The following is a 144179-nucleotide window of genomic DNA, read 5'->3' as shown; positions in this document are numbered from 1 at the left end:
GGTTGGGCTTAAATCCAGGCCGCCCACTTGAGGGATATAGCTTCTGCCCATGGGGCGCAACTTAACCACTTAAGGCCAAACTGGCACCCCTGTGTGATGGTTTCTGTATTATCATCAAATAACATGGAGTGAGGACGGGCTCTAGAAAAACACAATGAGCAGGAGTCAGAGTGAAACGAACAAATCCAATGATCGTTTTTTTTTAAGATTAACTTTAAATCTTACAAACTGCAACCAATACACCCTGCACATTCTTCATTTTGCTGCAAAGCTACAGGGGAAAGTTAGCTTAGGATAGCAAAGACCTGTATATGGGGAAACAGCCAGCTTGGCTTTATTCAAAGGTAAAAACCGTTTGCTCTGAACCTAAGGTATTAGCCGTTTGTGTCCTGTTTGATTAATCTGTATAATAGTAACATGTGCTACTACAAAAACACGTGGTTTTAATATTGCAGGGGTGGGGGGTGGGGCGGGGGGTGGTCTTTGCTGGACTATTTCTTGGCCAGGTGCAGTGACTTCTGGGCAAATTTCCACAAAATCGCCCTGGCCAAGAAGTAGCCCCAAACTGATGTTAATTGGTAAGCTTGAGAGGTGCTGGTGGGTGGATGTTTTACATGCTTGGGTGGAGGTTGACTGGCTGCTTTCTTCTGCTCAGTCTTTGATAAGCCAAACAAACTGTATGCTGGTTGGAGCCTTATACTGACTGTACATGGAGCTTCACCAGACATTTAAGTCTCATAGAGCAAGTTTTTGGATAAACAACGTTTCAGCACCATGGTCAGCTGCCAAGTGTATGCATTCAAGTACTTACTGCAATTGTATAGTTTGTCTGGGAACTAATTGCATCCCTCAGTCGCTTCATTTTTTCCGAATCCTGTTGGAAGAGTAGAAAAAAAGACTGAAGTATAGTTTTAACTGTTGACATCGTTCACTTGTATTAAAACAGTGCAAAACAGCCAATATATCCTTTTTCCCTAAACTGGTTGAATCCACATGGAGATCATCTGCTTGTATGGGGGCATTAGGTTGGGCAGTTCACTCAGGCTCCTCACACCTGTTTCATTTGAGCTGGCCGATCTGGGAGTTGCCCAGTAATTGTGGTCAAAGTGAGAATAATGACTCACGGTGTAAGTGACCCTCTCATCTGTCATGGACTTAACAAAAGCCAGGGCCTCAGGGGTGGCAGAGCGAATGTTATCCACTCGACCATCTTGGAAACGTCGAATGGACGCGCTCTCATAGGTGGACACGAGCCTTCCTCTGCATCTGTGAGAGACACGATCGCAGCAATATCAGAATATTTGAAAGAGCACAAGATAGAAAAGTTTGACGTCAAAGATAATGAGTTGTTAAACATACTTGAAAAATGCAAGTTGTAAGGCAACTTGTATGAATGCATCCGGACTCATCTTCTGTTTTTTGATCAAATCTTTCCCATATGCATCGAACTTGAAAACATCCATGTCGAGATTATTCACCAGCCTGAAGAAGAAACAGAAGATATCAGACCTGACCTCTGAAGAAGAACTTGGTATTATTTCTTGATTGATAAAGTTTGTGTTGGTCTTGCCTTTGGAGTCTGTCTCCAGCTTCTGTTAGGAGTCCCTGGATATGTGCGTTACATTTCCAGAGCAGCCGTCTTGGAGGGGGAAGTTCTCTGACACTGGCTGCACTCGCCATCTTGGATGGAGTACCTGTTCTGTTGAGGACAACAACATCATGTTGGCGTCAACATCAATCATTAAGACGACTGTAGCCAGAAGTGTTGTGGTCAAGAGCACCTAAACAAAGACCAGGTTGTGTCATGACTGAGAGAAGAGCAAGTCTGGGACTGAGGCCAAGACAAAACCAAGGTACAACGTTGCAGGGTTCAATATTTATAGTACAATGGAGAAGCTCGGGCTATAGGTGATCCTCAAGTTGATCCAAAAGACTTAGGTTTCCACAATACACCTAGAAAAAAGATCTAATTTTATTTGCGGGGATTTATCCTTAGTTATTCTTTGATAAACAAAAAAAAACTGCAGCTTATCTCCTTTTTCATTCCTTTTTTGGCCAGTTTAATCTCTTCAATTTTCTTACTATAACACTAATATAACAAAAATCTTTTGGGTGATTTAACCTTTGACAGCGTGGGTAGATGTGTGATTACTTCTTGTACATTTTCAAACACGCAATTGGAACAGACTTGGTTTATGGAGGAACTAGTGACACAGTAATGAATTTATTCAATGACCATGCAATGCAGTACTATTCCTAAAATTGTGGTCCTGGATTAAAATCCCAAGTCAGATTTACCTGTGGTCCAGACAAAGTGACATGAAAACTTTGTTTGATTGGCCTCGCTTTTTCTCCTGTTGTAAGACTAAAGTCAATCTGGACTTGTGAAACCCCAATCTATGACTGTATGCTTGAATCTGAACAGGATTACTTACATGTATCTCATGACATATTCCGAGCACTGCACCAGGACTATTCCCTCAAACGCTGAATGCTCGCACACGACTCCACATACTCCGTCCATTCCTACAACAAACTGAGAAAAGGTGGATTACCCAACAGACCACACTCTAAATTCATGGAGGATTGAAGAGCTCTAAGTGTTTTCCTACCTGCATTGACTTATCATACCAGCGGTTTGCCCCATTCTTCTCCCTGCCTCCGCCATGCAGCATCAGCAGAGCCCTGGTCGTATCTCTGGGCTCCAGACCACTAGGTTCGTCCAGACACACCACACAAATGCAGCTCTCAATCAGGGCCAGTGAGTCTTTGTTGATCTGATCTGGACAGAGATGTGATAAGTCTCAGTTTGTTTGCCTGAAACGTGTCTACAGTTTCAGTAAATTAAGACAGGTAATTGCTAGAACTGAGACCTTTTGTTAGGACATCTCTGGCTTGAGCCCACTCTGTTCTCCCGTCAGATGTCAGGAGGCCAAAAGGAGGGAGTTTCTCTTCAGCGCTGTTTGCTGTTTTCAGGATTTTCTCAAGTTGAGAAAAGATCTCTGTCTCATTGAGCTGCTTGCCACTTGGGGTTACATCCAACATGAAAAACTACAGAAGAAAAGAGATCACAATGATCGTACAAATCAGTACTATCCCATCTTCAATGTTGAATACTCATGCGTCCTTGCCTCCTTATTGTCTGTGCTTATTGTTACTGTGGTACAAAATTAAACAGCGTAATGAAAAAGCAATACAGCAATACATAAGACGGAACTAAATAAAGCCAATTCTCATTGATAATATGTCCCGTCCTCTTCAATCAGTTAAACATGGAAGCACAAGAGGCAGATTTAATCAGCAGTAATTAAGTTAAGAGCCTGTATCTCCGCAGGGACGGGCCCTCATGAGCCAAAGATTGATAGTTCCCAGAACCATTTGCAGGTGAGAGCTCCAACTCTTCCTTTTTCTGTGCCAATTCAAAAGCCTAATATGTGAACTCAATGCTAGCCAAAAAGATGTAAGACCTGCAGATGATGTTGGCATGGGGTTTTATGCATTCACAGGGATCACTTTAGGGAGTTATCTGCCAGGACTCAAATAATACTTGATGGAGAAATTGCACCTGCAAGAGGTTATTGTAGACAGGATGGCTTGCTGCAGGGGTGTTATCTCACAAAATTGAACTTGACTTTCACTAAATTGGTTAATATGGTTCCCCTTTGCTTAAAAAGTAAAAATTTCTTGCACATCCTTATTCACCTTAATTCCTTAATGTAATCTGACATTTCTTAGAAGTAGGGATTACATTTAGGTTGTACAATGACATCTGATATCATTAAGGCACAGTATTTTAAAACTGACATTGTACAATACAGACGATATCTAATTAACTGATAAAGTTAAATGATAATCCACTCATAGGCGTGACATCGTTTGGCTTGTCATATACACAAAGGGTGTGTAAGACGGCCATGCACCATTGCAGTTAATTGCTTTTGTAAGCCTTTTTCTCCTGTACTTCTCCACAGAGGCGTGTCTTGAGGGGAGGAAAGAAGTGGTTCAGGCCCCCCTTGAAATCTGATTGGCCACCCCTGGTGCCAAGGCAAGGCAAGGCAACGCAATGCAAGGCAATTTTATTTATAAAGCACCATTTAGCGTTTAGTCATTATGCACCACATATCTGGAACACACTTCCTGAAAGCTGCAGGTCTGCTCCAACTCTCACCTCTTTTAAATCAAAGACTAAGACCTTTTTATTTGCCTCTGCCTTCCTATCTCAGCTTATTTTAACTCACTTTAACCTAATTTTATTTTTAATATATTTCGAATTTATTTTTCTTTTCTGTTTTATTATATTTGTCATTTTAATTGTGGACTTTTATGCTTGTCTGAATGTTACCAATGCTTTTAATGTTTTAATGTAAAGCACATTGAGTTGCCCTCGTGTATGAAATGCGCTATACAAATAATGTTGCCTTACTTTGCCTTCATACAAAGAGCAATTCAAAGTGCTTTACCCGCCGGACACAGAATCACAACTGATCTTGTCTTATCCGAAATGAACCCTTGAATTAATCAATTAATCTCAGAACATCTTCCCATGGGTTAAGACTCACACACTGAATCTTTTCTGTGTCGCAGCACAAAGCTTGCTCAGACCTCTTGACACCCCCGCAGGCTGCCCAACAACATCTAATTGTAAAATATGACATTCAATTGTAAAATATCCAATCTTAAAATATGACATTAAAGAAACATAAGAATTGAAACATAAAATATTTTAAATGATACGATTAAGGAAGAAAGATTTAATTAAAATATTATGTTAAAATTCTTGTTTTGAAAGAAATGACCCAAAACCCTAAAGTATAATTGGCTATTTATCTTGTCAGAGGTGAGTCTTGCATCATAATCAATTCAGTGTAGCACAGTTTCTTGTGTCAGTACTTAAAATTGTAGAAAAAATACATCCATACTCCCCACCTATTCTACAAGAAAGGCGAGTAAGAGAAATACCCGTCCATTAAAAATTGCATGCAAATTCCTGTACACTGCTTAACTTTACATACATTTTTGAAAATGTGTACATAGTCAAAATATACTGTCAAATTTATGAAACAGAAACGTTGCCAAAAAATATATTCTTGACCGTGTGTTGGAGTTTGCCTGCAATTTTCATAAACATCATGAGAAAAAACTGAGACTCAGGTTGGTCACCCTGTATGAGTTGGGCCACCCCTTCCAAAATGTCTTTACACCAGTGGCGGTTCTGGGGAGGGGCCAACAGGGGCCAGTGCCCCTGTAAAACTGAACCCGGACCCCCCTGTGGCCCCCCTCCACACCAAACAAATATTAAACAGTAAAAAAACCTTTGGTATCGTGCCGATGTTACAGGCGGAACACATGCGTGTGGCACTTGGTTCCAGTCCCTTAGAGCGCTAAGGGACTCATGTTGAGTGTAAACAGCCAAACAGCTGCTGTATTTGATATAGTACACAGTAGTATATACTGTATGTCTAGTATATAGGGATGCACTGATGCTTTGCCAGTTTGTTCTCAGCTGGTCCTCGCCCTTATCAGTCTCTTTTGTCAGGGTTGAATGTGTCCCTCTGACAACACCTTGGCCCCAGCCTGGCCCCCCCAGTAAAATTGGTCTAGAACCACCACTGCTGTACACGCCCCTGCTTCTCCAGTGAGGAACATTCAGTATTTTCAATGTTTTCTCCCTCTTTCTGCAAACTGTATTAAACTAATTTGTTTTTGAGTAACTGCTTATTTATTTGGTGTATACAAGCTTGTCTTCTTTAAATTCCTTTGAGGCAAGTTTTTGATTAAACATACTTTTGAGAGTTAAATGCTCAAGTTTTCCTCCTGGCTGTTACTGGAAAACAAGCTTTGTTCAGAGAGCTACCGATGTTAAATGGTGAGGAAGATTTTAATTATTTTCAGTCAAATGGTATCTAAGATGACACCTTGATGGTTATATAATGTGCCTATTGTAGCCAGTTAGATGCTGAGAAAAGCCCTGTTCACCTTTGACCTTTCAGCATATAAGGTTTTCTGGATCCTCATCTTACATATATGCTTTTCTCAAACGATCATGATCATGATGTGCAAAGTGTCCTCAGAGGGAGCCCTGCATCCTGACCTGGTTCTTGCATGCCACAATGATGTGCTCTGGCACTGAGGAGGCCGCGTTCATCTGGACCTTCAGTGTGTCTGTCTTCAGCCCCGGGTGTCGGTAGGAGGTGAAGAGGCGGTAGTATTGCTCCATGCACAGAGGAGTCCCGGCTAGCTGGCCTCGAGCAAAATCCACCGGCAGAGCTTGCCTGAGAGACATTATTACACACATCAAACTAGCTTTAAGGAATTATCACTTTTTATTTAACTTATTTATGATCCATTACAGGTTAAACTTACACATCAATGAGAGCCTTGTAGGCCAGAACTCCTCTGATGAGGCGAGCAGAAAATCTTCAAAGAGTGACAAGTTTGAAATTAGAAACACAGGGCACTAAATTCACCGTAAAGAACAAGGTACTCTGAAAAAAAGGCTGGTAATTATGATTAGATGTACTCTCATCTCTCTAACAGTAATCACATCATGGCTAATTACTGGGATACAGTGGGCGAGCTGTGTGTTTATCAGTGTTAGTGAGAGACAGAGAGAGTCAGTCTGAGTGGGCGGTGAGGGCAAACAGGGAAAACACAGAGCCCTGTCAGCTCTTGTGTTGTGTGTCATTTGTCTCAGTGTTATTACGTTCCAAGCCAGATCGATACAAAGGAGGCGGCCCGTGGAGCACCACACCCCTAAATGAGGCCTGACTAGCAGTCTCTGCAGAGTGCTTGGTCCTGTCACTCCCAATCTAATAAGTGTCTGTGTCAGTAGATTACCAGCTCGCTCGAGGTGCTCTGGAAATATTCAGTTAGTGCGGCACGAGCTGACAAAAGCTAATGTGAGTCGCAGAGCTTGGAGGGAGCAGTGTAATGTCTGGTGGAGCACAGCTCATTTAATAACAGACAGAGATTTGACCAAGGGATGATGTCAGTGATTTTCTGCATGTCTGTTTGTCTGATCTTTATCAAAGAAGAACATAAAGCCTGTCAGTGACTTTAAGTGAGTAATATACTGTCGTTGATGTCGTTGAGGAGGAAAACTAAACCATTGCCCATCAATTGCTCACAGTACTTTGAAAACTCGACCCTCAGATACTTTAATGACATCTGCAAACATTAATCTCTGGTTTCAACCTGTTCTGAGAGTTATTGTGTCGTATGAAGTACAACCCCAATTTCTGATGGTTTGCAAATCATCTAAATCCTACATTTAATTAAAAATAGTACAAAGACAACACATCAAATCAAATTGATTTTCTAAAAATAATAATAATTCTTGAAGTATATGCCAGCACTGTGTTTCAAATATAATTGGAACAGGAGCATTTTCACCATCGGGTTGTATCACCTCTTCTTTTAATAACATCCATTTGGGAACCAAGGAGAACCAGTTTCTGGAGTTCTGAAAGTGAAGTGTTGTCCCATTCTTGCCTGATTTCAGATTTCAGATTTCAGCTGCTCAACAGTTTGGGGTCTCCATTGTTGTATTTTACAGTGTATGATGTGCCAAATGTTTTAAGTCATGGTCCCTTTCTCATTAGAGCAAAGGACACAAATGAGTCCATGATTTTCAAAACAAATGTCAAATTTAGATTCAACCGACTGCTAGACAGTTTTCCACATCCCCTCAGTCTCTCTGGACCATGTATATATATAGTTTCCTCTTTTCATGGTACAATTTAACCTGCATTTTTAAAACAAACTGCATTCACAGTACATATTTTATGAAAGTGATTTCGGCACATGCGGTGACCTCCACTACAGAGTCATGTCTGTTTTTAATGCAGTGCCACCTGATCACAGCCATCCAGTATTGGTTTTTGTCCTTGTCCCTTTTTTTTACAGAGATTTCTGCAGATTTTCCATATTGATAAGAGAAGGACAGCTGAAGAGAGATGTGAAATGTGAAAGGAGTAGAGGACAGGGGATGACATGTAGCTAAGGATCGGGGCCAGGAGTCCAACCTATGACGAGGATGGCAGCCTCTGTATGTGGGTACTTGCTTTTCAGGTAACTTAGTGTATGAATTTATTTGATTTAAAGTTTGAGATTTCCTTCATTTCTCCTTCCAATTGTTGATTTCAAATCCAGAGTAACAGCAATGATGTGGAAAAAAACAGGCCAGAGAGAATGAGTTAATTGATAGAAAGCAGTTATGGGGGAAATACCGTAAAGTTTTACATTTTATGTTTCATGTAATTTCAAACTTTTTTGGGGGAGTGGTAGGTGGTCTGTCTGTGAGACAAAATAATTGACTACAAGCCAGAAGTTGAGTCTAACAGGAAATTATTCTTGCATGTGTTGATTTGTATCTCTTTTATTGCTGTCAAGGGGGAAATATTTTCCAATCCATGTAAGATAACTCCTTTTGCTACATTGCACTTTGACTTTATTGAAGTGCAGTCATTGCACTACTAATTATACTTTCTGCTCTTGAGCTTGATTGCATACTGTTTGTCACATTTTTCTCCTTATTTTATTTCTCTTTCTTCAGCAGACAGTGCTATAGGAGATCTTTTTTGTCTTGTTGAACTGCACTGTAAGTTTCTCTCAGTTAAAGACTAATTTGCAAACGTTTACTTTCAGCCTGAACAGAGGAACCAAAAGTCCAGCACATACCTGAGAGCATCTTTCTGATCCCTGAACGTCTGCTTAGGAAACACCATGACCGGACTGGAGTTAACGGGCAGAGCCAACCTGTTGTTCAGGTACATGTCCTCCAGCCAGTACTCATACACCTAAACAAAGAGACACTCTTTGAGAAATGTTGCTTCATTCAGCTCTTTGGACTCAGAGCTATTACTTTCAGAGTGGGGACCTGTGTGCAATGGAGTAAAAAACCATTACAGTGTATCACTGCCACATGAAAGCAGAGAGTCAGGGAGAGTGGGAGCGTGATAGATTTCTCTGCGCTGGATGAGTTGTGGACTGAGCGATCGGCCAGACACAGGAGGAGGAGGAGAGATTGAGTCGAAAAAGCACGAGCAGGAGACTCATAAATCCTCATCGCCAGGTGTTTACCTCTTTAAACTCTGTCATCAATAGGTTTAGATTATCTTTAGAGTTTGTGTCATGTTAGGGACCAATTCTGAGGCAATTTTCTTCTCATTTTTAACGGAATAGAGCAGATGCAGAGCTCGGTATCTTATCATAACCAATAATGGGCACAAAAACTGAAAGTTGTGATTAATAAACTGGATTCCCTTGGAGGACTGATAAGAAAAGTATACTATCATGATGATTAATTCAGTTTCAATCACTTTATTGAATTTTCCAATTTAGAAACACATCTAAAAAGAGCTTATAGAACAATAACAGGGGAAAAAGTGGAGGGATTTTTTGTATTTGACCTGCTGAAAGTGTGGCAGTACTGTGATCCCTTTAGAGATGATTTCTTACCCAGTTGTTTGTCTTCTCCCTCCTTTCTAGAAGCTTCTTTTGCAGCATCTCTCCGATCCCTCCTGTAGCCCCAAACTTCTCCACGATGGCCTTCGTCTTCTTAAACTGCTCCTCTTTCACCAGGGGCTGGACACACTTCAGGTACGTGTCGAGGGTTTGTTTCAGCGGGGGCACAGGGACTTTCGGCAGCACCTGATGTCGTACAAACAACACGTGTATCTAAGCACTCAGAAGGAATGATGTCTTTCCCATAATTCACAAAGGGTTCATTAGCTAAAGGATTAATTCCCTCACATCTTTTCTTTACGATTTTATTATTAGAACCTGTGTTAATAATTCATCTTAAATGCTTCGAGTGATTCCAAGTCCTGCTGCCTTATGGGATTTGAAATCACTCTTGTTTTTTAGGATGAAAAATGCATATTGATTATCTTTTCTGTCTGATGTGTGATCATTTGCATAAAACTATGTAACCCAAGACTTCTGATTAGGATATTAGAATTGTAGAATAAGTCTTCTGGTTGTGGATTCCTGGAAACAGGGTAGATTTTTTGTCTTTTTCCTTTAATAAACAGCCAACAAATTAAAAAACAACGAATTCAAAGTCTATTATAATAAAGTCTAACACTACTTCAATCTAAATAAATCCATGCACAAACATTTAACCTCTAATTTGTTAAAATTTCGATTGATTTTTCTAAATGAAAGGCCTGCTTTCACTTTCCCCCCTAGCGGCCAGTAAATGTAAGTGAAGCTGCCGCTGCCCGTGGTGCTGAAACCCACAGTCATTACTATGCCAACTTCAGCACCATGGACAGCGACCGCGCTCAGTTAAAAAAGAGAGTATGTAATATAAAACATTTCGCGGTAGAAAATATTTGTTCTCTTACTTGGCTGTCTCGGTCTCTGCACGATTCTTTCTCCATGATTGGCATCTTTGCTCTCCAGTCCAGTCAGAGGGAAATAATGTGGAAACCTTCAGGTGACTGTGTGAGTTCAGCCTTCCTGAGCGCAACAATTGAGACAGTTCAGGGAAAAGAGTAAATCAAAAATAGGCCTGGTTGGGAATGAAAACACATAGCTTAGTTTGATAGTGAGCCAACACGCTTTCATTCTTCATCATTTTGCAGCCTGATGCAATTTGCCGCATGTCCTTGAATTCCAGCTGCGCCTCTTCGCTCACCACTGCAGAAATGTGCATCCACAAAAACTCACTCCATCTCTATTTCAGCCTGAATGTCTCCATAAAAAATGTTCTTTTAGCCATCAAAAAGGGGAGAAGTTATATTATTCTTTGCAGATCGTCTTTAGAAAAGGAATTTAAATAAAGTAGTGCCGTGTCTGCAAAAAGCCAAGACGATCTAAATTTTAGTTTAAAAAAATAGTCTGACTGAAAGCATCTGAAATTATTAACATCTATAAAAGTTTTTACAATTCTCTCTAACAGCAAAGTTAACTTTTTGAATGAGTTTTTACAGTCTTCCTGTGCGAGCCTCATGCACATGTCAATAAGTTTTTAACAAACACAGTTGTTTTTAAAAGTGAAAAAAAGTTGTCATACCTGGTCAGTGCAGCACTCAAAGCGGTCAGAGAAGTGTTGGTTTGAGGTTCACTTCGCCTCCCACGTCCACACCGTGAAATTCCATATTAGTGTACAGCTCGATGCGGGCGCGTGGCAGCTCCCCCGTCCCCTCTCTGCGCCATAAGGCTGTGACTCCACATTAAAGCGCGCCCAGGAAAAGATGCTGAAGGTGTTTGCGTCTACCTACCCCCCTGAGGCAAGAAACTCCTCCCATCGAAATCTATTCGCGGAACATATTATCTAAGAGCCTGCTTCAACCCCCCCACAACCCCCCACCCTCATCCGATAATCAGTTAAAAGGAGAGAGAGTCATTTCTTTTGGTGTGTCATTCATGTGTTGGTGATGCTCGTACAGGTCGAGTGAGGAGAAGTTATGGTGCGTTTACGGCTCATATTTCATTTTTATGTTGTTTTTAATTTCAAACATGCACTTGTGCAGAAATAAATACATATGCAGCTCATGCCTTATTTTCCCTTTTTTGCCTTCTGCATTTTAAGAGCTGTAAATTTAAACATTTATTGGTTCAACATTTTGTGTTATGTGCTTTGTTTGACTTTTTCCTCCTTTAACTTCAAAAGTCTGAAATCAAACTTTTAGATTTTAATTTTTGAACCATTTTATGCACAATAAAAATCAAACTAAAGCATGTCTGTGAGTTCTACTGTGAGTTTTTAATTCCGCAAAGATATATATTTCATTTCATTGTCTTTTATTATTTTCAAAATTAATATTTCCAACTAAATAAGATCCACACTTTGTTAATTGTATTTTTTAAAATAAGAGTGAAATCACCTCCGTCACACAGATCCAAACAGAGATTTATTAAAACGACAGATAATAAATGAATACATATTTTCTTCATCTTCAGGAGACTTTATTTGCTACATCTTGACAAAATGTTTCATACGTTACACGCGCGCGCACACACATGAACACACACACACACCCTGTTGTAGAGGTCCACGTTATGTTTCAACAATTTACATTGTGCATATATCCACATATGTACAAAATCCATTTATTATGATACATTTAGTTTCAAACAGAAAAAGAATACAAATGAAAATGATACAGGCCCACTTGTTGCAAAATTTAAACTCCCTCATTTTTAACAACAAAAGAAGAAAATCAGGCCTTTGATGTGCGAGTAAAAAAAGTTTCCTCAGAGACTAAAAATAGAGGCTATTTTTGTGTGAGGGGGGAAATGTGCTGCTTATAGTTGGTCCCATATACTCTTGTACGCACGTAAATCTATTTATATCTTTTTACAATAGTCATTGTTACACACAGATTCAACAGTAGCTGATAGATCTCTCACAAAACTCCAGATACACGTCCATGACAGACTACACAGACTTGTTGGACACAATAAAATCACAGTCAAAATAAAAATAAGAGTTTGGAGAACGTGTCACACAATCATGATTTTGGTGATTGGGTGTTGATATTGCACATCGGTACTTACATAAAAGTTGAAATAACTAGACTTTAACCTGTCTGATCAATCTCTTCAAGGGGGGAATGTATCAGGGTTTGAAGGCGGCTACAGTCAGAGTGAGGCCGGTTTAAGTGTACTCCGGACCGGACGACTCCTCTGACATGGACCGCTGTGCTTTGAAGGAATCGAACCCATTTTCATCTACTGGCAAGCAGTTTCCTGCAGTACTGTAGCCCTTCTTTTTTGCCCTCCTCTCCTCCATCCTGATAGTGTCGTACAGCCCCTGCGGAGCCTCCTCTAACAGGTTATCCCTCTCTGAGTAGGACGGTTTCATTTGGCACACGTTGCGCAGCAGCAGGAGAGCTGGCGCGTAAAGCACATTAACAAGACCCATACCCAGATTGAGCTGCACAAACCCGAGATTGTGCACGATCTGCCCTGCTACTATAGGACCCATAGCATAAGCGACAGAATAAGAGATATCTGCTATAGCGTAAACACTTCCATACACTGAAACATGACGCACGTCGACTAGAAAGGCGAGTGTGGGCAGCAGCGCTGTGTCTACGAGCGCTATGCCGAAGCAAATGCCACACAAAGGCGCAATGAGCTGCCCAAAAGTTTTGCATGCAGGGACTGTGCAGGAGCTCGCGCCTATGATAACCATGCCTACAGCTCCATAGAACCACTGCAAGTTGGGATGCTTTGCTGCTAGTTTAACAGTAATGTACACACCAAGAACATGCGGGAAAAAGGCCGGGAGCCACGTGAGCCCCATCTCCCACTGGGTGGAGTGCATGGTGGTCTCCATCCAGTTGGATATAGTGGGCTCCAGAAATGCCAGTGGGATGTTGCACACTGTGAGCGCTCCAGCCACCACAGCTATATACGGGTCAATCATGAGTCTGTATATGGGGGTGCCCACAGGCATGTTCTCTCTAGTCCTGTTGGAGAAGGGTTTGATGACTGTGAGCAGCAGGAAGCCGTCCGCCAGGCAGATGCAGGCGAGCACAATGAAGGGTACTTTCTTCCCCGCGAACTCGTACAGGATGCCCCCGAAAGGAGGTGCCACCAGGCTCCCGAACGAGATGAACGCAAGGGCGATCCCCAGCGCCTTGCTCCTCTCCGACTCCTCTGTGTACTTGTCAGCTATCATTGCTATACCGGAGGTGTCTGCGAATGCAGAACCGAGACCCTGCAAACTTCTGGCGAAAAACAGAGTGGCATAGTTCTCCCCGATTGCAAAGACGCAGGTGGAGAAGAACATTACAGTAAGTCCAATTAAAAGTGGAATGTCATATCCAACACGATCTATGAAAGTCCCAGACAGCGGGTTCACTAGGAGCTGCAGGATGGCTTTGGACGCAAAAAGTACTCCTATCTGGATATCTAAATTGTTCTTGGTGTTTTTGTCTAGGATTGTGCTGTTGGTTGAAGAGTTGGGGTGGATCACTAAGTGGACGTGCTCTGACTGCTCACTCTCCAGGTCTGCAAGATAGTCCGGGATAATTGGCACGATTACCATGTAGAGCATATTGTCCAGCAGGAGTGCCACGCAAACAATCACTAAAATGATCCGTCTCTGCTGGTGAGGATCCTTCATGGCGGTGCCAAGTTTTTTGGTTCTCTCCCCCATTTCAGATAGTTTGACTGCCGCTGATTTGACCAGCCCGGACGATCCTCCTTCTTCATCCATGGTGTGCTTTTGTTTTGAAAAATACAAAGATTTACGATTTAAAAAAAATGTACTTGTGCTTGTCCCGTGTGCTGCCGCTCTCTCAGCACCTCGGATGACTCATTGGTGCTTCCTTTACATTGATGTGATGCTCTCCGTCCTCACCTCGCCTGTGCGTAAAGGGAGAGGCGAAGAAGAGGAACTTGGCTGCCTCATCGGTGAAGATTTCTTTCCACAGCTTCCTCAACTTGTCCTCGCCTCAGCCACATCCCGATGCTGTTCCTTGATCTCCCGAGAAGTGACGTGATGAAAGCGTTGAGTTTCTGCACCGTGCAGAAAGAGGTTCCAAATCATGAAATCTCACATTTCAGAGTTTGTTTCGAGCGATATTTGATGTTGTTATTTATTTGCAACACCTAGGACGCGCAATCCCTGTCTTCTCCGTGTCCATGCATCCCGTCACCTGTGGCACTTTTGCGCTCAGCTCAGAGTCCACGAGTGGCTTCGTGGCCATTGGTGCACATTAACCCGCAGGTTGGGCGCTATTTTAGTCCCCCTTTTTTGTCTCCTCTTTTCACCAAGAGCTGTGACGCACCACCAGCTTGCCCCCAAGTGGATCCCTTCGCCACTTGCCTCTTTTATGTTAATTTTTCCAACCATGGCAGCAATCACTTCAGCCAATAAGAGCCGGAGAGCACCACGGCACGAGCCCTATGCAAGAGCTTGGAAGAAAAAAAAAAGGCTTTCTTATTCTTTAGGTACAGTGTGCTACTCGGTACTTTGGTGTTAACCTGCAGTGTTCCTTCACAAAGTTGAAAACACACGCACATGCACAGCTTAGATTTCCGTAGTAAAACACATGTTCTAAAGAAAACCTGTCAGGTATGAATCAGACTATTAAACATAAACGACAACACAAGGAGGAGGATCAATAACAGTGAGTATATGTCCTGAGAATGAACCACAAATCTGGCTAAATCTTAATAAATTAACATATATTTGTATAATTCCAAATAAGCTAATTGTGGCACGATAGTTTTAAAGGAACACGGCCAGAAAAAGTGTGGTGCTAGCTTGTAAAAAGCATGTACTGTACTTTATTAGTTTCTAAAATTGACAGTGCTGCAGGATCGGAGGAGATTTCAGCACCACGGGCTGTTGGACAGCTCCCATCAGCCATGCCATCACGAGAAGGGAGCAGATTTAACTCCAAAACATAAATAAAACCTTTTTACCCCATTTTAATTTAGCCAAGACACAGAATGATGTAAATCAAAGTGTGTATCACTGTAAACGTTATCATACACAGCTCCCATGTCCTGAGATGGAGTTGTCTCACACAGAACGGGCGATGCGGGGAACTCAACACGAGACACCGGCGACACCTTGTGGTGAAAATCTACAAATGCACACAACTCAACTCAACTCAACTTTATTTATACAGCAACTTTCATACATAAAAACATGCAGCCCAAAGTGCTTCACAGAATAACAGAGAGACAGAAAACAACAGCAATGGTAAAATTATAAAAGGCATGATTATAAATAAAATATTTTAAAATAAAATAAAATCAGTAAAGTAAAATTAATAAAATAAGTAATAGTGAAAAGTTAAAAATAAGGTAGTGTAAACAAGATCAGATGAATACAAGAAAATAGATAAATAGATAATTAAGTAAGATGACTACGTGTTAAAGCAATGATTCAAATTATAATGGTTAAAATAATAATAATTAAAAGATTATAATAATGATAATAATAATAATGCAGTCCAGGGCTAAAAATAAATTACTCCAAATAAAAATCTAGATTAAAAAGGTAAGTCTCAAGTTTACTTTTAAAAACACTCAGAGAGCTCGCCCCATTTTAATGTCCAGAGGCAGAGAGTTCCACAGCTTAGGGGCGCAAAAACAGAAAGCTCTCTGGCTGGCGCTTGTGAGAGACACACGAGGAACATTTAAAAAGGGAAGCATTCGAGGACCTCAGTGATCGGGCTGGAACATAAAATGACAGGAGATCAGTGATGTATGGAGGAGCAAGGCTGTTAAGAGTTTTAAAAACAAGTAAAATAACTTTAAAATACATTTTAAAAGAAACATTGTCAAAAAATATCCAATTTTTTGTTTCAGTTAATATATACATTAAAAGCAAACTAAACCATAGACTATGCCTCACCTAGAAGTCATCAAGAGCTAAAATTTGAACTAATACATTTGGGAAGTTTTTTAAATACAAATGAGTCAGTGACACTGACCATAACATGCTCAATAGTAACCATTTCTCAGGAGATTTTATCCAGCAGATGATATATATATATTTTTTTTAATTTTGTGGATGATAATTAAAAACGTAGAGGCAGCAAGCCCCAGAATCACATTTTGATGCATTCCCCCATGTTTCAGGATGTCCTATGCCAGATTTCCTACCCGAATGACTTTAAATGTAATAGTTTTGTAATAGTTGTGCAATATTTTTTTGCTCATGGTGGATTAAGATAAGATAAGACTGAGTCCTGTCTTAAGAGGGGACTGGATCTTATCCTGTCTTGATGTTGGGCCTCTGTTAATAATTTAACATAGAGGATGGTCTAGACCTGCCATGTTGAGCGTCTTGAGATAATGTTTGTTGTGATTTGGCGCTATACAAATAAAGATGAATTGATTCATTGCTTGAAACAGACAAAAACAGCTGCTGCTCCACACTGTAGGTTACATTAACAGACAGTTTCCTCTTATTACATTCCTTTACACTGGAAGTCTATGTGTTTTTGAATGATAATCTTTTATTTATCATGTCACTCTTTTTTCAATGACAGTTTTTTTTTAGTGACTTTATTTATATAGCACCTTTCATACATAAAAACATGCAGCCCAAAGTGCTTCACAGAATAACAGAGAAAACAACAGCAATGGTAAAATTGTAAAAGGCAGGATTATAAATAAAATACTTAAAAATAAAATGAAATCAATACAGTAAAATTAATAAAATAAGTAAGAGTGGAAAGAAAAGTTCAAAGTAAGGTAGCGTTAATGAGATCAAATGAATACAAGAAATAAATAGATAAATAAATAATTAAATAAGATAAATAAATGTTAAACCAATGATTACAATAATAATGCAGTCCAGGGCTAAAAATAAACGACTCAAAGTTTTCAGTTTTCATTTCAGTCTATGGGTTTAAACAACACTTTTCTACATTATTAAAGATAACATTTTTCATAGGCTCAAAAATACTTGTAATTGTTTTGGAATAATGAGTGGGGGAAACATGGTCATTTTAATTCATCTCAATTTAAACTGCAATTGTGATTATTAGCCAGCAGAGGGCAATGGAGTCTTTGAAATAACACATAATCAACAGACCAACCGTAAAGCACTGCAGATTCCCATGCCATAGAAAACATTGAACCACAACCTCCTTTGCAGTCTATAAGCAACAACACATTTTTTTTTAAATCTTATAAATAAATAATCATGAATTGATAAATGATTTCTGGTGCTGCAAAATATAATTGTTTCAGTACAAAAAGTTTGTTGACATTTTTCAAATTTGTATGAGCAGCAATTTTGCAGTCACATTTTTAGATCAATATTATGGGAGTAAGCACTGGTTTTATGAAATGTTGGCCTTTCAATCTAACTCTTCAGTCTTGAACAACATATATTTATGTAACCTTATATAATACTATGTTTTTGTCCCCTTGTAATCAAATAACTTGAGCAGAGTAGATACACTTTTCTACCATGGTAATAAAATGTATATGATTGTCAAATAATGTCAGACATTGTCCTACTCTCCTTGTCTTTACATAATACGACTACAGATTTTTTAATGTGTTTTATAACAAATGTGACTTGTGTGTCTGCACTTTAAATACAGATGCTGGAACTGTCAGTGTAGCAGCAGGGCGTCCTCTTTTTTTTTTTGAGTTGTTGATATCAACACTTAGGATGATTGCAGAGACAGCAGAGGGGTGTTTCCAGTGTGCTCTGTGGATAATTTGATGCAGAGATGGCAACATTAATACACCAAGCAGAGGATTAACACACCACAGGAAATAAGTGCCCAATTTCACTAATGAGAGAGGCCTGGCACAGCAGCAGCCATCAGATAAACACGTCCTATGTTATAGTGTCATGCTGAAGCCATGCTGCAGTCTTTTTTTTTTCTTTCCTCTACCTATATATTCAGATGTGATCATGGATAATCTCTGCTGACTCATGCTAGTCACTTAGCTGTGTCCATACATGAGTTCAAAGTATCAGCTTTGTCCTCTGGTAGTGCCTTGTCCTCAAACTGGAACACAACAAAGGAGACAATTTACAAATTAGAGAGGACAAAGGATGTGTAAGGGCAAGAGACTGAAATATCTGCTCTAGATCATACTCTCACATCAGTCTTTTAAAATTACTTCTACAAAAAAATCTAAATGAGACATGTTTCATCAAGTAGCAGACTTAATACACAGACTTTAACCCTCCTGTTATGTTGTGGGGCAAATTGACCCTTTTTAAAGTTAAAAAATCCCCCCAAAAAAGTTAAAAGTATGGTATGAAATGTCTTTGCTTGGCTTAATAGGTGAAATCAACATATAAAATCAAAATGTTTCATTTCACATTTTAGGCAATATATGCCTTCCAGACTAGTCTGGTTAATTAATTAACCTCACTTCATAAAAAAATAATAATTCAAAATTCAAAATAAATCAAAATATTTGTCATGTAAAACTATTGTATTTATATTTGGGTCTTTCCAATGTACATTTATAAAAGTTTTAACAAGAATTTTCATTAAAAACGAGTGAGTTAGCCTCATTGAACCATGATCTGTGAGGATTAAAGAACACTATTGCACCAAATATTGATCTAAATGGTTAGTAATGGAGTTAATAATGAGATTAAAAAAAATGTTTATTGGGATTTTTTTGGGTTCTGACACTTCTGGATGATTAAATATGCCTCCGGTCAAGTTGACCCAGGAACATTATTGCTGTCCCTAAGAAACGAACATAACAGGAGGGTTAATACATAGGTATTAAAAGATGTTTATGAGCAGACGTGAGTTATGTAAGGTCTTTGTTTTTGTCATGTGATAAGTCTGCTTCCATTGTGTCAACTAACCTGACCTGTGGACTGTTGTACATACAGTTTACAGTTGAATTTATTTTTTTACCTTGGTTGACTTTTACATACTCATTTTAAACGTTATTTCACATGAACCTTTCTGTTTTTATGGCCCGACAGAAAGTTAATCATTATCTTTTATGCAACAATCTCTTCCTCAGTTGACCTCTGCAGCTTCAACTTTCCCCCAATGTAGTCTCTTACATCTGTTTATGTTTTCTTTCCCAATTTGTAGCTCTGAAGTGGATATCAAGCACTCAAAGAGATTATGATTTTTATGTAAGAGAAAGTACTCTTCAGGCATTATCCATCATTTCAAAAATCCTTACGCATTATGATTTTTGTAGAGGTCTAATCCAGCTTCAGTAAACAGCATTTATTGGGCACACTTAATACAAAATCTATACTGTTGTGGGTTTCAAAGTGAGGAACGTAAGCTGTATTTGTTCTATTTGGGAAAATCTAATCATAATGTATTCTTTATGGATGTAGCTTTCACTGAATCCTTAATATAGTTTCTGGGAATTTTTGGGTTTACAAAATACATATAACAGATTTTTTTTAAATATAATTTTCTAGTTGTATTCCAAGCAGAGTATTGAAGGTTTTGAAATAACTATTTGATCACTAGAGAGGGGGAATAAAAGAAAATAAGACAATCAGCTACACAAAAACACAAAACAATATACTGCAAACTGTGGATTGGTCATGGACCTTTCAGATATTCTTTTTCTTTTTCAGGATCAACTATTGACAGTTTTATCACTTCTTTAAATTGCATTGTTCAGACACTTTGGTGCTTTAAAACAATGTCCACATCTTTAAAAAAAATTGCTTTTATTTAAGAAGTTATCCCACCAACCCCTCTACAAAAGTGATACTTTGTTTGGTAAAATAAGAGGACTATAAAAAGTAATTTCACCCTGGTATTGAAGGTCTGTTGGGTTACAGCAGGGGCACTCATGACCCCTTTGTTTCTACATTTCTGGCTACACCCCTGGTGATTTCATGCTCTTAAGGTTAAAATCTGACTCTGATTCACTTAATCTCTCTGACCATGTCACACGTGCACAAACATGTGTGTTCGGGCTCCTGTTTATGCTGAGTAAGGTTTTTCCACAACAGATGGTTTTGGTTTTTTTTGTTTGTTGCACCAGCTGTCTGGTAGCAGCATTAAATTAAACACACTTATCATTAGCATTAAAGCACAGCTAGGCAAACCCTCACCTCTCTGTGTCGGCGGAAACAGATTGAATTGGTTGCTCTGTCATGGGCAGAATTAGTTATTTGTACAAAGTGCGTTGGAATAAAGCTCCCAGAGACTATATTTGTCTGTGACATGTCATTCCCCTGTCCTCCTGTTAGCTTGTTGTTATTACTGCTGTAGCTATATTCAGCTCTGACTGAATTAGTTCACTAGTCCGCACACACCGGTGTTTAATCACTGTGGTCCTTTAGACCATAGACCTAATCAGTCGAAGGGACGTCTTTTTCCAAGAACTTGATGCTAATCTGTTGAAGTCCTTTCCCTTTCCTGAGAGAGTACCTGGTCATTTGAGTTTTTAACTTAATGCAGAGCTTTCTTTTATGGTTCAAAATGTAGTTGTTGTTCTTAAATCTGTAACATCTTTTGTGAGGTTAACCCTCCTGTTATGTTGCGAGTCAAATTGACCCTTTTTAAAGTCTATTTTAGGCAATATATGCCTTCCAAACCAGCTAAATGCAGCATAAAAATCTGGACAGCATGTAACAGAAGAGGTGTCGTGTTAATTTATCAACATCACTTCATAAAAAATTAAAAATGTAAAATAATGTAAAACTATTGTACTTATATTTAGGGCTTTCCAATATACATTAAAAAATAAGTTTTACCATTTATTTTAATGAAAAACGAGTGAGTTATCCTCATTGAACCATGATCTGTGAGAATTAAAGAACACAAATGGACCAAATCTTGATATGAATGGTTAGTAATGGAGTTAAAAATTAGATTAAAAAAAAATGTGTATTGGGATTGTTTGGGGTTCTGACACTTTTGGATAATTGAATATGCCCCAGGTCAAACTGTCCCAGGAACACTATTGCTGTTCCAGAGAAATGACAATAACAGGAGGGTTAAAGGTCTTCATCCCTGGATCCAAGTCTTACCCATCACAAGTGTTGATTTGTTAATTTATTACCTTTTTGTTGGTCTAAGAATGGTTGGCGATATTTAGCACAACTTGCTTCAACAGCAACCTATCATCTAGAAAAGAAACATACTGGTGTGTTTACACCCTGATGTCCAAAGACTGGCACTCGACTGGCTGCTTATTTTCCTGGTTATGAAACCCCACCATCATTTTAATTGAAGCCATCACTGGAGAACGTATCATGAATGTTAACCCTCCTGTTATGTTCATTTCTCTGGAACAGCAATAATGTTCCTGGGTCAATTTGACCCTGGGCTTATTCAACTATCCAAAAGTGTCAGAATGTTAAAATCTCATTATTAACTCCATCACTAACCATTTAAATCAATATTTAGTCCATTGGTGTTCTTTAATTCTCACAGATCATGGTTCAATGAGGATAACTCACTCGTTTTTCATTCAAGTTAATGTTAAAACTTTTTTAAATGTACATTGGAAAGCCCTAAATATAAATTCAAGTTTTACATGGCATAGATTTTTTATTTATTTAATTTAATTATTTTTTTTTTTTATAAAGTGACTTGATAAATGAACACGACTCCTCTTCTGTCACATGCTGCCCAGATTTTTATGCTGCATTTAGCTGGTTTGGAAGACATATATTGCCTTTAAAAAGGGTCAATTTGACCCGCAACATAACAGGAGGGTTAAATGATAATGACGTGGCAATTCATGAGTGTTTTCTTGTGTTGTTATCTACAGTAGGAACTCAGCAGGACTTCTTTTGGGTGACCCATGTGACCTCTCCCACTTCTCTTGCTGAGGTGGGCTGCCATTGACAGTGAAAGGATTTCACTTGTGACGCTTCCTGAAAGGACGTCAGTCACTTCGTAGGTTAGTGTGACATAAACTCAGACTCCCTCAGGTTTATTTCTGGAGTGCATGTAACCTCCATGCACTCCAAGGTGGACTGCCCTTTTCTTTAATGTGGCTTGTTTAAATTGACTTCAACGGAGACCTTCGACGTGTGAAATCGGGTAACTTTAAGAAACATTGGAATAAAACAAGAAAAGACCAGAATCTGCGTTTACCCAGATCAAACTTTGCATTAGGTTTTTTAACACCTTATCAAATTAAGAATGCAAAAACTGCTTAATAAGCTCCACTATGGCATCTGAACTGTAGCACCATGCAATTTAAACGTGTGGCTCCAAAATATGAGACTACTTAAAACTATAAGACTACCTGCTTCTTTATTTATCTGTCTGAGCGTTTAAATAGTCAGTTACTCAGAACCTGACAAGTTCGTCTCAGGTGTTGTCTCTCGTATAATTGCATAATACAGTCTTAGCACAGTGAATGTTTCCTCTCTAAATATAGCAGTTACATCACCTCAAACTGTCTTCCTAACAAAAACACCATCAAATAATCAGCTTAGTAGAAGCTTGAGACTGCAGTGTCATGAGAGGGCGTCTATGGATGCTGGTGCAATCAGACATCTTACTTACACCAGCTCAGTTATTCAGGTTAAATAAAACTTAAGAGTAGGTGAAGTGTAGAGTCACAAATGTGGCAACATAATGTGTTTATTGTGTGAGGTCTAAGATGGACGGATGAGCAGTAAAAACAATTTGCTGAAAAAAAAATACAATAATTGAAAATCTGTGAATAACACAAATTCAGGATGAGGCTACAGTAGCAGTAGTGTGAGTTTCAGTGAAAAACTGTGCTGACATCTCATTGCTCACTTATGTGTACAACACATTACCAAGACTATAACCATCCTATGATAAGAGAAACTGATGACATTGGATGTTTACCAGAACATCCTTCATTTTCCTTTTATTTCTTCTTAATAACCGGATCGACGATCTTCTGTCCGGTGAGGAAGTGCCACACGCCGCCTCGGTAGAACTCATTTCCAAATGTGTAGAGGAGAGCGTTGAAGATGGGGTTTGTCTTTGCGAGGACTGGAAGCACCTGCAATCAGAAACAAAGATTTTCATCAGTGGGCAACTGATTGATAAAGTTGAATATAACAGTGGTCTCATTGTTGTTATTTTTGGCCTTCATTTCTAGAATTTCTTCAGAATTCCTGCTAGATTATTGAAAATCCCTTTATTTGGAAGTTATACTCAATTTGAGAAAACCAGAAATCCCATATTGCACATTAAAGCAGAGCTTGTGCTCAGTGTAGTGGATCAGAGTTGAACCAAGACATGAATTATTGTTTCACTAATAATTCTCTCATTTGCCTCATTTTTTTCCTGCATATAGATAAGGAAAACCTGAAGCTTTATTTAAAACTTATTTTTTTTCCAGATTTTAGTGTTTACCTTTGTGAATACAGTGTTGTAAATTTACTTTATATAAGCCCGACATACACCAACATCATGAACCAGAATTATCAATTTGAATCAAGTCAGAAACGTCTCGACTTTTGTCCAACTTTTTCAAAATTTTTACTTTACTTTTCTTACATTTAATTAGATTTAATTTAAGTATTAAATACTCACCATCCTCAACTTTGGAGATATGAGTTTGGCGTTTTCAAAGCAGGCGTAGACACACATGATGACGTATGGACCCCAGCACATCAACAGCACTCTCAAAGGCACACTGGTGTTAAACTGAAAAACAGAGGTTCACATGTTATTTTAGATACTGATCATGTCGTGCTGTGTTTAGAACTTTGATAGTTTAGTGTTGTAATTATTTAGTGGGACATAAAGGACACATTTCTATTCTGTCATTTACAGCTTAACCTCCCTGTTATGTTGCGGGTCAAATTGACCCTTTCTAAAGTTCAAAAGTCACCAAAAAAAAAATGTTAAAAGTATTTTTTCAGTATGAAACGTCTTCTGCTTGGCTTAACAGATCAAATCAACATATAAAATTAAAATGGTTCATTTCACATTTTAGGCCTTCCAAACCAGCTAAAACCAGCCTAAAAATCTGGGCAGCTGGACATCTCTCAGTAGTTTTTGCTCAAAATGTCAAACTGTTTCTTTAAAATTGTACCTGCTAATGTCATAGACTGTATAAAATATGGACGTAATATCCGTGACGTCACCCATCTGTTCCTGAACTCTGTTTTGAAGCCAATCGACGGCAGCAGCCATATTGGAAATGCGGAACTCAACCAGTCATAGTGTGACCTAAAGAGGCGGAGTGTGAGCCTCCTAACCAACATCTATGTGTTCCCGACTGGGAGTCAAGTCAGTCATGTCCTTATTTGGGCAAAAACTCATAAACTTAATATCTTCTGAACCGTCACGTTAGAAAAAAATTCACCCCCCGTACAGTGTGTGCTGATAGAGATTTTGGTTACAAAGAGCCAAGCTGATTTTTTGAACCAGGCTGTAAACATATTTATTAATGCTGCAAAGGTCGTCTTTTTTGAATTGGTGTGTATGTGGTTTCCGGTGTTTCTGCAGCCAGCCTCAAGCAGATTCTCAATGAATTGCAGTTTATAACACTTCCGCATGGGCTTCATAGTTTGAGACTGGAGGTTGCCGCTTGGCCAATGTACACTTTGCCAAAAAATACTATTAAATCTTTAGCGCATTGGTCAGGTAAGAAAAACACTAAATTCTTTTTGTGTGTTGTATCCAGGAAAGCTAAAACAAGTATGTTGGTCTAACTAAATCCAAACATCACCAAAAGCTGAACATTCTATCAAAAGGGATTGTGAGAATATTGCAGCACTGTTACCCTGTAGTGATGGATCTTCTTAAAGTGTTTGTGGATGGCATCATAGCATGACCACATGGTGAAAGCCGGGAACAACAGGTAGAACACCACCAGAGATAGCATGTATGTCACATAATCCCTGCATGAAAAGAGATAAACAGGAAAAAAATGAAATATGCTAATTGTTTATTAAAAAGCCATAATAATCTGCATTTCTTATACTTAGCGTAGTAACACCATACCTGTCCCCTTTGGTGTAGTCCAGTGTGCAGCAGGTCTTCATTGGCTCAAAGTCAAAGACGCCCCATCCCATGAGAGGAACAGCAGCCCAGAAGATGGCCATGACCCAGATGAGGCAGGACATGGTCAGAGTCGTGCTCCAGAAGAGCTTCTGTCCTGCGGAATAAACACATACATAATGTTGTTTGGATGGGTAAAGAGAAAACAGCTGTGACTGACTCCAAAGTCATTAACTTGTGCTCAGTGTATCATTTAGAAAATGTGTTTGGTAAGTAATTAATGTAGAGTATCAGGGTTTTCTTAATCTTAATCTTATTTTCCGCTATTAATTCCTTAATCCACTAGTCCTTTAGAAAATGTCAGAATTGTTTCAGACTGTTATCAAGTTTTCCTTGGGCCTGACGACTGAAAGTGCTTCTTTGGTCAAACAAACTTTTGAAACCCCAAACTTTTACTTCACAAAACAAAGAAGACCTACAAATCCTTAAATTAAGGAAGACAGAATCAGCAACCCATAGATATTATTGGTAAAAAAAATAATAATTGAAACCATTAATCATAATTAATCACAAACATTTAGGCAATTCACTTTCTTTTGATTGGTTTATTTACTATAAAATGCAGCTCCACATAATAACTCCACGTCTTGATGGTATAAACATGTTTTAGAGCAGCTTAAATGTATCAATATGAAATCAATGTTTAAAATATGCGTTTTAAAATTATAAACTTAACCATTTCTATTCAATAAAAAAATGTAAAGGGTTTCTGTTATAACAGACTGTACTGGAGAAAAGCTGTTACTCACTGGTGCAGTACTGGTGATATCTATCCCAGGCAACAGTAGCCAAGAAACTGATGGATGCCAGGATTGATACCATCCCCTGAAAACCGTGATAGTTACATCCCTCAACGCCAAACGGCCAATATCTGGAAAAACACAGCAAATTTTTGATTATGCAGATAATGTTACCTACACACAGTATTAGAAACAAAACACAGTGTTGGTACAGTTCTATTATTCAGCCACAGTAGGCTGTTAAAGCACTTAGATTACATTTTCAATAGAAAACTGTTGCATTGATGCACTAGCATCATATGTTAGCCCTCCCAAAATGAACTGTTTTCAGGTGACAATTACAAAAACACAACAATGCAGTGCTAAGGGGAGTGTAATTTAAGTCCAAGCTAGTGTACAGCCTGCCATGAGTGTTTTCCAGTAAACATAAAAACATTTTTTTATATCACACTTTGTAGGACTACTCAATATTTGCCCTTTAAAGTCTAGGTGTCAGATTTGGTATCATGTAGGAAATATCAATGGAACAGTTCTTATTTTAGAAAACTAGCTGTAACAACAGGCGGTTATATAAATCTATATTTTAATCAAATACTGAGTGTACCAATAAAGCACATTGTAAACAAATGGCTGGAACATACTTGTAACATCAACTGAGCTTGTAAACCATTTTACAGTTCTAGTTTTAAGGACTTATTATTTCACTTTACTGTGCTAACATGGCTCATTTAACCACTTCAATATGTGCTTACACAACACACACAATGAACAATGCAGGGCGGAATGAGGGGGGCTAACCAGGGGGCTAACCGGGGGCCGACTGGGTAGGTTAATCTGGCCCTGCTGATACCCAAGTTGGGCATCAAATATGACATGTAAGAGATTTAAACAGGACAAAAAATAAAACTGTACCTAATGTTGCTTCATTTTAATGCGGATCCTATTAGATAACATCCAATAAGTTAGCTTAAGAAATGTGAACTTTACACGTTGAACAAAGTAGATTGTAGATCGGATTAAAAAAACCCAAAGGCTTATTTTGCATGTGTCACAGATTGGCTCATATCTATTACTTCATAAGCCTATTTTTAGATTGCAGTAAGAAATACAGAACCCCACCATGACCAAACTGCCAGAGTATGTGAAATGCACCATAAACTCTCAGTGTGTCTTCTGTGTGATACCTGAGATAACTTGCATACGCTGCTACAAGTCCATTAATATTTAAACTGAGGTCAGCAATGGCGAGATTGAACACAAAGAAGTTACTGGGAGTCCTCATCTCCTTCACTCTGATGAAAGACAAGATGCTGATCACATTGAGGAAGAATCCCAGCATGCCTGGAAGGGGAAAAAGAAAAGGAATTGTCCTTCTGTAAAGCTGTTACTTTATTTTCAGTAGGAATTTACACTACCAGTCAAAAGTTTGGACACACCTTCTCATTTGATGGCTTTTATTTATTTTAATTGTTTTCAACATTGTAGATTAATACTGAAGACATCAAAACTATGAAATAATATGGTTTTGCCATAATCTGGATTACCACAGTAGTCAAATAGGGCTATCCATTGTGTACTAACCCTACCTCTGAACAACACAACTGATGGTCTCAAACACATTAAGAAGGCAAGTCATTCTACAAATGAACTCTTGACAAGGCTCATGTTAATTAGAAACCATTCAAGGAGACCACTTCATGAAGCAGACTGAGAGAATACCAAGAGTGTGCAAAGCTGTCATGAAGGAAAAAGGGGGCCACTTTACAGAATCTAAAATATAAAACATATTCTGGTTTGTTTAACACTTTTATGTTAATTAAATAATTCCATATATGCTCTTTCGTGGTTTTGATGCCTTGGAGTATTAATCTACAGTTTTTAAAATAAATAAAATAAATAAAAAACACTGAATAAGAAGGTGTTTCCAAACTTTTGACTGGTAGTGTATCAGCACAGTCATACAGTCATAACAAAATACTCTATTTCAAAGTTTATTTACCAACAACATGAGTTCAGTGTGGGTTAGAGTAAGTAGTGGTGCATTAAAAACATATTTTAAAGGGTTAAAAAAAAGCTGCTGAATTTCAAAGAGAGAAAGTGTGAGAAAAGTAATAAAGGATGCATGTTGAGATTTTCACAACCACAGATATTTCATGTAAACAGAGGCTTTCAGAGGTTACTGTCCCTTTAAATGGGGCCCAAACATGAATTCCTGTGTGCGCTCCACTTACCTCCAACAAGAAGCGCTGTTCCGAATGTAAACATGTCGAAATCCGTGAATCCCTCCGGTAATGTATACGCTGCCATGTTGACATGCACAAATTAAACTTCAACACAACACTTTGTTCTTCCCTGATGTGTATCGAACCGCCGTCTCCTCCAAAATGACGCTTTATAAAGGCTCTTTCACGTGAAAACGCATAAAGACACTAATCTTAATAAACCCCCCTCTCAATCCTCACAAGAATGTCCTAACGAGCACACCTCCTGCAAACTTCCGTCACGTTTGGGGTGGACAAATGTTGCGCGTTTGTTGGCGCAGCAACTGTGTCTACAGTTTGTCGATTCACTGCTCAGATGTGAGTTTGATGTTTTTGGACTGCAGCTGGAGACAGATACAAAATCTAAACTCAGCTGTTTTGGCCTTCTTTCACTAGCTGGGGGATCTTCTGTTGTTGTGCGTGAGAAGACAAGAGAATGGGAACATGGGAAATGTGGTTTTTAACCCTCCTGTTATGTTCGTTTCTTAGGGACAGCAATAATGTTCCTGGGTCAACTTGACCCGGGGCATATTTAATGATCCAAAAGTGTCCAAACCCAAAGAAATCCCAATAAACATTGTTTAAATCACATTATTAACTCCATTACTAACCATTTAAATCAATATTTAGTGCAATGGTGTTTTTTAATTCTCACAGATCATGGCTCAATGAGGATAACTCACTTTTTTTTTTAAATGAAATTCATGTTAAAACTTTTTTTTCATGTACAATGTACAATAGTTTTACATGATATAGATTTTTGTTTATTTTATTTTACATTTTGATTTTTTTTAATGTAGTGATGTTGATAAATTAACAAGAGACACCTCTTCTGTCACATGCTGCCCAGATTTTTATGCTATATTTAGCTGGTGTGGAAGGCATATATTACCTAAGATGGAAGGAACCCCTGAATACCACTAGCCTTTCATCCACTGTGACATTAAAAATGCGAAAAATAATACTTTAACCAATTTTTTTGGAGTTTTGAACTTTAAAATTTGACCAATTTGACCCGCAACATAACAGTAGGGTTAAGTGATGATATTGATGGGCTGAATTAAGGAATGGGTGATACGGGATGTGCATTGTGAAGAGACTGAATAACTGTCTCACAGCTTTTAATTAGATAAACAATAAAAAAAACTGGCAAATCATCCAGTTTAGTGGATTTTTTTCCCTTTTAACTCAAATGTCTGATTTACCTATTGGAAAAACTGTTATGAGTAAAAAAATAAAGGCAGAAATGCTGGAATATCTTTTCTGTTGCACCTCTTGAAAGAGGGATCTGGCTTCTGGATCACCTTGAAGTTTTCTTTATCTGCCTTCCCATTTGATTGCGTGTGTGTGTGTGTGTGTGTGTGTGTGTGTGTGTGTGTGTGTGTGTGTGTGTGTGTGTGTTCTTACTTATCTTTAAAAAGGGTCTGATCCAAAATTGAAAATGTATATGAAGGTAACTTTCAAACTTTTGGCTTATACATTATGACTTACAGAAAATGACTGCATACATTTGGCACATTCTGCATCAAACTCTTGATATGACAGATCTGCAAAATTCAAAGTGCAATATTTTTATTTTCCTGAATGACTTGAACGCAAAATTGCAATATTGTGAAGATTTTTCTTTGTTGAACTTGGGGGCACCAGTCTGTCCCAGCTGATGAGGCACATGCACTATGCACAAAAACTATAGTCCCTGTCGCAGTGGTCGTTGGTCCTGGCTTTGACCTTTTGCTGCATGCATGCCTGCCCTCACTCTCTACTCCCCCAATCTACTGTCTGTTTTCAGCTGTCCTGTCAAAAAAGGCAAAATTGCCCCCCAAAAAAAAAGCATTCAGTCAAAACAACTTTATCCCAAAGTGGGTCAATTTAAATAGAAAACACTCAATTACTCATTCAAGGTACTTTAATTAATTTATCTCAACATTTGTTCTAGCAGCTGTTGTTCCAAAGCAGGGTAGGACTTGGCATTCCAACACCTGAACATATATATCCTTAATTTGACCCTCTACCTTATTTCTTCTATGTGTAGTGCATTTTTTTACTAAAATGCCATGTCAAAGACATATATTCATTACCCTCTTATAGACAACTGATGTCTTGTAAATAAAAAATAGGCCCTCAGTAGTTCTGGGGGATTTCACAAACTCAGTTGCATCAACCAAAATGCTGCAGGAGTAAACTGTTAGATGTAAATTATAATTTTTTCACATATATTTCAGAGTTAAGTTATATATCCAAAGTTTAACTTACAAAATACTAAAGGTTAAAAGGTCAGTTGAAAAGGGAATGCATCTGTCCTAAACAAAAGCCTAAAAAAAGAAACACAATAGTGATGTAAAAGTGACCTTTAGCACTGCAGCAGCCTGATCTTTTTTTTTTTAATGTAACATTTGGGCAGCGTCTGTTTACATCACTAATCCGTTCTCATTAACTATGAAGTAATGATTCATCCCAGTGGACATGTGACAGACTTTTCCTTTAACTGTCCACTGAACACTTGTTGTCCGGTCCAGTTACAAACTTGTAACCCTTACAAACTTTAATGTCAGGTCTGCATTTACTGTTTGTTTAATGCTTTAAATCCCAATGGAGGGTCTTTGAAATAGTGTGTCAGAAGCCAAGGGGTACAGCATGAAAAATAAAGCAGCGTAGTGCCAATTCCACAATGCAAAGATTCAATCTAACAATCTGTTAATCTATAGCAGCTGAGTATAGATTAACAACATGAATGTAGTGGATTCATAACTTGTAATCTCTGTGTAGATGGTTTGCATTGTGTGCTCCTTCGTGTATAAAGATCTTGCAACAACTTAAGTCCACTGTGCAATAAATTTCTTCCCTCTCTTTGCAGATTATCGAGGGGCAAAGGACCAAGAAGCTAGATCCATGTCAAAAGTGTGCACCATAGAGCATCAGAATATCTTAACAGACACTGCGTCACATTTTATACCATCTTCCTGGAGGGAATGTTTTTCTCTGTAAAAAGAACATGTGTGTAATAATTTATTCTACAGTGTTTGCACCCCAGCAATGGGTTCACACATTAATACATTAGCTAACAGTTAATTACATCATCCTAATCTGCTGGTTTCACAATGAAACAAAGGTTTCAGTGTTGAATTGCATGTGTCTTGACTGACTCAAATGATCAGGAGTGAGATGCAGAGCAGAAACAAATGTTTAGTCCTGTAAAAGTATGAAGTGGTACGTAACAACATATATGAGAAATTAGTACAAACTATTTAATATTAACTGATAGATTAAACTAAGAGTCTTTTTCTTCACATCTAAGAAGCAAGATGAAATTTATGATATTTATCTTCATTAATGAGATACACATCCAATTCAATCATGCATGTAGCATGTTACAGCCAAGCAGTAAGTACGGCATTACAGCACAGCTTTGAGAGAGGGCCTACTTTTTCAATTTAATGCTACTTTAAACTTGTATTGCACTAAATTATATAAAGAAACTGTGTGGTTATTTTTCATGTTAAGATTCATATGCAAAACATATAGAATATATAATATTTGACTTCTTTAATATTTACTTGTTGTCATAACATTTGCTGTACTTTACAACATACCAGCCATTTGTGTCTAATATACAAACAACACACAAATTACAACCTTAAAGCTCCTGTGAGGAGTTTGTAGGTGGCTTTAAAATAGGCTAAAATTAAACTTGATGTCTCTTTATGACCTACAAAAGCAAAACAAGGCCACAGGCGACAATGTTGATTTTTTTCTAAACTATTATCAATGACTAAAACTGCTGCAGTGTAGTAGATGTCAAACAAGATTATTTCTTGCACACTGCAGATACCAGCCTTTGTGTAGATTTTCCAAAGCTAATATCCACAGTGAGTGATACATTTGATTGATAAAAACAAGCAGGTTGAGACTTGTTTTCTTTCTTTCTTTTTATCAGAAAATGTGACTAACACAAGTAAAGAAAAGATGCACTTTGAACCAGAAGTTCCTTGTATGGACTTGAAGTAATAATCTAAACTACCAAATGTATTGGCAATCTTATCAGGAGTGGTTTTGTGTGATTAGTAGTTGTACTTTTGCTGTCCTAAGTACACTTCCATACTGTAATTTTGATTTGAACTCAAAGACTTTTTAAAGAAGAATTTTGCATTATGTAGTCCAACTTCTCCCATTTCTATGAAAACAGACGCCTTATAAACCCTTAATTTGTTCAATTACAGGGATTAAATGTTTCTCTCACATGTTCTATGATCTTATTTTTCTAATCCCTGCTCAAAATGTGAGGCGTCCACAAAGTATCTCTGGCAGAGGACATTTTTCACAAGGAGAACGTCAGTCAACCCTTCAATAGTTTTCATGTCAAATTTTAACCGTTTTGCTTTTTCGGCACTAAAACATTTGATGACTTTTCATGAAGTGACCCAAAATACACACATATACAAAGATTTTCCTATTATCTACTTTTGTACATATGCTCCATTTTTTAATACATGGAGGCTGTTCAAAGTCAAATTCCACCCGTATCTATTGAAATGGATTAAAGATCCTCCAGTGTCATATCAAGGGAAATGGGAGGGAATCTTGAAACGGTGAAACTGTGCATGCCATGTCTGTGTGTATTTTTTTTTTATGTGAGATTAGTGCCAGAGTTCAAGGGGCATCTTTACACTGTCCCAATTACTACACCACACCCACCTTGGTTCCCACAGAGACAGTGAAAGAGTAAAACTGCAGGAAAGATTATGTATGGTGCACATGAGGAACAGATGTCATACAAAGTTCAGAGGGCACCAAGCACATGCAATGGCAAAAAATCTAAAAATAAACAAATTAGAACACATTAATATCCAGCTCACTGAGATCAGAGAGATCAGCAAGATCAAAAGAGGAGTTGGGAGCTGCCATTTTAATGACAGAGGTTATGGCAGCAAGACCTACCGCGCAAGAGGCTGTTGATGTTTGAGTCCCAAGGTAAGGTCTCCTACCTCTGCTTTAAATGCACACACTAGTTTGCACTCTGCAATTCTTTATCTTGTGTGCTAATTGTTAGTTAATGTTGAATGAATAAATAATAGTTATAGATGGTAGTTATGGAGTTTTAAGTTCTGATATAACAGTAAAGACACTGTTTAATGATTGTATTGGTTAAAGCCCAACAGTTCCAGAAAATTCTTACCATTTTCAGTTTGAATAAATTATATTTAAAATCATTTAATCATTATTGCTGTTGTGTTTTCATGTCTTTGGTAAATAAGGACATGATATGGTGTGACAGTATATGTTTTTCTCTAAAAGTGAAGTGCAACCTAAAAAATGTCCTCTACCTGCACTCTGAATCATTCAATAAAGATGAATCATCCATTTATCAATGTAGCTCAAAAGAGCTGTAGGTCAATATTTGATACAGGAATTACTAGAGAAATCCTAGCCTGGGTCAAAAGTGACCCAGACTCTTCTGCTGCTTTAAATGTGTTACTTTATACTGTGTATAACAACTCTTTAAGCTTGAACAAATGTTCTGTACAGAACATTACTTAGTTGTACATGTTTGTTGATTTGTACTTAATCTAATCTAATTTTATTTTATTTATTTCATTTTATATTATTAGTATTGTTGTTGTTGTTGTTGTTGTTGTTGTTTTGAACCTGTTGGCAATTTCTACTGTTATTATTCTCTTTAGTCACTGTCACTGTATTCATTATATTTTATATTTTACTACTTATCCTAGTAGACTGTGCAACAGGGTCACGGGAGGGGGGGAGGGGAGGGAAGGTGTTCTTATATGTTCAGAAAGAACAAAAAACAATGCATTATACTTGCTTTTTGAAAAATAGAATTAAAAAGTGACCCAGGCATCTTATATGAAAAGTATACAAGGGTTAGAATATTGTTTTTTCCATATAAAGCAATGTATTAATGAAGCCTTTAATAATAAACTGTTCCTGTACAGCCAGCCTCAGAAAGGAGCAGGATTTGTAGGACAAATGTGATTTTTTTTTTTTCCAAGTCCTGCTTATTTAGTTCAGTACTGACCTAATGGAATCAGAACAAAGACGTAATAATGAAAGAAAGAGACATGGCTGGATTAAAGGATTTGATCCTGGCGGGCAGTGGAGTCCTTAAACCTCTACACCTGTTGAAACTATCAGAGACTGTGACAGCATGTCGGCCATTCATAAAGTGTGTCACGCAGACAAAAACAGTCAACATAATATTATATAAAATATAAATCTATAGTGGAGGTAGTGTTAAAAACAGGAGACTACTCTCAAACATGTATTTAATTAAAAAAACCTGAAGGGAATAGCCTTAAACTAAAATAAAAAATATTTCTTAAGCCCAGTGACTACCTTCACGAATTACATAGTGTTATCAAGGTTGAGTAAAATAATTTAAACTTTGGTTTAAATAACAGGGATAAGAGTAAACACGGATTATGACTCTACACCGCCATCTAGTGGTCAGTCGTTGCTGAGATCATCTGAGCCATAATGTAAATAACAATCTGTCAGTGAATTAAACTTTACACAAACAACATTAAAGGATGTGTTGCTTTAATGACAGGAGAACAAATTATTTTAATTTAATCGTTAGGAGACTTCAGAGCAACTCTTTGTTTCATATCAGGTATTTATGTTGTTTTTTTTAAAAATGTTTTTATCCCTCTTATATTATTTGACAGATGTAGCCTAACTTGGAAGTTATTGACACAAATAAAAAAAATGAATTCAGTACTTCCACGAATAGAATGATTATCCAGTAGATCTGATTCTCCACGTAAAACAAAACTAAACGTGTGATTGTTATCCACGTGCAGGTGGATTAAGGGATTCCTGTGTCCTCCTGAAGCCTCCTCCTATTTTTTTTTCTTTCGTCACCTTAATGAAACATCCTATTGGAAAGAACTTAGCTGAGAATAAAAGTTACATCTATGCAGCCTATCAGCTCCCGGGGAGCAATAGCCTAATCGTGTGAATGAAAATAACCCAAGTCCTTCACTAATCCCAGCCTATCCTTTTTATCTCAGGATTCAGACCAGGCGGAGCAGTATGGAGCTGTGAGCCTGCACATCACCATCATGCATCCGATGCCTCGTTAGACAGAGCTGTTGCGATTTTTTTTTTTATAAAATCGTAGTTTAGCTGCATAGAGTTTAGTAGCGTGCAGGAGGGAAAATGAATCCACATTTTATTGCTGCATTTTGTTTGGCTTTAATTTTTCTTCCTGTGCTGAGCATTTCATGCCCTGCACAGTGCAGCTGCTTCTTCCACAAACTAAGCGATGGATCAAAAGCAAGGTAAATAGGACTTCTTTTTTTAATGTTACTGTTTCAACAGTTCTCTTTTCACTGTTTGTGTTTTATTTTTTCTTGCATGTCGTATTGACTTTAAGTACTGCTCCCTCGTACTCTGTCACTATGTATAGTGGAGGATTAACTTGGAGTTGCCATTTAATCTTCTTTCCTTGTTACTGCACAATAGCCTTACTACGTTTTTATCTTAATACAAGTTAAGCTATGAGATTTTTTCAGCCTAATAAAGGGAGAAAGTCAAACATTTTGTCATTAAATCAATTAATTTAAACTACAAATTTTCATTTTACCTTTAATATTGCTCATTTAAAATATTTCCTTATATTTAATCATGCTTGTTTGATTTTTTTTTCTTGCAGAAGTGTTCTGTGCAATGATCCAGAAATCACTGTGGTCCCTCCAAATTTTCCCGTTGACACATCAAAGCTGCGTATCGAAAAGACAGCAATCACAAGGATTTCAAGCAACAACTTCCACTACCTCAACAACCTGGAATTTCTGTGGATGTCATTTAACTCGCTGAATTCATTGAATGTGGACAGTTTTCGAGGTCTTAACAACCTGGATGAGCTCCGGTTGGATGGCAACTCCCTCACCTCCTTTCCCTGGGAGTCTCTGACTGATATGCCCAACCTGAGGCTCCTCGATCTGCACAACAACAAGATCTCAACCATCCCTGCCGAGGCCACTGTGTACATAAAGAATTTCACCTATCTAGACTTGTCCAGCAACAGTCTGACCACGGTTCCTGGGGATGTTCTCACAATGTGGCTGAGTGTGAAGCCATCCCAAGACACGGATTCTTCCAAACTAATTCTAGGTGAGGATCAAGCTGTGACATATTAGGAAACGGGAACACTTTCATTCTAAGCTTCCTTGCATGACGGCCAGTTCTTTTTCACCTGAAGCAGTTAGGGATTAGTCTAATTATAGTTATTGTGTCAGGTTGACAGATTATTTCTATTTATTTTAACTCACAACCACAAGTTCTTTGACTTAAAAATGAGTCACATGAGTTGCATGAAGGAAAATGTACTGACGATTGACATGAGGACTTTATTTTCACTCACAGCCCCTTCTCTTTCTTGGTGTCATCCTTAGGTCTTCATGACAACCCATGGCTGTGCGACTGCCGGCTGTATGATCTTGTCCAGTTCCAGAAATCCCCGTCATCTTCCGTGGCTCTCATCGACACACGGCTTAGGTGTGCTGATCCGGAGAGCTTGTCAGGGGTACTTTTCACAGAAGCAGAGCTGCAGAGATGCCAGGGCCCTCGGGTGCACACGGCTGTGGCCCGCGTTCGAAGCTCATTAGGTAATAACGTCCTGTTGCGGTGCGGCACAGTCGGAGTCCCCATCCCCGAACTGTCCTGGAGCCGCGCTGATGGCAAGAAAATGAACGGCACAGGTGAGTTCTGAACTGTTAATAGATACGAGTGGAATAGAATGATATTAATCTGTGCCTAACTCAAAGTGTCAACAAGATTTAAGCTATTCTTTTGGTCCCAGCCTGCCTAACTCAGTGGATGTCTGCTTTTTTGTCTTTCAGTTCAGGAAGAGATTTCAAAGGAGGGCATCATTTGGTCGATTCTGAGCGTGCCTGCAGTCTCATACCGTGATTCTGGGAAATACCTGTGCAAAGCAACAAACTTTGTGGGCACTGCAGATGCCATCATCTCCTTGGTGATCACAGATTCTATTAAATCAGAAGAAGTAGGCGGCGGTGTTTCAAAGAGACCCAGAGGGAAGAAACCTGGTGGCATCGGAAGAGCGGCATACCAAGAAAAACTTATTGCCAGATATGTCCCTCCTCCGACCACCACGGCTGCCCAACCCATCATCGAACCTCTCAACGGCAAAGGTGTAACTGGGAAGTACGAGATTGAGAGCTACAGTGTCTCTGACGATGCCTCTCCCGGAGGTGGCAAGGGATCTGACCCCAAGAAGGCACTGGATATGCAGAAGGATATTATGGGTAACTTAGTGGCAAATGCCTCATCCTTACAGCAAGCTCCTGAGAAAAGGATTGTGCGATCAGTGAAGGTGATTGGGGACACTGATCATACTGTTTCCCTGAACTGGCGAGCCCCGACGGCAACAAACACCACGGAATTCAGTGTCCTATATGCTGTTTTTGGCGAGAGGGACATGCGTAGAATCAATGTAGGTGCTGGAAAGAATCGGATCACGATCGACAGCCTTGTCCCAAAGACAAAGTACATTGCTTGTGTTTGCGTCAAAGGCCTGATCCCAAAAAAGGAGCAGTGTGTAATCTTCTCAACAGATGAGGCGGCCAGTGCCAGTGGCACTCAGAAGCTCATTAATGTGGTGGTGATCACGGTGGCTTGTGTGATCGCCGTTCCCCTCACACTGATTGTGTGCTGCGGGGCCATAAAGAAGCGCTGTAAAAAGCTGCTGGGGCGGCAGTCTAAGGATATTCAAGACTCATACGTCACCTTTGAGACCCTCGGGCCTGGGGGCAAAGCTAAAGGGATGGAGGGGGAGTATCTGACCAGGCTAAATCCTGATGAATCCAACAGGTTGCTATCAACAAGGTCCAGTGTTGACTCTGAGGCAACAGCAAGGACTGAGGGCCCCCCCAATGAGTACTTCTGCTGAAACCAAACCTTTACAACCTCCAGAGAATGCACTTTGTTTTCTATCAGCCTGAGATGTGAATAGATACACCTCCGTCCTCAGAGACTTAAAGATCTTCTTCTGAGGGTCTTCGGAGGACACTTATAGCTCTGTCGTTATTGGATGTATGGAATTTTTTCAGCCTTGTGGGAATAAAAACCACCATTCATTAGGTGGGCAACAAAAAGGGAAAATAGACACATTGACACAATTTCAATCTTTTCATGTGGTGTAAATGTGTTCAAATAAGCTTTTTTTTTATTCATAAAGCACTTTCAAAGGTGATGTTTGTTAGAGGAACATGTCGGGAAATGTTGCCCTACATTGTCTAAAACCCAATCTTTTTTTTCTCCATGCTGTAACCTCTGCACTGTTATTATCTTCATTTGAATCATAAAATGTTTAGGAAAAAAAAGATGAACCAGCAGCTAGTAGTCTCTTTTGTATGTTGGTATGAAGTTGATGTGCCAGGTTTACTGTTGGTTCTGAAACCTTCAACACAATTCATTTCACTGTGTGTAAATATTATTGACCTGCAATTTGTGTGTGTATGAATGTACTGTACAAAATAAATATTTTTATATTGATTTACACTCTCAAGCTTTTTTTAACATTCAAATATATATATATATGGAAACCAAGGCAAGTTTATTTATAAAGCACCATTCATACAAAGAGCAATTCAAAGTGCTTTACAGAGTTAAAAACAAAAACCAGAACAGTAACCACCAACAAAAACAAACAGCAAACACTTAAACATTTACATTTTATATGTGGCCAGTTATGTTTGGTCTACTCTACTCTCTCTCTCTCTCTCTCTCTCTCTCTCTCTCTCTCTCTCTCTCTCTCTGTGTGTGTGTGTGTTCTTATGTAACTTAAGGTACATGGTAAATAGTGTTGGGTCTTATATTATTTATTTCAATTAAAAACCAATATGTAAATGTCCATCCCCAAAAAGTAGCACAAAAATTAACTTTAAAACAAATTGATTTAAAGCTGAAATATTTATCAAAACCTTGTTTGAGTCAGTGATGGTGAAATTGTTCAGGAAAATAAAAAGGTAGTATTTTTTTTTTGATGTAACAGTAATAAGAAGTTATTTTTTTGTGCTTATACACAAGGCTAAAATCCTATTGGACAGCTCATACAAGTGAAGACGGAAAGCACCCAATAAAAGTAAGTTAGGATTAGATAAAGATTGTGGTTAGGGTCAAAACAAGCATTGATGGGGCACTGGTGACCTAGTGGTCTAAGCGCCCATCGTACGGAGTCTACAGTCCTCGTCGCAGGGGACGCCAGTTCGATTCCCGGCTGTTCGACCATCTCCTGCATGTCCTCCCCCACTCCCTACTCCCCACACCTCCCGTCTCTCCTCAGCTGTCCCAAGTATTGACAACACTTCAGTTGCGTAGGTAAGTTTCTCTTTGAATATGTCTTGAAACCTGTTTTAAATGCTAATTTTTCATCATTAGCAAAACGATTAGCCTGAGTTTACTGGTGGCAAAGTTGATTTGCTTGTTGGTTAGCCCATCCCTTTTGTCAAGAATATGTTATCAACACTCCTCCATGGGTCGCCACCTTAACGTGGTGGAGGGGTTTGAGTGCCTTAATGATCCTAGGAGCTATGTTGTCGGGGGCAATTGCCCCTGGTAGGGTCTCCCAAGGCAAACAGGTCCTAGGTGAGGGGACAGACAAAGTGCGGCCCAAAGACACCTGATGAAGAGAAAGAACAGGACTAAGTGTACCCTGTCCGGAGGGCCACCGGAGCCTCACCCTGGAGCCAGGCCTGGGGTTGGGGCCCGCAGGCGAGCGCCTGGTGGCCGGGCCTTCAACCATGGGGCCCGGTCGGGCTCAGCCCGAATGGGATACATGGATCTGTCCTCCCGTGGACTCACCACCTGCAGGGGGACTCACAGGGGTCCGGTGCGAAGAGGATTGGGCGGCGGCCAAAGGCGGGGGCCTTGGCGGTCCGATCCTCGGTTACGGAAACTGGCTTTTGGGACATGGAACGTCACCTCTCTGGTGGGGAAGGAGCCGGAGTTGGTGCGGGAGGTTGAGAGATACCGGCTAGATATAGTCGGGCTCACCTCTACGCACTGCTCGGGTTCCGGAACCAACCTTCTCGAGAGGGGTTGGACCCTCTTCTTTGCTGGAGTTGCACCGGGTGAGAGGCGGAGGGCGGGTGTGGGCTTGCTCATAGCTCCCCAGCTCTCTGCCTGTGTGTTGGAGTTTTCCCCGGTGGACGAAAGGGTTGTTTCCCTGCGCCTTCGGGTCGGGGAACGGGTCCTGACTGTCGTTTGTGCTTATGCACCGAACGGCAGTTCAGAGTACCCACCCTTTTTGGAGTCTTTGGGACGGGTGCTGGAAGGCGCCCCGACTGGGGACTCCATTGTCCTGCTGGGGGACTTCAATGCTCACGTGGGCAATGACAGCGTGACCTGGGGGGGCGTGATTGGGAGGAACGGCCTGCCTGATCTGAACTCGAGCGGTGTTCAGTTGTTGGACTTCTGTGCGAGTCACAGTTTGTCCATAACGAACACCATGTTCGAACATAAGGGTGTTCACAAGTGCACGTGGCACCAGGACACCCTAGGTCGCAGATCGCTGATCGACTTTGTAGTCGTATCGGCTGATCTGCGGCCGTATGTTCTGGACACTCGAGTGAAGAGAGGAGCAGAGCTGTCAACTGATCACCACCTGGTGGTGAGTTGGATCAGGTGGCGGGGGAGGATGCCAGACAGACCTGGCAGACCCAAACGAACAGTGAGGGTCTGCTGGGAACGTCTGGCGGAGGACCCTGTTAGGTTGGTTTTCAACTCCCACCTCCGGCAAAGCTTTGACCGCGTTCCGGGGGTGGCGGGGGACATGGAGTCGGAATGGGCCCGGTTCAACGTTGCCATTGCTGAGGCGGCTGTCCGGAGCTGCGGTCGCAAGGCTGTTGGTGCCAGTCGTGGCGGTAATCCCCGAACCTGCTGGTGGACACCAGAGGTGAAGGGTGCCGTCAAGCTGAAGAAGGAGTCCTACAGGTCGTGGCTGGCTTGTGGGACTCCGGAGGCAGCTGACAGGTACCGGCAGACCAAGCGATCTGCGGCCCGGGCGGTTGGCGAGGCGAAAACTCGGGCGTGGGAGAGGTTTGGTGAGGCCATGGAGGAAGACTTTCAGTCGGCCTCGAAGAGGTTCTGGCAAACTGTCCGACGGCTTAGGAAGGGGAAGCGGCCCTTTGTTCGCACTGTTTACAGTGTGGATGGGGAGCTGCTGACCTCGACTGAGAGTATAGTCGGGCGGTGGAAGGAATACTTCGAGGATCTCCTCAATTCCACCAACATGCATTCCGAGGAGGGACCTGAGCCGGGGGATTTGGTGGTGGGCTCGTTCATCACTGGGGCCGAGGTCGCGGAGGCAGTCAAACAGCTCCGAAGCGGCAGGGCCCCGGGGGTGGATGAGATCCGCCCCGAGTTCCTCAAGGCTCTGGATGTTGTAGGGCTGTCCTGGTTGACACGCCTCTGCAACGTTGCATGGACATCGGGGACGGTGCCTCTGGAGTGGCAGACGGGTGTGGTGGTCCCCCTTTTCAAGAAGGGGGATCAGAGGGTGTGTTCCAACTATAGGGGGATCACACTCCTCAGCCTCCCTGGGAAAGTCTACTCTAGGGTGCTGGAGAGGAGAGTCCGGCTGTTGGTTGAACCTCGGATACAGGAGGAACAATGCGGTTTTCGTCCTGGCCGTGGAACACTGGACCAGCTCTATACCCTCGGGAGGGTGCTGGAGGGGGCATGGGAGTTTGCCCAACCAGTCCACATGTGCTTTGTGGACCTGGAGAAGGCTTACGACCGTGTCCCCCGAGGTATCCTTTGGAGGGTGCTCCGGGAATATGGGGTGGATGGCTTGTTGCTACGGGCCATTCAGTCTCTGTATTGTCGGAGCCAGAGTCTGGTTCGCATTGCCGGCAGTAAGTCGAATTCGTTCCCGGTGGGGGTTGGACTCCGCCAGGGCTGCCCTTTGTCACCGGTTCTGTTCATAACTTTTATGGACAGAATTTCTAGGCGCAGCCAAGTGGCGGAGGGTTTCCGGTTCGGTGGCCTTGGGATTCCGTCTCTGCTCTTTGCAGATGATGTCGTCCTATTGGCTCCATCGAGCGGTGACCTCCAGCTCGCGCTGGGACGGTTTGCAGCTGAGTGTGAAGCAGCGGGGATGGGGATCAGCACCTCCAAGTCCGAGGCCATGGTGCTCAGTCGGAAAAGGGTGGCCTGCCCTCTCCGGGTCGGAGGGGAGTCTTTGCCCCAGGCGGAGGAGTTCAAGTATCTCGGGGTCTTGTTCACGAGTGAGGGGAAAAGGGAGCGGGAGATTGACAGACGGATCGGGGGCGGCGTCTGCAGTGATGCGGGCGCTGTACCGGTCTGTCGTGGTGAAGAGAGAGCTGAGCCAGAAGGCAAAGCTCTCAATTTACCGGTCAATCTACGTTCCGACCCTCACCTATGGTCACGAGCTGTGGGTAGTGACCGAAAGAACGAGATCGCGAATACAAGCGGCTGAAATGAGCTTTCTCCGCAGGGTGGCTGGGCTCAGCCTTAGAGATAGGGTCAGGAGCTCAGACATCCGGGAGAGGCTCAAAGTAGAGCCGCTGCTCCTCTGGATCGAGAGGAGCCAGATGAGGTGGTTCGGGCATCTGGTTAGGATGCCTCCCGGGCGTCTCCCTGGTGAGGTGTTTCGGGCATGTCCGACTGGGAGGAGGCCACGGGGAAGGCCCAGGACACGCTGGCGAGACTATGTCTCTCAGCTGGCCTGGGAGCGCCTCGGTATCCTCCCAGAAGAGCTGGTGGAAGTGGCCGGGGAGAGGAGTGTCTGGGCTTCCCTGCTGAGACTGCTGCCCCCGCGACCCGGACCCGGATAGGCGGAGGAAGATGGATGGATGGATGGATGTTATCAACAATCACAGGTGCATCTCAACTTAATAGAAAATCATGAAAATGTTCTTTTTTTGGTAATTTATCTAAAATAAAGTAAACTAGCTTTAGGTATTATCAATCAATTGAAGTTGGGTGGCTTTTACTAAGTCAAAATGACATTCCTAATTAGCAGTATCTTAAAAATGTAACTTTATTCAGAATCAGAATCAGAATCAGCTTTATTCGCCAAGTATGCTTGAACACACAAGGAATTTGACTTTAGTAAACTGTGCTCTCTTTGTACAAGGCATACGAATAGGAATAAGAATAAGAACTACAATAAAAAATAAAATAAAAATATAATAACAATAACCTTAGCTATAAATACAAAGAAACAACAAATAGGCTTGACTAATATGTACAGGCTAAAATAATATGACAAAGTGCAGTGGTGAGTTGCAGAGGTAGTTTTACATTATAAAATAGTAGTTAAATAGTACAAAAAATAGAAATATGGAATTCTGCTTTGAGAATTGTTGCATTGTGTATCTACATGTATATTTACAGAGAGTATTTATCTGACAGGTATGACACTGTTATGGATTAGTGTTCATATTAAAAATGTATATTAAAAGGAAATATGCTTTTTGAAAATATATAAAAACGGAGATATCTGTTTTTGCAAATGAACTCTTCAATATACATACGTATAAAGTGAAATAAGTCAAGCCAATTTTGTTTACATTTTAATGATTATGGCTTATAGCTCATGAAGATCAGAAATCCAGTATCTCAAAATTATTAGAATATTTCCTAAGATCAATCAAAAAATTATTTAAATACAGAAATGTCCAAATTCTGAAAAGTTTGTTCAAATATACACACAATACTTGGTTTGGGCTCCTTTACTATAAATCCTTTACCAAAAAGTAGCTGAAGGACCGTGTGGAACTTTCTCATGATATTCTGATTTGCTTAGATAAGCCTGTATATGTATCACCATAAAACTTATAAGATACCAAAGTTCTCTTTTCATTGCAATGGCATTTCCATTAGTAGTTGGTGCTCTTCGTATATTTGAAGCTAATTATATCATTCTAACATGCTAAACTAAGATGATTTAAACATTTTTTGTGGTATTTGTCAGCAGACATTTTACCCTAATCATTTTTGAAGTAAGCATTCTTGTTGTATGATTCAGTATGATAACATGACAACATTTAGCTTAAAATAACTGTGTTTGAGTGCAGCCTCAGAGCAGCTACGATCTATCTGTAGTCTTGTAGACATTAAATTAAGCTTTATGCTAATCACAGGCAATTTTGTTTAGCTCCTGCAGGAAAAAAATGAGACTAGTATATGAGACATTTAAACATATCTTATTAAGAGGACATGGCTATTACTGTCTTTCCCAGGACCCTGAATAGAAAAAGCAGCATTGATCATGGATGGATGAATATCACTTTCTTTGACATACAGTGTATGCCTCTTTTTATTTGGATAGTATCTTGATTGCGGAGCATCTGATTGACTCTGTAAATGTAAAGTGCTTTCACACTTGATTTAAATGTTGGTTCTGCCTTTAAAAACCTGTGAGTCAAACAGGGTTCAGATTATTGAGGTCAGATTACAGTCCTCTCCAGACATCTGTCTCTCTGTAGCCCTCCCTCTTTGCTGCTAAACCCAGCGGGCCCCGGCCCATTTATTGCAGATGGACTTCATGTCATGTCAGGGTTTGGGCTTTGTTAGTGGACAATAAATTGAATTGGGCTACGGGGGAATTTATTTTTTAGGCCAAACCTATTAGTATATCTTCAGTACTATTAAAGTTTACCCGCTGAGTCATGATTGAGCAGTCATGATTTGTGGTGTTTTCATGCTGTTGATGAGATCTGACTCGAGACGAAGTGGACCATTGCTATATATACACCTTCCGTACTGTGTCTCACATGTCACTTGGTGTCTTAGGAGTTGCGTCAAGGAGGATTAAGGTAATAGGCTTTGTTCCATGCAGCCCATGGATCTGTCCTGCCCTCCCAGGCCTGTCTCAATAGCTGCTACAGGAATATGGACGTCCTTCATGTCACGTTACATATCGCTTTTATGTTTTGTCTCATCACTTCTGTATCTTCAACTTGCGTGACGGGTTGCTCTTGCAAAGATGATAACCTGGGAAGGTAAGTGATGACTGATCCTAAAACAAACTTTAAAAAGATACATGCTATCCGTAACCTGTTGAACAAAAAAAGTGTTGTGAGTGTGACGTGCTGAGACTGGCTGATAAATTTGTTCAAATGATAGAATTATACAAATATCTGTTAGGATACATATTCACATTAATTGTCATTGGCTTCTGTTGTGTAAGTAAATCTCATTTTACCATTCTAGGTCTTTACTATGTATGGAAACCTCCATGAGACAAATCCCAGAGGACATCCCACACAACTTCACTAAAATTCGAATTGAAAACTGCCACTTGACAGAGTTACCTCAAGGATCTTTCCACAAAGTTAGTGCCTTGGAGTTTCTCTGGTTGAATTTCAATGAGATCACTCTGATGAATATCAAAAGTCTGGAGGGGCTGGCTAACTTGACAGAGCTCAGGCTACAAGGGAACAAGTTGACTACAGTACCGTGGACAGCGTTTCAAGACACACCCATATTAAAGATTTTGGACCTGAAGCACAATCGGCTCGACGTCCTGCCTGAACAAGCTCTGAGACACTTACCTGCCCTGACCTACTTAGATCTATCCTTCAACCAGTTTAGTGTGATATCAAGAGATGTCTTCAATAATTGGCCGCTGTACCAAACAGCACAGAGAGCGTGGGGGAAAGAAGGGCTAGTGTCCAATGTTGTTCTGGCACTACACGACAACCCCTGGTTGTGCGACTGCCGACTCAAAGGCTTTGTTGAATTCATCAGGGCTGTCAGCCCTCCCATCATTCTGATGAACTCTTATTTGATGTGCTCGGGCCCCGACATCAGGGCTGCCAAGTTTTTCCACGAGATCCAGTTAAAAACCTGCATGAAGCCAGTGACCTCTTCCCCAGAGACTAATATCACTTTACCACTTGGAGCAAATGCAACACTTTCATGCTTAGTCAAGGCCAGGCCAGCCCCAACTATTCACTGGATATACAGTTCAAAACTCATAAGAGGGGTTTCTGGTACGTACATTTTTTTCTGCTCTCCATTTAACTGTTTTGATTTGTCATACTGAGTGTGATAAATCTTCAACATGCAGGCTCCAATACTTCATGAAAAGATATACAGAAATAAATCTAGTATAGGGTTGCCTCTAGCAGTGATGTCAACGTTTTGGGGGCTTTTGTTTTAGCTAGCAGTTAGCAATAACATCCGGCCAAGACCTTCTTCTTCCAACTAGAGTCCATCTAGAAACGTGCGAGAATGGAGCTGGAGACAACGTTGTTTAAAAGAAGTATGATTGCTGCATGTCTATGAAGATGTCCATTTAAAGATTTGTAAAGGCTCAATCACTTTCAGATAATAGTTGACAGGTTTCCAGGATTGCCTTTTGGCAGATGAGTATTGACCCTTTCACTCTTGTAATGGGTTGCAACGCTGGTGGACAATGCTATACCGCCTACAAACAGAAACTAGAACACTTTGACCATTAAAAGTCAAGCTGTAATACTGATACTGTTTTGAGGCTCATTTATGCTCCACTTGTATAGGTATGTGGACAGAGCCATCTGCCTGTTAGCCTCGTTTTCACTTGTGTATGTGTATGGAGGCTTGTAAACAGGAAGTTCAGTCATTCCCATAGGAATCACTGCGATATCAGTTTTTTTTCTTCTTTTTCAGTAGATTTAGGAGAGACTGCATGCTAACTTGCTAACAGGCAATTCTCTTAAATCCACTTGCCTGTGTTTATTGTCAAGTAAGTTTGTATGATAAAGAAGAACTTGTGTATCTAGTATTAAGAGGTATTGAACTAGCCTCTCCCCAATAGCTTCAGGTAGTTTCCATTACCTTTCCATCCATCCACAAAGGCATGTACTTACTTGCATTGGACACTGAGGCATCATCTGCATATTTTTATGGATCTATTGACACCAGTTGCATACACAAGTGGAAACGAGGCGGTACTCTGCTTTCATTTTCTTTGTATTTCTGCGGGAGTGAATGTCAGCTGGACGGCAGAGAAGGAGAAGTGGAGATCTGTGCAAGACCGGTTGAAGCACCCTCTAATGGATACACTGTTTAACATCTATCCAAGCTTATGTTGTTGTTCTTTTATGTTATGTTTTGTCTTGTAAATTCCACATTTCTATTTTCATTCATAAAGGAAGCAAAATAAGATTTTATAACTGCATTAGGTGACTGTTATCAATTTTATTAGATGCCAACAATCCTCTAATTTGACTTCACTTCCCTTTGATGCTCTGTTTTGGTCTTTGCAGCCACAGAGACGAACACAGACGAGGAGTTGGTCACCTCCCAGCTGGTGATCCCCTCCATTCACCTGGCAGACCGAGGACTCTACACCTGTGTTGCCAACAACTTCATCGGCAACTCCTCTGTCAGCATCATGGTGGACATCAGCTCTCTAAACTCTTCCTTTCCTCTCCCTCCACCTGTTGCCATGTTGGCACCTGATAACACCTACATAGACATCAGAATTGCCAAGCAGACGGTTTACGGTATCACCCTGGAGTGGCACGCTGTAACAGATAACCCAGCAGAAACCTGGTTCACCATCCACTTTGGTAAATATGATTCACCCAAAAAGGAGATGATCTACATTGGCCCCGGTATTAACAGCTACTCTGTGAGCGACCTGCTTCCTGTCACCAAATATGAAGTGTGTGTAAGCCTGAAGAACCACCCGCCAAGGGAAGGTCAGTGCATTGTGTTCATGACAGGTAGTGACATCAGTGAAATGGAGAAAAGAGAGAGGCTCATTCACATTATTGTCATTGTGTGCGCCATGGTGCTGTCCGTGCCGGCTGGCATGTATGCCTGCACCACAGAGATTAGGTTCAGCTGTGTAGAGCGCTGTGTGGCTCTGTGGAAAAAGTGCAGGCAGAGAGACAATGGGAACCAGTCGGGGACAGAGAGGCAGGGCACCTTTGACAGCCTGCAGGCGAACAGCGAGGAAGGCCTTTGCAGGGACATGGAGGAAAAGCCAAGGAGGAAACGAGAGAAGGGAGGGAGTGGAGCTTATCTGTACTAGTATCAAAGGTTCAAATTGAACATGTTAACATGTGTATTTGCTCAGAATGTCAGTCTTACGTATAGCCCCTGCTTTGTTCTTCCCATGTATTATCGTTTGATTTGATTTTCTCAAGCTCCTTTAACCCACAAAGGCCTAGACGAACGCCGGCGGCTACTTGTTCTTAAATGTTTGATAACTTTTGAACCATTAATCCTATCAACAAGCTTTAAAAACTCAATTACAGCGGACATTCTCAGCTTTCCATAGATACCACATTTGTCTTATTCAGCATATCCAAAATAAATTCAGGAGAGTCTGGCGCTCCCAAAGATGGTCTAGGTCTTTAAGGGTTAAGGAACTTACGGGTTGTGCCAATTTTGGTGCCCCCTGTGCACAAAACAGCACCTCTAACGTCTTTGCTAATTTTGTATTGTACATATGTACATATATTTTTAAACAAAATCCTCCCCCCTGCTTTGTTTTAAAGATGAAATGTATCATCCGCTCAGAATCATTGCTGTGAAAATAAAAAAATTAAAGGCTGTTTCCACAGCTATAGCAGCTTGCCACTTTGTCTTAAACATACTCTCTGGCAGTGGTTTCAGACATTAGAAATAAGTAAATAGAAATTGTCAGCCTTAATGCGTATGGTCTTTTTGGCTTTAGGAATCATTAAGAGTCATCAGTATGAATTTAACTCTTCTTCATAACTAGTTAAAAACTCTTCATGGACACATGGTTGAAAGGAGAATAGAATCATGAAAGACAGTTCACTAATTTAGCGTAGCAAGTAAAGATATACAGATACAGGGGCAAAATCCTCAAACACACTGGTAGCTGGACCAACTTCCTATCTGCAACCATTTAGTGCATGTCATCCCCATTCTAAACTCCCTACCTGTCCAGTCTCTCTTTAGCCGTCCTATCCAGCAAAGATCAAAGACCCATATCAGGCTGCCTTATATATTTATTAATTAATTTGTTTATCTACAGGGATAATGGAGGAATCAAAACTAAAAAGATGAGTAAAATTACTTTCAATTTTGCTGATTCTTTTATATATGTATTCACCAATGTCTTGATTTTGTTTTTTGTGTGTGAATAAAGGAAAGTCTCCTAATTTTCTTTAACTTTCTTGTTTAAATGTGACACTTCTCTTCTCTGTCCTGTTTAAAAAAAATCTAATGTTATTGGAGTTCTGTGTCAGGAACCTGATTTTAATACATTAGAAGCTCAAACAGGGGAGTATCAAGTTATTGAGTAAATAATCTCTGAAGCGTTCATCTCAAAGTGGAGATTTTCCTTTTTCAGAAGGATACTTTGTCAATTTAATTTGTTATATTGTAAATGGTGATCTATGGTAATATGTACAAAAATATTTGTGTAATACATTTTACATTTTTGGGTCATTTTTAAGAAAATATTTTGATTGTGATACTGAACACAACAACATGTAATTGTTGATTTGAAAAATGTAAATAAGCATTTCTTTATAAATTGTGTATTTTTATTGTTTATTCTTTGGGAAGATGCTGAATTAAGATCTAATCCACAAAATTATTTTTTTAATTCATGTTTCAAGAATATTTATTCAACTTTAAGTTTGTGATTGTTTACAGTTTTTCTTTTCACTGACCCCATCTTCTTGTATTTGTATGAAATGATGTTTGGATTAAATGGATGTCAAAGACAAATGCTGAGCCACACTCAGATTTTTTTTAGCACAATCACAGAGGATTTGTTACATAAGCAGAGTTTTCCTGAGCATTTATACATACACCCGTAAGCAGATTAAAGTGATTTTCCATCTGAATCCTAGTCAGCAGGACATGATATTTCCATTTAATGATAGCTCTGAGCTTTCTCCGTCTATGCTTTATTTTGAACAGCAGACCGCAGGCTGTGCGCACAATATTAACCCGTTTTTTTGTAGTTAAACAAAGAATGATTAGCTTTTTTTTTGTCGTAGAAAACTCAAACACATGTCCTGAAAGACTTAAATTATGATTGATATTCTTTCAGTATACACAGAAGAATCACTGTACTTTATATGTAGAGTATCGTGTATCATTTTTAATTATGATTTATGAAAGTGTTTATCTTTACTGTCATTGCATGAGTATATTGACTCAAACTAAAATCAGGCATTTGAGCTGGTCGAACCTGTTTCATAGCCAAAAATAGTCTTAACTATAGAAACCTTTAGTCAGCTTCATCTGAAAGCTTGTCAGACTAAAACTAAAACTAAAACTAAAGCAGAGGTAAGAACATAATAGGTCAAACCCTAACCCTAACATAAAGGGTCCTTTTGGGTAAGGCTAACTATAAGTTTCTCTTCCAATATATTTATTCTTAAATAAAGATTTCACAATACACAAAAACCCCACAAAGAAAATAAACCCATAATGCTCCCACAGAAAACATTATCAAAACAAAGCAAAACAAGACAACCTGAACATAACTTAACTTACATAACTATAAGTTTAACCTTTGTTCCTTAACTCTAAACCTAATCATAATCATAACCCTAACCCTAACCCCTAACCCTAATCATGAACCTAACACTAAATCCTAACCCTAATCATAACCCTAGCCCTAAATCCTAACCCTAATCATAACCCTAGCCCTAATCATAACCCTAACCCTAACCCCTAACCCTAACCCTAATCATAACCCTAGCCCTAAATCCTAACCCTAATCCTAACCCTAACCCTAATCATAACCCTAACCCTAACCCTAACCCTAATCATAACCCTAATACTAATCATAACCCTAACCCTAACCCTAACCATAACCCTAACCCTAAACCCTAACCCTAACCCTAACCATAACCCTAAACCCTAACCCTAACCCTAATCATAAACCTAACCCTAAATCCTAACCCTGACCCTAATCATTAACCCTAAACCCTAACCCTAACCCTAACCCTAGCCCTAAACCCTAACCCTAACCCTAAACCTAACCCTAAATCCTAACCCTAACCCTAATAGTAACCCTAACCCTAAACCCTAATCTTAACCCTAAACCTAAACACTAACCCTAACCATAACCCTAGCCCTAAACCCTAACCCTAACCCTAATCATAAACCTAACCCTAAATCCTAACCCTAACCCTAATCATAACCCTAACCCTAAAGCCTAACCCTAACCCTAACCCTAATCGTATCCCTAACCCTAAATCCTAACCCTAATCATAACCCTGACCCTAATCATAACCCTAACCCTAAACCCTAACCCTAACCCTAATAATAACCCTCATAACCCTTACCCTAATCATAACCCTAATCCTAACCCTGATCATAACCCTAACCCTAATCATAAACCTAACACTAAATCCTTACCCTAATCATAACCCTAACCCTAACCCTGAACATAACCCTAACCCTAATCATAACCCTCATAACCCTAAACCTAATCATAACCCTAACCCTAACCCTGATCATAACCCTAACCCCAATCATAAACCTAACCCTAACCCTGATCATAACCCTAACCCTAACCCTGATCATAACCCTAACCCCAATCATAGACCTAACCCTAACCCTGAACCCTAACCCTAACCCTAATCATAACCCTCATAACCCTTACCCTAATCATAACCCTAACCCCTAACCCTAATCATAACCCTCATAACCCTTACCCTAATCATAACCCTAACCCCTAACCCTAACCCCTAACCCTAATCATGAACCTTACCCTAAATCCTAACCCTAATCATAACCCTAGCCCTAAATCCTAACCCTAATCATAACCCTAGCCCTAATCATAACCCTAACCCTAATCATAACCCTAACCCTAACCCTAACCCTAATCATAACCCTAATCCTAATCATAACCCTAACCCTAACCCTAACCATAACCCTAAACCCTAACCCTAACCCTAACCCTAACCCTAAACCCTAACCCTAACCCTAATCATAAACCTAACCCTAACCCCTAACCCTAACCCCTAACCCTAATCATGAACCTAACCCTAAATCCTAACCCTAATCATAACCCTAGCCCTAAATCCTAACCCTAATCATAACCCTAGCCCTAATCATAACCCTAACCCTAATCATAACCCTAACCCTAACCCTAACCCTAATCATAACCCTAATACTAATCATAACCCTAACCCTAACCCTAACCATAACCCTAACCCTAAACCCTAACCCTAACCCTAACCCTAACCATAACCCTAAACCCTAACCCTAACCCTAATCATAAACCTAACCCTAAATCCTAACCCTGACCCTAATCATTAACCCTAAACCCTAACCCTAACCCTAACCCTAGCCCTAAACCCTAACCCTAACCCTAAACCTAACCCTAAATCCTAACCCTAACCCTAATAGTAACCCTAACCCTAAACCCTAATCTTAACCCTAAACCTAAACACTAACCCTAACCATAACCCTAGCCCTAAACCCTAACCCTAACCCTAACCCTAATCATAAACCTAACCCTAAATCCTAACCCTAACCCTAATCATAACCCTAACCCTAATCATAACCCTAACCCTAAAGCCTAACCCTAACCCTAACCCTAATCGTATCCCTAACCCTAAATCCTAACCCTAATCATAACCCTGACCCTAATCATAACCATAACCCTAATCATAACCCTAACCCTAATAATAACCCTCATAACCCTTACCCTAATCATAACCCTAATCCTAACCCTGATCATAACCCTAACCCTAATCATAAACCTAACACTAAATCCTTACCCTAATCATAACCCTAACCCTAACCCTGAACATAACCCTAACCCTAATCATAACCCTCATAACCCTAAACCTAATCATAACCCTAACCCTAACCCTGATCATAACCCTAACCCCAATCATAAACCTAACCCTAACCCTGATCATAACCCTAACCCTAACCCTGATCATAACCCTAACCCCAATCATAGACCTAACCCTAACCCTGAACCCTAACCCTAACCCTAATCATAACCCTCATAACCCTTACCCTAATCATAACCCTAACCCCTAACCCTAATCATGAACCTAACCCTAAATCCTAACCCTAATCATAACCCTAGCCCTAAATCCTAACCCTAATCATAACCCTAGCCCTAATCATAACCCTAACCCTAACCCCTAACCCTAACCCTAGACCTAATCATGAACCTAACCCTAAATCCTAACCCTAACCCTAATCATAACCCTAACCCTAACCCTAATCATAACCCTAATCCTAATCATAACCCTAACCCTAACCCTAACCATAACCCTAAACCCTAACCCTAACCCTAACCCTAACCCTAACCCTAAACCCTAACCCTAACCCTAATCATAAACCTAACCCTAAATCCTAACCCTAACCCTAAACCTAACCCTAAATCCTAACCCTAACCCTAATCATAACCCTAACCCTAAACCCTAATCTTAACCCTAAACCTAAACACTAACCCTAACCCTAAGCCTAACCCTAAATCCTAACCCTAACCCTAATCATAACCCTAACCCTAAACCCTAATCTTAACCCTAAACCTAAACACTAACCCTAACCATAACTCTAGCCCTAAACCCTAACCCTAACCCTAACCCTAATCATAAACCTAACCCTAAATCCTAACCCTAACCCTAATCATAACCCTAACCCTAAACCCTAACCCTAACCCTAACCCTAATCGTAACCCTAACCCTAAATCCTAAACCTAATCATAACCCTAACCCTAAACCCTAACCCTAACCCTAATCATAACCCTCATAACCCTTACCCTAATCATAACCCTAATCCTAACCCTGATCATAACCCTAACCCTAATCATAAACCTAACACTAAATCCGTACCCTAATCATAACCCTAACCCTAACCCTGAGCATAACCCTAACCCTAATCATAACCCTCATAACCCTAAACCTAATCATAACCCTAACCCTAACCCTGATCATAACCCTAACCCCAATCATAAACCTAACCCTAACCCTGATCTTAACCCTAACCCTGATCATAACCCTAACCCCAATCATAAACCTAACCCTAACCCTAAACCCTAACCCTAACCCTAATCATAACCCTCATAACCCTTACCCTAATCATAACCCTAATCCTAACCCTGATCATAACCCTAACCCTAATCATAAACCTAACACTAAATCCTTACCCTAATCATAACCCTAACCCTTACCCTGAGCATAACCCTAACCCTAATCATAACCCTCATAACCCTAAACCTAATCATAACCCTAACCCTAACCCTGATCATAACCCTAACCCCAATCATAAACCTAACCCTAACCCTGATCATAACCCTAACCCAAATCATAACCCTAACCCTAAACCCTAACCCTAATCATAACCCTAACCCTAACCCCTAACCCTAACCCTAATCATAACCCTAACCCTAACCCCTAACCCTAACTCTAATCATAACCCTAACCCTAACCCCTAACCCTAAACCCTAATCTTTACCCTAACCCTAAACCCTAACCCTAATCATGACCCTAACCCTAACCCTAAACATAACCCTAGCCCTAATCATAACCCTAACCCTAACCCCTAACCCTAACCCTAACCCTAATCATAACCCTAACCCTAACCCTCATAACCCTAACCCTAACCCTAATCATAACCCTAACCCTAACCCTGATCATAACCCTAACCCTAACCCTAACCCTAACCATAACCCTAGCCCTAAACCCTAACCCTAATCATAAACCTAACCCTAAATCCTAACCCTAACCCTAATTATAACCATAACCCTAACCCTAATCGTAACCCTAACTCTAATAGGGTTATGACTAGTGTTAGGGTTAGGGTTATGATTAGGGTTAGGGTTTAGGGTTAGGGTTCAGTGTTAGGGTTATGATTAGGGTTAGCGGTTAGGGTTATGATTAGGGTTAGGATTTAGGGTTAGGGTTATGATTAGGGTTAGGGTTATGATTAGGGTTAGGGTTATGATTAGGGATAGGGTTAGGATTTAGGGTTAGGGTTATGATTAGGGTTAGGGTTAGGGTTATGATTAGGGTTAGGGTTTAGGGTTAGGATTAAGATTAGTGTTTAGGGTTAGGGTTAGGGGTTAGGGTTGGGGTTAGGGTTAGGGGTTAGGTTAAAGGTTAGGGTTATGATTAGGGTTAGGGTTTAGGGTTAGGGTTTAGTGTTAGGGTTATGATTAGGGTTAGGGTTAGGGGCTAGGGTTAAGATTAGGGTTAGGGTTATGATTAGGGTTAGGGTTAGGATTAGGGTTAGGGTTATGATTAGGGTTAGGGTTATGATTAGGGTTAGAGTTAGGGTTTAGGGTTGAGGTTATGGTTATGGTTTAGGGTTAGGGTTATGATTAGGTTTAGGGTTAGGGTTAGGGTTATGATTAGGGTTAGGGTTAGGGGTTTGGGTTAGGGGTTAGGGTTATAGTTAGGGTTATGATTAGGGTTAGGGGTTAGGGTTAGGGTTAAGATTAGGGTTTAGGGTTAGGGGTTAGGGTTAGGGATATGATTAGGGTTAGGGGTTAAGGTTAGGGTTAGGGGTTAGGGGTTAGGGTTAGGGATATGATTAGGGTTAGGGGTTAAGGTTAGGGTTAGGATTTAGGGTTAGGGTTAGGGTTATGATTAGGGTTATGATTAGGGTTAGGGTTAGGTTTATGATTGGGACTAGGGTTAGGGTTATGATTAGGGTTAGGATTAGGGTTAGAGTTATGATTAGGGTTAGAGTTAGGGTTTAGGGTTGAGGTTATGGTTAGGGTTTAGGGTTAGGGGTTAGGTTTAGGGTTAGGGTTATGATTAGGTTTAGGGTTAGGTTTAGTGTTAGGATTAGGGTTACGGTTATGATTAGGGTTTGGGTTATGATTAGGGTTAGAGTTAGGGTTTAGGGTTGAGGTTAAGGTTAGGGTTAGGGTTTAGGGTTAGGGTTATGATTAGGTTTAGGGTTAGGGTTAGGATTATGGTTAGGGTTAGGGTTAGGGTTAGGGGTTAGGGGTTAGGGTTATAGTTAGGGTTCAGGGTTAGGGGTTAGGGTTAGGGTTATGATTAGGGTTAGGGTTATGATTAGGGTTATGATTAGGGTTAGGGTTATGATTGGGACTAGGGTTAGGGTTATGATTAGGGTTAGGATTAGGGTTAGAGTTATGATTAGGGTTAGAGTTAGGGTTTAGGGTTGAGGTTATGGTTATGGTTAGGGTTTAGGATTAGGGGTTAGGGTTAGGAGTTAGGTTTAGGGTTAGAGTTATGATTAGGGTTAGGGTTTAGGGTTAGGGTTTAGTGTTAGGGTTATGATTAGGGTTAGGGTTAGGGTTAGGGTTATGATTAGGGTTAGGGTTAGGATTAGGGTTAGGGTTATTATTAGGGTTAGGGTTAGGGTTATGATTAGGGTTAGAGTTAGGGTTTAGGGTTGAGGTTATGGTTAGGGTTTAGGGTTAGGGTTATGATTAGGTTTAGGGTTAGGGTTATGATTAGGGTTAGGGTTTAGGGTTAGGGGTTAGGATTAGGGTTAGGGTTATGATTAGGGTTAGAGTTAGGGTTTAGGGTTGAGGTTATGATTAGGGTTAGGGTTTAGGGTTAGGGTTTAGTGTTAGGGTTATGATTAGGGTTAGGGTTAGGGTTATGATTAGGGTTAGGGTTAGGATTAGGGTTAGGGTTATTATTAGGGTTAGGGTTATTATTAGGGTTAGGGTTAGGGTTATGATTAGGGTTAGAGTTAGGGTTTAGGGTTGAGGTTATGGTGAGGGTTTAGGGTTAGGGTTATGATTAGGTTTAGGGTTAGGGTTATGAGTAGGGTTAGGGTTTAGGGTTAGGGGTTAGGATTAGGGTTAGGGTTATGATTAGGGTTAGAGTTAGGGTTTAGGGTTGAGGTTATGGTTAGGGTTAGGGTTATAGTTAGGGTTATGATTAGGGTTAGGGTTTACGGTTAGGGTTAAGATTAGGGTTTAGGGTTAGGGGTTAGGGTTAGGGTTATGATTAGGGTTAAGGTTAGGGGTTAGGGTTAGGGTTAGGGGTTAGGGTTAGGGTTAAGATTAGGGTTAGGGGTTAGGGTTAGGGTTATGATTAGGGGTTAGGGTTAGGGTTAGGGTATGGTTAGGGTTATGATTAGGGTTAGGGCTTAGGGTTAGGGTTAGAGTTAGGGTTATGGTTAAGGTTATGATTAAGGTTAGAGTTAGGGTTTAGGGATAAGGTTATGGTTAGGGTTTAGGCTTAGGGTTATGATTAGGTTTAGGGTTAGGGTAAGGGTTAGGTTTAAGATTAGGGTCAGGGTTATGGTTATGATTAGGGTTAGGGTTATGATTGGGGTTAGGGTTATGATTAGGGTTAGGGTTAGGGTTAGGGTTAAGGGTTAGGGTTAGGGGTTAGGGTTATAGTTAAGGTTCAGGGTTGAGGTTATGGTTAGGGTTAGGGTTTAGGGTTAGGGTTATGATTAGGTTTAGGGTTAGGGTTAGGATTAGGGTTAGGGTTAGGGTTAGGGTTAGGGTTTAGGGTTAGGGTTATGATTAGGTTTAGGGTTAGGTTTAGTGTTAGGGTTAGGATTAGGGTTACGGTTATGATTAGGGTTTGGGTTATGATTAGGGTTAGAGTTAGGGTTTAGGGTTGAGGTTAAGGTTAGGGTTAGGGTTTAGGGTTAGGGTTATGATTAGGTTTAGGGTTAGGGTTAGGATTATGGTTAGGGTTAGGGTTAGGGTTAGGGGTTAGGGGTTAGGGTTATAGTTAGGGTTCAGGGTTAGGGGTTAGGGTTAGGGTTATGATTAGGGTTAGGGTTAGGGGTTAGGGTTAGGGGTTAGGGTTAGGGTTATGATTAGGGTTAGGGGTTAAGGTTATGGTTAGGGTTATGATTAGGGTTAGGGTTATGATTAGGGATAGGGTTAGGATTTAGGGTTAGGGTTATGATTAGGGTTAGGGTTAGGGTTATGATTAGGGTTAGGGTTTAGGGTTAGGATTAAGATTAGTGTTTAGGGTTAGGGTAAGGGGTTAGGGTTAGGGTTAGGGGTTAGGTTTAAGGTTAGGGTTATGATTAGGGTTAGGGTTTAGGGTTAGGGTTTAGTGTTAGGGTTATGATTAGGGTTAGGGTTAGGGGTTAGGGTTATGATTAGGGTTAGGGTTATGATTAGGGTTAGGGTTATGATTAGGGTTAGGGTTAGGATTAGGGTTAGGGTTATGATTAGGGTTAGAGTTAGGGTTTAGGGTTGAGGTTATGGTTAGGGTTTAGGGTTAGGGTTATGATTAGGTTTAGGGTTAGGGTTAGGGTTATGATTAGGGTTAGGGTTAAGGGTTTGGGTTAGGGGTTAGGGTTATAGTTAGGGTTATGATTAGGGTTAGGGTTAAGATTAGGGTTCAGGGTTAGGGGTTAGGGTTATGATTAGGGTTAGGGTTAGGGGTTAGGGTTAGGGGTTAGGGTTAGGGTTAGGGGTTAGGGTTAGGGGTTAGGGTTAGTGTTAAGATTAGGGTTTAGGGTTAGGGGTTAGGGTTAGGGATATGATTAGGGTTAGGGGTTAAGGTTAGGGTTAGGGGTTAGGGTTATGGTTAGGGTTATGATTAGGGTTAGGATTAGGGTTAGGATTGAGGGTTAGGGTTAGGGTTATGATTAGGGTTATGATTAGGGTTAGGGTTAGGGTTATGATTGGGGTTAGGGTTATGATTAGGGTTAGGATTAGGGTTAGAGTTATGATTAGGGTTAGAGTTAGGGTTTAGGGTTGAGGTTATGGTTAGGGTTAGGGTTAGGGTTTAGGGTTTAGGGTTTAGGGTAAGGGGTTAGGGTTAGGGGTTAGGGTTAGGGGTTAGGTTTAGGGTTAGGGTTATGATTAGGGTTAGGGTTTAGGGTTAGGGGTTAGGTTTAGGGTTAGGGTTATGATTAGGGTTAGGGTTTAGGGTTAGGGTTTAGGGTTAGGGTTATGATTAGGGTTAGGGTTAGGGTTATGATTAGGGTTAGGGTTAGGGTTAGGGTTATTATTAGGGTTAGGGTTAGGGTTATGATTAGGGTTAGAGTTAGGGTTATGATTAGGGTTAGGGTTAAGGGTTTGGGTTAGGGGTTAGAGTTATGATTAGGGTTAGGGTTAAGATTAGGGTTCAGGGTTAGGGGTTAGGGTTAGGGTTAGGGTTATGATTAGGGTTAGGGTTAGGGGTTAGGGTTAGGGTTAGGGGTTAGGGTTAGGGTTCAGATTAGGGTTTAGGGTCAGGGGTTAGGGTTATGATTAGGGTTAGGGTTAGGGGTTAAGGTTAGGGTTCAGATTAGGGTTTAGGGTTAGGGGTTATGGTTAGGGTTATGATTAGTGTTAGGATTAGGGTTAGGATTTAGGGTTAGGGTTGGGGTTATGATTAGGGCTATGATTATGGTTAGAGTTATGATTGGGGTTAGGGTTAGGGTTATGATTAGGGTTAGGGTTAGGATTAGGGTTAGGGTTATGATTAGGATTTGAGTTAGGGTTTAGGGTTGAGGTTATGGTTAGGGTTAGGGTTTAGGGTTAGGGTTATAGTTAGGGTTATGATTAGGGTTAAGGTTTTTGGTTAGGGTTAAGATTAGGGTTTAGGGTTAGGGGTTAGGGTTAGGGTTATGATTAGGGTTAAGGTTAGGGGTTAGGGTTAGGGTTAGGGTTAGGGTTAAGATTAGGGTTTAGGGTTAGGGGTTAGGGTTAGGGTTATGATTAGGGTTAGGGGTTAGGTTTAGGGTATGGTTAGGGTTATGATTAGGGTTAGGGTTTAGGGTTAGGGTTAGGGTTATGGTTATGGTTAAGGTTATGATTAGGGTTAGGGTTATGATTAGGGTTAGAGTTAGGGTTTAGGGATAAGGTTATGGTTAGGGTTAGGGTTTAGGCTTAGGGTTATGATTAGGTTTAGGGTTAGGGTAAGGGTTAGGTTTAAGATTAGGGTTAGGGTTATGGTTATGATTAGGGTTAGGGTTATGATTAGGGTTAGGGTTATGATCAGGGTTAGGGTTAAGGGTTAGGGTTAGGGGTTAGGGTTATAGTTAGGGTTCAGGGTTGAGGTTATGGTTAGGGTTAGGGTTAGGATTAGGTTTAGGGTTAGGGTTAGTGTTAGGAATAGGGTTAGGGTTAGGGATATGGTTAGGGTTAGGGTTTAGGGTTAGGGTTATGATTAGGTTTAGGGTTAGGTTTAGGGTTAGGGTTAGGGTTATGGTTATGGTTAAGGTTATGATTAGGGTTAGGGTTAAATTAGGATTTGAGTTAGGGTTTAGGGTTGAGGTTATGGTTAGGGTTAGGGTTTAGGGTTAGGGTTATAGTTAGGGTTATGATTAGGGTTAAGGTTTACGGTTAGGGTTAAGATTAGGGTTTAGGGTTAGGGGTTAGGGTTAGGGTTATGATTAGGGTTAAGGTTAGGGGTTAGGGTTAGGGTTAGGGTTAAGATTAGGGTTTAGGGTTAGGGGTTAGGGTTAGGGTTATGATTAGGGTTAGGGGTTAGGGTTAGGGTTAGGGTATGGTTAGGGTTATGATTAGGGTTAGGGTTTAGGGTTAGGGTTAGGGTTATGGTTATGGTTAAGGTTATGATTAGGGTTAGGGTTATGATTAGGGTTAGAGTTAGGGTTTAGGGATAAGGTTATGGTTAGGGTTAGGGTTTAGGCTTAGGGTTATGATTAGGTTTAGGGTTAGGGTAAGGGTTAGGTTTAAGATTAGGGTTAGGGTTATGGTTATGATTAGGGTTAGGGTTATGATTAGGGTTAGGGTTATGATCAGGGTTAGGGTTAAGGGTTAGGGTTAGGGGTTAGGGTTATAGTTAGGGTTCAGGGTTGAGGTTATGGTTAGGGTTAGGGTTAGGATTAGGTTTAGGGTTAGGGTTAGTGTTAGGAATAGGGTTAGGGTTAGGGATATGGTTAGGGTTAGGGTTTAGGGTTAGGGTTATGATTAGGTTTAGGGTTAGGTTTAGGGTTAGGGTTAGGGTTATGGTTATGGTTAAGGTTATGATTAGGGTTAGGGTTAAATTAGGGTTAGAGTTAGGGTTTAGGGATAAGGTTATGGTTAGGGTTAGGGTTTAGGGTTAGGGTTATGATTAGGGTTAGGGTTATGATTAGGGTTATGATTAGGGTTATGATTAGGGTTATGATTAGGGTTAGGGTTATGATTAGGGTTAGAGTTAGGGTTGAGGTTATGGTTAGGGTTAGGGTTTAGGTTTAGGGTTATGATTAGGTTTAGGGTTAGGGTTAGGATTAGGGTTAGGGTTAGGGTTAAGGGTTAGGGTTAGGGGTTAGGGTTATAGTTAGGGTTCAGGGTTATGATTAGGGTTAGGGGTTAAGGTTATGGTTAGGGTTATGATTAGGGTTAGGGGTTAGGGTTAGGGTTAGGGGTTAGGGTTAGGGTTATGATTAGGGTTAGGGGTTAAGGTTATGGTTAGGGTTATGATTAGGGTTAGGGGTGAGGGTTATGGTTAGGGTTATGATTAGGGTTAGGATTAGGGTTAGGATTTAGGGTTAGGGTTTGGGTTATGATTAGGGTTAGGGTTATGATAAGGGTAACCCTAATCATAACCCTAACCCTAACCATAATCACAACCATAACCCTAATCATAACCCTAAACCTAATCATAACCCCTAACCCTAAACCCTAATCAGAAACCTAACCCTAATCCTATCCCTAGTCCTTACCCATAAATTAATCCTAACCGTAACCTAATCCCTCACCCAAACCTTAACTCTACCCCTTATCCTAAATCATTTTTAAGATGTTATTTCAAAATATAGTTACAAAATCTTTCTCTGAATTGGAGCGCACTAAAAACAAACAGTGCAAACAACAATTAAGTACAACCATTAAATTGTACTTGGGTATAATCATGTAAATGTTCTTACTTTAAAATGTATTCACAATATAAAATTTGTGAATAAATGTGAGCATAGCTTTACCAGACTGATATGACAAGAAGACACATTAATGTGGTAACCATATTGGTGACACTATGAGCTCTGAGAAACTGTAATGACAGTGAACTTGGATGGATTGTAAATTACTCCTGTATTGGCCTCAGGAAAAGAGAAGAAGCAAATACCCTGTTATTCTCAAATATTTATTCAAAATCATGACAATACAAAGACGGTACAAATATTGAAGGACCAGGCAAGTGTCATTTATAACAGCGATACAATATATATTTGATCTAATGATATAATCAAGATGTATTCAGATACAAGACTTGTGTTACATTTGCCTACAGTTGAAGGCATTGAAGGGTAACACTGTGTGTTGACTCTAAATATTCAACACAGACTCTATATCTACAGATAAAATCTCAAAGCAGGTTTCAGATACTTATAAACATCATATTGATCTGTGCTTCAAAAACTCAAGACTAAATGTACCATCTAATTCCAACTAGTGGAGTTACATGGTTTTTCTTGTTTCATGTTTTTCACTGCTGTAAGTTACTTCTGTGGAAAGCTCATATCTCGTCGTATATGTACATTGCAAATAATAAATGATTCCATACTGTACATTTAAAGTGGACCAATGTTATTTACACAAAAGCTTTTCTCTAGACATTTAAATAAATCTAATTTCATCTTGTTTTTACTGTGAAAACCAAACGTGGCACATTGTAATCATACAAAAGAGCAACTCGTCAGCTTTCAAGCGGCTGATGTAACACAGTAAAAACACATACACTAGTTCTTTAGCACTTTCGAACAAGCTGAGTTGTATTTTTTCATCACCGTGTCATTCAGCTGCATGCTCCTGATATAGCTCTGTTGAAAACAATACAAGGTTGTGATATTTACACTTTTCAGGAAGTTATGTAACTTAGGTCTATACACACTAAGTCTTAGTAATCCTCTCCTCAGGGAATTTACAGAGTAGCTTCTTACTGTTAAGATGATGTAATCTTCCTCAAGATGGCAGTGTGGTGGTTTATCTTTGACTATATCAGTGACCCAGGCTCTCTCGTTTCTTCACCCAACCACCAGCGGAAGCAGTGAAGCGTGCATATTTAATATCTGGTTTGAAGACATACGATGCCATGCAGAAGTATTTCACCTTTCCACATTTCTCTGTGTAAAAAATCTAAGACTAAAAGTGACTTATTTGGGCTTTTTATCTTTTGAATAATAGACATGAGCTGTCAAAGAAGCTGAAATCTAGCTGCACAAGTTCACCTGAAGGCAGTTGTTTGCACTCGATCTTAGTAGGGAGTTTCACAGATTAAACAAATTAAAATTTGTACATTATTTTGTGTCCATGTGGCTGACACATGCAATCCCATTTAAATCATTTTTATGTGCAGTTGTGACATGATATGGAAAAGTTAAACAGGGTTAATAGTTTTGCATGATTCTGTAAATATCTGCACACATTCCTGTTATAACCATCTGACCCTCCACCAGATCAACATCTGAACTTCAGGTGAGAGGAGTCCCCAAAACTCGACTTTTGTGTGACAGATTAATAATAACCTTTGTTGCTTTCATGGATTTTCTGCTCCAGCTTCATTTTCAGCTCTGACACTAAAGCAGAGCTCATGTTACCCTCTTTGCGGCAACTAGTTTTCGTTTTTTTGGATCCTTTGGAGGCCAGAGCACCAGATATAGTTGGTACCGCCCAGGGTCTGTCACTGGGACGTGTGTTAGAAGGAGGTGGAGGTGGCAGAGAGGGAGCGCTGGGAGGTGGAGGCCTCGCCCCAGGGCTGCTGAAGTCCCTCTGCAGGTTGCTCTCTGCGTCGCTAATGAGGAACTTCTCTGCAGGGTTGTAGAATCTGATAATGGGCATCTTAGAGGTCCAGGGTTGATGCTCCCTGGGTCGCCTCTTGATGATGCGACGCACCGGTATGATCCTGTTTGACTTTGAGTTGCGCATGTACAAGGCCGTAGAGATCAACACAGTCACCCCTACCATTAAGCTAATAATCACAACAACCATGCCTAGAGCTTTCATAGGATTGTCCCTACTTTTCATTAAAAAGGCCGCCATAGGCCCCTTGAGAGGAGTCTGTAAAAGAGCACAAATAAAAAAGTTTAAATCAAGTCCGAGGGACTGGATCAGAGGATCAACGCAGCATTCATCTGAAGCATGCAAGCGTGAAAAATGGAGGCGCAAAGCACTGACAGAGGAGGCCCAAACAACATGGCTACAAACAATCTCACACACACACACACACACACACACACACACACACACACACACACACACACACACACACATATATGTTCTTGTCTGAAGCAAAGCTAAAAACTAAGCACAACACTAGTTGTTGGGAGTGCGTCTGGCAGTGCGGTGCTTTAGGAGTTCTTCTTGACGTGAGACTGATGACAGAACAAGAATGATGATGGCCGATGAGGCCAAAATGGAGTGAAGGGGATGTTTGTGTGAGTAAAATAAAGATGAGTGAATAAATCTAGGGTAAAAGGCTCCATTTTTGTTCTTTTGACGGCCTAATAGCTTAAGTCTAAAAAGTAGAACTATTTTCCAGATAGGAGAAAACAACATCCAAGTTAGGTTCTGGGCAGGGGGGGGGGCTTTTATCACATTGTGATATTAGTACTTTAAATGTGCTCCAGGGCTCTTTTACAGACAAAAGCTAACCAGTAAAAAAACTGAGTTTTGAACGGTAATGAGTGAATTACAAAGTTCAGGTGTCATTGAGTTCTCATTTCAATCTGCGGACCACTTTGATATAGTTACTCTCAGGGTTGATTCTGGACTTTTTCACTGCATTACAGTACAGGATTGTTGATATGCAGATTGTTAGTAAAATGAGGGTGGTAGCAATGCTGAGAAAAATTCCAAGAACAGTCAGCGGACGCTTGCTGAGGCCAATGAAGTATGAAATAATGCGACCTTTGACCTGAAATGCACGATACACAACACCAAAAACAACACCAAAAACACAGAGTCATGTCATCGTGTGGAATGAAGGAATGAATACATGGTGAAAACAGAATCAGACACAAAGTAACCGGTTCATGTAACTGAATGAAAACTTTAAAGGATGATGATACTGTTTTTATGTTTCATATTTGTATATTTAAATGTACTGAAGATACACAAACTGTATAGATTTCTAAGTCTCAAGACATGGTCAGCCATCACTGGTCAACAGGTTTCCAAGAGCTTCTGATCAAAAGTTATCAACCACCCAACAAATACTGTCCTCAACTGATCAATGAAGAATTAGTACATTACATTTATACTAATAATAAAAAGAGAAGAATAAACATTAAAGTCAGCCTTTTGCTGTATGGAAGTTATTTGCTCCTATTCCTAATTGTTTTTGCAGCATGTAGTGTTACGCACTATTTGTTTTCATTGAAAGAACTGTGACACAACATGTAGCAACAGATAAATAAATTTGCAACTGCCCTTTAAAGACTGAGGAACATATGAGAGCCTAATATCGAACTATTTTCTAGTGGAAGTGGTGGAGACCAAAAACAGAACTAAAATGAAAGTGACTGATTTACTACCAACACTCCATCAGAGGCAAACAACTCTGACATTATCACTTGGGTGTGAAAATGTTACAGCGTTTACAAAAACTGTTCAATTTCTTGGACATCACTTGACAAGATTATTGATGTGTGATAGATTCACTTATAATTTGTTAATGCCTCTTTATGCTACATTTTCAAAATAATGAAAGCACTTAAATGATCAGCATCATCCTTTAAAGACCATGGATTTAATGAAGAGTGATAATTTAGCACCAGCATAGCATGGAAGCAATGTCTATGTGTATTTGAAAGCTTGAATCTAAAGCTCAGGCTTTGTAAGCACGCTGGGAGTCAAAAAAGGTCTTACCGCCTCGGTGATATCTATGTTGACCATAGCTGTTGTACTGAAGGATGGGGACCCTCTGTCTCTGGCCTGGATCACCAGACACCACTTGGCATCCTTCTGCTTGGTGATGTTTTGCACAATCTCCATGGATTTGATGTATGGCTTCAGCTGGATCTCTCCGGTATCAGAGTTTATTTCAAAGGCATTTTCAGGGTCCTCTTTCATGATGAAGTACTCGATGACGTTGTTTGGAGACTCTGCATCGTCATCCACTGCCTGTAAAAGAATTATGATAACTTAAAATCAACTTAGGAATTTTGTTAACTGGCTGACATTACTGCCAACTTTAATTTAATGTATTCAGTCAACAGCCCAATAATTTGTTTAATAATGAATGCAAAAGCCAGTAGAAATATATAACCATGGTATGTATATTAAAATGTACATATTGGATTTATATTAAGTTCACACAGTGAACTATATTTCACCTAAAGGTCAAAGAAAGCAAAGACAGCTAAAGAAATAACCTGTGAACACATTACCGTACAACTGAAATCAAGATATTTTCTTGGAGAATAATCCTAAAATCATAATAATAATAATAATAATAATACATTTTATTTAAAGGCGCCTTTCTCGGCACTCAAGGACACCACACAGATAAATATATATAAATACACAAATTTACGCATTAAAGGAAACAAAAATCAAAATCAAAATGAAAACAATATAAGCTGACAAAGTGGTAAGAAAGAATAAAAAGTGACAGTGCAATTGGCGTCAGACGGAGTAGGCAGTTTTAAACAGATGTGTCTTGAGTTGTGATTTGAAATGGGGGAAAGAATCTGTGTTTCTGAGTTGAGGTGGTAATGAGTTCCAGAGACGGGGAGCAGAGCGGCTGAATGCTCGGCTCCCCATAGTGGTGAGATTGGCGGAGGGGACAGACAGGTGTATGAAGGAAGAGGATCTGAGGGAGCTGGAGGGAGTTGGAACATGGAGGAGGTCGGACAGATATGGGGGGGAGAGGTTGTGGATGATCTTGAATGTTAACAGGAGAACTTTGAATTGAATACGGAACTGAACAGGGAGCCAGTGGAGCTGTTGGAGGACAGGAGTGATGTGGTGGATGGAGGGGGTACGGGTGATGATATGGGCAGCTGAATTTTGCTTTGTAGACATGGCAGCTTGGACAACCCAAAAAATGCTCTCAGGTAAACAGCTCAATATATTGAGCTCAATAGTTTTACAAACAGGACCATATATATTTAATTTGCTAGCTCTCAGGTAAGATTTCCGTAGCATCTCAACTACTGTGTGCATAAAGGGATAAAAAAAGCCGTTGATTAAAAAAAAGTCCGTCTGCGAACCTTTATTGCAGCAAAATTAACCCTATGACGCAGGCAGCTTTATTTTACACAAATCTTAAGGACAAGGCTGACCTCATACATCCCATATACGTTGATGTGAAAAAGAAAAGAAAAAACAATGCCAGCTAAATTGTCTTATCAGGGATATAATTATCTGATTTCTTCTCTAAAGGGTAATCATTTGCATTGACCTACCTCTACTTTTACAGGCGAACCAATGATCATTGTCTTTTCCAGAAGTTCCTCATCAAAAGCTGGAGGATGATCATTTATGTCGAGGACAGTGACGAAGACTTCAGCTAGGCTGTACTTTCCCTCTGAGTCTTGAGCCTTGACGTAAAAGTTGAACTTGGACCTGAGCTCTGCGTCCAAGCTGGTCCAGGGCTGTGTGGAGATGATGCCTGATGATGGGTCGATGGAAAACCTGAAGGTTCAGACAGGTTCAGAGTGTATGTGAGACACAAACACTAACGACTCCTCATTCGCAGTACAACATTCACACCACAAACTGTGAAATTGTGTGTGATTCTTATTAATTGTGCTCTATAAAAAGCTGATTTTCAGCCTGTGGGGCTGGGAACATGTGGCAGAAAGTAATCCAGGTGGCTGAGCAAAACGCAGGAAAGAATAATGTTCAACTTATTAAAGTAAATCAGTAAACTGCAGAGACTTTAACATAAGCTGCATTTCCATCATGAGTCCAGATAAACACCTTATTTCAAGATATTAGATGCAAAAAGTAGGACCTGAATTACTTAATATTACACAAAATGTAGTTAAGTTTATTGTTATTGGAATAATGTGTTATTTCAAGACACTTAACAAATAGATTTTGAAAACAAGTAAGATGTTTTTGACTGAAATAAGAAAAATCCACAAGCTGAGATTTGAGGTTTTGAGGTGTAGTCTCAGCAATCATGAAGGTTGGCTGTGCTCATTCTGTAGAGCAGGGGTTCCCAAGGTGTTGGTCGGGACCCCTAGGGGGTTGCGAGGCACAAATTGGGGGTCGTGAGATGTCTTCCAGAATGTTTTTTTTATTTTATTTTTTAAGTTATCTAAAAAATATCTACAGAAACAGTAGCTAAACTTGAAATAAAACCTTGAAAATAGAAAATGTAATGAGTTTTCTGCATTTCTTTTTGCCAGATGACTCCTAAGTTTAGGGTTAGTGAACAGTTAATTATCAAAAGCATCAGTAGCAGTACGTTAATTCATAACAGCACAGATGCTCATATAGGTAGGCTGATCTTCTGCAGATCAGCTAAATGAAGCAACATTAAATCACTTTGAGGGACAGTGGGGGTTGCGATTCTTTGGCATCTATATTTTGGGGGTCGCGGGCTGAGAAGTTTGGGAACCCCTGTTGTAGAGAGTTATAGGATAACTTTTGTTGTGATATAACACTACGTAAATTAAACTGTTGATTGATTTCTTTAATTTACCTGTTTTATTTCATTTGTTTGGGCTGATTGATTCTGTTCATCCTTATTGTTTCTTTAGCAAAAAAAAAATGACCCCCTTATGGATAATCACAAAAGTCTGAAAAGATGGCCGCAAATTACATTTTTTATTTTGCTGAACTTGTTTTTCTTTGTTGTTGTTTTTTTACCCTGCTGATTTTAATTAACTTTAAATCAACTTTGTACTGGTTTATTTGTCACATTTTGGGGATTTTTAATCTTACAGGGTTAGACCAATTTGTTACAAAAAATATTCCACTTAGTTTTAACAATATTGTGCACACATCTCTTCAAAACTCATCACCAAGATCACAAGATGTATCCTGATTTCCTTAACTTTTAACATTTCATGTTCAGAATTTAACATTTTCTGAATTTGAAGTCATTGTTTCAAAGATGGACCCCTCTGAGGTAGCCTATAGGAACTCAAGCAGATATGCCCGTGCTGTGTGATGAACTGTGCCAGTTTTCACCATCATCGTGTCATTTTTAACTAACAAACTGTCTGGCATTGGAGTATCTACAAAGATGTTATTATCGTGCAAGAATCATACACATAACATTTTTATTTGATGGTTTTCTACATCAGGTGTTGTACTTTCTGAGTACTTTCTATTTCAGAATTGGGCTCACTGCCATTTTCCATCTTGTTTTCCACTGTGAAATATCACAAGTTGCCCTGAAACTGATAACTTTCACACAATTAACTCAGGTTGCTGCCTGAAGAGGAGAATAAATTCTCACTTTTCCTTTGCAGCACACTGCCTTGCTTTTCAAAGCCGCCGTTTCTGTGGCTCCAGCTGTCACATTGCATGTTAATTGGCTCTCCCTATGTGAGATGGGCCAGGCTGTCTATTTTTAATGCTCCAATCCAATTAGTAGATTAGCCAGCATCTTGCAGCCATGTTAGAGCGAGCTGTTTGTGCAGCAGAGGGGCCAATCAAACTGGTTTCCTGCTTATTGCTTCCATCAAAGACAAAAGATTAATCAAGACTGGTGTCCTGCTGGCAAAGTTTGCTGAGCCAGTCTTGACTCATGAAAACATAAAAATAACTTCTTCTTTTTTTTAAAGCAATAAAACATGTTTTGTGGAAGTACACAAGTCAACTATCTGATCTGCCCAAACCTAAACTTGACAGGAGTGAAAAGTTCATACTCACAAATCGGATCCTGATCCATAAATCGTGTATTTGACTTCACCCCAAGGCCCTGAATCTGGGTCTATTGCCTGAAGGGGGGCAAAAAGGATGAAGATTAAAAACCCAATACTATTTATAGCAAATATAATCAATGTACACCTCACCAGCTGATAAATTTCCCCCTGTACTGTTACTTTGAACTAATCCAAGGTGACTGAAGGTGATATATATAGATGTTTTTATCTGGTGGGGGTCTTAAGCTCGTGTACAGTGGGTGGGGCAGGATATAAGTCTCTTGCTGTGGTGATGGGCCTGCAGGTCAGCATGATTAACCTTGGGCTAACAGCTTTTACGACACTCTGCGTAGCATAGACATATAACTGTGATACACAGTGTAGTAGAAGCAGAGGAGACAATTAATGAAACTCTTTCCTCAACCTGAATTTCACGCCTAACCAAAACAAAGCACAGCTGAGCGTCTTCTGTTTAAAGCACAACCTGCATTCATCTAATGAACTGCACAGAGCAATATGAATTTATTGGAGAGTTGATGGGAGAGTTGATGGAGTGTATAATCCCTTTGGTGTGGTTTAAGCAGAGTTTAATCTTGATTGACTCACTGTTACAGATACAACGCTGGAGCCTCCTGGAGAGTTCTCTGGGACCCGGGCGATGTAATATTCTGAGGTAAACTTGGGGATGTTGTCGTTCGTGTCCAACAGGTTGATCAATATGTCGGCTGTGGCGCTGAATCTTTCAGGAGTGTCGATCTCCACGGCCAGCAGCTTCATAAAAAGAAAGGGGGAGTAGGGTCAAGTCAGTGCAGAAGTGTTAATTGATACTGGTTTGGCTCAGTTGGTGGAGCAGCTAATTAAGAGGTGAACCCCTTGGTGCACCAAATGATTGCTGGTCCAGCCCCCCACCTGCAACCATTTGGTGTATGTTGTCCCCCATTTTCTCTCTATCCCATGTTTCCTGTCTCACTTCAGCAGTCCTATCCAATAAGCACTGGAAATTAAAAAAAAAAAAAAAAGGGATACTACGTCAAAAAAACTGATGTGTTTATTGCAAAAATTGAAAGTGCATTGAGCAAGTGCTTCTGGGATGTTTCAAACTAAACGAAAGCACCAATCTGAGAGCAAAGCGTGGTGCAAGGGGTGGGAGGGTTGTATTAACTCTCCTTATTAATCACACAGTGTTTTGGCCATAAATTGATCAAACAGATCCAAGTTTGACCTTCAGTCCTTTTTAAATGTCTTGTGTACACACATCAGGTGCATCAGCATTATAATTTGTGAATTGCCAAGATGTCAAGGCAAAAGGTTTCTGCAGACGAATTGGATCTGCTCAGTGAAAGTGTAAAACATCAGACAATCTGCCAAGCAGCAGGAATCCAACCAAAGCTCCTTGAGGTCAAGCCGGCATGGGAGGAGGTGGGTGTCAGCATGTCCTTGTTCATGGCACAACCAGAACTCCCACACAATGCTCAGAAGGGCTCAGGGATGTCCTTTGTGTTCATAAAAAGCAGTGTGTATGCAACATGTGAGGTTTACTTTACTACAATACAACCTTTGAAACAGCAGGGAACAACTGCACCATTGATTTTAGACCAGGTTTTTGTTGATGTGCCAAAAGGTACCTGGGCATGTCTCACTGTAGATTTACATAATACATTTTTCTAATCTTCTCAGAAAAGTTTCAGTAGTTGAGAAATAAGAAATCAAAGCTCAAGTTTTCTCACATTCAAGTTGTCAGTAAAGGTGAAGGTTGAGCCCCTGACTTTGTATTGGTTTCGTTTCATAATACTCGCAAATGATGACGTGAAAAATAAAATTAACCTTGTATGAAAGTGTTGATCCTTTTTCATAGTCGATGCCAGAGGTGTCTTCTACAATGATGGTCACCTGTGCTTCATTGAGGACCGTCTGTGGAACCACTCGCAGCACTCGGCTCGGCCCAACAAGTCTTAGCTTAAATTTGGCGTTTGCACCCTGCAAGAAAAGTAAACGGTAGAATGCAGAAAACCATGAATTAGTAAATTGAATTTAGATGAAGATGCTCAGAAACAAGTAATCTGGAGGTCCACCAGACCAGACTCAGATTTGAGGGTTAAAACTAAATATGAAGTGGTTGAGAAAAGATGGAGAAAATAGGCATGGTGGATTTAGGAAAAACATTTCATCTTGAATCAATGAACAGATTTTGTAAATGTTTTTAATAGTGTTGTGTAACTGTACATACTTTGAGACTGGCTGGCAGATATTTATGCAAAAATACCCAGAGGTATTAAACAAATCATTCAGCAGGGGAACAAACTCAACATGATTTATCCTAAAAAACACTCTTAATTCAGTAAATATGAGGCCATTTTTTATATGAATCATGTGTGCACATAAATATCGTGTCATGTCAATATCAATAAACAGTGAACTTCCACAAAGTTTGTAGCTCAATGAGATGCAAGTTAAATGAGGAAGAAATTCACCTGATCTGAGTCGTTGACGGTGATCTTGAACCCTCTCAGGATCTCCCCAGCAGGAGGATGCTCGTACATGGTGACCTCAAACTTGCTCTGGGGTCCGTTCTCTCCATAAAAAGTGGGCGGATGGTTGTTGAGATCAACAACGCGGACTGTCACTGTGGTGATGTCGTAGTCCAGCAGGCTATCATTCGGTCCAATCTCAGACGCCTGAGTTTAAAAAATGACATTGATATCAGACTCAGTGGTGTAAACAAGTTGAATTATGACGTAAGAGTAATTTCCAAGAATTAACAGTGAGGATTAATAACATGCTGATGAGAAGTACCTTGACTTTGATTTCATATAATTCGTTCTTCAGCATAGATGGATAAGTTGACAGGGTGATACATCCACTGGTGCTGTTTATGTCAAAGACACCATCACTACCTGAGAGGTGAGAAAAGAACAAATGGAAACATGTCTGACAGGAAGACATGAACAGAAACAACAACAAAAAAACTTAAATTGGTATTAATCAATCTTACCATTCATCACAGAGTAATGTATGGAGTTAGGATTGCCTTGATCTCCATCTTTAGCATAAACAGTGAATATTTCAGAACCCTGGAAGAAAACAAATATAAATTAATATGCACTTATTTACTACTCTTACCTATATTCTTTATTTTAAAGGAACTTACTGGGAGGGAGACTTCGTAGACGTAGCCAAAGTAAGGAGTTCCTATGAAGGATGGAGGCATGTCTTGAGCATCAATCACATTGATTGTAATGGTGGCTGTGGAGGTCAACACCTGGTGCTTCCCCTTGTACTTTCCTCCTCCATCCTGAGGAAAAAAACAGTGGACTTTGAATTATTACTCTGATTCATTGCAAATTATGATAAAACTGTCTTTGTGTGGAGCTTTAGGTTTATGTTGTTTTTGGCACCCGTTGTGGACAAATCAGTACCTGGTACCTCTTTGCTAATTTCAACCTGACAATTTGTAAACAGTGTTGATGCCCGCATCATCACTAGAACCCCCTACTTTCACCACATCACCCCCGTCCTCCAGCAGCTTCACTGGCTCCCGGTCAAACTCAGAATCAACTTCAAAATCCTCCTGTACACATTTAAGGCCATCCACAACCTCACCCCCCTGTATATGTCCGATCTCCTCCACATTGTCACCCCCTCTGGCACCCTCAGGTCTTCCTCCTCCCTCCACCTCTCTGTGCCCCCTGCCTGTCTCAGCACCATGGGGAGCAGAGCAACTGCAACTCTGGAACTCACTCCCACCTGACATCAAAAGTATTGACTCTCTACCCCTCTTCAAATCAAAACTCAAAACCCATCTGTTTCAGTACGCATTCTCTGTTTAATTTCCACTGCCTCATTTTTAACTTGGTGTTACTTTGCTTGTTGTTTTTATTTATTGTATCGTGTTATTTTATTATATTGTGTTTTAATCCTTCTGTAAAGTAGCTTTGAGTGTTAAGAAAGGCGCTTTTAAATAAAATGTATTATTATTATTATATTATAATAAAAGTCTCATGCTCCTTTCTTTAAACAGTCCAGAATATTTGCAGTGGAAAATTTGCAAAAAGCCCAGTGGGAGTGTGGAGTTAGTGGCTTCTTCTGATAGCTACCCCACAGCAGCAGATTTAGGCACAAATTAAACAAAATGGAAATAATCTCCCTTGATGCTACTGGTCTTGTTCTCTTTTGTAGGCAGTGAAGAAACATCAGTTTCAGTTTGTTTCATCACCAGCCAAAAACTCCTTACAGGAGCTTTAAATAGAGTAGTCAATGGGCACAGACAAAGTTAGATAATATTGTTTTAGACCATCTCCTAAATCTGGGATTCTCAAACCTTGGAACCCGACCCCAATGGAGGTCGTGAGATAATGTGCGGGGGTCCCAAGATAGTTATGGATTTTTTTAAAAAGACATTAAAAACAAAGTAATATGACTTGGCAATGGTTTTACAGTTAAATTGACTTTATTTATGTACCGCTTTCTCCAGTCTTTCTGACCACTCAAGGCACTACTAGATAGATAGATAGATAGATAGATAGATAGATAGATAGATAGATAGATAGATAGATAGATAGATAGATAGATAGATAGATAGATAGATAGATAGATAGATAGATAGATAGATAGATAGATAGATAGATAGATAGATAGATAGATAGATAGATAAAAACTTTATTAATCCTTCGGGAAGGTTCCCTCAGGGAATTCAGATTCCAGCAGGTAACACCAAAGGACATTATGCGTCAGATTTAGACACTGCTAGCAGAGGCTGCAAAATAAGCTAACAAATCCCTCTCACACATCACTTGGCGTCTTATGGCAATTTAATCGTCACTTTTGCATGTGGACAGACGGACCTGAGATCGAAGCCCCAACCTTCCGATTGAGAAACCACCAACTCTACCACTGTAGTCGCCTGTACCAGTAACATACAGTAAGTTATTTTAGTGCTGTTTCAGACTGGCAGCGTGTTATCTGCGTGACAGCTGCAGCTGATAGCTCTGGCTTGTGCTGTTAGAAATTCACACACAGGCTGTGCTGCAATCAAATGGGTGAGGGATCATGAACACCTGCGATATTACTCTTGGAGGTCGTGACTTAATAAAGCTTAAGAACTATTGCTCTAAATAATGAGCTGTACTGATGTGTTTTGATTCACCTGTGAAGGTGATTTAGTTGACCGTTTGAATGTTACATTTTATCCAACTAAAATAATTATATTAGAGACCTCCTCTGGCACCAGTTTAGCTTAGCGGTTAAAATGTGTGCCCCATACAGAGGGTGAAGCCCTCATTGCAGCAGTTGTTGGTTTGACTCCCAGCCACCGGTCTTTTGTTGTGTGTCATCCCCCTCTCTTTGCTCCCCACATTGCCTGTCTCTCTATGGCTGTCCTGTCTACCAAAAAATGCTGAATAAAATAACTACAAAAAAAAATGTTTTTTTCTACTGGTTGAAAGGAACTAAAAGTTGAGCTTGAAATGGTTCAATTACTTTGATTTCTGTTGAGCTTATATGTACAGCAAGAGCAAATCAAAGTAAACAGAAGCACTAAATGCTTGAAATGTGTGCATGGTTTAATGAATCAAACCTCATTACATAGCTGTCTGTGTTAAAGCAGGATGTAAACCTCTTAATCCTCACTTGGCGTATTAAATTCAATATAATTGGGAACAGAGGAATCTGTAATGTGATTTGCATGGCTGTTAATCATCTTGTTATGCTGCCGTGAGACTAAAGAATGCTGAGATTAATGCTTTTGTAATAGCTATGATGAATTTTCTTCATGAAACTTTAAGTGAGTTGAGCTTGGTCATTATATTGATGTAGCTGAATGCACTGAAATCTTAAGAACATTTCAATACTTAGCTTAAGATTTACTAAATACCCCTAAAATCAGGCTTTTAAAAAGCTTTATGAGCTGTAAGTTATTCCACACACACACACAAACAGAGCTGAGGCTTTAAATATATCCAGCCTTCTCCATCATGCTGGAGAAATGACACCTCAGGTGCAGCACTGTCAACACTTCACCAGACTTTCATTTTCCTCACTTAGGCCCACAGAGACTGTAGAAAAACAGGCAAAGTGAAAGCTAATCTGTGACTAAACTTCTCATGACCTTTTTGGCCGCCAGTAGACAAATACCTGACAGTATTACCTTCCTACAAAATGGTATGTGATTTATGCTTCTAATTTCTGTGCTAACTCACAGGAATAATACAATTACTTGCTAAAACTGGATAAAAACAAAATAAATACATGTCTCACGTTAAAAACAACAAAATCACACATAGATTAATCTCAAACTTGTAACATTGTGATTGGATGAATAAACCTGGAGATCGAATGCTTGTTTTAGGGCAGCAGAGGCTGGGTACACATTGTATAAATTTATAACTTATGACAAAAGCTCCTGATTTATGTGCTCACACTGTACAGTCAAAACTGTCAAGCGCAAAATAAGAGCTCACACTGTACGTGTTAAATCAGGATGGAGCTTCGACTTTTTTCAATAAAGTTATGTTGCAGGTCAAATTGGCCCATTTTAAAGTTCAAAAATCCCCCCCCAAAAAAACGTTAAGAATTTTTTTACTATAAAACTTCTTCTCATTTCACACATTTGTTTGTATTACATGGATACTGTTCGTGGGTGAATTTGACCCTGCAGTCAAAGTGGAGGCTAAAAGGGGTCAGAAGTGTCAAATACTAATGTTTCTTTGCAACTGTGTTACATATTTCACCCCAATCACTTTCCAATGTTCATAAAAAAAGTTGTAACATGACATTTTCATAAGGAACAAGTGAATTATCCTCATTGAACTGTGATCTGTGAGAATTAAATAACACCAATGCACTAAATATTGATTTAAATGGCTAGTAATGGAGTTGATAATGAGATTTAAAAAATATTTGCACAGGGTCAAGTTGACCCATGAACATTATTGCTGTCCCTGAGAAATAAACATAACAAGAGGGTTAAAAAGAACACACACACTAAAGTTGAAGCCAGAGACTTCAACAATACATAAGAATTATCACCTTTTAATGTGACAACAAGATCTGAAACTTTAAAAGCTTCTTTAAGGTTGAATTTGATTGCATTAAAAAGCACAGGTAGTCATAATGTTATAGCTGATTGGTGTGTCTTCATGGGCTAACAGATGCTTTCTGTCCTTCTGTGCTGGAGCAACCAGAGAAAAAACCCTAAAGTTGGGGAATTTGTTTGTGATCTTGATTTCATTTTGAGAGTGTGTGTAGTCAGCCGACCAAAAAATCTGACGTGCCAGAAATTTAGGTCAGTCGGGAGTGGCTGATTGGGCTGTGATCAGCCGCTGATAGGCTCACATGCCCCTCTGTAACAATGCATGGCAAGCAACACAGCATCGGACTGCACATCAGGTCAGACTCAGCATCAATGTGAATGCCCGGACTATGTGGACGAAACTAAAGGAAGGGGTGACTAACGTGACTTCTCACCTTTGCAACCACCGTCACAAAGTGTGCTGGTGTGGTCTCGTAGTCCAAAGTCTCACCAGGTTTGACTCTGAGGATACCGCTGTTGCCATCAATGGTAAATTGGCTGACTGCCTGAGAACATATAAAACCACAGAGTTAGCAGAGTTTACCAGTTAGCATATGTTATATACAACTTGTATATGAAGAAGTTAAGATCAATCAAGCTCATTCAGAAGTCTCTTTTGTCATTTTAGACACATAATCCAAGTTGTCTTAAAGCTGACGTTTTTCGCAAAGTCCCTTTAGGATTGTTTTCATCTTATAGTTGATACAGTAACAACTACTGTGCTGTCAGCTGTTGGCCTGCTCCAAACCTAAGCTCTTATTAAGCCTTCAGTGCCTTGCTCAAATGTAATTGAAATTTAATCCACTAAAGTAACACCATTTCCAGACTGCTCTCTGGTACGAGATTAATCTTTCTCTCTCCCATCACTCGAATGCCCTTTTCCCCTTCCACATGGCAGGCAAAGCTCTTGTCAATTCAGCTTGACCTCTGGCCAAACCATGCCAGTTTACAGTATCACAATGTTGATAACAATGGGGCAGCCAAACAAGTAAAAATTAAATATTTTCATAGTGTTAATGGAATAAAACTGAGATAAAAAATAAGAGGGGAAGAAACTGGAAAAGCTTGCTCATGCTTTGAAGTAAGGTTTTGGGAGCTGAAAGGATAAGCTTGTTGGCAGTAGTCAGGTTGTCAGAGTAAATAGGTCTGAAGATATTAACAGCTCGACATGTGATTAGTAAAATCTTTCAATCAACTTTGAAATCAACTGGAGGCTGTGTGCAAGCAGCTAAAATAGCATTAACTATTTTAGCCCTGCTTACTATAGCTCACTTTTCTAGGCATGTGCTACTGTAAGAGATTAAGTGGGTAAAGATAGCATCAGTCAGCAGAGCAAGGCAAAAAAAAAAAGCATGTGATACATTTTAGGAACTAAAAGGTTGTGGACATGTTACAAATTCAAAAAATGCACATGTTTTCTTTCAATAAAAGGAAATAAACACTGAATGGTACTTGCAAAAAAAATGATTCTAAAAGTTTGGAACAAGGAGGGACCGCCCTGCTTTGAGGCCTGGCTTACAGAATTCTCCAGTACCTTATATATGGAGAGAATCAGATATGAGCTGTTGGGCAAAACAACCAGATTCGAACAGATATGGCAGCCCTTCCTTGACTACATCACGGCTCTTAGAAGACCCACATGACACCTCAATGCCTTTGCCTTTTAATCACACAATATAGTTGCACAAAAGGATGACCATAGCAATATGTAATTTAGAGTGCTACACAGATGATGTGTGTGTTTTTTGTTTTTGTTTGTTTTTTTCATCTGGTTTTTTTTTTTGTTTCTGTTTTTGTTTGTAGAATGGAATGGGGGAGGGGGGTATGTTCTTCTTTGTTAACCTTCTAAATGCTCTATGTCTTCTGAAAAAGCTATAAATAAAGTACTTAAAAAATAAGAAAAGAAAGAAGATAAACACCTATATTTAGCACTTTAAGCTCAACAGACCTGAGCAAACATGACAAATAACCTTGAATTGTCTTGTATTAATTTATCTGTAAAAAATATTATTTACCAAGTCCTCAATTTCACTCAAACAGGGCATAGGAGATTGCAGGTTCACAACAGTGCATCATCTGCATAACACCAAATCTTTTTACCTGTAGATAATATGAGACGCTGCCTCCTGAGCCCATGTCTTTATCAACTGCTTGGACTCTGTAGATACTACTTCCTGGTTCAGTATCCTGGTGATTAGACAAGAGATGTTATAACCTTAAACTAACTTTATTATTAGTTATATGTTCGACTTAGCCAGGAGATTACAGGGTTATTTGTGGCACAGAAAGACCAACAGTATAATAATGGTTAGTGTGGTTGATTCATCATACTGTACCTCTGCAATATCAATGATGAAAGGCAGGTTTTGAAACTCAGGTTGCTCATCATTGGAATCAGTAACAAACACTCTCACTGTCTCGATAACCTGAGAAAAAAAAAACACATTTTCAACCACAAATAGAAACAACTGCACCAACAGAGATTTATTCCCTGGCCTTTTCCCTTTTCAAAGATAATTCCCCTAAAAGTGATCACAAAAATATAGCTCAATATATTTAGAAAAAACACTTTTTATAACATAGATAGTAAACAAAGTATGTTACCCTGCTGTCAACATTTAATCACAATTCCTATTTAGTAGAAATGACTACCATGTCCTCTGTTTTTTCCCTCCTATCCTAATTTTTGTTGTGTTTAAGAAAAAAAAAGAGTGCTAAAGGTTGTGGAGCCTGCAATTACATGATTCATATAATAAAAACACTACAGTACCATGAGATATATATCATCTAACAAACTTACTTTATTGCGACCGTCAGTTATGCTCACAAGCGCTGAGATCTCATCTTGTTTCTGCAAAGAAAATAGGCATCAGCCAGGGTGTCACAGCCTCAGTGGTGGCACATTCATAGCAGCTCCCTTTACACAATAGTCTCTCATGATCTGGGTTACCTCTCTGTCAAGCTCCTGAATCAAGGTGACATTTCCTGACTTGGGGTCCACACTTAAATATTCTTTGGAGCCCTTTTCAAAAGTCAGGTCAAATCGTACTGGATCTCCTTCTGGGTCTGTTCCATTCAGAATGTAAACCTGCGTCCCTGTGTGGCAAAAAGGACGAAGAAACAGTCAAATCATAATCTGTTATGTTTTTCAAATCCTTTAGGGAAGATATAAAGGCCTTTGTTTTGATTTTCAGTATTTCATATTAATGCCACATTTAATAACCAGAGCGAACACTTGAGTTGTTTTCTTCCCGTAAGACTCGGTATACGTCACTCTCCACCAGGTGTTACAGTGATTAGCTTTAGCCTCAATACAAGTGTGATAATATCACTGTTGCACCCAAACATGTACAGTAAGCCCCTTTAATTAATATGAAATGTACTAAAAATAACCATATCCGTGCAGAATAAAATCATCATTAGATTGAGAGACTTACCAACTGGTGTATCCTCAGAGATGCTGAACAAGGCCATGTTCCCATCTGTACTGCTGGGTCCATTGTCATAAAAATATGGTGCATAGTCTGATTTCCCTTTGTAGGAAAACAAACATACGAACAAAATAACATGTTACTTGAGCAGGACAGAACCTGAAAAATAATGCTAGACTGTTGACAATTCATATCTGCAAAATAAAATATAAAGATCTGGAAAAATGTCACATTTATCAAACAAGTTTTACTTTATATTTTTGTTTTTTCTAATAGACATTATTCTTATCTAACGTAATGAAAACTACTGCACTCACGTGCTACAAGGAGCAGGAACCGAAAGCAGGGAGAGGGAGGGTGGAGATCAATAACAAAATAATTTAAATGTAAGTTTTTATAACAGCACAAGCACACCATGACACATTTCAATATATAACTACAGACAGCATGAGGAGTGTACACTAAGATGAACATGCCTTCTGTGTGTTAGAGGATTAACCAGATAAGAGGAGGGCAAGAAGTCTTAAGCACATGGACAACAAACAGCATAAAAGAAAGATGTGCAAAGCCCTACCTGAGGTAAAATGAAGCAGGAGGAGGAACAGCAAAGCATGCGTTTTCTTTTCTTTCTTCATCCTGGTGGGGAGCTAAGGCTTGGCTGGCTCATGTGGAAGGCTAGGTGGAGGTAAAGCGAGTAGTGAGTGTCTTGCCCTTCTGGTGGCGTCTCAGCAGCTCAGGAGAAAGAAGAGGCTGGGACAGATTCTCAGGCACTAATCCAGTGACGCATCCCTTCCCTCCGCAGACATCTTCTGCCACACTCTCTCGCACTGATCTCTCCTGAAAGACTGCACGAGGAGGGAAGAGCGTTCAGGTTCAACACAACATGGTGTGATCATCGCGCCTCTGCACACAGGTGTTACTGTACTTATGAGACGCTACACTGTATGATACTGTATAATTAAAAACTGGGACACAATACACTTCCTGACACTCAGAAGAGTAATATCATAAATTAATGATACTCCCTTCTTCATTTTGGTAAGCTCTTCATAAGTCACAAGTTAATCTGTAAGTTATGAGCTCAATAACAAATTTGCTCCTCTGTCTCACACTTGAAAGGCTCTGACTAGAAAGAAAAACTCATTAGGCACATGAGGCAAGTCCCAACGACTTAAGCATCCAGTGGCTGCACTTCTTGGCAAGTGACACAAACCTAAGTCACTCTTGTGGACCTGTTTTACAAAACAAACAAAACACTTTCTGTAACCTCACCAGTCCACTATCCCTGGAAACTCAATGTCGGTCACTTTGGCTTGCTTCAAAAAACACATGTCAGTGTGGTGTACATTTAAAACATGTTTGGTTTTTTTTGGCTTCAAGATTAGTTTATATTTTTAGTTCAGCTTAATCTAAGTATGTTATGTTCCAGATGATGTGTGTCACTAAGCACCATCTTCCATCGCAAGAAATCCTCCCCCCTGCAGCTTAGGCAGGTCAAGACCAAAACCCAGCGCTCAGGTTTAGAAATACAGACGCAAAAACCGAAAGCTGATCTGAAAATTTTTTAAATATGTGACAGTGTAATGGCATTAAGAAAACGGAATCATTTCCAGATGAGTTTAGCACCTTTTCTTTTACATGTTATATCCTGTACATGCAGGTGTAACTCTCTGTATTGGTGTTAACTGGATTCATTTACAGTCAATGAATGAAATGTTAAGAAATAGTTTCAGGGCTGGATTTAGCAATGTGTCATTTAAGCAAATACCTTTCACTTCAGTATAAACCTCCACAGTAAAGATTTGAACATAGTCGCATTGTCTGCTGCTAGCTGGATGGTTTACGGCTAATTCACGCTAATAGATTGTTATTTTTCATGCGCAGTAAGAAAATAAATTTAAAGAAAACTAAAACCCTTACACTGGTCAATAACACAAGAATGTAAGCATAATTTGAGAAAGTTCATGTCAAAAACAAAGTCTTACTGCTGCAGCTATGCTAGCAGTAAGTACATTAATGAATGAACAAAGTACATTCTATGCTAGCATCTCTGAGGGTGTAATTACAGCTGGAGGTAGTTGCTCATTTTAGCATGCCAACATTCTAATGTTAAGCCATTGTGTTTACCATGCTAGTCCTCTCAAATATTTAGTGTTTCCCACCTGCGAGTCCAGTAAATGATTTCTGGATTCACTTTAGTGAGTAGATACAAACACCAGGATGAAGACTTCAGACTTCCTGTGAAGCCCAAGTATATAATTACTGTGCATTTGAAACACAACAAACAACCAAAGCCCAGGTCCCGTGTATTTAGCTGTTGATAGCAGAGCTCAAGTAGTAGATCTGGAGGGTGTGTAAGTTCATGACCTGATGGGCAAACCTACACAATGTTGATAATTTACTGTCTAAATACAAATGTGTGGGATAACTAATACTCCAACTGTTGAAACCATAGACTGTATAAAATATGGACGTAGTATCCGTGACATCACACGTGTGTTTCTGAAGCGCTGTTTTGAGGCCAATCGTCAGCAGCAGCCATTTTGCTGCTGTCAAGTGATTGTGGCGTAAAGAGGCGGGCTTTGAGCCTCCTAGCCAACAGCTACAGTGTTCCCGCCTGTCAATCAAGTCAGCTGTGCCTCTCATTGGAAGACTCGTAATCTCAATATCTTCAAAATTGCAGCTTTAGGAAAAATTCAACCCCAGTACAGTGTGCCAATTGAGAAATGAGCTATCCAGACTACACTCGTCTTTTGTACCAGGCTGTAAACATGTTTATTTCTGCTGTAAAGATCGTCTTTTTTGAATTGGTGTGTATGTGGTTTCCAGTACTTCCGGAGCCAGCCTCAAGAGGATCCTCAATGAACTGCAGTTTTTGGCAGTTCTGCATTGGACTCATATTTTTAGACCGGAGGTTGCTGCTTGATTAGAACACAACACGAGGCACAGCTGGAGCTAATGAGGTGAGACAAGTCAAAAAGCTTGACTCTGTGGCTCTTCAGACAGGTTCAGGAAATCAACAAAATAAGTTACAATTCTTCAAATTTTCAGGAAAAACCTCCACAACAAACATGTTACTGAAAATACTCAGTTATTCCTTTGGATGGTGGGACTTGAAAATTAAAGGGTCATGGTCTTTAGAATTCACTGTCTTGTGTCTGAGTGGAAAAGTAAACCTGTGTTTTCCTTCCTTTGTTAATCCTGGAGAGAGGTCAGGCTTATTTATACGGACCATGCACAAATGGCACACTTGGCTCCTCATGCTGATGTTTGGAAGCATTTCAATTAACTTATCAGTCGCACGAAGCAAGCCAAAGTGACCTAAGCATCCGGAGACTGCTCTCCTTGGCAGCTAACTGACCAACTAACCTCAGCTGCACTTGTGGATCTGTTACGCAATAAAAGTCCAGAGGCTTTCTTTAGCAGCGGTCCACCATCCCCGTGAAACCTAGTGACATGTCAATCACTACGCCTTTGGACACCAAACGGCCTGTAAGAATGGACAATATCATCAGTCGCAACATTTGATTTAATTTTCTGTGGCCTACAAGCCTGGTTTGTATTTTTAGTTCAGCTTAATCTAAGTGGTTCAGAAGATGCTGTCCCGAAGCACCAATATTACAAGAAATCATCCCCTCCTGATTCATTGCAGCTTAGGGAGGTCACAACCAAAACACAGCGTTCTGATTCAGGGAAGATACACACACACTCACGCACATACACACAAAATCAGCATAAATTAATTGGTTGAAAAAGAAAGTGACATTCCAAAGTCAAAGGTGTGAAACTGCTTCTTTTTTCCACTTGCGACTTTGCCTCTGTCTGATGACAAACAAGGGTCGAAAAAGGTCAACATTGGCCTGAGGTGAGTTTCCCACCGTTCTCTCTCATATCAGACACTCTACAGCTGCAGGTGTCATATGAGCACTCTGTATTTGTGAGAGCTGTGCTGACTTACTCACTCAAGAGGTGTAGTGTGGTTCACTTCCTGTATTCACAGATATAAAAATAGGGTATGACGTTCAATGACACACTGGTACATGTAAATGGATGGCAGCCAATGATAGAACTGCTCTGTTTACTGAAATAAACTCAGAATCCAAGGACTACTCAGTCTTTATAGTGACATTTAAAACACAGCAATTCGTATTTGAGAACATTAGAGAGGCAGAACCATAAACTGCATATGAGAGAATATGAAAAATCTGTATATAATATGAAGTTATGAGTAGAAACGTGATTAATGCACAAGGATACAGTTAATGTTGGTAAACTACTTCTATACTGCTATCCTTTCCACCACAGACATTCTGAATCCACCCTCAACTCTAGCTGTTAGCTTTATGTAACAGACAAAATAAGAATACAAAGACTAAAATAGAGTAGTCTCAGTCAACTTCATAAATATGAATTAGGTAAAATGCCTTACAATAAACTTTATTATTTAACATTCATAAGTTGGGGTAGTATGCTGGAAAAAAAAACAAGTCCAAAGCTGTGCTAGCAGCTTTTTGAGGCTGTATTCCACACCAGTATGTTGACCTACTGCTAACTCTGCTATGCTAGAATGATGTTAACCTGATATTGTGTTTACCATGTCAACAGTCTTAGTATAGTGTGTGAAAATTGCTAGGTAAATATGATAGTTTGTTCACTCTAACTGAAAAGAAGAAGAGCAAGTAGGAGAGCAGATTTTAGAAGCAGTCTTAGGCTATGTTCACACTGCAAGGCTTAATCCTGAATTCCGATTTTTTTGCTCAGATCTGATTTTGTTTACCTGTTCACATTACCATCTATAATGTGACCTGTATCCGATTCAAGTGTGAACTGTTTGCAGCTCCGAACTGCCCCAGTAACAATGACGTCGCATGCAGCTGTTTCACAAACGTAAACATGGGGGAAGGCAGCATTTTCGCCTTTGTTACAACGTTTTTGTGCAGTGGGAGGCGGAGAATGAATGACCAAGTGCGGAGGAGGTCAGGTATAAAGACAAAGAGAGCCAAATTGTGTGTTTCGGCTTTTTGCAGAGCTGTGGTTGCAAATACGATTGAAAGGTCTATGTGGATGCGGACACGGAGTCCGGAGTGGTGGGTCTGCGGCATTAATAGTTTCACAGAGACAGAGTTTATTCAAAACTGAGTAAACTGTGTCGCTATATAGTGATGTGAAAGTATCAAATGCGCATCAAATCCGCCTTGGCCGTTCACACTGAGGTCGCATTGAAAAAAATTTGATCTGTATCTGATTCAGGACCACATATGGAAGGAGTCTAAAGCCAGATTTGAGTGTTCACACTGCATCTAAAAAATCTGACCTGGTCACTTGACCCCCCAAAAATCAGATCTGGGCCACTTTTGCCTGCAGTGTGAACATAGCCTTAGAGTTGCTGAAAACATGTTGAACTAGCTGTGGTAGGCTACTGTATAAAGTTTACAGTGCATTTGAAATGCAGTTTAATGTAATTAGCTAAACTGTTTTAATTTAAATAGCATCTCCCCCTCAAATGCAGATGTGTTAGCATGCTAATACTCGGTCATAAGCATTAAAACCTGATCCAAGCCAAACTTTAGAATGTGTCAGCATGCTAACATTCCCGTAGAAGCACTAAACACAAATCACAGCTAAGGCTGATGTCATTTTGCACATTGTTTTGTGAGACTTTGATCAAAGTTACCAAACTTAACCCTCCTGTAATGTTAATTTCTCTGGAACAGCCATAATGTTCCTGGGTCAATTTGACCCGGGGCATATTCAACTATCCAAAAGTGTCAGAACCCCAAAAAATCCCAATACACATTTTTTTTAAATCTAATTTTTAACTCCATTACTAACCATTTAAATTCTCACAGATCATGGTTCAATTAGGATAACTCACTTGTTTTTCCATTAAAATTAATGTTAAAACTTTTTTTTATGTACATTGGAAATGTACCAGAAAACCAGAAATGTCAACCTTATGAAGGGGATGTGAGGGGAGGACTTAGAGTGATCGGGAGTCAGCATTTTGGATTTATACTGCAAAGGACAGATAGAAATTTCTATACAGTAGAGGTTAAAATATTCAAAGTCAACGGGATTGACTCCCTGGGAACGAAAAAGGTCAATACAGCTCATCTAATAGCTGTTCTGATATTTCAGCCTGAAGTGATGCTGTGGTCAAATCAACAGACAAAATCCCTAAACACTGTAAGCATGACCCGAAATCAAATTAAAAAAGTGGTCTGAAAGACTTTCCTGTAGAGGGTTTAGACTGATAAAAAAAATAAGTTTGAGTGGTTATGTAAGAGGAAGAGCAGGAGAGATCAGAGTTCCTAAGGTATTGTGATTTTAAGAGCTGAAGCTATAATAACATGCATGGACTTATTGTTCTCTGGATTCTGTAATGTCACTCTCTCTCTCTCTCTCAAACACACGCCAAGTCAAAGCCCAGTGTAAGCGGTTAAAACCTTGGACTGTAACCAAATATTGGTCATCAATCTGAAAATGACTGACAGGGAGCAACTTTTATCCGCAGTAATGGCAGATCTCCATATGCTGAAGCTTTCCACAATCTCATCCATTATTGCCCTCTTTATCCCCTCCCATCTGCAGGGTATTTTTTCCCACACACTGTACTGTATATACATCATATGTGTTGTAAACGTGAATATGATTTGAGAGATTGAAAACATAGTCCGGCAGCTGTGTGATCCACGTGTACACACTCTAATAAAGCACCTGTATATTTACAGATGTCAGCATCTGTTGCAAGTGCCCTGGTTTGGAGGTTTAATTTTAGAGGAGCGGCCAGATGGTGGACAAGAGGATTACTACGCTAAGCCTTTGTCATCTGCTGCCTCACACTGACTGTTTATAGGCAAATACAAGGTGGACCAGGGCTGGTGCCTCATACATGGAAAAATGGTAGATATGTTGTTTTTTAGCTTATAAAGTAGAGTTTTGTGGACCAATATCTACTCAATCATATGGATTTTGGACACTTAAATACTAGCTGCTCCAGCAGATTAACTGCTGGTGTTCTGGCAGATCTCTGGATTTTTTGTACTGTAAGACCTCACCAACCAATTTTATTGTTCATACAGGAAAACTGCAGCTACCACCACATAGGAAAAGAAATTTAGAGAGGAAATCTCAAAAGTGTTTCATTTATGTCTCCTAGACAACAAAGGGATCTGTTTGAAAGCAAAATGAGACTATAGCTTATGTCTCCTGTTTCTCATTCTTATTTATTTAAAATATGAGCCGCAAAAGGGCTGACCAGATTTAGCCAGACTATTACAATTAAAGGGATGGATTCCTTTGGGCACTAGTGGCCTAGTGGTCTAAGTGCCCCACATACAGAGGCTATAATCCTTGTCGCAGGGGTCCCCGGTTTGATTCCTGGCTGGTCAACCATCTCTTCCCCTGTTCACTACTCCCCCCATTTCCTGTCTCTCTTCAGCTGTCCTGTCAAATAAAGGCAAAAAGGCCAAAAAAATATTTTTAAAAAAGAGAAGAAAATTAGCCATTAATGAGATCTCTCATTTAAGTCTCAACTAAGACTCATGTCATGGTCTCAACTATTTATCCTAGTGAATTTTAGGAGAAACTAATGAGAAATGAATGAGAACAATTTGAAACTTGAATGAGGCTAAAGTGAGAATCTCAATTTTGTCTCCAGAGACTTCGAAGAGAAAGCCTTGAGCAGTAAAATGTTCCTCTGGGACTGGACATTGGATTAGATAGAACAAATTGCATCTCCTTGAAAACTCTATTATTTATTTGCCCAACATTATTGTAGCACAGCTGCCAGAATGCAATCAGACAGAACTTTAATTGCCGTTCAGTGCATCAAGACTAGATTCAAACAACACACACAGTTATTTGTAACACTGAAGGTGAAAATCACAACTGTTCATCTCACCCTCCACATTACTTCCGTCAAACTGAGCTTCCCACTCTTTTTAAAATTTGGAAGTCGCACCTTGGATTGCTTCCTTTTTAAAAGTGTCTTTTTTTTAAGTTTGATGTCCCACTCTAGAGTTGCTATTCTGTATTTTCGCATGCCATGTTTCGAGTAAATACAAAGATAAAGGAAATAGTCAGCAAAGTTAAGTTCTGATACTGTGTTTTAGTGCATATGGATGTACGTTTATGTTTCAGTGAGTCACTATCATCTCTCTCTCTCTCTCTTTCCCTCTTTCCAACCACAACTGGATCGAAGCAGATGGCTGTCTAACATGAGTCTGGTTCTGCTTGAGGTTTCTGCCTGTTGAAAGGAAGTTTGTCCTTGCCGCTGTAACTAGCTAAATACTGCGAGGTGCAAAGCTCATGGTGGATTAAGATGAAATAAGATCGAGTCCAGTCAGTAAGAGGGGACAGGATCTTATCCTGGCTTGATGTTGGGTCTTTGTTAATAATGTAACATAGAGTACGGTCTAGACCTGCTATGTTTGTGAAAGCGTCTTGAGATAACGTTTGTCACGATTTGCCGCCAAACATATAAAGATTGATTGAGTGCAGTGAGGGGTTGGGAGGGCCTTGGAAATATCGTCATTTACCGAGAAGGGCCCTGAGGAAAAAGTTTAAGGACCACCGCTGGAAGCTCTGACAGTGAGCCAGAGTCTGCAATATAAGGCCTCCGAAACCAAAGCAGCTAAATACAGTAAACTTACTGGCTGTCTCAAGGTCCCCACTGAAGACTAGTGCTGTTTCGGTAAGAGCATCCAGTGATCAAATCTGCTCAAATAACTACAAACAGCAGCCTCCCTTCCCTGGAGGACATATATGTCAGCAGGTGCAGAGGCAGGGAGTTGCACATCATGGAGGACCCTACCCATCCAGCACATGGACTGTTCACCCCCCTCCCCTCAGGCAGAAGGCTGTGCAGCCTAAAAGCCAGAAAAACAAGGCTATGGTGTAGCGTCTTTCCAGAAGCTGAGACTTGTGAACTCTCTTTAGCTCTGTTCTCTGCACTTTACCGCTGTGACTGCATGCACACATTACTGCACTTTCTCGCTGGTTTTAAACTACGTTTTTATATTTACTTACTGTAGGCTTGAGGATATGTATTTATTTCTTTATTTGTAGAGTCTACTTTTAGCTCATCTATTCTGTATGCTGCTGGACCTGAGTAATGTGCTTCGTTCCTTCATGTTTTTAAATGTGACTGAATGACAATAAAATTAACCTTGAACCTTGAACCTTTGGAACAGCCTGCCGGAGGAGATCAGACTTGCATAGACCGTATTTATGCATTTAGATTAGTTTTATTGCTTCATTGTTTGCTTTGCATTTCTACCTGTTTTATTGCCCATTAGAAAGTACTTTGTTACCTGAATTGAAAAGTGCTATATAATTATTATCATATTATTACGGACACAATTGCAAAATAAAACAAAAAACTGACAACTTTTTGCTTGTTTATTTAATGATTCCATGGCTGAAATAAGGGTCTATTTTCTCAAAAATATAAGAACAAGTTATCACCTCTTTAACCCATCACAGAACTACATCAATGTATAATGGAGAAAGTGCATACATCATGTTATTTATGATACCGAGTCTGAATAAGTCTATTGTTGACGTGTGGCATTTCTGTTGTATTACCATAGATTATCCCTCTCTTTCATTCTCATTAAAACAGAAACACCTACGAGTGTAAAATAAATATAAAACAAAGAATACAAATTACGCCGACATACACATTTCAACCTGTCTGTTACCCTCAGGATGAATCAGTTACTTCCACAATCAAGTTAACAGCTTTCGATTTGTCTGGTGGTCTTCTTTCTTGCACATTTACAAAGCAGTCGTGTTTGTTTACCAGTTAGATAAGACTTGTTGCTAAGAGATCACACCTGGAAAATGCTGCTAAAAGCAAAACTTGATTTTGTCCAGCTCTGTGGAAGGGAAAACTGAAGCTGAAGTCACAATGATGTTGTTTACTTCCTTCTGCCGCCGCCACCATTTGACAGAATCATCACCAGTCTCATGAAGATGTTCATAGTGTCCATGTAGATCCCCATACACCTGGACAACAGACGAGAAGATTAGATTCACACCTTGGCACAGGTGCACAGGTTACATTACTCTGCATTTGAGATAGTACGTGGATATTTCATGGACCCACTTACGCGTTAATGGGGTCATATTTCTGCACGCCGTAGAGTGGGTGTGTCTCTGCTCTCTTGATGACCTTCTGTGTGTCATAGAGGAGGAACATGCTGAACAGGACCAGGCCTCCGTAAATGGCTACGGAGTACAGACCTGCTCCGAATGTTGAGGTGGGCGGCAGGAACATTGACCCTGAAGAAGACAGAAGGCACTGATTGTGAGACTAGCTGGACAGTATTACAATCATGTATACACTTATGATAATAAATATTAAATGAAGGATGATCTACTGCCTTTCCTTCTTTGATATTAAACCCAGACGACATTAATCATTGTTTACTTCTGACTAATCCTGTCAACACGTTTGGAGACTTAACTCTTCTTGCCTTTTCCTTGTATTCATGGGAAGCATCTCTCTTGGCAGCAAGTCTATTGTCTCTTTTACAGTGGGGATGCATCAGCAAAAATAAACAACCCCTGAACCACAGCGTTTCATTCATTGGCGAGTGTGCTCTGAGTGTACATGTAAATGAGTAACTTGGGCCCAGTATGTTGTTTAAAAGGCTAAAATCCACCATAAAAACATGCCAGATGCACATCTGGCTTTTAAAGGCAATGAGCCCTTTGATTGACTCACCAAAAATACACAGCTATGACTAATTAGAGACTGCGTACATCATGTTTTTGCCTTGAAGTTTACCTCAAACACCCAGAATATGTGTCACTAGGTTTGACTTGTAAATGGGAGGGTTGTGGGACGCACAGACATAAGGAAAAGCAACCCTGGAAAGTTTGAACCTCTCATACTACAGAACACAGAAACGCAGGTAATCAAACACATACTGTGTGACGTCAACCAAATTAATTTGCATAAAACAGACAGTTTGTGTGAGTACTCACACTTGAGGTGCGATTTACTAATCGGATTTGTGCTTCATGGAACTGATCTCATGAAGAGGCGACATTTCTCACGTGGCACCATGGGGATGTAGTTCAAGTGAAACGTATAACAGCAGCAGTTTAACACCTAGCTGTACGCTGTAATCAAGACTTCACTTCACTAGAGTTCACTGGGTACGAAACTTGTGATTTAAGTAGACATTTTGCTTAGATAGTCATATTTCTATTTTTTTATTCTACTTTAAACAGAGTCTTTGTAACACCTACTCATAATGCACACTCAATCATCTATAAATATTGTATTTATACTGGGGTAACACACGAACATCACAGTCATTTTTTAAAGGCAGATCATCTTGTCTGAGACAGGGTTCATGAGGTGTAACTGCATTGTGCTCACCAATAGAAGAAGCAAAAACCACCCCAAAGCCGACAGCCAATGGCCCGCCCATGTTGAGGAACTTCTCACTTGGGGCGCACATAGCCACAGTGGACAGACCTCCCACGATGCCTGCTGTGTACCAGGCAGCCCTCATCATCAGAGGTCCTCCCAGGAGAGTGAGGGGAGCGATGACGGCACCCATCACACCTTTAAATTAAGTTAAACCACAGTTCAATAAAACAACAATACAAATCAAGAGATCTGCTTCTATAATGGGTGTGAATGTTTCTCATGCAACAGTGGCGTTTACTTTTTCTCCCTTTACACTCTACTGCCCTCTACTGTTCAACTGAGAGAATTACATCAGAGGGAAAACAAATGCTGAGTGAGATAGCAGAATGGAATGATGAATTTCTGCTTAACATTGTACTACATACTTGCATGTAACATCCAAGCCAAGTGTTTGGGCATTGGGCTGTGCTCATATGAAATGGACCTGACCAGCATGCCGGCACCAATCATGGCTGCAAAAGTTGCTCCAATAGCCTGAGTTAGAACAAACAACAGGCATTCAGATCAGTAACCAATTACTTCAAAGTCACTATTATAGATCAGCCTAACGGTTCACAAGTGTTCAATGTAATTTGACGCTTACCAGCCAAGATCCTCTCATCATCAGACCCATAAGTGCCGGAGTCCTGCTCACTGCTACAGCTGACAGAGCTGTGAATCCAACGCTGCCTGCAAAGTACATGTAGGTGGAGTGGATTCTGTCCTTCACATACTGAGGCCAGATCCTGCAGATAGATAGATAGATAGATAGATAGATAGATAGATAGATAGATAGATAGATAGATAGATAGATAGATAGATAGAGAGAGAGAGAGAGAGAGAGAGAGAGAGAGAGAGAGAGAGAGAGAGAGAGAGAGAGAGAGAGAGGAATGCAAGGTGATGATGGAGTTTACAAAAAGTTGGCTAACGCTTTCTTTGAAATGATCTGTGCTTTAGTCAGAACTAAATGCTGTTACTCACACTGCTTTCTCAATGGCACCGATTTCATTGGACATGCCGAGTCCATAATAACACAGAGCTCCCAGGCCAACAGCTGCACCTCCAGCAAGGACCATTCTTCCCATGCTGTCAACTAAAGACACAACAACTGTCAATGTTTAGCTTTTTTTGTAATGAAATATAAAAATTAAACATGCAACACATTTTTTTAAGTGAAACACAGTGACTGTCAGAAGGTAATGGTAATGATTGCTGTTTCAAGGGGACTTTTTTTTGCATAATGTAAAACATGGAAACAATGGTTTGATAGCAAAGTGCTTTATTATGTGACAGCATGTAATGGCCCAATTGACTGGAATGTGAAAATTACTTTTGATGGCGGTATCTGTTGGTTCGAAAGCTGCATCTTTGAACTGGTCTCTGGCTGTCTTCACACGACGGAACCCAAATCTGGCCTTGGAGGATAATCCCTGATGAACACAAAAACACAGAAATGAAAAAAATGAATAAATGAACACTGTAATTGCTGAGCAGGAAGATGGGATTGCATACTCATTATCACAAATCAACACTGAAGTAACGTAGTTAATTTACGTAGCATGTATTAATGCTTCAATTAGCTTTATATTGGAAAGTACCCCCTTCCATAACACATTCTGATAAGCTTAATGTTATATTACTATTTCAAAGTCATCGTCTTCTTTTTGCTGAGTCATTGAAAGCAACTGTAAAACACCTTTAAGATTGAATAGAAAAGGACATGAACAGGATCAGAAAGCTGCTGCAGGTTTGTGATAGATCTATTATAGGGTAGTCCAAATTTTCTTGAAGTCAGACCTCAGGCTTAATGCAAACATCTTCTTCGTATTGTTAGTTTAAGATGACACTGCCATTTATGTTGAATACCAGGCTGTATTTTCATACCCTTTGGATTGCTCTAAAAAAAAATGGGACAATTCCCCCTAAACCAAAGTATGATTCAACTTACTTATTTTGGTCAAACTAACAGTTCAAACCTGATTATGATTAATTACAAAATGACCCATTACATCTTAAATTTATATTGTTGGAAAAAGCAGGTGCTTGACATTTTCGTGAAATATTAAAATATTTGCAGCACATTTCTCCTTGAAACAATAAATAAAAATAAATAAATAAATTTGCTAATTATGCAGTGTGAAGGTAGATACAGTATGCAAAACATGATCTGGATGCTGGATACCATGTACCATGGAGCTTTGAGGTTTATCACCAATTTTAAAACTATGACTCATCACTGCGTGCTGTACTCGAGAGTAGGTGGGTCTTCCCTTCATCTTAGGTGTACTTCCCTCTTACCTCCTCACCTACATTGCACAAAAGAGCTCAGGATCTCATAATCTTCAATCTCAGGATCTCTTAAATCTATCTGTTCCGAGGGTCACGACTAAACTTGTAAAAAAAACCTTCAGGTTTTCTGCTCCCTCGACTTGGAACGCCTTACAAAAGGATCTGAAACTTTGTGGTTGGATAACTTTGAATGCTTTTAAGCAGTCCTTAATAAATGACATGGAGGCTGATGCATCTGTCTGCAGATGTTCTCTTGTATGCGTCTGCTATTTATGTATTGTCTATTTGTAACTCTGTAACTGTGCTGCTGCCTATCTTGGCCAGGACTCTCTTGGAAAAGAGATTTTTAATCTAATGAGCATTTCCTGGTTAAATGAAGGTTATAAATAAAATACATAAATGTGTTTTAATATCTCCTTATTTGACTGAACATAATACATAATTTATAACTCACATATTACTACTAGAAGTGAATTGTGACATATTTTCCTTATGTAGTACTCAAGTGGTCATATTAGTAATTAGTAGGGAAACTTAGATAGTTCAAAATAACTCATGAAGCCAGTCTGTTAGTGATCTCAGTACCTGCTGGGGCCTTAGCAGAGGGGAGTAGGTCTTCAGGATGGGTGTTCTCAGAGCAGGAGAACTCTGAGACAGCACAGGTCGGAGCCCGGCGAGCGGGACATTCCTCAGGCATGTCAGCCTCGCCACCAACATGGTCACAATATGTTCTCTGAATCACTCTGAGAGACAAACACTGCGTCAGGTAATGGAACAGTGACGGACAGATGGTGTTATGACCTTATTTACATTATTTATACAGTCTATGGTTATGACATGACATTCCATCGCCATAGTTAATATGACAGAGAAGAAACAGTGAAGCAACAATGTTAAAGTCACGTTGTTATTCACTACGCAGGTCATTCAGTAGAGACAATAACTTTATACCATAACAGGTCATGCCAGTTCACTGAGCTAGCTAACATTAGCTAGCACACAGCTGCGTAACATTAAAGATAATGTCGCTCTAAAATGTTTATGAGACTGGTGCTCATTATAACAAAACAACAACACAATTATCATAAACAAGAAGATTTCAGATTATTATTTCTATTTCGCTAACAGAGTGAGATAGACGTTACATACCGAAAGAGCAGCGCTTGACAATCACCTTTCTGGAAACAACTGCGCACGTTTCTGACGCAACTGTTTTGCAACCTTCATGAAATTACGTGAAAAGAGAACGTCATCATAACGCGACGTGATCAGCGGGAGTTGTAGTTCTTATTGGGCTTTCTGGACCGATATCCATGAGTGGATAAAAGTAAAAATGAAATCCATTCCAATTTCCTTTTCAATAAATTACATAACTTTCGGTTTGATATTAAAAAAAAATTAAGTGATGAAATCTGCTGTAAGATAATCTTGGGCCTCTCAAAATTCTTTATTCATAAAAACAGGACTATGAAATCTCCCCCCAAATGTGTTGTTTTTCTAAATGAAATCCAAACATACCTAAAATCATTGAGAATAATGAAAGGACCAAGATCACTTAAAATATACGATTCCGTAAAATAATTCCCCACTGAATTGTAAAATTATTCTCTCTCCTTACTCAACTTATTTTATTATTTATTTTCTATGTATGTATAATTTTCTCATTTACTATAAATTAACAACTGAAGCTGTCCTTAATGATTGTTTATGTATGATGCTCCTTTTGAATATACCCATTCTTCGTTATTTACATCTAAAATAAATTTGAAGTTCTCATCGGGCTTCATTTTATAACCTCATAATATTCTTATATGTGGTTAAAAAGTATACAGATCCGATGAATAATGATAATTATCACTTAAATGAGTGTTTTTCAAGCAAAGTTATTAGTTAAATGTTACATTTCACTCAAAACAAACGCTCGTTAATCAGCAAAGTTTACTGAATCATTTGTAGTTCATCAGTTGACCAGGGTTAGGCCTGCAGTATTGGTAGAATTTTCGCTATTATTTTTACTGAATAAAAATCAATATTAGAATATCTATATAGCTTTAGTTTTCTGTAATGATGCAGTGACAAGTTTGGATGGAACTTGTGATTTGTTGACTATCTGGTCTCTCCACTAGGCGGCGTGGTTGCGTCGTTTTTTGATATTGTAGCTTCATCAATAAGTTAGAAACATAAATTAGGCCTTTAAATGCAGCACGTTACAAAGCGGCATTAGGCCATTAGTCAACCTAGCAGTGTTTCTACATATCATGTGTCTATTTTTTATTATTACATGATATTACAGTAACAGGGAGTCTGTGAGGAGTGATGGTGACAGTGCGCCTCCTGTCTGAAGCTCTGCTCTGTCGGACCTCAAAGTTTCCCCATGTGAGTCACTGAGTCGCAACTGTTGCACAGAGTTATCATTCAGTCCCGCGCGCAGCCTGACCTGCAGGCACCTCCAATATGACTCCAACTAATCTGCAGGCTTCACTCGCCAGAACGAATCGGGACATGTACTCTGGATTGCTTTGTTTTTCTTTCACAAGTGAAGTTTTTAGAAAGTAATGGGACAACTGTCTGGACCGGAGACGCTCTTTGAGGAAAGGCAGATCAACTTGACGGATGAACCGGAGGAGCGAGGACGCGTTTAGACACCGCAGCTCATCATTATGGTGGGTATGGACAAGCTGCCCGTTATGACAACGGAAATTCAAAGTCCTTTGTCTTAACGTTGGGGGATATTTAATCTGCAGCAACACTTTTTAGTGTAGGTGCAATGAAATGAATGCAAATTGTGAAGATATTCCATTCAAAAGTTTTTAAAACACGCCCTTTAATTCAGTACGCATGACTCCACTTACTGTTTGTCCTGTTGACCTTTGAACAGTGAACATTTATAGGAGATCCAGCCACTCTGATTTTATATCTTAGTCCTCACTTTCTCAAAACATAAGGGGTTCACTTCAACTTTAACAAATTTGTAACAAAATGTACTCAAAAGCTCTCCATTCTGGACTTACAGTAATATCATGCATGCTTCTTTTTCTGATTTAAAATGTGCTTCAGGGGTGCTACATGTACTTTCCAAGTGCAAAATCACCACATTGTCCATGGATACTCATACTTAAGCCAGCATGAATCTCGCCTACACCCTGATCTTAATTAAGCTTGTGGTGCCTGCATGCCTCTCTCCTGCTCTCCACTCCTCCCTGATTGATACATATCAGCTACTGATAACATTTTAAATATGTCCTGTGTCTGTGCCATTCTGTAGATGAAAGCTTATGCTAAAAACAAAAAGGAGATGTAGTCACAAAACTTTAAAATTAACCATGTACAAGTTTATGAGCATGTGTGATCATTTCTAGCAAAGATTTGACCACAAGTTTCCTCTCTTGATATGTGCACTCATTAAACTTCCTGTAAACACAGCGACTAGACCTAAGTTGAATTTCATAAATCAATAACTGTCACCAATAAGGAACATTGAGGTTTCACTGCCAGGAAGTCAAAAAAAAAAAAGACAAAGAGAGAAAAGATTCATAAACTAATGGATAGTGATTGAACAGTGCTTTACTTTTTCCTTTGACTGGCCGAAGTACACAGTTTATAGTGAGAGCACTCTATCACAGGATAGCCAATCCAATATCCATGGTTGCTTTAAATGTCTCAAAAATAGTCCCACACAGTGACTACTGTAGACCTCTCAGAAATGAGGAGTAAAGTGATCACAGCTGACAAAACTGTGCAAAAAAGGTGACCATAGCAGAGCTGTCTCAAAGTTAATCGTATAATTTGCTGATCATTTCAAGGACTGAGTGTTTCATGGTTTGGTCTGTAAAATGTAAAAAAAAAAGAAAGGAAATTGCTAAATTTCTAGATCCCAAAGTGACCAAATCAAAATGCGCCATTAGTGAAACAGACAGCCAAAACTCCAACTTTTACGTCTCATCATGAAAGACAATCAAAATCAGCAAACCCTGAAATTTAAGAAGCCTTAAACATCAAATATTTGACATTTTTACTCTAAAAATTGCTGAAAATGTTAAATAATTTTATAAAAACAGTAGAAAGCTTCATGTCTTTCAAGTATCCTGTTGACTCATTTCCTCTTAGTACCATGATTTCTATCCTTTGCTTTATATCATAGTCACATGAACTCATTTTCAGATAGAGACAACCTGATAGCCTGTGTGGCCAAAATTTTTATTTAAACATTGAAACATATCTAAGTATAGCTGCTCTTATCAATTTTATGTGATCTAATCCAAGTAATGAATCATATTTTATACTTTGATGATGTGCTTTGTGATTTCTGTAATCTCAATTTAAATTGGATTTTTACCCTCTCTTACACTGCAATCACTTTTTTTTCAAAATGTACATTTTATTAAATCTATTTTTTCATAGAGTACAATAAAACAACATCCTCTAATGTTTAGGCCACAAAATGTATTGAGAGGATCCTAACAGGCTTCCTCATTAATAAGCTACACATATTGCAATGCTAGATATTCATCAAATATAGTGTACACTGTAAATACAGCAGTACAGCATACTTGCAGTATTTTAAGAAAAGTTGGTTTCTTTGTCTTACCAATAGATTTGCATCAAATAAGACGCTGCTATTAAAAGCATTTGTAACAAGATGATAAATGGAGTGGTGGTGGGTTTGTCATGAGCAGATGATCCAAAGTGTCATATGCCTCAGTGGTTTGTGAATATTCAAGAATGTCCGCTCATGTGTGTGTGGATTTTTTTTCCTTCACACAGCAGATGTAATAAGCTGAGATAATTAGAGTACATCTAATTTACCACAGAAATGACAAAACCTCGGAGCACTGGTTATCTTTGATGAGTTATCGGAGTCTTTTTTTTAGATTCATTTTTATCACATATGGAGGGGAAATGTGTTTGAACTCATCCAGAAAACTGTGCTGTTTGTTAATTACATCAAATCAACTATTTTCACTTATTTCTTATTAAAGTTGCCAGAATATTTTTAGTATTTGTCTTAACTTGTTTAGGCAGCGTAATCGAAGGAAATTAACTGCATGACTAATGCTAAAAGGGCAGACCTGCTGATTATCAGGGCCATGGCCAGGAAAGGACTAAGTATGTATCTGTCATGCAGCTGAATATCTACCCAGTGGGACATGACTTGTTGCATTCAGTGTGGTTAAGTTCCTGACCATATGATGTACGAATGACATGACAGTTTATGTTCCCTGTCTTAGTCTAGAAGAGGGTTTAGAGTCCCCCCCCTGTGTAAGGAGACCTTTGTGGTTGAGGCATGCGGCAGGGTGGTGCAAGACAGGGCAGATTTTCCCCTTCGGTCAAAACGTGCCTCGGTACAAAGGCCGTTCACCTTTTCCTTACACGCCGTTCCACGTCAACACTGCTCCATCTGAGCGGTAAACTTCCCATTCCCCTTCCCAGAGAGAATTTCACAGATGGTGTCCAACCATCTCTTTTGTTTAGACTGCATGCTTTCTTGGACTGGTTTCTATGCTCCAAACTGACCCTGGACAGAGGTCACAAAAGGATGTGAGAGCTCAACCTCCAGACGCGGTCATGTACCAGGTTTTTAAACTTCCTGCAAAGTGCTGCTTGTTCTGTCAGACACCTAGCTGCTGTGCTGTAGCAGGTAAAAGCTCAGTTAGTTGCATGTGACTCTGTTGATTAACAGCAGCATTTGTTAATAGGTTGGCCCCTGTGACTAGACCTGCCATCATTTCTCAGACACACTCAAGACTGTGTGTAACTCCTGACAGATCCAACAAACAAATGTTCTCACAAACCCAGACGTGTGAATCAGGATGTAAAAAGACTCACTGTACAACCTCTGTGTGCTTACCTGAATATTTTTACACTCCAACAACTCCATCATTTTTGTGGGGCACACATCAAAACAGCACTTTTCCAATTTCCTCAGCGTCTCATTTACTTTTGTTGTTTTAGACCCTTTTACGGGAAGACAAGATAAAGCAGGATTATGCTTAAATCTGAAGATGAGGCAAGGATCTAAGCCAAGAAACCATTATCCTAAAGGTAAACTAATATCAGTCTTTCAGCAAAGCAGAAGAAATTCCCAAATAGGCATCACGAAATCCACTCCTCACTTAGTGTAACTCCCCACTGTTACCCTCTACAGATTACCAGAAGAAGTGAATGGCCTGCAGGCTCACAGCACTACAATTTACGGCTCCATGACAAGCAGGCTTTCCTCTTCAATTTCAGCACAGTGCAGTTAAACCTCTCAGCGTTTGGATATACGTCCCCCTCAGTCTCAGTCAGAGTTTTAGAAAGCACAAAGGCATATTATGAAAAAGCAGCATGCATTAGCCCACCACCAGATGGTTTACTGCACAGCTAGCCCATGTCACCAAAGGCCTCCTCTGTTGAAAAGATCTCCTCCCAGTGTTGACATGAAGGAGCAGCTGGCAGTTTGGACCACAGGCTGCTCCGCTAAATATCAGTGGGAGGTTGGATTATCACTCTAACCGGGACAACTCTTGAGCTTCTTCGCAAGCGGCTTTGCAGTCGCGGAGTTGCGGTTTAATTACAAAATTGTTCCTTGATTATGCCCACAAAGTTGTTTTTCTGCTCATTTTTTAAATCACTTCTGCAAAGACAGAGTCATAAATGGGAACCAGCCTCAGTCTTGCATGGTGGGTGGGCATGTTTCTGTAATGCACTGCTGCACTTAAAGATAACACGGACTTCCTCATGGGAAGAACTGGCCAGTGCAACACACTCAACTGTGTTCTATTCTTACCTACCTTAGATATGGTATTTTTGTCTCTGAGTCAGTGCCTCCAACACTGGCCTTACAGAATACAGTAAAGTAATGTGAGCATGGCCAACAGAAGAAGGGGAAGTACTCTACTTTGATTTTGCATCACGGTTCAGCTTTAGATATGCAACAACAGGCTGTCAAGTTCCTCATTTCTACGAGCAGAACACCTCAAAGAGTTTCAACACAAAGAATTGAGAAGTAGTTACTCAATTTGAATGTGCATAATGTGTAACTGACAAGTGGATGCTCATTTCATTTACAGGATGAAACATCGCCTACAACAGGGAACACAAATATCTGGAAGGCTCTTTAAGGAGGCGTCTGGAGACCTGCAAGATTGGCAGAACCTATTAAGAAGAAGTTTGTAAAAGCATATCCAGGCATCCAAGAATGAGGATCAAATACACAATATCCGTCGTCTTTTTTGTGACACTTGTTATCATTGAGAAGGAAAACAACATTATATCAAGGTAAGTCCTTTTCAGTGATGGATGGAATGCTTCTTGTGATTTACAGCAGGCTTGTGTGTTTTATCTCTTCCGTATCTTTATAAGTGCTCTCATGGTTAAGTCAAATACTTGTTCTTCACTGTATATAAATCATATTCCTCTGTTTATTTCAGGGTGTCAGACAAGCTTGCCCTCAAGCAGACCCCCCAGACCCCTCTACAGGTCAGTGGTTCTTCTCACGTACTGCTGAAGAACAATGGTTCCCTCGCCCAACTTCATAAGCTGGACCCTGCCTTCACCTTGATGAAGCGGCGCCTAGAGAACTACAGTGAGCACCAGGGGCTGGCGACACGAGGCAGGAAACACATCCTCCTCTTAGCCACCACCAGGACAGGTTCATCATTCGTAGGAGAGTTCTTCAACCAGCAGGGTGACAACATGTTCTACCTGTTCGAGCCGTTGTGGCACGTGGAGAAGATGCTGACCCTGGAGACGGGCGGCACAAATGCCACAGCATCAGCGAAAGCGTACCGGGATGTGCTCAGGAAGCTTTTCCTGTGTGACTTTTCTCTGCTGGAGAGCTTTATTGAACCCCTACCTGTGGACCACATCACCCCAAACCTCTTCCGCAGGGAGTCCAGCAGCTCTTTGTGTGAGGAGCCGGTCTGCAGCCCAGTTGTCAAAGGGGTCTTTGAGCGTTATCGCTGCAAGACAAGACGCTGTGGGCCCCTCAATTTGACAATGGCGTCACAGTCCTGTCTTCAGAAGGAGCACAGGGCGATCAAGTCAGTTAGGGTGCGCCAGTTAGAGACCCTTCGTCCTCTAGCTGAGGATCCACGCCTTGACGTGAGGTTCATTCAGCTGGTGCGGGATCCTCGGGCTGTTCTTGCCTCACGTATGGTGGCCTTTGCTGCCAAATACAAAAACTGGAAGCAGTGGGCTATGAATGGAGATGTACCCATTGATGATGATGAGGTGAGGAAGCTGAAAGGGAACTGCGACAACATCAGGATGTCAGCGGAGATCGGCCTCAGGCAGCCACCATGGTTGCGAAGGCGGTACATGCTGGTGCGGTATGAGGACATAGCCCGGTTCCCCATGAGAAAGGCTACAGAAATGTACAAGCTGGCTGGAATCCCATTCACTCCACAAGTGAAATCCTGGATCCTGAAAAACACCCAGGCCTCCAAAGAGGCCAGTGGTGTTTACTCTACACAGAAAAACTCCTCAGAGCAAGTCGAGAAATGGAGGTTCAGTTTACCGTTCAAAATAGCCCAGGTTGTCCAGAGGGTTTGTGGACCAACGCTGAAGCTTTTTGGGTATAAATTTGTAAGCAGCGAAGAAATGCTTACGAATAAGTCAATTAGCTTAATTGAGGACAAAGTGTTCAACTTTCTATAGACTTTTAAAGCTGGAACTCTAAACTATGATGCAAGGAACAACACAGGAATATTTCGGAAAACCCTGGAATGACTGATATTTATTTTGGGCTTTTAAATTGACACACAGAGCTTTATATTTTCTGCTATTTAACATTTTTACTACTTAAAATAGTGTGATGAAGAAAGTGTTTTACTGAGAAATCATGTACAGCTTTCAACAAAGGCGTTTAAGACAATTATGAGACTTTATATAGGAGTATAGCCTGATGGAAACAGAAAGCTATCTTTGTTTTTGCACTATTTTCTCTGTCCAAAGAAAACGTTATCGCATGTCCAAAGTTAATTTCTAAGCAAATATAAGAAAACCCTATGGGAGATACCTGTGGGTTTATGAACAATCAGGAGCTGTTTCAAACACTTCTAGGAACCTTAGTTGGTTAGTTTTATACAGAAACATCCGATGAAGCAACAAGTGCTGCTTTTATACCAAAGAAACTTGAAAGAGCAATGTTTATGCACAGCCAAAAATGATTTTCTTTGAATAGGAATGCCAGTACCAGGAAGAGGAAATACCAGTATTTTGGCGGGTAATGCTCGGCATGAAATGCAGTAGTTATATTCAATGCATTATTTATTTGTTTCTTCACTTTGCTAAATGTTGTAATGACTCCAGATCTGAATGTGCTCCACAGGTTTCCTCCCCTTCTCTAGGGGTACTTTTCTTGCACAAGCATACTGTATTTTGCTGTACATGCATGTTTATAATTGGCCAAAAGCTGTTTGAAGTTGTCCCCAGGACTGTAAGGACACATTCTGTAAAAACAGATGTTTACACTGCCACTGTATGCAAGCATTCCAACTGCAGCTGGTTTGCAGGATTGTGCGAGGTTTGTCGGCAGCGCTCTGTCTGTTGACACAAGTCTGTTGGCTGGTGATAAAAAGAGGCCCTGATACTCTGGCCTGCCAGACTGTTTGCTGATGTTCCAGTCTGTTCCTTTTGCATTCTGTTTGTTGCAATAAACCTTCTTTTTACAAAAAATGCAAAACATCTCACCCTTAGCTTGACTGTTATCTAAAATAGTTTTACATTCGACTGATATAAGCCCTGCTAAAATCCTGTGTCTTGTTATCTTTTCAAATAATCAAAGTCTAAACAAATGTCACGAAAGAGAAGTAAATGTGTCAGTCCATGTTAAAGATACCTGGTTGGTGCAACCTAAATGGGACCCTCATCAATACAATACTTGGTAAGTTTCCCTGCACTAAATACCCCCTTTGAAAGGCTTCCAGTCTGTTTAAGTAGGGGTGTTATCAGTCTTGTCTTTGTCATCAGCAATGAGAAACGGTTCGCCAAAATTGACCCACTAGAACTTAAATAACATCCATGGATTACTTGCTAATCAATGCTGAAAACTCTGGCATCAAAAATGACCACATTTATGCCAACGCCCTCCAGACACAGTCTCAGAGGAGTCTCTTCTACAGCCAGGCTTGCAGCTCTGAGACTGGACATACACACAGTGATGCCTTGAGGTATATACTAATGTCAGCATGCTAGCATACTCAGGACAGTGCCAACACCATTACATGTAGCAGGAACAGTATTAACCATATTCACTGAGTTTACTTTGCCATTGAAAAAACATTGGATGGAATGAAACTGTGATGTGATGGCATAAGGTTTTAAGTAGGTTTTATTTTTGATGTAATGGTGACACATTTGTGTAATAGATGACAAAAGTATTCAGGAGAATAACATCATCTTCATGCCGAGACTAGATAAAGACACAAAAGTGAGCAGAATTCCTCCTTTGGGCGCCATGAATAATTTACAAAACTTCAAGGCATTTCCGAAAGTTTCAGAGACACTTGAGCTTGGACCAAAGCAGTGCACTAACATAACCACACTCTGGGCCCACTCTGCTAAAATGAGCAAAAAAACAAATATTACATTTTTTAAAGGTAGCTTTTGTTGCAGGAGTTTACATTAGCTTTTTAAAAAACTTGGTACAGACAATATCAAGACAAAAGAGCCAAAAATCTGATATGAGCCTCTTTCACATGAGTGCTGGTGAAGTTTTCTAGACATTTTCAGGAGCTCTGCCATTGCAGCTTGTCAGAGGTGCTTGTTGACATTTGTCCCTCACAGCATGAAGTCATCTGTCAAACGAGTGGGGTGGTGGGCAGGGGGGTGAATCTCAGGAGGCAGGACATGACATCAAAGTACGCTGCAGAAGTCTCAGTGTATTGTTAACAACATGGTGGCAGACGAAACAACAGACCTACACTACGATGACTGTTGTTACGATTACACCGATGCTAGTCAAATGAACAGGTGTGTGGACGTCTTGAAAATGTTTATTCTTCTTGATCCTCCGAGCTCCGGTCTTCAGGGTTTGCAAGAGTCACTTGATATAACATCACCACCACTACGGTATCTTTCCAAATTATTTCCTCCTTTGTTCTCACATCGACTTAACCTGACTCAACACAGAAATCTTACAGGAAGTTGGGGTGAAATTTGGGCTATTTGCATTCACACATAAAGCTCACCCTGAACATTTCAGGTAGTTTTTATGGTTTTTGAGCAAGTGTGAATACAGCTATGGACAGATATGGGGGTAGAGGTTTCAAAATCCTCTCACAACAGAGACAATGGTAGATTATCTTGGCACCTTCTGTTGTTTGGTCCATTACAAGTAAGCTTCTTTTGTCTGCTTTACGTTTACTTGTCTGAATGTAAGTTTTCAGAAATAAACTGAAAAAGAAACATTCACAGTACATTTTAAAGTTGAAGTTGTGAAACAAAACCTTTCAGTGACTTGAAAACCTCTTTGCTTTCTGTCTGAAGGAATAATTGAAGTGTCCGTGCCTACCTAAAATAAATGTTTTAGTCTCTGCACACTTACTCGTTTGTCCCTAAGCAGGCAAGAAGGAAAGATACTGTGGAGGCGTCCTGACTTCCAGTGTTTACCACTGCGGGCCCAGCTATTTAAGTCTCCAAACCTAGTAATTACCCAAACTTTACATATAATGTGGTCCAAGTCATTTCAGTCCACCTGACCCCACCCGCTGCCAGAAATGCAGGCAGGCTGTCGTTTACACAATCGTTCTCTTTCTGCCTCACTTTTCTTTTACAGAAGAGAGATTCTGGTTTAAATATTTAGTCATTCACACATCTGAGCTCTCACACATTGCTCCGCCAAAACCACTTCAATGCACTTAAAGTAAGTTCCCTCAATTCAACAGATCATTATCTGGTTAGTTTGGGCTGGTTGTTCTATTTTAATAGAGAGTGTTCCCAGGTTTGCAGCGTCTGGGTCTAATGAGGAGAGCTTCGCATTCATAAACTCTTATATTGGAGTAGCTTTATGTGGCAAGTGTGGAGGGTGGAGTCACTGTACGGTCAGAGCAAATATAGAATAACCACTTTCCACTGAATTGAAGCCCTCTCACCCCCCCTCTGCAGTAAAATGAGAGTGTTTAGTAGCCCCACCCTCCAGCTCTGTTGCATGGTGCCCTGCCACATCAGCCATGAGGGGTTTGAAATATGCAAAACAGCTTTGAGGAGTGGAGGATCAGAGTGATACTTTGCTGCAAGATCTGTGATAATCAGACAAATTTGAATTAGTTCAGACATGTCTCGGAGCTAAACACATAAAACTGGTTTCGTTGCAGCCGATTATGACGGTTGAGGGGGCATAAATCTAAATAGATAGTAAATGATCATGCACGGAGGAATGCAATTCATAAAAATCAGGTTGTTGCATGTGATAATGAGCAACTCTGGGAGGAATGTTTATGCACAAAACTGTGATGAGTGATGAGGAGACAAATTGAGGAGCTTTCATCCCTCATAAAAAGAAATTGGTTTAACAGAGCTGTCACTGTTGTAGACATTTCTCACACTAACATTTCTCGCACCATGCCTTAAATCTATACAGGCAGTTTTCTGGTGTATCAGCAGCTCCGTGGCAGACTTTGCATAGGAAGCACTTCCTGGCCTGTATCATGCTGCTTCATATAAAAAGCTGGCAATAAAACATGCTTTTCAGAGGCATTTATTGACCTGAGATCAAATGTCACGAGCTGTCTCGCCTGTTTTTTGTTTTTTTTTCTAATTTTGAGCGTGGACAGGAAATGGCAGCCTGGGGATTTATATATATATATATATATATATATATAATATATATAATATTTTTTCTTCTTCACATACAACCAAAGTCTGACAGAGTTCTGATGTGGTTTGGATTCCTCTGCCACAGCTACAATGATGTGTTTGTAGTTAACAGTCTAAAAACAAGAGTAGAAATGGGTTTGAACTGGTTTTTTTTTATTAATATGACATAAAAGAAATCTTAAATGCTCCAAAGCTTTATCACAATGCTTGTTTTTCTTTGTGACAGTACATCCTTCAACCTGAACTGTTTTGTCATGCTGTTGCATAGCAGGCTTCTGCACTCACGCATACATCTCTTGATTCTGTGAATTTTTTAGCAAAATTTTAAATTCTCTGTTACATGACGCATAATGTGAGTTTTTTCTTTGTTTTTTTAGAGTGCTCAATTGTGGCTGACCACACCATAAAAGCTTCGGACACAACGGAAATGGATGCCCATTTTGTGTGGATTTAAACTCAGCCAAACATGTGAGAAGTTCCCCTTGAGATGTGGGCAGCGGCTCAAACTGTCTGACCATTACAGCTGCCAAAATGTGTAAGGAAACAAAATAACAATGATTGTGATGACTGTGGTGGCGAAAAACTAAACCCTCTAACAATTTACATCTTACAGTAACGTCTAGATGTTCCCTGTAAAGTATTTGTGAACAAAGTGGGAGAAAAGTGCATGTTTTGACAACTTTTTGCTAGAATTTTTGTAATACTTTAGGGTTGTATGATTCCTTGTCTAGAAAAAGCCTATCAGAGAAAAAGAGGGAATATCCCATGACAGAAAACAGGAACTTTTTACCCAAACATGGCCCAATCTTTCACTTCCCTACATGGTTCCCTTTATATTGGAATGTGTTTTTACTGCAGCACACTTTATCATTTTGATTCTGAGCTCGATGTTTATGCACAGTACTGCCAAACCCTCTACCCCATCCCAAAAGGAAACATTAAGCATTACACCCACTCTAAGTTTAGATATCCAACCAGTTTGAAACAACATGGAAGTGTCATAGTTGTAGTCATTCAGCATGCCAGCGAAAGAAACAATGGCCTTGTGGGTGAGGGGAGAGTTTGAGTAAATAGTTGGGGTTAGGTCAGCACATGGCACAAAGAAAATGACATGACAAAGCACCGCTGTGATCCTCAGTGAATTGGTGTCGTTCCTATGTGTACTCAACCTGTCTTTGTTTGTCCTCTTTACGTTCCAAGACTCACATTCCTTCCTGACTCAGCAGGTAAATCCACAAAAAAACTTTCACTGAAAGAGTAGGTTTTCCTGAGTTCTGGTGCTTTTGTTTTCTTTACTTTGTTCATTTAGGTCATCAAAGCTCACACAAGACAGCAGGAGTGTGTAGAGACATTTGCATTACACTGCATATAAAAGCACTAAAGATGCAAAGATGGCCACTTTTGTATTTTGTGAAATCAATCCCACATAAAAAAAAGAGCACCATCTCTTAAATTTCTGCCCAGCATACTTCCAGAGTACAGCATAAATGGGCTTACTGTAGCTCTTTCGAGTACAAGATGTGCTCCCGTTTGCATTTTGAATTAGGGTCTGTGAAAGGACTGTTTCCTTCGCCAGTTCTCGTGAGCTTAACACAAAGCGTCAGTCTTCCCGTACATCAATACCTCCTTTTGTGTCAGCACCAAGAGGTCTTTAAAAAAATTTAGAACTACTGAATGGGTCGCTCCATTTGTCCCACTCTGCTGGCTTTGGTCCAAAAACAGAGTAAGTGCCTTTCTACTGCCACTAACAGTCACGATAAAACAGGCATTAAAGTTACAGGCTAAGAGGAGCAGCAGGAGCGTTTCACCAATGGGATCCTGATGCATTTACCAATTATAGATTAAACCCCAGCCTCAACAGTGTAATGACAGGCCTCCTTCTTTTGCCATGTGAGCACCAGCCATGTCATGCTGCTGCAGGGGTGCAGCTGATGAAAGGGTCCAATAAAGATGCTGAGAAAAAGTGCAGCAAAGCCACAGTGACCACCGGAAGCAGACAGTGAGAATCCATTTTTACACGGCGGAAATGATGGTGGAGAAAGTGAACCGCAGCCGAAAAAACCCTTAAGTGTGGGTTTTTATTCCCACCTTTTTTCTTCTTGTGAAAACCTGACATATACAAAAAAGCATTTCTGTTACTCATAGCATATCATACACCACTAACTGAGCAGCTGAGGCGGTTTATTTTCAGTATAAGATGAACAATAATTACAGACTGTGGTGGCCTGTTGTGGGATCAGAACGTGGAGTTGCCATAGCAAACATTAAATAGCTTTACTTTAATATTTATTATGCTGTGATCATTTTAATACGGGTCAGTGATAAAAATAGAGTCGTGCACTGTATTAATTACAAGCTTGTGTCAACATCTGACCACAAGCCACAATGCTAAAATAACTGGATGCACACTGTACCGTAGTGCCACACCACAGCAGGGCAGTGTTTAACTCATAGAGCAACAAACTGAGGTTATTAAGGTCATACGTCAAGTGTAATGTTTCTCAATTTCAGTGACAATGCTTTTAAAATAAGTCGTGATGACCATCCAAAGTAAGACCCAAAAGCTGGCAGTAATTTCAAGGACCTCTAATCAATCTGATCAAAATTATAGAGCTGAAAATAGATATAAAAACTAAAGCCTTCCTGTTTTTCTCTCCTTTGACATTTGTCGTCTGCCACCTTTAAATACACACTGTAAAAAACAGTGAGAGAAGTCAACACAGGAGGAAACAAGTCAGCCCTTTCTACAGTGGCCACTTGCTCCTTTTGATTTGAGGCAGCAGGAAAGGGAACATTTTCATACCTTTACTCCAGCCATTTCTCGTACACAAAGCCGCTCTATTTCCAGCGCACAGGGCTGTGGTCTTATATGGTTGGTGGGCACAGACAAAGTACGGCTGAAATTCCCCCTGGAGAAAAACATGTTATATAAAGAGGCAGAAAAAGCTAACATTTAGTACCTTAGTGCAAGATTCTTATCAAAACAATGAGGGTTATTTCAGTTTGTACTCTGATTTTCCATCTCAAGAATACACTCTGTTTTTCCCTCTGTGCAAACCAAGCTGGGTTACAGTTCTAAAAAATGCTTTCTTACAGAAGTCTCGGGACATAAAACAAAGACTTTAAAGTAGAGGAGAAAACACTCTAGTTGTGTGAATAACTGATATAAACTGTTGTTTATTCAGTACAGCTTTGTATTGGTTGAAGTAACTGGGTGTGCAGTAAACGCATCCTTATTAGTTGTTCTATAAATATCACTGTAAGTGAATGCATCATTATTCAATTACACTTAACATGTAAGAGTAATTCAGGGTTGGTCTAGCTCAAGGGGATAGTTCAGTGACAGTTTTCCGGCTTTGAGGGCATTAGCTCACCGTTCACACACCTGCACCACCAGGTGATTTGGGAACTCACCTGCTCTCCAGTTACAACAGAAGTTTCCCCCCTCTTTCTTTGGGTCCAGTGAGTCTCGCTTTTCTTCTGTGGTTTATAAAGATATCCTCTTGTATCCACAGGTTTAATTTTTGTCTCTGTCTCTCTAACCTGAAGCCTGCATGTCTAAACAGGTGATCAGTGCGTTGCAGGTGTTGGAACACGCACGTGTCGCCTTTGCCAAACAGTGTCATACAAAGTGTCTTCCTGGCGGCAAACTGTCTCAATATAGCATTCACTTACACAGACATTGGAGTGACTTTTTTAAGATTAGCTAAATGATGTGGTAGAGTTGATACCATCTCCAGTGACTGATAGCCTAGCTCCTGTGATAGCTCTCCTGTCAATTTCAAAATAAATACACTGAGCTGACCTGGATGCCCTGAGGTTAATACACTTACTATTGACAAGCACCTCATACAACCCCACCTTAAAAAAGAAAAAGAAAAAAAAAGAGAAAACAGAACAGAACAGAAACAGAAAACTACAATCATGTTCTCATCTGTGCTATCATCCTCCTTTTAAGAAACAATGAATAAAAAAGAGGTTTTCAAAATTTGTTTTCCAGCAATTGTTAGATACCAGGAGATTTTTTCACTTTAAGTAATAGGGTTTTTTGGTAATATAGGTACAGCTAAATCTAAAGATTTCACCCCTGCCTATTATCATTGAAAAAAAACCAGATCCATTAAGATAAGCTGACATCTTTGTAATTCAGTTATTTATTTAACATGACCAAATAACAGAATCTAGCCAGCTCCACCAGATGGATTATAGACACCATGCATTTTCTTAAACTTGAAAAGATAAAATATACCTTAAATGGTTCCATACACAATTTTAGTAAGACTTGGACCCCCTTTTTAAAATATTATGACAGCTTACAAGTCCCTCTAAATAGAAATGAACGATAGCGGAGTAGAAGAATGGATGTCACTTTTTTATTTTTTTATTTATTTTCTCTTCCTTTTCCAATTTCAAATCAAATTCCAATTTCTTATTTTTTTGTTTTTGTTTTGTTTACTTATATGTTATTGTTATTTATATTTTTACTAATGAATTATGTTATTTCCCCTTTTGCTTACTTACATATTATGTAAAATCTGGGATGTGGGGTTGAAGGGAGGGCTGGGGTGGGATAGGGAGGGCTGGGGTGGGATAGGGTGGGGCATGGAAGGGGAATGGCAACCTTAAATACTGCAGCAGCTGTTCTATGTTTTTTGGGGGGGGTTGTATGTGTTTACCAGCAATGTATGCTTCAAGCAAAATGTATCATGATTAAGTCTATGGAAAACTCAATAAAAAAAGTTAAAAGAGATCATTTGAAATGGAAAAAAGACAATAAAATAGCTAAAGTACGACAGCTATAGCTAGTTGTTGTCCAGCTAGCTGCAATAACTAGCTTCAGGTACAGCTAAATCTAAAGATGTCACCCCTGGCTATTATCATTAAAAAATAAACAGATCCATTAAGATAAACTGACATCTTTTTAATTCAGTTATTCATTCAACATGGCGAAATAATAGAATCTAGCCAAACTCCTTCTGAGCTAATCTAGCTCAACTCTTACTAAGCTAACCTAGCTAAACTTCCACTACAAGCTTAGCAGATCATTATACCTGCAACCTCAGCTTGTGGCTCAAGTTTAAATTTGGTGATTAAGTGATTAAGTTTTCTTTGATTATAACATTTGAATGTTATATAATCTGTTGAATCAGTTTCGGGGTGAAAATTAAAAGCAGATGATACCGTAAGTATTATTTCTGAATACAGGCCAGCTTCAGTTTTTCTAAGTCTTTCTAGACAGATTTTGGAAATGTGTATTTTATCAGTTGTGTGGTTATATTTATTTTGTCTGAATAAATTAGACATTACAAACTTTCAGCCAGAGACTGAGAACTGGCCTTCTTCCTTTAACTTCACCTCCTACCACAGTCAGGTTACCCTGTCCTCACGTCCTTGCAGGGTAGCAAAGTCATGAGCCTTTTTTTTCTTGTTGCCATGCACCTGTGCAAAAGACAACATTCAGGTGTGCATACTTGTAGACAAAGAACAGAGAACAGAGAGGACTTACATTATCATTATTACTACAGAGGCAGGGCAAACTGGACGGGTGCTGCACATTATCGCATGGGACAACCACCGCTGGTTTCACAGCAACGTCCCCTGCAGCTACACAAACATCTGTGTGCCAGCAAAATATGCAGGTGGCGAGGCCAAAACCCTTCATTAATGGCCGACGACGGATGAGCTGATTGGAGTGGAAACTCCTCTCCTGTCATGAGTGAATGATTTTGTGATACAGTAAGCCAACAAACAGGTTAATTCGTGGCCACGTAAAAAGAGAATTAAACTTATTCTAAATCTAATCCCTCAGTTGTCATTTCAGCTTACATCTCAGCTCTTGCTAAGGGATCATTAAGGGCTAACACTGTACCTCAGTCACAGCCTCCCCTGCCCTCCCCTTACCCTCTTTTGAACCACCTTGGTTCTTATTTAGTTTGTGCAGGAATGAGGCCCCTCGGAGGGGAGACACACACACACACACACACACACACACACACACCAACACACACACACACACACACCAACACACACACACACACACACACACACACACACACACACACACACACACACACACACACACACACACACACACACCTCTCTTTACTTTTCCACCAGAAGGAGCTGAGCTTTGAAGATGATGGAACAGCTAGTTTCTTGTTTAAACCATTTGGGAATTTAGTCCAGTTGATCTGTGGAAGTGAAAACACTGAGCGACTTCTAAAAGATAAAGATTGGATTGTGCAGAGCAGGATCACAACATTTCAGCTATGTTGATTAGTACTTTTCTAAGCATTGCTGTGACGCTAATAATTGCAATGTTGACATTAAATGTGGAAATATGAAGGTGAAATTAAACGTAAAATCACGTGACTGAAATTCTAAATAAAGTGTCAGTTGCAGTCGATACGCACAGGAAACATGGGCCTCTCTCATGGCTCATAAAGGACCAGTTGCTCACACAGATGCTGCTAATCAGATCCCTGGCAGACTGAGGTGTTACACAGTGGACGATCGGATGGCAGCGGCTTAGAGCAGAGGGAGCCCTTCCTGTGGGTCCAAGGGCCTGTCCAGCTGGGTCACTGAAAAATAACGTGATTAAAGCAATATTTTTACATGGGAACACATAACTTATTCATGACACCCCCCTTTAGTCTTTACTGGTTGTACAGTTTCACATCTATACAGATGAAGAACAGTTAAAGCTCTATTTAGTGTTTTTGAATGTATTTTGAAGATCAATTAAAGCTAGGGTTGGTAGTCACCGGAAACTAGCGGGAATTTGAATGTAGCATATCCTCAGGACGGCTTCTAACCCCACCCCCCTCCCCTGGAGCTCCTCCAAAACGACGCCCCCGCTCACATGCACGAGCACCACTGATTCGCGAGCATATGATCGTGACTGATTCAAAACCGGTCCTCAGCACATCGTTTGTGATTCGCAACCAAGCGGCAACCTCCGGTCTCAAACGATGAAGCCAATGCGGAAGTGATATAAACTGCAATACATTGAAAATCCGCTTGAGGCTGGCTGCAGAAACACCGGAAACCACATAGACATGAATGGGAAAAAGACGATCTTTGCAGCATTAATAAACATGTTTACAGCCTGGTTCAAAAAACGGCTTGGCCCTATGAAGCTAATCTCTCTAATGGCACACACTGTATGGGGGGTGAATTTTTTTCTATCGTGACGATTCAGAAGATATTAAGATTTCCAGTTTTGCCCAAATAAGGACATGACTGATGTGACTCCCGTTCGGGAACACAGCTATTGGCTAGGAGGCTCACACTACATCACACTCTGCCTGGTTGAGTTCTGCATTTCCAATATGGCTGCCGCCGTCGATTTGCTTCAAAACAGCTCTCAGGAACAGACAGGTGACGTCACGGATAGTACATCCATATTTTATACAGTCTATGTTCGCAACACAAACAAACATGAAATGTATGCGCAGGAGGCGGGCAGAATGGCAGGACGGGATTTGATTGGTTTCATAAATTGGATCCTGGCAGGGATTGGTTGGTGTTTTCCCAGGTTTACTCCGGCTGTAGATAGCGGCTTTTTTTCTCTCTTTTTTAAGAACACATTATGTATTGATTGTCATCGGGACATAAAGATCATTTTAACCAGTATAACAAAAAGTGTATCTAAATCTGACTACCAACCCCAGCTTTAAACTCAAATGACAATGACACTTTATAGTGAAGTTAAATATGATCTCACTGTTTTTGTAAGTAATGGCTTTATATACCTGCACCTGTCTTTTATCATAAGTACACATTGAGTCTGGTTCTGCTAGAGGTTTCTGCCTGTTAAAAGGAAGTTTTTTCCTCGCCGCTGTAACTACCTAAATACTGCAAGGTGCAATGCTCATGGTGGATTAAGATGCGATAAGATCAAGTTCTGTCTTAAGAGGGGACTGGATCTTATCCTGTCTTGATGCTGGGATTTTATTAATAATTTAACATAGAGTACGGTCTAGACCTGCTATGTTAGTATGCTATCTTGAGATAACATTTGTTGGGATTTGGGGCTATAAAAATAAATATTGATTGATTGATTGATAGAGTGGAGACGATGTTATAATTGACACAAGATTTTGGCCTCATCACCTGCTCTGTATATCATATTATATGACTTAGATGCAAATATAATAGCTCATAATTGTCAATAGAGGATACAGTTTAGTAAGGGTAAAAATAAACATTTTTGCTGTTTTTTTCTTTGTTTTTTTGGGGGGGATGCAAACAAGTTACCAAAAAAGAAAGAAAAAAAGTGACTGTGTTCTTCTGTTTTAACATTTAACATTTTTCCTCCCGTTTGTTTTACAGTTTTGTAAACATCACCTTGGCTAAATTTCTCACTGTTTCTTTATTAATGTTCAGTTCTAGTTTCTGGGACCAGCCCGGCTGAGAAATCAGCAGAAAATAGAAAGACTGATGAGATATTGATTCACCTATAGTTGATTTGACATCAACCCAAAATGTTAAATCTGGCATGAACAACAGAAGAGATATAACATACATAAAATGTGCCGAGTGAGTGCCTTTATGGACTCCTTGCTGAGAGAAACCAAAGCCAACTCAGGAAAGACAGGATTGCACCTCATAAAAAGAGATAATTCATATGTTTGTGTTTTGACTAGCACGTCAAATGTAACGGAGTAAACACCCACAGTGAGCCCAGCAGCACAACAGCAGCCTTTAAAACTGCCTCAAAACTCCAAGTTTACGTGCAAACCCTAAGTACAAGTGCAATCTGCAACCTTCAATTTAGCCTCGCAAGTAAAACCAAGTGGTCCCTGGTTTTTACAAAGTCAGTGATTTGGGAGCAAAAATACAGAACGAGCACTGAGAGAGGGAACAAACACGTTGGTGCTATATACAACACAGGATGGTTGGCTTGGATGACATGCTAACAATTTACCAGCAAGACCACCGGAGGAAACCAGAGGGGACCGGGGGAATTCTGCTGCTGTGGAGTACATACATAAAGGTCTAAATTTGTTTCAATGTAGGGATCAGTGTGAAGGTCTTTACAGTACTTAACCACATCATGCATATATATCTACATCTGTACTGTTATTGTTTTTGTCTGTATGTCTGTCCACTGTCCTGCTGTTTTTGTCTCGTTTGTCACTTTCCTCTCATGTTATCTCACAGACAAATATACCAACAAGAAAAAACATGATAAAACATGATTTATCCTTGTCTCCTTGTCTGTCTGTCTGTTTGTCTCCTTGTCCATCTCCCTGACTGTCTGTCTCCCTTTTCATTTTCTGAATGTCCATCTCCCTGACTGTCTGTCTCCTTGTCTCCTTGTCCGTCTCCCTGACAATCTGTCTCCTTGTCCGTCTCCCTGACTGTCTGTCTCCTTGTCTCCTTGTCCGTCTCCCTGACTCTCTGTCTCCTTGTCTGTTCCACTGAATGTCTGTCTCCTTGTCTCCTTGTCTCCTTGTTTGTCTCCCTGGCTGTCTATCTCCTTGTCCATCTCCCTGACTGTCTGTCTCCTTTTCAGTCCCCCTGACTGTCTGTCTCCTTGTCTGTCTCCCTGACTCTCTGTCTCCTTGTCCATCTCCCTGATTGTCTGTCTCCCTGACTGTCTGTCTCCTTGTCCATCTCCCTGACTGTCTTTCTCCTTGTCCATCTCCCTGACTGTCTGTCGCCTTGTCTCCTAGTTCATCTCCCAGACTCTCTGTCTCCTTGTTTGTCCATCTGTCCGTCCGTCCGTCCGTCTGTCCGTCTCCATATCCATCTGGTTGTCTCCCTGCCAGTCTCTCTGTCTCCTTGTCTCACTGTCTGCCCATCCATCTGTCTTTCTCTTAGTCTCAACGCACATCTGTTTCACAGGCTACGTTTTTACTTACCAATATTACCTGACTTGTCCTGAGACAACTTTTCAAAGTTATTTTCGGGGTGCAGCAGAGTATGGAGGCCAGGAGTCGAACCAGCAACCGCTGCAAAGGCATGCACTAAAGATCTTTAATTATATCATAGCTGCTGATTAGAACGAGTCGGTGTGAGTTATAATGTGGTTCTGTTTTGTGTTCTGCATTTGGCTGCTATTATAAAGACATTTAGGTTTCTATGATTCTGTTTTCACTTTCTTTGGAGGCAAAATAAAAGAACACACATGAGAAATCGGGTCTTGAAAGAAGCCTTCAGTTCCTGTAGAGGTCAGTGTGCTCAAACCTAAAGCTCTGACTTTCTCTATTTTTTTTCCAGAGGCTGTATAAAGATTCATGCCCCGTGATCACTCCCATTAAAATATACTCTTAACTTCTATAAACTTCTCTATGTGACATCACGCTGATCTCCCCCCCGACTTCTTTTATAGCTCAACAGTTTCGCACATGCTCATATATGTTGTGTTGACAGATATATGAGAAACTGTGTTCAGTTACAGTGAGTCAGCCAGCTTGTAAACACCCTTTACTATTAAAAAAAAACATGTGATGGAACCATTCTCTGCAGGATTTTGTGACCGTTTGAAAGCATTTCCTGCTAATTCTGATGTCCCCTTGCATTTTCTGACGGGCTAACTTTCCACAATGGCAGCGGCCACTCCAGGTCTTAATTGTGACGGCAGAAAAATTAGATGGTCACGGGCTTCCCTGTCTGGACCATCTGCATGGATTCTTCTATGATTGCTTCCTGATTTTCAATAGCAAGGAAGTGTGAGGAATTACCTCTTCAAAGGGATGTGTGCCCCACCAGCACTAATCCTCATTTAATGGCCAGAGAGGCAACAGACCCTACAAACCTCACATCCTGCAGAGGCTGCATGTACATAAATCTTTTTCCAGGTTAAAAAAAAAGTGAGGGGGAAACTGATAATAAACGTCAGCAATCTTAGAATCCTCTACGAATTAAGGAATGCATCAAGATCAAGGTCAAATGTAGAGAGGGCTTGTCAACGCCTCACTTGAAAAACAGCAAATTTTAGGTCAGCTTCAGTTCTTTGTTTTATACTCACTCAAAATATGTTTGCAACTGAGCTTCTAATTCTTGAAGGACAATAATAAAAGACTGCAGCAGCAATTACTGATAACTTTCCTTATGACAGGACTGAGACTGTTTATGTGGTGTGCTCCTGTGACTCTGAGAAACAAGCACAGCTCTCCCTGGTGGCCTCGAGCTGAACCAACAGACCGTAATTAGACTCACAACTCTCCAATTTACTGAATTAAGGAGAGACATCAGCCGGTCTTATTCACTGATTTGTACTCGGGACAAACAAAGAGAGTACAAGCACGAGGCTGACTGAAGGAACTCTGAGGGTGTGATACGTGAATAAAAGTTAAACATCTTTTTCATTTCAGCTTTTTTTATACATCTTAAGAAATATTTTCTTAGCTTTTTCTGAACTCTCAACAAAACAGTATACCTATATGACAAAACAAGCTAATCAGATTCTACACTAAATATTGATTGATCATTGAAAAACAACTCTACATTAAAAAGTGCAAAATAAAACCTCACTGCAACAAAACATGGCTCAAAATCAAATATTTTTTTCCCAGCTTGAACTCGTTTTCAGCCAAAGAAGAACATAAAGAGAATCAAAGCACTGTTTAAAAAAAAATTGCACACATTACACAACAACAGTGTTCATTCAATGATACTCACTCTACATGTATTTGGTTGAGAGTCTATCAAATGCATTTTTGTCAACGTAATATGAAAAATAAGAGCAATCTTCACTTTTGGTTACATCTTTTCTAAAGAGTTATTTTGCTGTATCAACACCGCAAGACCTCAGATCTTAGCAACTGTGTTTGTCTGATTTCTAGTCAAAATATTTTGTTACACTTGATCAGAGTCACATTGATGTGACAAGCCCAAATATGGATCTTATTTTAATATAGAAAGAAGTGATAAAGAAAGGCAGATGAGTGACAATATCTACAGATACAAAAAGAAACATTTTCTTGATAAGTTGGTAGATATTTTTACTCATTATAAACAAATCAGGCCTTGTTCTTGCTTCGTAGTATCTTGAATTGAGACATATATTTGGACTTATCTGGTCAATGTGACTCAAATCAAGTGTAACAAGATATTTTGACCTTAAATTAGACAAACACACTCGCTAAAATTTTGGGTTTTGCAGTGAGCAACGCTGCCTTTAGTTCCAAATATTGAAATAAGAAAAATACACAGAGTATATTTTACTGAATACAAAATTCACAATGTCATAATATTAAAAATAGCTAGGAAAAAAGGCACAATAGTACTGAGGTCTCACCCCAGAAGAAGGCAATGATAGAAAGTAACGATAATAATATTTAATGTGGATTTTCAGATGCTGCTTTTGAGAAGCAGAGGCTTCATATCTATTTAAGGGGTTTTGAACTTTGTTTTTGTTTTTTGTATTGGCTTGCATTTCGTAAATATTTGAGCATTTTTAAAACCGGTTATTTGGCTGTACATTATGTGACAACAACATAAATTGTGTCTTTGGGTGGTCCACATAACATGTGGTCCACAATTCTTATTGTGTTCAGAGTTTTAAAAATGTATCTACAAACTGGACAAATGGATTTAATGGATTGGGAAAAATATATCTGTAAGTAAGAGTTTTACAAAAGCCCATTTGAAGGATTTACGCTTAAATAATCCCCATTTTACTGCGAATTATTGACGCATGGATTTCTCTCCCCAATTAACGCTTTTGCGCTTGAAAATCAAATATTTACTCTAATACAAGCACAATTAATTGGTGAAACATGGATGTTGCTGCAGCACACATGTAGAACAGATGCCACTGAGCCTTGGGGAAGCGCAAACACTTCACTTTCACGTCGCTGATCTCTCTGGCTGCTTTTGCAATGATTTAGCATTTGTTCAAATTATTCAGACATCACCGTTTGTGCCATGTGACCTGTCAGCGCTCGTTACAGGCCGGGTACGGGTGAGGGAGTCTGACATGCCAAGGTGCAAATAGTGAATATGTATTTGGACAGCCTGCAAAAAAAAAATGTTAGAAGCTAGTTTTGTGTGAATGTTCGAGGTAATGTGTGTGAAAAGTGTTTGATGTGTGATGAAAAATACAATCTGTGTTGTTTAAAATGAGCACTTTGTCTGTGTAATGATAAATAAGGAAAAATCCCAATGATTCAACACTTTCCTAGTTATTTTTCATGCATGTAAAGAAAAAAATAATGTCACAATAGCATCACATGATAAAAACAAAAATATTTCACCAATTTCATGACTAATGAATCAAAATCCCCATGATCAACTGCTTTCCTACGTGTTATTTATTCATTAATGTATGTAAATGACGTTTCTTCTGTTGATTTTATTTACACTTTATACATTAATTTCTTTCTGAGGTCGCAAACACTTTGATTGGTAATATCTGGATTATTTGTTCTCCTCGTCCAATATTTATGCCCTCTGTAATGGATATCAAGACACTTTTCAGCTAATGGTCAAAGATATCCCGCCCGAGCTAAAAAAGGAGCCCGTCTATTGGTCCAACAGTAAAATGCTGAATCTTTAATCGCCTCACCTTTTGGCTAATTCATAATTCAGTGAAGTGGGAGTGAAGCGTTTAGCTTTTCCTGGCTATGGCCCGCTAAGTGAAATGGTGTGGAAAGTGTGAGGTCATTAACCTGTTACAGGTATGTTCTCTCCTCATATCGGGGATAATGTATTCCAGCCGAGTGTGACAAAAAAGAGGCAGAACTCGTTCACAGGAAGGTGTCGGCCGTCCGTATTTTAAGAAAACTTCATTTGAGAACATTAGGTTATGAAAAGTTAATATCGTTTTAATCAGGACAGATTCCCCCTCATATCTGAGGGAGATTTCCACTCTGCTGAACGGGAGCCAATGAAGGAAGGAAGGATGAGATCATTTCCCATCATGCTCCTGTGCAGATCACAGTGTTCATTTATAGCACTGCATACTTAAAGCAGACACTCTTCTTTGGCATTGTCATTCAAATATCAAAGCTAAAGATAAGGATTGCATTGAGGCATCTTTCAAGAACCTTCTCTTTGTTTACTACTTTCTCCATTACTGATTGAAACAGCTGATTTTAAGAGAGCAGGGTTAACCATTTTAAGAAAATTGTAAATAAATGTGAATTTTTATTGGGGAGCTGTTAAATTTAATACATAACACTAACACAAAACTACATTAAACATCAGTCTGATTATCTTATATGTAATTTTTCATACATTTGTCACATGTGGGTTTTCAGCAGTGTTGGAAAACTCGTTGTCGGGTTACTCATTCCTAAAGTTTTGCATACTTATGCTGTTTGCAAAAGATTTTAACAAATCGGTCATACATCTATTCATCTTTTATACAATATAATACAAATCTGAGCTTGAATGCTGACTGTAGTTATGTGGTTGAAAAATTAAAACCTAATGTTTTAATACGGATACTCTGAAAGATTAAACGTACATGTCTTCTCTTCACTTTTACAGTGTATATTCTAACATTTTTCTAGCTCATCCCTACTTTACCTCACTTCTTTCATTCCATTTTAATATAACTTTGTATTCATAAGGCTCTGCATGGCATGGAATAAGAGTTCATGTTTGTTGTCCTCATTATTTGGCTCTACTGTTGTACTTTGGTGCTTAAAGACCTTGTTTATAATGTCTTTTAAGGTGAACTGGCAGCGGTATCTGATTCCAAAGGGATTACTGAATTACTCTGTTTACATAAATATCAATATAAGTTGTATACAATGCAGATAATGCACAGATTCTTGCATTATATCATATTTTTTGCTTCTCTTCTTTGACTCCCCTCCTGCATACATCTTAATATATGTTATGTATCACGCTGCTGTTTGACTCGGAGCAGACGAGGCCATAACTCCTGATGTTTATCGATCCTTCAGCCTCTGTTGAATTTATTTCTACAAGTCTATACAAATCTGTTTGTGTGCAGCCTATTGTACCGGAGGGGTTAATGTATTATACAAAGTGTTCAGATCAGGGATTAGATTTTCCCCCAATTCCATCAGTCAATTCTCGCTGCTCTCCAGGGCATTCATCATTTTGACAGTTGCAGATAAGGCAATTATTTTCCCCGAGCAACTACAAAATGTAGACAAGTGCTTCTGTGACAGTGTGTCTGTTTGAGGGGCGAACACAAATATTATTCCAGCAGTCACTGATGGCACATACTGCTCGCTACAAAGCCATATCCTCTGTAACACAAAGGAAACAGATGTTGTGAGCATTTCTGCGTCCTAATGCACTTCAGCTTTTTACAGTGAATCGAAGCTCCATGCTGCGATTCAATAAGACGTCTACAGTAATGGTCTGGATGTTAAAGCCTTGTTTTCTGCAGCTGGAGTAAATATTTACTCAGTAATAAAAGCCATGATTGTTTTTGGGGTGTTTACACTGATGTTCTAATCGCCATTTAAACATTAGTTTGATTCATTTTTATGATTTTTTTTTCTTAAAGTCAGCTTTGGAGCAGCTGTGAAAGACACATTCAATGCTATACTAATGGGTTTGTGCATTGTTTTCCATTGTCACACACAGGAATTATTTTTAAAACACATTAAATGTAAATATTGAATCTGCATACGAACTACAGCTCTTAAAAACATTAAAAGTGTTAAAAAAAATGAAACTAGAGGTCAAATTTCACACAGTTTTGAGGCTGCAGTACAATAACGCATACAATTCAATCCTAACTCTTCTGAGATCTTTACCCTCATATAATTTATTAATAAATCTGTATCCCCTTAAACGGAGCAGACAAGAGACGCTACTTGGCTGCAGGACTGCCTGTAATCTCCTCTTTTGACCCCTGGGGGGCAGCAGAAGACCTTCATTCCGCCCCACTGTAGCTGCTTACAGCTGACTTACACCTCTGTCACCTTCTGCTCAGGCTCAAGTCAGGACACGACTCAGGCTGCTGATAAATCCGTCCAGAAGAAACAATAAAGTTTGATCCCACAAACAAACACGCAAAGGTTATAGAGCAACTTTTGTGCTCCTTATTCTGCCTCAGTCTTTGTCAGATTTACTCGACATGGACGCGGATAGAGTCAGAACTAACTGTGACATAAAGTCTTGCGCAAGTACTCAGATGTACGTGTTTTATAATTAAATCATTAAATCCCCAAAATAAAAAAGTGGATTTATATTTGAAGAGTTCAAATCAAAAATGATGTGAAGACATGATCAGATCTCCGTGTGTGGGCCTGTTGGCGTCACTGTTCAGACAGACATTAACGACCGTGATTTCTGCATGTTGAGTACGGATTTAAAGCATCTTAACTGGTAGAGAAACTTTTAAAATGAAAAGAAAACATCAAATGTTCTAATTTGGCTTTTATTTTGCTGATCTGTGGCCATAAACAAATTTAAATTTGGAACAAACTGAACTAGCACAGTTCTTAAGTGCCCTCTCAGTGGATTACACTCCTCGTACACCATAATACCTTCCATATGATAATTCTAAGAGTGTATTTAGAGTGAAGCCGATGTTGTTTGAACCTCAGACTTAATAAAGGTGACAGAGCTGCAGCAGAGCGGCGGGATGACGTGAGGCTGAGCTCAGGTCTGTCATCAGATCAAAGTGGGAACTTGCTCTCCCATCGCTGTCAGCACGTTTTAATGATTGTCGAGCCGGGGCCGAGCCGTTCCTCCCTAAAACTTTCCCATACTGAGTGTGTGATAGATTCAAAGCTTAATCATTAACTCGCTCTTAATTCATCTGGAGTAACACTAAGCTCAAATTACAAGGGGATTTTTACGAAAGGTCGGGTTCATTCAGCGGCTGATGCTTTGACTTTTATGTTGTTAAAATAAAGAAATAACATTTTGCACAAAACTATCGCAAAAATTATTGCCGGAAATTCTAATTGATGAGGAAATGATGTTAGAATTGAACAGAATGATGAACTAACACTCAGTTAAAAATAAGCTTTTAAAATGTGAAAGGAAAACCTCAGCTGACTGGACAAACAGGCTTATTTTACTTCAATGAAACATCAACGTAAGTCCAAAAAGGCGATGGTGTAGACTAATGTGAGGATGTGTCTTCTATGTGAAATGACACTGTATTCAGCTTAAACCACACACTCATACATGAGTCATTTAAAATCATTGGCTGATAGTGAGAATCAAAATATAACAGACCATCTGTTTAAGATTATGGATTGAATTAAATACACTTGTATAGGAGTAATCATTTAATGTTTTTGAACTTTTTGTACATTTCTATAGCACCATTGTTCTTTGGTATCACTTTACAATGTTTAGTTATGGAGAAATCCATTTTAAATGCAAGTGCTAAAGTGTCTGTCAGCTGAAAATTCACAATACAATTTAAGTGTGGGTACATGTGCCTTTAAACACTATTATATCCAGCATATAGTATTAGATGCAGTGAGTATGTATACATTGAAATGCTTCTGAAAGTGTAAAAAAGACAAAAAAGGCTTCAGACAGTGTCATTATTGTTTGACATAGGTTTTGTGAGGCCGTCTGAGCTGAGCTGCTGTGACAATAAATCAAATCCAGAAAGAAGGCCGAGGCCTTTATGGGCTGTGCCACCCATATATTGACTGCACATCATAGCAGCCCTCCTGTAGTAGGCTGGATTATAAATCCCATTTCTGGAAGATATATGGGACTTTACATGTGTCACACCTGCCTTTCTTCAGCCGACCTATATGTTTGAGTTTCCTTTTTCCCACTTACAAATCACAATATCCCCAAAAACGTTTCACACTAACTGAAGTATTTCACTTTTACATTTCATTTTCATATAAAGTCTTTCATGTTGCTCCTATTTGGATAAGTACTCTGTTAATTCTAACCTCAGTAGCGAAAATCTTTATATTTTAAATAAACTTACCCCTTTTTGTTTGAGAGCTTCCTTCCAGTCTGTACGTCTGTAAGGATGCATAGTGCATGTAATGAATGAGATGGCTGCTGTAGGCCTCTATAGAGCTGAAAAGTAGTTCTGGTGAGAAAAAGAGAGAGAAAAAAGATCAGCCAACAGATGAGAAGAAGAGAATCCAAGCTGAACCGGGGATCAGCCCCTTCAAACTGTCCCAAAACAGACCTGTGTCCCTGCAGAAACTCCCATCTTTCTGCCTGCCCCGGACAAAGATCCAAAGAACAGTACACCCCAAAGGTGTTAAGGGCAATCCAGTTTTAGAGACTGGGGAGGGAAAAACCTGCAGAATATTAAAAATTTGTTCGAACGCTTTGTCATATTGTTAGTTTTGTGTACAAAATCTTTGATTAGGTATGAAGTGAAACATGCTTGAACCTTTAAATAACTTAGAAGTATTGAGGTCTTACTTAAGTTAAAGGGGGGAAAAAAGATAGGACATTTTATTTTCAGTATCACTGAAAATTTCAAATGAGCCAGAACCCTATAAAAAAATGTAAAATTGAGAGACTAACCAATCCAAAGTGGCTAAAATCTAAAATTAAATTATTTTTTTCACTGTCAACACCCACCAATGACAAAATTTGGGTATATGGCCAAGATAGAAAATCAAAGAGGTCCATTAAAGGTCCCAATGGTTATTTTATTCCATAGTTAGATAAGATAAGGAATACAGCTACATGAACAAAAAAATATGAAATTGTGATAAAAACCACATTAATGTATTCCTTTTGAAGTGGTTGGTTCTATCAATGGAGCTCCATTGAGAAATATGGAAGTTATTCACGGTTAGTTTTGCATAAAGCTAACAGGGCGCCAGTTTGGCTAAATTGGTGTAGCAGGCGCCCCATGTACAGAGTCCTTATTGCAGTTCTTGTCCCGAACACAACAGTATGTTAAATATCATGCCCTTCCTTCTCTGCACCTTTCTGAAAAAAACAAAACAAAACAAAACAAACAAAGAAACAAACAAAGAAACAAACAAAGAAACAAACAAAATGGCAAAAAAGCCAAGAAAATAATCAAAAAAATAATCATTTAGAATCTTTATTCTTTGAATGTAGTTTGATATTTAGTTAATGAGTGGATTGAGTAATTTTTCAGGTACAAAAAGGGTCAAAATTATCTGATCCCAGCATCAAAATTGGGTTATTTTCTTTCTTTCTTTTCTTCAATTCAACTATATTTTATTTGTACAGTGCATTTTTTTCAAACGTAAGCTCAATGTGCTGTACACAGAAAGCCATCATTAACCTACCATAAGCAAGCATATTGCAGCAGCTGTAAGAAGAAGCTTCCTTTCAGGCAGAGACCCTGAGCAGCACCAGACTCACTTGTAGACGGCCGTCTGCCTCGACTCCTTTTTGACAGTGAATTTAATATCTTCGACTTTGGGAACACTAATCAACAAGTTCATTAATTTCCAACCCTTTTATGTACCAAGTTAACGCTCAATAAACCCAGGAAATAATCGGTCCAGTAGCAAACAATGAAAATGTTTGTGAAAGTGTTCTATGTTTGTCTCTGTATGTAAAAAAAAAAATGCAGAAGCCTGTGATTCTTTATGTAACTTCTCCCCACTTAACTTCTGTGCGGCAGAACACATTCATTCTTTCTGACAGAATACTTTGTGACACTTAACGCCTCTGCATTGTCTCTACATTAGGAAAAATATTTACATTTCCACTGCATGGATTTTGCTGAAACTATTACTGTGTCTGGAGTGACTTATGGAGAGTCTGCAGTCAGCGCTTTAGAGCACAAAGAGATATGCACAAATAAAAAAAACTCAACACATACACATGCATGCATACACACCTCATCCCTCAGACGCATTGATTCAGTTTTGAATAGTGTGTTTTCTCCTCAGTCTAGATAGTCTTGCTACTGCCCATGCTGTTAGTGCGCCAGGCATTTTCAAACTCTTTACATCCATTACATTCCACTAGGTAAATACCTAATGCAGGAAACATTTGTCAATGTGTGCGCCTGGCTGAACAGAATAGATTATTGGGGGCTGAGTAAAATACACTGCATTTCCAAACAGCACTATGCTTGTGACATATTAAAAACTTCACACAGGACTTGCTGTAGTTCCACCCCCCCTGCACAAAATGTGTGTAATATTTCAAGGAAATAACGCCAGTGAACATTCCTGATAAAGGATGGGAATGTCAGTGTTTCAGATAATACAAACAGGAGTCCTATGTCAGCCTCTTTGGGAACAATACACACAATATAGCATTCTTACACTCTCTTAGATTCACTTTAAATGAGACGGCTAATTAGCAATACCCAATTTGCTCAATGGCGAGCGCTGTTTACTGTACGCTTGTTTGTCGACTGCATCACATCAAAATTAACCCACTTTTCATCCAGCGTACTGTATTTTAACCTGACAACTTACTGGGTTTGTTCTTTTCTGTTTGACACTTGCTTTTCTGTCATGGAAACATTTTTGACTCCATTTTCTTTGGACTTATCTCTACGTACACCTCGACTTTTAAAATCCAATCATATGTATTATTTTAGTGCTTTTGCTTCTTTGATCATCAGGATCAAGGCCTTTTATTTCTAATGTAAACATCCTGTGCAAAGCTTTTCCTCATTCAAGCTTTAGAACTGCATGTATCATTGACTCCCGAGTATTCACTATGAAAACTTTGGTTGAAAAATGACTTGGGATGCAGTCGGAGTACGATGCCTCTTCAATAAAAAAAACTAGGTAAGAACAGAAACCGGCAATTTTATGTGGTACGACATTCCCATTTGCATTTCCCTCACCTGTTTTGATGAAACCTGTTGCAGAAACATTTAAAGCTCATTCCTTAAATTAGCACAGCATTCAAACACGGATAACTGGCTCATCTTGCAACCTGAACATGCCTAAACAGTAATGAGGAGAGGACCAGATTGAGCTTCATTAACTGGATTAGCACCTCTATAAAATGGGTTGTATGAATATGCATGGAGCTGTGGGACGTCTCTGAAATGTGAGTTACGGAAAACAGGTAATAAGCTACACTCGCACACCTATATATAGAAAAACAGTGTTCATTGAAGTGATCAAGTACTGACTCCTGTAGGGCTAAAGCTTCCTTTAATATCCAACACGGGATCTGTGTTTTATGGTGGCTGTTAAAGTCTTCCTTGGTATGTTTTTACACAATTACACATAGTTGGTGATGGTATGAGAACAGGCAGTAAGCTGAGGAACAGATTGCGTTTTTGGTGCTTTCCAGGAAGTGTTTGAAGTGCTTTCTAGGATTAAAAGAGCATTTTGAACATTTTGGCTGTTTTCAAATGCTCCTCTGATCTATTAAATGAATAAAGTTAATTCAATAAACAAGATAAAGTCCATTGCTGTTTATTATTATGTATATTTACATGCAGACCTGGATGCAAAATGCATGCTCCTAAAAGCTACTGTCAGGAACTTTTGGTTTGAGTCGATTTGGCGACCCCTGTGGCCAAAGTGGAAACTCTTATCTCTTTTGTCCTGTTTCAAAACAAATCTCATCTTACTGTCTTTTAACCCTTAAAGACCTAGACCATCTTTGGGGGCGCCAGACTCTCCTGAATTTATTTTGAATATGCTGAATGAGACAAATGTGGTATCAATGGAAAGCTGAGAATGACTGCTGTAACTGAGTTTTTAAAGCTTGTTGATAGGATTAGAGGTAAAAGTCAAAAGTATGACTCGTTGAAAAACATTGCCATGGAAAGTGTTTAAAAACAGCTGTTTTATCAACATGCAATTACTTCTTGTGACACCTACCCTGTGGCAGCGTTTTAAATGTTAAAATTAACAATATAGAGAAAATTCATCTTGTTCCTTGTGGTCTTGTTCACTTGTATATGTAGGTCATGTAAAGGCATCTGTATTGATTTCAGTCTGTTTCATGACCAGCTATAAACTCTCACAGCAGCTTTAATTTTTCCCTGCTAATGTTAAAAAAAAACATTTGTGCAAACTTGGTAATATCCTTTAAAAATGTACTACTTAATATAAATCAGGGGTAAGAGGAAGAAAAATAGGGGCATGAAATGATATAAAAACTGAACAACACATTTCTTTACACCAGCATGCCTCTTCACTGTGCCTCTTTGATCTTCAGTAATTGCTAAAGAAAGGGACTCCTGCTGCAGACCCTCTTCAACAAAGATACACAATAAAGAGCAAGGGGGACTGAGAGTGGACAGGGGTGATGTCGGCTCTCTTATTTGGGTGTGTTTCCATTCATTCCCTCAATATTCCATTCCTGGTTCTGCTTCACAGGTTTGTCTATTGTGAGGGCGCTGAATGGGGGAGCGCAGGAGCGTCTCTGCTTCCGTTAATTAGAGCCTTTTTGTCGCTTCCGCTCCTTGAGGAGTCAAAGTTTAAGCAGTGGAGAAGAAAAAGGAGAGCCTCAGTTGTTCATTGTTGCTTCAAAGACATGAAAAGGTGTAGTTTACAGCTGGTTTGGGTGTAGGTGGCTGGAGCGCTAGACTGGTTTAGGAAAGGATAAATGGTGGGAGGTAAGATTTTATTATAAGCTTTATGATATTGTTTAGGTAGCTATGGATGCTAAAGTAATAAGTACAGAGTCGATTTTTGAGTGCTTCTCAGGAGACGAGTGACAGCGTGCTGTACATCTGATCTTGAAGTTCATAGAGTTAAACGTGGTGGGACATTCCAAGGACTATTATATGCATACTGATTGTGCAGGAACCTCGACTTGTCTTTACACATGAAATGACCAATTGTTCGAGCGAGCTTAAGTGATGCACGAGGCACAAGAGGAGAGAAAAAAAGTCCTGGGGTCTGTAATGACATGTGGCTATGGGTGTCCTTTTATACCTCGAGATTCCCTTTGCCTCATTAGTTAACACACTTTCTTAGTTTTGAACAATACCTTAGCTTGAGTTCTCCCAGCAGAAATCCCCCCGCTCGGTCGATACTTGCAGGGCCTGCAGCAGAGTTTCAGAGAGAGGGCCCTTTCCCCCCTGTCCTAACAGCTTTAATACTTGTAATTATCTCTTGCTGGGGGAGGCTGGAAATTGGATTAGGGTGGTGAGTCTCAGCTGAATGAATTACCTCCATCTCCCCACTTGGTGGGCCACACACTGATAAAGTGCGGAAAAACGGATTTGGATTCAGCCTTAGCATTCATGGCTTCCTTGTGGAAAAATGAAATTTTCCAACAGAAGGGGCCAGTGTGCCAGCAGTATCTGTCCACAGCATGTTTCATCTGCTCCCGCTCTCCTGGAAATGCAATTACCTGCGTTATCGGGGCCTAAATGGTGACAGTTTGGCAGGGGAGCAGTTCCACCTGCCAAAGGCGTCATTCCACAGTGTTTTTGTTGCATTCAGTATTCCCTCAGTTTGAAATTATGCCCCTGTATTTCCACCTGTCAGACTTAAAACAATCTGCTGATTTGTTTGCAGGATGGATGATAATGTTGGTGACAGAACGGAAAAGAAAGATGTCATTTACAACCTTTAAAGATGTTGTTTTTATGTCAGGATTTTTCATAATTTGGTGTTGTCTTTCAATATCTATCCCTTCCTCCTCAATCACATCATTCTCAGAGGATTTTCCGAATGTTCCTGAAGTGAAACGTATCAAAAAATCTGGTTTTAGGTGGCAGCAGTGTTTCCTACGGAGAGATTGAGTGGCACTAGCAAATAACGATAAAAGAAACAGGTATGACAACAGTCAAAAGTGATGTTTTATTTCTGTACAGTACTTCAGCCTTCACTTGTGCGACTGCACACGCAGAAAAAGTTTAAATTATTTAACAACATCAATTCAGCTAATGTTCTACATGTGTTGTTTGTCTCTAAGGAGAGAAGCTAAGCTCCTTCAGCGGGTCTATTAAATCAATATGTGGGAAGGCTTGCCACAGTGGATGACTCACCTCCAATACATCACGCGAAATATGAAGTGAGTGATTCATTTAACACTTTAAACCATCAAAACCAGTGTAAATTTTGGGTTTTCTGTGCTCTTTGGAGGCGTATTTCCAAGACAAATGGTTTGAAATTGGGATTTTATTACAAATCATCAAACACTTCCCTAAATGTTGCGTCTAAATGGAGTGAAATTACCTCAGACTAAGCTGAACTAAAGAGCTAATGCTCTGAGGAGAAGTTAGACTTTTTCGCTTAATTTGGAACGGAGCCAGCTTTATTTCCCCGTCGTTCATTAAGTAGTGGCTTTAATTCGGTTTCATATTTAATTTCCCGCTGTGTCATTGTAAGGAAATCAGATCAAACAGAGGACAAACTAGCCCTACATACCCGACGCTCGCTATCAGACACCCCCCTCGTCTTTTTCCACTTCCCATTCTTTTAACCCCCCACTGAGGACAATCCTTGAAGGTAGATAAAAAGAACAACAAAAGATAATTAAATCTAAAAAAGGAGGGAAAAATCTCGGCTTTCTCGCTCAAACAGTTGGGGATAGATTTCAGCACAGTGAGGGTTTGGCTAATTTATACAGCGGCCTGATGGGAGTCCTTCAACATTTACACTCTGCCTGGGACATGGATGGGTAAAGAGAAATTATATTTGCCTCTAATTGTTCCATGCTCCTATTTTTTACTGTCTTTTTCTTATCACACTATTCCCAGCACAAATAAAATTATTTGCATTTGTCCAATTGCAAAGACCACCAAAGGCCAAATTCATAATAACTTCAGATAAGATTATCACTGTACAGCTGTGCCGTTATCGGAGGAGTAAAGATTGCTTTGACGTTGCCTTGTTGTTCCAACTCAAACCGGCGTCCCATCGGTGACAAATCTAAAATTATAATACAGTAATGCTTCACATAGACCCAGCTATTTAGGCGTGAATTTAATATTCATTGCTTTTGCAGCTTGGTTGGTTTTAAGGTGCTATCACCCTTATCCACCCTCCTCCCAACCCCACCCACTCCCCAACATCGCTGCCACCTAACACTCCTATATCCAGCAAACAGGGGCAAATGGCAGTCAGTGGGACACACACACACACACACACACACATACACTCACACACACACACTCACACACACATCAAGCCATCTCTTTGTCCCTCCCTCCTTCACTCATTTCCCCCATTCTCTTTCTGCTGCTGCCTCTCTCTGTCCCCCATCACTCTCCCTGTCCTTGTTTTTGATCTTCAAACGCTGGTAGGGATAATGACTACAAATCAGGGATGAAGGTGAGTGATCACAATGTGGCCCACCCATCCCAGCTGGCCTTTTTACTCCCCTCGTATGATGCATCTTCCTGACTCTTTCTGAGAACCCGCTGAACTGCACCGGGAGGGTTGCATATGGAGTTCACAGGGGGCTCCATACAGTCAGATGGACTTGGTGTTTAAGGCTTCCAAGGGGGGTTGGAATCTCTGCTAGGAGCATTGGCAACAATCAACGTTGTCATGTATGAAATTAACAAGTTTCTTACATATGGTTTGTGAGCTAACTTTTACATTTTGTGTTATCGCTAATTCCAGGCTACACTATCAACAGCACAAACTTTACAGCAGCCCTGTCCAAACCTTAATCAAGGTAGCATGCCCTCATCAAATAGGAATTTCAGAGGGTTTTCAATGGAAGCCAAAATCTTAACAAATTGTTCCAAGTGGAAAAAGAGGAAATGCTAATTTTATTCAGGACATGCACATTTTCAATTTGAACTTAAACAAATGGGAATTCCCAATTTCAGCAACCCTGCATAGACATGACCACTTCTTCACAAACACGCACGTTTCAGCCTCAAAGACAAAAAGTTGCCATCACTTTGAGGTGGGCCTCACTTCTGGTTAAAAAAGGCCAACCCATAGCTTAACCCCATTTTTTTTAAAACTAGCATGAACACATAAGAAACCTTCCTCTGGCTCATGACCAACCTTTCTAAAAATGTTTTGCAGGTGTGGGAGTCCATTTCTAAGTAACGTACCATTTTCCTAAAGGCCACTCCCATCGCAAAACCCCTTTTCATCAGCTGGAATGATTATGGACATTTTCATGACCTCAAAGCCAGATATCAGGGAAGCAGGGCTTTAGTTATGGCAGAGGCAGGGTAATTTTTTGTGGACAGATCAACTGACAGAGCCGGTGGTTGATACCATAAACCTGAGAGGTGTTGCATAGTTGAACCCTTTCTTAAGGTAGATTCAGGGAAGCCATATAGGGGTGAAAAGTTAGGATAATTCCACAGGCCCATGACAGACAAGAGGCAGGCAATGCTAAAATGGTGGGGCCCAATGTAATACTTTTTCACAAGGCCCAAAATCCCTTGGTGGGAGCTATGGGTAGAATGCTGATGGACTGATGAAAGCAAAATGTGACAGCTGTGAATAAATCATTAGGTAAATTAATCCCATGGGTTAAAATGTACACTAAAAGGGCAAGATAAGAAAATTACAGCAGTCAAATAATCTAATAAGGGTAGACAGATGTTGAAGCCACAACCCCACATGCCAAATTTTAAGGATGTTTTCAAAGTTTGTTTGTGACTGGTTAAATGAGACCTGTGTTGAAAATTAGCCAACCGAGATGTTTATCACAATGAACCAACTAAAAAAATTGGCATAAGGTTAATGAAAATGCCATTAATCCACATAAGGAAGGGTACACACTGCAAGTTAATCAGTCTGATTTTGGGCCTGATTTCCCTCTTCCAATTAAAAGTCAGCAAAGGCCCAATTTATTTGATGGGTCTGAAGATTTTCCTGTGGTCTGAGGAATGCTAAGAGGGAGTTTGCTTCCCCTGATCTGCTCGGAAGAGGATTGGGACTGCACCAATTTGAAATTGTAAATATTATACATGTTCAACAAAATCCATTTGTGTAGGGGAAACTCTGCGGGCTGCCGAGCACACACTGTGGATTTTCACAAGGGTTGCAATGATAGTTGTTAGGAATTAAGCGTACAGAAGAAGGCAGTGCAACAAATGCAATCATGGTGACAGTAAGTACAGAGGAAGCATCAAGTTAGCATAAACACCTACTGCAATGGATGTACCATGTAACTGAGCAGCCAGCAAATCAGCTAGCACCTCTTAGCTTTACAACTATCTCATCATCTGCCACATTTGATTACTTTAAAGTCATGGTTGACCATGAGAGGTTATGTAAGATTTCCAGTTTTGAGAGTTTGGACTCTGGTTGTTGGTAAATTGATCTGTTAGCGTGCGTTGTGCTGTGTTGGTCATATTGTTGAGCTCCACACATAAGAATAAAACACTTGTGAATGAAAAACAATTTTAAATTATATGCACCAGGGATGTCCTGATCACCTTTTTCGGTCCCCAATCCCAGTCAATTTTTTTTAGATAGTATCTGTAGATACCAAGGGCCTAGATAATAGAGCTGCACTTTTTTATAACAAGTACAACAAAAGTAACGAAATTAACTAAAAGATGTCTTCAGCTTAATCCATTTAACTCAGTCCAGGTATCATCTCATGTAAAATCAACATCATGTAAAATCAAAATTCAACTCAGATAGCTTGGTGCACTTAAAGGTGGAGAAATCAATCCAGTTGATAGTGAAGTTCAGCTCGACATAAGACAAATGTATGAGCTCCAAATGTCTGTTGTGAGAGTAACAGCAGTAACATCATGATTTAAAAAACCTGCTATGTCGTCAGAAACTTTGCACTACAGCTCCAGTAAGGCGATGTCTGCAATTTAGCGTCGAGATGGTAGGACATACCATGCAAATACCTGCATTCTCTACCACAGAGATGGGCTGGTTTTCCAAAAGCTAAGAAATCAAGCATCTTCTGTCTAATCTTTTGGACAGTTTCTCTATCAAGGATATTTAAAAATCCAGAGTTTGTTGCTTTGTTGCAGCAGTCTTTTCCTCTGTTGTTTTAGCAAACCCATAGTTCCTCGACGTATCAAATTGGTAGTCAATGCAGCCCTACTGCTACTGCCTCTCAACCAAGCGGCAAGCTCCAGTCTAAAAATATGAGCCCAATGCAAAAGTGCTAAAGGCTGCAGTTCATCGAGAGATCCGCTTAAGGCTGGCTCCGGAAGTACCGGAAGTCACATACACATGAATGGGAAAAAGACAATCTTTACAGCAGAAATAAACATGTTTACAGCCTGGTACAAAACACGAGTGTAGTCTGGATAGCTCATTTCTTGATCGGCTCACACTGTACGGGGATGAATTTTTCGAAGATATTGAGATTACCAGTCTTCCAATGAGAGGCACAGCTGACTGCAGGAACACTGCAGCTGTTGACTAGGAGGCTCAAACTCCGCCTCTTTATGTTACACTGGCTCCACAGCAGCAATATGGCTGCCGCCACCGATTGGCTTCAAAACAGTGCTTCAGAAACAGATGGGTGACGTCATGGATACTACGTCCATATTTTATACAGTCTATGCGCTCAACATGATCCTATTGCATATATTAAAAGTGGCTGTTTGAAATATTTCCACACTGCTTACATTTTAGCCACAGGGGATGCTAATGCTAAGTTACTTACACTGCCACAAATTGTGCTCAGTTTGATAGCCGACGTAAATGATAGGGGTGAGATGATCGTCTCAAAATGCAAATCACTTATCGATAAATAATGTCTTGGCCTTCCGGATAAGGACTTCCCTAAAATGGATGCCTATTGAGGAACTAGAAAACCGAGTACAGAAAAAAGAAACTAAAGCAGAAAGGAATGAAAGTGAAACTTGACAAAACATTGTTAGATTAATAACAAAATTAGATATCACACTATTTAATATGCTTTCAGTCACTTAGAGATGTAATGGTTTAAGTGGTTTAATTCTTGCCCAAACAGCTGCAATAACACTGAATAGACAACTATCTGAGTTGAACTAAATAGGTAGCAACTTTAAGATCTCTTTCCTGTTTACTAATCAGATTAAAAAGTGTCCTCGTACCAGGAGTCCTATCCTTTCACATCATAAGTTTCTAATGGGCAGTTTAGATGATTCATGCCAATCAAACATCTGTTCTGCATTCCCCTTGTCAAGAGGAGCACCTGTTGACCTCTACCTGACCTCCACCAGTAAGCAATGTGCTGGAAGAGAGGGACTGCGGCTTCCTGTTTCGGGCGGCAGGACAGAACAGGAAGAGGTAGTAAGTTTTATGACCACTGTTTACCTTCGTGGAGGCCTGCCTCTTTCCCACTTTTTTTTTTCTTAATGTGCCCGGCAAAAAAATGTTTCACTAGGGAGCAGGAGGTGAAATTTTTCTCATCCAAATGGATGGCAATTTCCCACCATTTAGCACCTGAAGGTAATTAGCTTGAAGAGATTGCGGAGTGAGAAACACGTTCATGGAACATTAACTCTCGTACATTCTCCAGTTGCAGGGAATTAATAGGAAAGATTAAAGTTTAAAGAGAGCAAATGCCATTACCACACAAACCACCTCTCTGTGGCACCATCTTGGGCTAACTTTTCCCCCTCTCTATAATAAGTCTGTATTTCACCATGGCATCAGGGTCTGGATTACAATAGCAGGTAATAAGTGGTGCAAATGACACAGTTCTGCAGGTTTGCGGTTGTATATGAGACAATGAAGAGGCTTGATAGCCTGCAGCTTCATTTTTCTCCATAACAGCCTCCTGCCTGCTTTCTCTTCCCTCTAATGCAAATGCAAACAGCCAGATTTAGATCCTCTCTCTCAACAACGAATTCAAGCGACTTCACTAAGGTTTTAATAATAAGTCATCACCTCTAATAAGACTTCTATCTTAATTCACAAGTAAACAGTGTCTGAAAACAAGTTATTCTGTGTCCATGTAGATAGAGTAAAACATGAATGCTTGTGTTTATTCTCCTTAGAAATAGCAAAGTTTGTCAAAGTGTATTTCAAAGATGACGCAATAAATCATCCCTTCAGATTTAAGGGCTGAAAGGAATTAAATTGAGACATGGGGGAATTTATCGCCCAGAAAATCCCATTCTACTATCTGATTTGAAAAGTCCAGTCCTCCAAGCTCTCGAAAATCTATTTTCCACATTTTAATACCCCGAATAACAGTCCTCATAATTCATTCGAGTGTGTTAAGCACAGTTTTATTAGATCTGAAACAAATTTTGGTGGGGGATCCTATAGGCCATTAACCATGGAGTAATTTTATCCTTGTTTCCTTAATGATGCCATAATGGCGAGTGAATTTCTTAACTAAAGACCAAAGAACATTTTGAAGGTCAGCTTCATCTGCAGACTCCTTCATGCGCTTCTCTGAGAGATTGGAAAAGTCGGAGATCTTTGAAGAGTCATTAATAACGCTAAAGCTGAAGGCCTATTTGCGTTCTCGCTCTCTACCTTTTAATGTTACAGTTTCTTCCTGCTCTTTCTCTCCCTTCTCCCAGCCTCCCTCTGTTTTGCAGTCTCCCTCATGCAGAGAGAATGGAGTGCTGAATGAGAGGGTAAAAACGGCAGCGCGGTGACATACAGATCCCAGATGTGGTGCCTCAATAATTTAAATTTTATGCCTTTGTTATCACTTTAATCATTTTCTTTATTCGTTTCTTTCAGCGATAGGAGAAACACTTGATAGGCCGAAATGCCAAGGGAACAATTTTTATTTGGTGTGTGGTGCAAAGTCTAATTAGAATTAGAATTTTGCTGAGCCTTGAAATGGTCGGTGCTTTATCCTGATCGCCTTAGATATTGTTCGAAGTCAGTCATTTGTCATAGCAGAGCATGCTGGGAAGGCTGCTGCTAATCAAGGCTCCATCTCCTCCACTCGTTTTCTGCTGCCATTGCACCTCTGTCCAAATAAATGCTGTGGGGTGAGGATGAATGCAGTCTTGGCTCTGACACTGACTCTTGTGGAAGCTCTGTGATGCAGCTCTCAGATTACAACTTTCAAAATAAAAGTCAACTTTAAAATTACTTTAACTATTTTAACTTATTTGATCTCCCTCTTGAACTCTAAGTGATGGATGAGAGAAGAATTACAGGCTGATAGTTGAAGTACAGATGAAAGTTTCTGGGACTTTTTTTAAGAGAAGGGGTGTCTCTATAGAATGCTTGTTTACAGCAAGCCAAGACAACTCATGTGTCCTAATTGAAATGAATCATGTGCGATGTCTCTGCAAGGTCACTGATCCTTCCGGTGGGTCTCCCTGTAAAATGACACACCTCTGAGCATGGCCGCTCCACCCCCTGAAGATTAGCCACATAAATAAATTAGACCCCGGGACAAAGGAGCACCCACTCCCACGTGAAACATCAGTGCTGGTGGCAGAGGCCATAGACAGTGGTGTTTTTTAGTAATCATCTGTCAGGGACGGAGGAGTACTTCCAGGCGTTTTATCCTCCTGAGTCAAGGGTCTGTAAAAAAAAAATGAAGCTGACAACCGTTAACATTTAGAAATGTACCAATAAATAGCTTTTATGCAGACGTATCCCAGTGCCGCGGTGGCAAACACTGTCAGGACAAGAGTAGCTGTTCAGGACTGTCAGGTTGAGTGAAGCTTTCAGAGGCTGAAGACCGTCTCCAAAAAAAGAAAGACCTGGGGAATCTATCAGTACTTTGGCTAAGCCATAATGTTGCCTAAATGCTATCATATGGATTCACACTTATGAATGCAATCAATGGTAAATGGATGGTAAATGAACTTGTACTTATATAGTGCTTTTCTAGTCTGTCTGACCACTCAAAGTGCTTTTACACACTACTCGTTGCATTCACCCATTCATTCCCATTCACTCACTGATGGTAGAGGTTGCTAATGATCATCAGTATTAGCTGATGTCATTTGTACACATTCACATTTAGCGGGAGCAATTTGTAATTTGGGGTTTAGTGTCTTGCTCAAGGGCACTGGGATCGAACCTCCAACCTCCCGATGAAAGACGACCGACTCTACCCACTGAGCCACAGCCGCCCCAATGAACCACTGAATTTAGAGACTTCATGTATTTATACCCAACAAGGTATCCTTTGTTTCCTGCCATTAAAGCTAAAAAAAAAAAAAAAGCACTTAAATTCTGTAATGATGATTGTTTTCACAAGTTAATATTTTAAATGTTGAAATTAAAAATATTTACTTTTTGATTGTTTTAAATCAAAGTTCTTAAAAAGCTGACGACAGTATCAGGAATAACTGAAAAAAGTATTTCAGGTAAAGGTAGGTATGCCAGTCCAGCTAATGATCTGATACTGTAACTTATAAGGCCCCAAAAAATATCAATTTCTTCTTGTTCAACTGATTCATCTTTACAATAATAATAAATTCTATCTGACAGTGGTAACTATTGGTATAGAAAAGATGAAAGAAACTTTTTTGAGACATATTAGCATGACAATAGAAAACAACAATAGAGTGCAACTTTTTTGACTTTCCTCTTTAAAGAGGCTTTTAACTTATTTGAAGTACTCCTTTTAAGAAATGTTCAAGTTTGTTTTTACAGCGTGCCTGTAGCACTTTGAGATTTCTTGAAATGAAAATTGTGTTATAAATAACATTTGTTATTATTATTATTATTATTATTAGTCAAAGCTAGCCAATTCTTCAGTGTAATTGCTTTGCTACAACACATATGAAGTTTTTTCCATTTTTTATTTAAAGTTAGATTAATAAAACGTCTAAAAACTTAAATAAATAAGTTAAAAGTTAAATATCTGTCTCAATTTTTCAGCCCTGCTTACATTAGCGACACTAGGGTTGTCAGATACCAGAATTTTAAACTTTGATATAATACTGTTAAAATCAACTAATCTCGATACCTGTTTTGATACCATGGCAGAAAAAATGTATCTCTTTGGCACCAACAATTGGTTTTCTTTTGTTATTTTACTACCACACTGCAAACAGAGCTAGATCAGGAAAAGTCATTGAACAGATATCGACACTGAACACACTGATAAATAACATAACATTTTCTGTTTCACTGTTCATTAGTCGAACTCGCTCTCTTAACTTTATCTTTATGTAACTCAACCAACGCTGCTCTCTCTTCTCTGCAGCAGCTTTGGGTTAGAATATAACTAGTCTGTCTTTTTCATAAGCTTTGGTACACTTCACTACTATCTAATGTAAAAATAATGCTGATGATGAATTGCTTTACATCACATGGAATCAAAAAGAATCAAAGTGCTGAACATTTTTACAACCTTAGTATCGAGTGAACAAATCAAGGACACATCAATGATAGAAATCAAAACACAAGTAGTTTGAGAATGATGGTTCTTTTGGTTGTTGTTGTTGTTGTTGTTGTTTTGATGGTATCAAAGGGCTACTTAGTATCATGTAATATAATTAAAAGATACTGTAAACCCTTTGAGGTATTTCTGTTTCTGTTAAAGTTCTGGTTAAAAAGATCCTAACAACTTATTTACAATTATCCAGATACATTAACAGACGTCCACTTCCAACCTCAAAAGCTCGTCTTTCCTCAGATCAGCTCTAAATGAAGAACTGCCTGAAAGCCACAGCCTCCCCTGGGCTCCTTTCTTCCAAATGTTCAGAAATTACCTTTGGTGGGAAAAGACCTAACATGGCAAAATGTGCCTTTAATAGCCAGAGACGTTTTCTTTTTCAGCAACAAGTTTAATTGGAAAGAAGTAGAATTCACTTTGAACGGGCGGAAAAAAATAAATCGGTGTGACAAGATGATCGATTACCTGTAACTCCACCTGACACAGAAATTAGGGTTTTTTAATGATGGGCTGCCTCTTCTTGGACATGAAATTCAAATGCTCTCCCAAAGTCTACCTTCAGCCGTCACTTGTCTCTTGCGCTTGTACGCTCCAAACGCAGGCACTTTGTCTTTGTCACCGGAGAAAGGACATTGTTATTACGGACATGCCTTTGTATTAACCAGTTTCGCTCCTCTACAAGTAACATCTCATTGGTTCTACCTATGCTGCAGGCTCACATTTATTCCCAGGACACATGTACAGGATTACATTTTTATGAATTGTGTTAAAAATATAATTGAATTAACTAGGAATCCATTTTCTGTTTGTTTCTTCTCTGTTCTTCCACTAAACGAGTGAAGAAAATTATACAATAATTATGTATTTCTAAGTAAATGAGACTGTAACAAGATAAATAACTAAGTAAAGTGTAGTGCTGACTGTATGAAATCAGTTATAAGGTTCAGCTCTTCCTTCCTATGTATTTAATATATTTTGACACTAAAATAACCATCCATGAAGGGGCACTCATTTACACATCATAAAATCCACATATTTCTCATTTATGGCCCTAAGATCTGCTTAATGTGACATTTTTCTTGATCAAATTATATGATGAAGTGTGTCAGAGGAGTTGTGAAGCTAACAGCCAGGGCAGGAGGGGGAGGGGTGAGGTGTTTCGCAGCTCGGTCGCCTGTGAGGGTAGTGATGCAGCTCCCGGCCTGCTGTCCACATGGCTGGAGGTATTGATCCAGTTATCATTGCTAGATCATCACTATATAGACTCAGCAGCACAGAGAGCTGGGACAGCGCCTGGCTCAACTGAAGAGAGTCTCACTAACTGACTGACTCAGTGACTGAGTGAGTGAGTGCCTGGAGGAGGAAAAAAAGCCAGAAGCTGCTGAGCCGTAGTCGACAGGGCCGGTCCTAGATTTTATATGCGAGGGGGCTGAGAGAGGATCTGCCCACCCTAAACCCCCCACCAGCCAAAATCCCAACACCCATCCCTAAATTTGCAATGTGCCTTGTGATCAATAAAAACATTTTATTACTATCTTTGATTTTGATTTATTTCCACTTAATCACACAATGTTTAAATAGACAATTTCCAAAAAATATTATCAGTGTAATAACCTTTTTTTTTTCTTTTCATCCACATCAAGGTAAGTTATTGACCATCTTGTATTCCCAGGTTTCATCATTCAACATTTTCATAATTATTTTCAAGTATCTACAATATGGGATTTTGTTGTAATCCATTAATCTCATGTTTCAGGGGACAAATAGCTTTAAATCACTACTTTTAGGTCTCCAAAAAGGCTTCATTGCAAAATTTTTCAGTTAGAAAAAATTCAATAATGGAACTTAATGAATCAAATTAGTAATTCTAGGGATGATATATCTTGTATTTCTTGTAAAATGTGTAATGTATCTACAAATTTCAAAAAAAGTCCTACAAGGTATCAGTATGTGGGGATAACTCCCTTTCTCCAAACTTTGCAATTCATCCCCAAAACACATTTGTTTTCATTAAATTACAAAGAAAATGTCTGCAAACGTCTGGATCTTATATGGGTGCAACATGTATAGCTCCACATTAAAACAGGTGATGTACCTTTAAATATACTTGCTAAAGAGAAACTAAAATGAAGAAGCTGTTTAACACTCAGGCAGCTCACGTCCATGTAAAGAAACATTACATTCCAGCTGTTAAGTCGACTAACTCGCCACTCAGGTGGAAAAAAATAGTTTTACAACATGAGATATTTTACGCAACGAAGTAAGAAGACCCACGGCTCCAAAACCCATAAACAAATTAATCTAATCTTTAAATTCTCTGTCTGCAGCATCCAAACAACATTAGCAGGCTCTCAAACATGCAGCGCTCACATTGCAGAACCCTCTCTGAGAACAGACAGAACATGCAATAAGAGAAGCAAATTGCCCTGGACATGCGAGGTATGGCTCCCTCAGAGCAGGGGCTATAAAGCTCACCTCACCTCACTGAGTTATATGCTAAAGCCCAGATATTTCATTTGCTTGATCACTTTGCCTCATCATAATCACTTTTATACGGATTTATTGCAGCGTGGGTCACAGTGTGGTGGAGGTGCAGCGCTCTCCAGCTGTTTATGCCTCCTAAGAGCTTTCTGCTCACATGGTCTTTGTCTTATTTAGAACGAAGAAAATGTGAAATATGACAGGCGATAGTGCCCTCATTTGTTCTGTAGATTGCCTCACACACACCTCCCCACATGTCGGTGCCAGTCTCGCTCTACCAGCAGCTCCTATTTCTCCCCCCACCCATAAGACCCCCTTCCCATTCTCTCCTGTCGCTCCACTACCCCCACTGCTCCCCGGCTCTCCTGAGTGTTGTGTGTTGTCCCTGGCCTCCACGAGCAGCGAGGAGGAGGAAGAAGAGGAGGAGGGAGTGGGCACAGGGCTGTGGAGCAAAGCTGCCACCGCCAGCGTCGCCTCTGAAGGATAATGCTGTTTATTGCATTTGTCAGGCGAGCGCTGCAATACTTTGTAAGTCTATTGCCCACTTACTGCCGTGTACTTTAAGCCGGTACTGATGTGGCTCTTTTGTGTGGTTCTGCTTGTGTTATTTGGCAAATTGACTCTCGGCTGAAGGTTGGAAACTGTCCTCAAAGAATTATAACGTGTTCCTTTGTCCCTTTCTGTCTCTGTTTCACACGTTGCTCTTACTTTTTTCATCCAAACAAACATCTCTCCCTCTCTTGAGTTACACAACACTTCCTACCAACACTTAGACCGGACCAGGACTGATGATTCAAAATAAGTAATTCCATTAAATGTTTTTTTTTTAAAGCCACAGGAGCTCCAGTATACGAGCCCCCATGCACCATTATTGATGATATCATTATTATGTATAGGATCCCTCAGTGAATAATAACCCATTATCTTTCATTTTTCCTGTTTTTGTCACTGGATGTTGGAAAGGTTAGGCAATTTATTTTAATGTTAAAACTGTCAGGCACTTACACAGCCACGTCTTGGTTCCCACTACGTTCAGCACTTGGGGCAATGATTGGTTTTAAACTAGGCTACATCTTTGAGCAAGCTATTCCCACAAATCTCAATGCAATTCTCTCTGCTTGGGTTTTTATTGAATTGACTTCACGACACATTGAAAGTATCGCAGCCCTAATTATACATGATTTGAATATGATCCTTGCTAAATAAAGCAAACACATGCTGTAGAGGCCTTTATGTATAATTCTGCTGTTACAAAAATAAAGCAGCTTGATGGGGATACACACGAACATCCCAAAGACAAAGGAAGAGGAGGAAAAAAATGCTCTGAACGCTTCAGTGCATTTAAATTTATACAAACTCTGTCCTTGACAGTGATGAATGTTACACTGTATTCTACAATATGTTTAATGCATAGGTCTGTTAAGTTAAGTTTTCTATTCCAGTGCTGTGCAGCAGAGTCACCTCTATAGTGAACACTATTACCAGTGTCACAACAGGAATACAGCAGCCAATATCTGCACAGTAATTTCCATCCTGCAGGTTATTTATTTTCAGGTTTCAAGTATTCAGTTTAATGACAGAGATTTCTAAATTAAAGGTAGATTCAAAATTTGCACTGTTGACATAAACTAACACATAA

At 39.8% G+C, this 144179-nt stretch overlaps 8 protein-coding genes across 8 annotated transcripts in view; 3 read left to right on the top strand and 5 right to left on the bottom strand.

Annotated features, from left to right (window-relative positions):
• Positions 1 to 10444, bottom strand: part of LOC117830358 (choline O-acetyltransferase-like) — a 13719-nt gene extending 3275 nt beyond the window's left edge. Inside the window, exons 1-12 of the mRNA XM_034708456.1 lie at positions 10350 to 10444; positions 9460 to 9651; positions 8680 to 8798; positions 6364 to 6417; positions 6092 to 6272; positions 2874 to 3051; positions 2613 to 2782; positions 2436 to 2536; positions 1571 to 1699; positions 1360 to 1482; positions 1125 to 1266; positions 812 to 874 (exon numbers count right to left, since the gene is read on the bottom strand). Coding sequence (XP_034564347.1) covers positions 812 to 874; positions 1125 to 1266; positions 1360 to 1482; positions 1571 to 1699; positions 2436 to 2536; positions 2613 to 2782; positions 2874 to 3051; positions 6092 to 6272; positions 6364 to 6417; positions 8680 to 8798; positions 9460 to 9651; positions 10350 to 10394 — 1497 coding nt within the window. The 5' untranslated portion in view covers positions 10395 to 10444. The remainder of the gene's footprint in view (positions 1 to 811; positions 875 to 1124; positions 1267 to 1359; positions 1483 to 1570; positions 1700 to 2435; positions 2537 to 2612; positions 2783 to 2873; positions 3052 to 6091; positions 6273 to 6363; positions 6418 to 8679; positions 8799 to 9459; positions 9652 to 10349) is intronic.
• Positions 10445 to 12127: 1683 nt separating this feature from the next.
• slc18a3b (solute carrier family 18 member 3b) lies at positions 12128 to 14176 on the bottom strand. Its single transcript, XM_034708531.1, has one exon. The coding sequence runs from the start codon at positions 14174 to 14176 to the stop codon at positions 12608 to 12610; it is 1569 nt and encodes a 522-aa protein (XP_034564422.1). The 3' UTR covers positions 12128 to 12607.
• An 8784-nt stretch (positions 14177 to 22960) lies between these two features.
• rgrb (retinal G protein coupled receptor b) lies at positions 22961 to 28450 on the bottom strand. Its single transcript, XM_034708748.1, has 7 exons — positions 28375 to 28450; positions 27328 to 27484; positions 26153 to 26274; positions 25347 to 25500; positions 25126 to 25243; positions 23928 to 24041; positions 22961 to 23391 (listed from the first exon to the last, which is right to left on the bottom strand). Exons 1-7 carry the CDS (start codon positions 28448 to 28450, stop codon positions 23254 to 23256), a joined length of 879 nt encoding a protein of 292 aa, XP_034564639.1. The 3' UTR covers positions 22961 to 23253.
• A 6843-nt stretch (positions 28451 to 35293) lies between these two features.
• On the top strand, positions 35294 to 38943 carry lrit1b (leucine-rich repeat, immunoglobulin-like and transmembrane domains 1b). The gene is made up of 4 exons (XM_034708747.1): positions 35294 to 35699; positions 36074 to 36534; positions 36816 to 37121; positions 37263 to 38943. The coding sequence occupies exons 1-4, from the start codon at positions 35578 to 35580 to the stop codon at positions 38330 to 38332; spliced, it is 1959 nt and encodes a 652-aa protein (XP_034564638.1). The 5' UTR covers positions 35294 to 35577; the 3' UTR covers positions 38333 to 38943.
• A 6386-nt stretch (positions 38944 to 45329) lies between these two features.
• On the top strand, positions 45330 to 50103 carry LOC117829698 (leucine-rich repeat, immunoglobulin-like domain and transmembrane domain-containing protein 2). Its single transcript, XM_034707322.1, has 3 exons — positions 45330 to 45413; positions 45625 to 46406; positions 47664 to 50103. Exons 1-3 carry the CDS (start codon positions 45340 to 45342, stop codon positions 48434 to 48436), a joined length of 1629 nt encoding a protein of 542 aa, XP_034563213.1. The 5' UTR covers positions 45330 to 45339; the 3' UTR covers positions 48437 to 50103.
• Positions 50104 to 62336: 12233 nt separating this feature from the next.
• LOC117829911 (cadherin-related family member 1) lies at positions 62337 to 81364 on the bottom strand. The gene is made up of 18 exons (XM_034707704.1): positions 81098 to 81364; positions 80841 to 80843; positions 80530 to 80625; positions 80043 to 80188; positions 79893 to 79943; positions 79429 to 79518; positions 79193 to 79279; positions 77488 to 77598; positions 73175 to 73318; positions 73019 to 73097; positions 72820 to 72920; positions 72498 to 72701; positions 71851 to 72003; positions 70633 to 70797; positions 70034 to 70101; positions 67609 to 67837; positions 66068 to 66322; positions 62337 to 64258 (listed from the first exon to the last, which is right to left on the bottom strand). The coding sequence occupies exons 1-18, from the start codon at positions 81156 to 81158 to the stop codon at positions 63716 to 63718; spliced, it is 2586 nt and encodes an 861-aa protein (XP_034563595.1). The 5' UTR covers positions 81159 to 81364; the 3' UTR covers positions 62337 to 63715.
• An 8543-nt stretch (positions 81365 to 89907) lies between these two features.
• On the bottom strand, positions 89908 to 95520 carry ghitm (growth hormone inducible transmembrane protein). The gene is made up of 9 exons (XM_034707706.1): positions 95390 to 95520; positions 94826 to 94983; positions 93282 to 93381; positions 92933 to 93044; positions 92556 to 92697; positions 92338 to 92446; positions 91919 to 92107; positions 90639 to 90810; positions 89908 to 90534 (listed from the first exon to the last, which is right to left on the bottom strand). The coding sequence occupies exons 2-9, from the start codon at positions 94955 to 94957 to the stop codon at positions 90447 to 90449; spliced, it is 1044 nt and encodes a 347-aa protein (XP_034563597.1). The 5' UTR covers positions 94958 to 94983; positions 95390 to 95520; the 3' UTR covers positions 89908 to 90446.
• Positions 95521 to 96391: 871 nt separating this feature from the next.
• Positions 96392 to 103895, top strand: LOC117829912 (carbohydrate sulfotransferase 3-like). The gene is made up of 3 exons (XM_034707705.1): positions 96392 to 96903; positions 101293 to 101500; positions 101653 to 103895. The coding sequence occupies exons 2-3, from the start codon at positions 101421 to 101423 to the stop codon at positions 102878 to 102880; spliced, it is 1308 nt and encodes a 435-aa protein (XP_034563596.1). The 5' UTR covers positions 96392 to 96903; positions 101293 to 101420; the 3' UTR covers positions 102881 to 103895.
• Positions 103896 to 144179: the final 40284 nt, after the last annotated feature.

The sequence above is a fragment of the Notolabrus celidotus genome, chromosome 18 (assembly GCF_009762535.1).
Source record: "Notolabrus celidotus isolate fNotCel1 chromosome 18, fNotCel1.pri, whole genome shotgun sequence".
NCBI classification, from domain to species: domain Eukaryota; kingdom Metazoa; phylum Chordata; class Actinopteri; order Labriformes; family Labridae; genus Notolabrus; species Notolabrus celidotus.
The sequence above is the reverse complement of the archived record's forward strand: the minus strand, read 5'-3'. Positions and strand labels throughout refer to the sequence as shown.

Coding starts and splice junctions, on each gene's coding strand:
- slc18a3b (XM_034708531.1), bottom strand. CDS start 14,176: ATGGATGAAGAAGGAGGATCGTCCGGGCTGGTCAAATCAGCGGCAGTC.
- rgrb (XM_034708748.1), bottom strand. CDS start 28,450: ATGGCAGCGTATACATTACCGGAGGGATTCACGGATTTCGACATGTTT. Junction 27,485..28,374: donor AACAGCGCTTCTTGTTGGAG/GTAAGTGGAGCG, acceptor TTCCCCTTCCAG/GCATGCTGGGATTCTTCCTC. Junction 25,244..25,346: donor GACTACACCAAAGGGGACAG/GTATGGTGTTAC, acceptor CTTTTCATGCAG/GGATTATGTGACATACATGC.
- lrit1b (XM_034708747.1), top strand. CDS start 35,578: ATGAATCCACATTTTATTGCTGCATTTTGTTTGGCTTTAATTTTTCTT. Junction 35,700..36,073: donor AGCGATGGATCAAAAGCAAG/GTAAATAGGACT, acceptor TTTTTCTTGCAG/AAGTGTTCTGTGCAATGATC. Junction 36,535..36,815: donor TTCTTCCAAACTAATTCTAG/GTGAGGATCAAG, acceptor TGTCATCCTTAG/GTCTTCATGACAACCCATGG.
- LOC117829698 (XM_034707322.1), top strand. CDS start 45,340: ATGTTTTGTCTCATCACTTCTGTATCTTCAACTTGCGTGACGGGTTGC. Junction 45,414..45,624: donor AAAGATGATAACCTGGGAAG/GTAAGTGATGAC, acceptor TTACCATTCTAG/GTCTTTACTATGTATGGAAA. Junction 46,407..47,663: donor ACTCATAAGAGGGGTTTCTG/GTACGTACATTT, acceptor TGGTCTTTGCAG/CCACAGAGACGAACACAGAC.
- LOC117829911 (XM_034707704.1), bottom strand. CDS start 81,158: ATGAAGAAAGAAAAGAAAACGCATGCTTTGCTGTTCCTCCTCCTGCTT. Junction 79,519..79,892: donor TAACTGACGGTCGCAATAAA/GTAAGTTTGTTA, acceptor TTTTTTTCTCAG/GTTATCGAGACAGTGAGAGT. Junction 77,599..79,192: donor GCGTCTCATATTATCTACAG/GTAAAAAGATTT, acceptor ATATGTTCTCAG/GCAGTCAGCCAATTTACCAT.
- ghitm (XM_034707706.1), bottom strand. CDS start 94,957: ATGTTGGTGGCGAGGCTGACATGCCTGAGGAATGTCCCGCTCGCCGGG. Junction 93,045..93,281: donor AACAGATACCGCCATCAAAA/GTAATTTTCACA, acceptor TTGTGTCTTTAG/TTGACAGCATGGGAAGAATG. Junction 92,698..92,932: donor GGTGCCATTGAGAAAGCAGT/GTGAGTAACAGC, acceptor ATCTATCTGCAG/GATCTGGCCTCAGTATGTGA.
- LOC117829912 (XM_034707705.1), top strand. CDS start 101,421: ATGAGGATCAAATACACAATATCCGTCGTCTTTTTTGTGACACTTGTT. Junction 101,501..101,652: donor GAAAACAACATTATATCAAG/GTAAGTCCTTTT, acceptor TGTTTATTTCAG/GGTGTCAGACAAGCTTGCCC.